The 144,179-nt window shown below is 32.4% G+C and overlaps 5 protein-coding genes, 1 long non-coding RNA gene and 1 other non-coding gene across 12 annotated transcripts; 2 read left to right on the top strand and 5 right to left on the bottom strand.

Annotated features, from left to right (window-relative positions):
- Positions 1-28,360: 28,360 nt before the first annotated feature.
- LOC107945063 (ubiquitin-conjugating enzyme E2 10) lies at positions 28,361-30,968 on the bottom strand. Of its 6 annotated transcripts, none has more exons than XR_005922257.1 (7): positions 30,269-30,968; positions 30,027-30,154; positions 29,759-29,863; positions 29,519-29,668; positions 29,184-29,337; positions 28,553-28,943; positions 28,361-28,463 (listed from the first exon to the last, which is right to left on the bottom strand). XR_005922257.1 is itself a non-coding variant. In XM_041108279.1 (5 exons), exons 1-4 carry the CDS (start codon positions 30,336-30,338, stop codon positions 29,525-29,527), a joined length of 447 nt encoding a protein of 148 aa, XP_040964213.1. In that variant the 5' UTR covers positions 30,339-30,968; the 3' UTR covers positions 28,361-28,943; positions 29,519-29,524. The 6 variants fall into 6 exon arrangements, 3 of the variants coding, with proteins under 3 accessions (XP_040964213.1, XP_016734386.1, XP_016734385.1); XR_005922258.1 differs by having other exon boundaries at positions 29,206-29,337; XR_005922256.1 differs by lacking the exon at positions 29,184-29,337.
- A 249-nt stretch (positions 30,969-31,217) lies between these two features.
- Positions 31,218-35,539, bottom strand: LOC107945061 (rac-like GTP-binding protein ARAC3). The gene is made up of 7 exons (XM_041108278.1): positions 35,198-35,539; positions 34,208-34,295; positions 34,003-34,112; positions 33,850-33,913; positions 32,003-32,067; positions 31,818-31,883; positions 31,218-31,732 (listed from the first exon to the last, which is right to left on the bottom strand). The coding sequence occupies exons 1-7, from the start codon at positions 35,294-35,296 to the stop codon at positions 31,628-31,630; spliced, it is 597 nt and encodes a 198-aa protein (XP_040964212.1). The 5' UTR covers positions 35,297-35,539; the 3' UTR covers positions 31,218-31,627.
- Positions 35,540-52,209: 16,670 nt separating this feature from the next.
- LOC107947406 (beta-galactosidase 13) lies at positions 52,210-57,029 on the top strand. Its single transcript, XM_016882076.2, has 18 exons — positions 52,210-52,526; positions 52,620-52,828; positions 52,933-52,999; positions 53,080-53,172; positions 53,255-53,398; positions 53,953-54,047; positions 54,149-54,254; positions 54,369-54,453; positions 54,536-54,654; positions 54,726-54,893; positions 54,994-55,169; positions 55,258-55,367; positions 55,439-55,548; positions 55,640-55,747; positions 55,835-55,936; positions 56,061-56,206; positions 56,294-56,639; positions 56,736-57,029. The coding sequence occupies exons 1-18, from the start codon at positions 52,302-52,304 to the stop codon at positions 56,859-56,861; spliced, it is 2,535 nt and encodes an 844-aa protein (XP_016737565.1). The 5' UTR covers positions 52,210-52,301; the 3' UTR covers positions 56,862-57,029.
- Positions 57,030-67,956: 10,927 nt separating this feature from the next.
- LOC121224638 (uncharacterized) lies at positions 67,957-69,032 on the bottom strand. The gene is made up of 2 exons (XR_005922255.1): positions 68,571-69,032; positions 67,957-68,223 (listed from the first exon to the last, which is right to left on the bottom strand). It is a non-coding gene; the product is annotated as an uncharacterized lncRNA (long non-coding RNA).
- Positions 69,033-77,683: 8,651 nt separating this feature from the next.
- On the bottom strand, positions 77,684-86,836 carry LOC107891924 (E3 ubiquitin-protein ligase UPL3). The gene is given in 18 exon segments (XM_016816846.2): positions 77,684-78,199; positions 78,299-78,424; positions 78,804-78,932; positions 79,016-79,084; positions 79,180-79,260; positions 79,399-79,503; positions 79,584-79,808; positions 79,959-80,995; positions 80,998-81,514; positions 81,614-81,709; positions 81,893-83,324; positions 83,410-83,531; positions 83,655-83,903; positions 84,405-84,566; positions 84,648-84,818; positions 84,897-85,013; positions 85,127-85,237; positions 85,601-86,836. Coding segments are annotated over 18 exon segments (5,718 nt in total). The 5' UTR covers positions 86,504-86,836; the 3' UTR covers positions 77,684-78,133.
- A 9,444-nt stretch (positions 86,837-96,280) lies between these two features.
- LOC121224843 (small nucleolar RNA R71) lies at positions 96,281-96,386 on the top strand. Its single transcript, XR_005922586.1, has one exon. It is a non-coding gene; the product is annotated as a small nucleolar RNA R71 (small nucleolar RNA).
- Positions 96,387-104,910: 8,524 nt separating this feature from the next.
- LOC107892656 (uncharacterized) lies at positions 104,911-106,464 on the bottom strand. The gene is made up of 2 exons (XM_016817719.2): positions 106,117-106,464; positions 104,911-105,339 (listed from the first exon to the last, which is right to left on the bottom strand). The coding sequence occupies exons 1-2, from the start codon at positions 106,462-106,464 to the stop codon at positions 104,911-104,913; spliced, it is 777 nt and encodes a 258-aa protein (XP_016673208.2).
- Positions 106,465-144,179: the final 37,715 nt, after the last annotated feature.

Genomic DNA, 144,179 nt, shown 5'->3' with positions numbered 1-144,179 from the left:
ACAATTCTTTGTTGATGTGAAAAAATATTTTTGGAAGGATCCATTTCTTTTTCGTGTGTGTGCAGATCAGGTAATTTGATGATGTGTTTCAGTACCAGAAGGGAATAAAATTTTGGAGCATTGTCACTCTGGACCGATAGGAGGACACTACAGTGGGATTAAAAAAACACATACAGTCCTCGAATCAGGTTTTTATTTACCTACATTGTTTAAATATGCTAACAAGTATGTTTCTTCTTGTGATAGATGCCAAAGGACAGTTAATATTTCCAAACATGATGAAATGCCTCAAACTTATATGCTTTCTTGTGAAAGTTTTGACATTTGGGATATTGATTTCATGGGACTGTTTCCTAATTCTTATGGTAATAAATACATACTGGTAGCAGTGGATTATATGTCAAAGTGGATTGAAGTTCAAACTTTACCAACTAATGATGCTAGGGTGGTAGCTAGATTTCTTAAGAAACTTTTCTTTCATTTCAGAGCACCTAGAGCAACCATTAGGGATAGGGGTACACATTTTTGCAACGCTCAATTTGATAAGATCCCTAAGAAATACGGTGTACATCATAGAACAACTACCACTTATCACCTTCAAACTAGTGGTCAAGTTGAAGTGTCAAACCGAGAATTGAAACTCATCCTAGAAAAGACCATAGAGACAAATAGAAAGAACTCGACATTAAAATTAGATGATGCTTTATGGGCTTATAGAAATGCATATAAAATACCCATATGAACATCTCCATACATACTTGTTTATGGGAAAGATTGTCACTTACCACTAGAACTCGAATACAAAGTCTTTTGGGTAATAAAATTTTTGAATTACAATCCTAAACGTCCAGGTGAAAATAGAATGTTGCAACTAAATGAGCTAGATGAATGACGAGCAAATGCTTATGAAAGCTTGAAAGTGTACAAAGAACTGACAAAACAATGCCATGCCGCTCGTTTAAAGCAGCCTAAACAATTCATAATTGGAGATCGATTACTTTTATATAATTTGAGACTTAAATTGTTTCATGAAAAGCTAAAATCAAGATGGTCGGGCCAATTTCTGGTAAAAATCATCTTTCCATATGGCACGATAAAGGTAACACATACTAAATACAACACATTCAAGCTAAATAGTCATCGACTCAAATTTTATCTTGGTGAAGATATTAATAATAAGAGAAAAGAGCTTCGGCTCCAAAATTTGAGTTAACCGTATGCATGAAAGAGAAAGTCAAGCTTAGATTCTCAATAAGCGTTTCTCGGGAGGCAACCCGAGTGTTGTATTCTTTTTAATTTTCATAACTACCATGACAACCCTAGTTATTAATATCTAAGATTAATTTCCATAACTACTATGGCAAGCCTAGTTTTCCTTAAGTGTTTCACTAGGTCACCAAGAATTCAAGTAGATGGGTTTCTCCGTATGTTCCACGAATCGTGTCAGTTCAAGTGGGTGGAATGAATCTCATTTAATCAATTGACTTTCATGAGACCCTCTTTATGCATTAATCATGGGTTTTAATTTGTGACCCATGTGATTTGGTTTCCAACTTGATGTTTTTCCCTCCAACCATAATATATTGTCGGAATTATTAAGATTATTTACTTAATTTTATTTCAAAACTATACTAAGTGATATTGATATATATATACATATATATTTATTTATATATATAAGCGAATCAAAATAGATTATATTACGAGTTTTCTAAGTACTTTTTTAGTTTGATATTTATGATATTATGAAGTTATTCAAGTGATTAAATTAGAGGGTAGAGTGTAAATTAACAGAGTATTCAATAAACTATTTCCAAATAGTTCAGTTTTTGTTCATTTATTAAGTAAAATAAACGAATGTGAACAAGATTTTGAGGCTTGTATAACGAGCTTAACACAAACAAAGTTTGCTCAATTCATTTATGTTTATGAACAAGCTCATTTATGTTTGTTTAAATCTCGTTTGATAAATCACTTAAAGCTGGTTTATTATTCCATTAGTATATATTAATAAAATTATTATGCTTTGTGTGTTTTTTTATTTATAATATAATTATTAATATTTATATTTAACTATTGTATATCTAAATATATATTTTGTTAGTTTGTTTGTTTATTATTCATGAACATTGTTTGTGAACATGTTTAATTATATGTTCGTTTAACTTAAAAAAATGAACACGAATGCACACACTTTTAAATAAATGAACACAAAAAATAAATTAAATTCTTAACAAACATGAATCAAATATGAAGAAGTTTAAGAATAAACAAACGAATATGAGCAAAGGTCGGTTCATTCAAGCTCAGTTCATTTACAATCATACTAAAGAGTTTTCACAGGCGTCAATTAAATCATACCTGTATAAATTGTTAATATTCATGTAATTAATGAAATACTTATAATAAAAATAAATAAATAAGTTGACTTTCATTATTCACTAGGAATATAACATCGCGTTACAAAGTTTGATTTTTAATAGTTTAATGTATAAAAACATTTTTTGTTTTTAGCCAATTATTCTTTAAATATGAAAAATTATAAGCTAAATAATGCAACTCGTATAAGAAAACTTATAAAATCCTAAAATTTTGAAAACAAAATGGTGATCAAAGAAAGAAGACAAAATATTTTATATAGTTCAAAGGTTTTCATTTGCACAATTATTTTAATTATAATGATATTTATGTTAACATATAATAATTATTAATATTATTAATTATTTAATAATGCAATATTTTATACTTGAATAATATTCAAATCCCAACTAGTTTTATAAGACATTTTTCTCATTATATAGAAATAACAATTGAAATAAAGTGTCATGTAATCATTAAAAAATAGTATTAGATGAATTAGTTGAATCTTGGACGACTTTGATTTTTGCCTTCACCTTCAACGTTTCAGGGACGTCGTTCACTTCAAGAATTGAAATCCAACAATTAAAAGAATAAATTAAATATTGAAATAGATGCAATAAAGGAATATAAGTGTTATGGAAGTGTAAAGTTAAGTGATTTTATGCGACAAAAAGTAGTGTGAATAAAATTATGATGATAGTTTCAAGGAAGTTGAATCAAATAAGGACTGAAAAGGTGATCTTGTATGATTATGGAAATGAAAAGTTGTAGTAGTGAGGATAATAAGAAACTAGTATAGTAGATGTAAGGAAAAGGGATGATGTTATGAATGCAAAGATTTCAAGAGATGCTTCACTACAGGAAAATAATTCAGCGACACGATGAATACAGTGAAATTCTCAAAGGATATGATGGGTGCATATTGTCAAGTATAATGACAAAGATGTTTAATAGTGAATTATTTGCAAATGAAAGAATTGAAGTGAAATTTCTTAAAGCAAGTTTTGTGAAAGAAATCGGATATGCAAGGCTTGAGGAAAACTATAAGTTAATAAGAGATAAAGGAAAATGTTGATGAGTTATATCAAGAGAGTGTATTACAATGGAAACATGATGAAGAGTTACAAGGATTGAAATGTGTTTATTTAGTGGCAGTGATATAAGAAAAGTGAAACCAAGTTTAAAATCCATTCAAAGTACCTTAAAGATTGATGATGAATTAGTGTGTAGTTAAAAGTTTTAAGATAGATATTATGATTGTATATTTGATGAATATCATTGATGCAAGGTAACCCAAGAATAAGAGTATGGGAATCAAGAATAAGAGTATGAGACAAAGGATATAAATTAAATTATTTAAAAGTTATAATTGCATCATGAATTAATGTCAATGAAAGTGAATGAGTGATAAATGAATTAAGCTGAAAACCTTTATAAATTTAAAAAGAGATGAATACGAAAATGTGGCATTTTAGGATGACATAGTTAAATGGATTAAGTGAAAAGTGAGGTCAACTTTGATTTGAAAGGATAAGTATACATTGAATGTATAAGAAGATATGAAGTAAAAAAGAAGAAGAGAGTAAGAAGTGGATATGAAGTGAATAGTAAATGTGATGCATATTTGAAAGTGAACCATGTACATTTGATCGTGATAAGTTGAGACAAGATAGCTTTTCATAGGTAAAAAAGTGAATTATGGCTTGAAATTTTGTTATTGGAAATAATGAATGAAATGAATACAGTTGAGTATTAGTTTGTTAATGCAAGTTAAGTATTAAGGTTCTTTGGAATTGTTAAGGTCTATTATGAAAATTGAGTAAAAATGAGAATAACAATGATAAGTTCTGCAATCAAAGTGTTGTTACATTGAAGAAAGAGATACTATTCAAATGATAATAAATAAGTTAATATAATTTATAATTGGTGGAGAGAGTCATTGATGAAGTACATAAAATAGTGTATCAGTGGCAAGATGTGATTAACTAAAGTGGTTATCTTTGCTAGATGATGAAAAATCTAAGATCCATATCAAAATTAAGAGATGTTATATGAGGTTTTGGATATTTGATAAATCGAAGTTATATGTGAATTCTTGAAGAAATGATATCTAATACAATGTAAGAGATAAAATTTCATCACATGTACCCTTATGAAATAAAGTTATTTAGTTTGATAAGAAAAGGTGAGTTGGATTGAAGTTCATTGACTTTTAAGAAATATTTAAGTAAAACAAATAGATGATATGCTATTGTTTCAAGGTTTGAAAAAATTTGTGGTAATTTTCATGTTTTGAATAAGACAAAGGTATTAATCAAATTTAATATTCAATATCGTTAGGAAGAAAAAGAAAGGAAACTTAATGAATGAAGAAGAATCTAGTGTGATACATGTTTAAGAGATTGAAGAACTCATAAACAATTGGATCTTTTTGTAAAGGAATTCTGGAGACATTGTCGTGTAAAAGAAGTTATTTAGAAAAGAGAAGTAATGAGATAATAGTATCTACAATGAGATTTTAATAAGGGGGATGTAACCCCTTTAAAACCACTATGATGTAAGTGGATACCTGGAATACGTGTAACGACCCATTTTAAGTGGTACCAAAAATGGTGGTTTTGAAACCCCGTTTATCAATGATGGAGTCAGTAAGTTTTAATATTTAATATATATTAGTCTATTATAGTGTTATATGAAATCCTAGTTTTTTTAATTTGATTAATTGGATAATTTATTTTAGTATAGGGATGAAATCATAAAGGTGGTAAAGGTTAACTACTATGGATTTCTTTCGCTAGTGGTAATATGATAATCTATTAAAAACTAAATTGATAATTCAACCATTTTCGTAGTTAATGGTCGGACATGTGTTGGCTTTACCTTACCTGTAATAATGCTAATCTTAATTAATAATTAGATTAGGCAAATATATATATTCCATATCATAGTGGATGAAAAGAGGCAGTTCATTTTCTCTTCTTCATCCTCTCCATCACCTTTTTTTTACCTTGTGAAGTTAGAAAAACTTGGTCAAGCATTGTGTTCTTGCATGGTCAGCTAATTCAAGCCTGTATTGCTTGAATTTGATATTTTTGAATTTTTCGTGCTTCAATCTAGCTAATAGTGGCGTTTATTTCCAAAATTGTTAAAATTTTCTTGAGATTACCATTGTTTTTTTTTACTGAAAAAGGGCTCGAAAGCCACAACCTCGATTAACAAAAATCAAATATTACAATATTGTGGATATCGCTCGAATACTCCCATACAAAGACATATTACAATTCTTATTTAAAGATATCCTACTTAGGTAATCCGCTACTTAGGTAAAAGACATATGTTGAATGCTTGAAATTATGGTGTTAAATGTTTAGACTAGATGAAAAGCTATGACAAAGGATTACTTAGTAAAATTAGAATTTGTTAGTTTCGAATAACAACTAAAATGGAGACATTTTGAAATCAACTTAAGAGTTCTATAAATGTTGCTATAAAAGGCTTGATTGTTTAAGTGGTAGGTTTAAGGGAAGCTAGAGTGATGGAAATGAACTGACTTATGTGTTTCATAAGCTGATGAATGATGTTGGTTAATAAAAATTGAATTGAAATTATGTTATAGACCAATATTTGAATCCGCTAAGAGAAGATCGCGGGAAAGGAAAAGTTGTTGAGTAGACTCTATTGTGGCAAGTGATCATTCCACCAAGTAAGTTCATAAAATATGAACATTATTTAAGTTTCTTTGCTTTTTATTCTTAAATTTTATAATTAAAAATTTGGTAAGTAGATTTGGTTGCTAAATATATAAAGAAGAACTACTGAATTATATATGAAGGAATGTGAATGAAATTACAAAGTGATAATGTCTCGATGAACTTAGTAAAAGACTCATACACATGGTTACATATTATTTCCTAATGATTCTAATATCCAGCATTTGTCATGGAATCGAAGATACATGTGGTACAGATTTAGCATGGACTAGTAATCTAATGTTTTTTAAAGGTTTAGCATGGACTGGTAACTAAAATATGTCTATGGTTAACTAATTGACGGGCTTGAGGAATAGTTGAAGCCATACCCAACCGAAAAAGGAGGTTATCCAACCGCATTTCAAGTAATTGTAGTAAAACTGATTTGTTGACCCTTTGGCTTTTCTGGCAATATGAACGTATTTAAGTAATTGTCGTTCTTGTAACGCCCCAAAATTTTAATTTTGGGTATTGTTAATGTGTGACACAAATATCTGTCAGCTTTAGTGGTTATGTTGTTTTGGGAGCGTTTGGGAGGTCCCAAGTTCAAGCTAGGACTTGGGCAAATTTTGGTATTTTTATGAATAAGCCTTATCTTTGGTCAGTAGGCTTTTAAGTAAAAGTTGGCAAATAATTAACAGAATTAGCCTGCTGGTCTGGTGGATAAGTTGAATGTTAGTGTGAGGGAGGTCATGGGTTTAAATCTTTGCGATGACAAAGGTTGTATTTTTTCTCCTAATTTCGACAAGAGTTGTGCTGAACTGGGTTTCTAAGTGGTGGATGTGTAGTGGGAAGTGAGGGAGCAATTTTAGGAGTGAATTAGGGGATTATGGGGGAGAATATCCAAAATCTGATCACTTTTTTCTTTTTCGAAAAAAAAGAGCCATTTTTCTCTCCATCTTTCTGACGCTTTCTCTCCCCCATCTCTACCGAATTTTTTTATTCTTCTTTGCTTCTTACTTGATTATCTTTTATTTTCTTTCCTCTACTGCCAAAATTCCCTTATTCCCCTCAACCATTCTTTCCTCTTGATTTCGTAGCGTTAAGCATCACTTGTGCAAATTCAGTAAGTTGTTGGGTATCATTTTAAGAGATTATTTTGTGTTCAATTGTCTAATTCTGAGGTGTTGGCAGCAACATTTCGCGAGGATTAAGCCTCTCCTTCTGATTTTCGTAAACGTACCGATTTGAAGTTTTTACAGTAACTGTTCATCATTTTATGAGTAAGTATTTTGGTTTTGGAATTTTGATTAATCATGAGGTAAGATTGATTATGGTGTTATTTTTTCAATTATAGGATTTGGAGTGCTCGGGGACTGTTTTAGCATCAAACAAAACCAGGTGTGTACTTGAAACACAAAAATAAGGGATTCAGCGAAAAGCCGAAATTGCTTGCTGTTTAGATAGCAGCAGTAGGCTAAATTTGAAAAATCACCATAAATTTTGGAAATGAAATTAAAGGATGAAAAAAAAATATGGGATTAAATACATTTGAGTTTAGTTTCTCACAGAAGAAGCGAAGTAAGCAAAAGAATTTCATATTATAAGATATTTGAATTTTAGTGAGACAGGGTCAAAATGATTTCGGAATCCCCTGTTCTAACTTTGAAAAAATTATTAAAAATTGTAAAAAAATTAATTATGGCTTATAATTTATATTTTTAAAATCATGAATGAGTCTACTTTCAAGAAAAACAAATAGAAACATTATCCGAATTCCGTATGAGAAGATAATTAATTTTTAGTGCAGAAGGGTTGAAATTGTTAGATAGCAGAATAGGGGAAACTTTAATGAATAAAATATACTTATTGGTTAAATCAATAATTCTGAAAATTTTATGGTAAGAAGATATACGAGTCTTTGTTTCAGGGAAAATTTGCGGATCTTAATTCAAAATTCTGTAGCTTAAGATACAAATAATTTAGTAACAGTGATTCAACTAGACAACTTTGAAAGATCATATGAGTAAATAGTGGAAACACATATGAATAATTAACTAGCACGGGTCACGGGTTACATTGAAATGGATCACGAGGCCAAGGCTAATTTGGGTCATGTGGGTCACACGGGCGTATGGGCCCACACGGGCAAACATCATGGGCTTGTAGGCCCATTTTCACTGTTTGACTGATAAGGTTGCACGAGTCGCCCAAGTCGATTGTGAACCTACTGTAGGGTCGGTAAGCTTACCTAGATCCCTAATTGACTGAAATGACTATATGACTGATATGATTAAGTTGATGATGTCCTATTGATTTTATACTGTATGCCTTGTTTACATGCATGATATTATGTTATAGCATGTCATATCTGTATATTGTGTTGCATTGGGTTGGGGGATTATAATGTTCGGAGGAAGTGTACTGAAAGGCCTCGAGCCTAATTTACTGGCAGCTCAGCTGCAAGCTACTGTCTAATGCTGCATTCAGTACTACTTGGGGTGTAAGGATGGGTGGGTTGATTATATCCCCAATGGAGTGTAGGGTTGGACGGAGATGGTGTGTAGAGGCTGGATGGGTAGGATTTTTGTGACTGCATATCTGTTACTGCTACTAATACTGTGATGGGCTAAAGCCCTACTGCATGACTGTTTTTGTACTGAGATGGGCTAAGGCCCAAACTGGACTAATACTGATACTGAAAAGGGCTTAAGCCCAAACTATGATTATATGTTTACTGTCTATTCATTTGTATGAGGATTACACATTGAGTTTACGTAAACTCACCCCTTCTGTTTAATCTATACAGGTAATCCCCAGATTTAGGCGGATCGGTGTGGCGGAGGACTCAATGGTGGCCACACGACTTCTTTTACACTATTTATTACCTATTTATGATTTTACTTTTATTTGGGAGTATTTTTCTGTAATTATGGCCTTTACGGATTTTGACTTAAATTTGGTTTTTATACGGTTTTATGATTTAAATCTGCTAGTGTTAGGTAAAACTCTGGTTTTCAAATGAAATTAATGTTTTATCAAAAATACCACGAATACGCAAACTGTTTAAAAAATTCTGCAATAAGAAAACATTTTGAAATTGAATAACGATTTGTAAATGAATAATGTTTTGGAAACGAACGACACGATTTGAAATTAACATAAGATAATGAAAAAAATGGTTAAATAGAAAAGGGGATTTAGTGACGACATATTTTTTGAAAAGTGCTACCTTGTGACATCGTCAGATTCGGCCATAACGTCTAGGCCAGGTTTGGGGTGTTACAGAACTGTAACACCCCTAAACCGTAACCGTCGCCGAAATAGGTTAAGAGGCATTACCAGACTTTCAACTCAGTTCAGATCGGTAACTCATCAAACATTTAAAAAATATCATTTCACTTTAGAAATTTTAAATCATTCATATTCATAACATGCTTAATTTGAGCATACAAATCTTAATTCATATGTTTGGGACTGAATCGATATCATGTAAAAGTTTTGAGAAAACATAGAAAAATTTTCAAATAAGGGTCACACGTCTATGTACTCAGGTCATGTGGCATGAAATATGCTTGGTTTAAGGCATTTTTCACACTCCAAAGCACATGTACCTAAACCATTCATATAGTACCAAATTCACATACAATATTAGCAACTATAAACAACCATTTCAATGCACATATGTGCCATTTCAAACCAATCATTTATATACTCAAATCAATACCATTTGTGCATTTAAACACATATCAAACTAATATGATTCAACCTCATACCTATCCTAATATCAAATAACATTCAAGCCTTTTCCAATCACCAACTCATCACATACCAATACTATCATTTACATCAAATCCTTCATAAGCAAACTTGCCAAAATATATCATCTTATACACATTTGACCATTATAAAAACTAAACCAAATCTCATGGCTTAAGAACATCAAAACACATAACTATGACATAAGCTAAAGTAACCAAAAACATATTCCCATAAACTAGCCTATACATGCCATATTTACACAACTTTCATGAGTTCAAAAGTACTGAGAAATCAACTGGATAGTGTGATGCTTATCTCCGACATCGTCCAAATCGAGCTAGCTAACGAACCTCTATAAAACATGAAGAAATAAATTGAGTAAGAATTAAAGCTTAGTAAGCCCGTATAATAGAATTAAACTTACCACATTGCATAATTTAAGCAATTAAATCAATATGTCCAACTCGAATATTCAAATGCCTAGCACACATACATCTCAATAGATTAGAGTCTTAAATATGCATATAACCAACATTTCATCCATGAATGATTCAATTTGGAATTCAACTCACATAGCATTTTATTCATACATTTCATAAAATCTCGTTTCCAGTTCCATAGGTCCTCACAACACAAATCATATTTCATCTATACAATTCACATAAATCATATTCCATTTCATTCTCAATCATATAATCGATAACAGTATAATGCCCGTTGAACCTAATGAAACATCGAAGGATACTCAGGTGATACACACTATGTGCATTAGTCGGTAATCCGTCAATTCATTATCATTTTCGCTCTTTCGAGCCATAATCGGTAAGCTCATTCTGAGCTAAAGAATGGTAAGCTCTATCGAGCTGAAACAGTAAGCTAATAAGAGCTGATATATCGGTAAGCTCATACGAGATGTGATGAGTCCACAACAAATGTAGGAGCTCAACCAAAACGGTAACCCTAGTGACATGTCACTCGTATCCTATGATTTTATATAGTTCAAACGAGGCTTGGTATTACTCAATACATTTCAAATTAAATAATTTAATATCGTTTATTTCAACAATTCAATTCACACACATATATATACATATTCATTTCATACAATTGCAATTAAATGAAAGTTCAATTCTAATTATACAAACTTACCTCAAGTTGCTCGGATGGAAATTATCGACTATTCGTCCACTTTTCCTTTTCCCCGATCTAATCCCAGTCTCGACTTATCTTGATATATATTATCAAAATCAGTTTATTTAATCAAATATTTATTACTTTAGTCCAAAACACACATCAGGGATATTTTACACATTTGCCCCTAAACTTTCACATTTTTACAATTTAGTCCTTATCACATAAAATTGCAAATTCATGCAATTTAGTACAAACCCATGCTTAACCGAATTTAATACATGTTACTAGCGGCCCATATTTTCAATTTATCCACATTTTTAACCGCCACATTTCACATTTTATCAATTTAATCCATTTTTGACATTTTTGTCAAAAATTACTTTACAAAACATGTATATCTAACAATAAATCTTCATAATCTATCATTAAACACCAAAGAACACATAAGATCATCAATGGAAACTATCAAAATCTTTAACAGTTTTGAAATCGAAGACACGGGCTAGTTAGATTAAGCTACAACGACTCCAAAAATATAGAAATCATTAAAAACGAGACAAAAATCACTTACCAATTAAGCATTCGAAGTTGCCAAACCCTAGCTTCCAAAAATGGCTTTTCTTTCTTTGATATTCGGTTTAAAAAGAACGGAAGAAGATGACAATTTGTTTGGTTTTATTTATTATAATTTTAATTACGTAATTACCTAATTAACCTTTAAAATTAAACCAAATTTAAAATTGCCAAGACAAGATCTTCCACTAACTCATTTATGGAAGAATTACCACATAAGAACTTCCACTTTAAAGCCCTATAGCTATTTGATACCTTTAGCTATTAGAACTCAACTTTTACGCTTTACGTGATTTAGTCCTTTTTACCGAATTAAGCATTCAAACAGTAAAATTTCTTTACAAAACTTTCACCTAATAATTCTATCATACTGTAAACTTTAATATAATAATGAATTAATATTTTAACTTCGGATTTGTGGTCCTAAAACCACTGTTCTGGTTTGACCCAAAAACGGGCTGTTACACGTTCTATAAGGCCATAATGAAAATGCAATTTTTTTCTTCTAAATGAATACGGTATTGAGATTTTTTACTGGGGCGCGATTGGTTTCTTAAATCACTTCTGACTCTGGGCATTTTACTAGTTAGTCCCGTAAAGCCCCCAGACGGCGTATTTTTTTGAAACGAGGCCATTGGTAACGTGACATAAAGACTCATTATTAATTTGACTTTTATTAAAATTTCATAAACCAAATTAAAACTAAACTAAATGAAGTGAAATCGACTGAAGGATTGTACTACAAATATTAATGAGATGAATTGGATCAATATCCATACCTTACATGTATATATAGCCCTAGCCAGGTTTTCATTGTGTTGATAAAAGTTTATCCTAGATGGGTAACCTGAAACCTCTGTATGTGATTAGTTTGAGTGAGCCTCTGATGTGAAGCGTACCTTTGGTTTGAGTTCTCTTAAAATGTTCATTGGGTAATATAATGCATGTGAAATGTGAAATTGACAAGTTAAGAAATGAGGGAATATGAAATAATTAATTATTATAATTGAAGTCCGCATCAACGATAGGTGTGAGGTTGAATTTGACATGAAGATTGGCATTGTATCATGTTGCTTACCCGGAATACTATATGTAATGAAATATATGCACTTACCTTGTTGGCGAATTAAATTACCTTGATAGGTAAACTGTATTTTCGTATTAAATTATCATAATATTATTATGTGAGGTAAGTAAATTGTCGAATTTGTATAAGCTTACTAATTATTCTAAATACTTATGCCTAGATTGTTTTTATCTTGTAGATTTTAGAACATTTAGAGCTCATTGATTGGATCAGCAAGAAGTTGACCCTATCCTCCAGACGTTATGGTAGACTCCTGATTTATTTAAGTCAGTCTAAGTGGGAGTTGTTTGGTTATTTGTAAATAATCTTGTTAAATCTTGAAGGTGATTATTTTAAGTTTTGTGATGTTTGATAATAAATTGAATTTTAGTTTTGCTATGTTCCAAGTTTTAAGTTCCATGGGACCTATCATAGTGTGGGGTGTTCGCGGAACAGTCCACCAATTTTGAGTATCCACAGTAGATGTTCCAAATTAGATGTTCGCCTCAGTTTTTGAAATAGTGATGTCCACAAAATAATCCACAGTTTCGTTATTTGAAAATTTATGCATAGTTGAATGATCCATCAGAGCAATCTGTCACTTATTAGTCCGTGACATAATATGCCATGTATGTTTAAAGCATGCAAATATGTTATGAGTTTCACATGGTAACCTCCTATAGCTCAAGTCTAGCGACTAGATTGGGCAAGGGGTGTTCCAATATGCATAATAGATTTCTCGGGTAAATGACATGTGATATATAAGTGATAGTAGAACAGGTCATTGGAAACTTTGGTTTTCTTTCAATTTGGTCTTTCTCCATCCAAAATACAAATCTCCACATATGAATTTCCAAGTGAAATCAAGTTTTTAAAAACATCAAAAGCATAGTTTTCATGATAGAATTCATGAGTTCATAGTTGGAAGTGAGAGAAAGTCAAGAAAGTGTGAGAAAGCAAGGTGACAAGGTAAGAATTTAAGTTTTGTGAGTTCTATGTTTTGTTGAAGTAGAAACAAGGGACAACAATCCTTTATATGAATTTTCATTATGTTCTTTTGGTATGAAAGTATTAAATAGATAGTGTAATGATATATAGATAGGTTGTGTTTAAGTGGAAATGTTTTTTAAACCTTGTGGTTTATTGTTGGAGGTTCTACATAGATAAGTTATGTGTGGCTTTGAATGGTATTTTAAGGTCTAAAAAATGTTGAGAATGATTGGGTTTTGATTGGAGTATGTTTTTAGACATTTTTAAACTTCATTTTGACTCCCCTACACCCACATGTTGTTGTATAAAGAACTTGTATTGGTATAACTCAAACAAAATGCAAAAATAAATAGTAATAATTTTCTTGTACAACAAAATATAAAAATTTGAAAATCGACCCAGTTTGTGAAATTTATAGCAATAAACCCTAGACGAAATTTGCATTTTTTTTGGATAGATATTCGTTCCTAACTTTCAATCAAATAATCTTCTTCGCTATTCTCGTACCACGAACTACTCCGATTGTGGGCTCGAACGAATCGAATCAAACACAAAACTAGAAATAGTTTTCTTTTATTTAATGTGAAAACAAAAATATCTCCTCAAATAAAAACTAGTAGAATTGTTATTCCGGAAAATATATTTATTTCTTAGAGAATAAAAGTCTCTCTATTTTTTAGCAGAATAATGATATCTTGAAGTTGTCTTAATAGCCCGACCAGTGTTATCTATTTATAGGGAGGAGAGGTAGAACCCTTGTTGAATTCTAGAATTTCATTTCAACTAGAAAAACGAACTCTTAGTCTAACTAGTAGTTTAGGTGGCGACAACCCTAGTTAATATTACTAGGGTTTTTAGTCTACCCATTTAACATGAGGGGCTTTTGGGCCTCTCCCATATCGAGTCTAATTACAAGTACTTCCCAGGCTTTTAACCCAATACTTTATGATTTGGTCCAACTTGATATTTATTTTTCTATTTCTCAAAATAAACTTCAATATATTTCCAATTAAATAATCTTCTCAACTCAATTTTAATTCCGTTAAAATCAAGACGACTTTACTGTAAAATAATCTATGAGAAAATATATCTAATATTTCTTCATTCAACGATTCACTATGATCAAATGATTTATTACCATTTTCGAACTTCATTTAATTCGAAAAAACATAAATTCAATTTTTTGGTCATCGTCATTTTTCATTTTCATTTTGTAGAAAACCACATTTGTTTCAAAATGATTCCATTTCTCCATTTCATTTTCATTTTGGAGAAAACCATAACCATTTTTGAATGTTTCTCCTTTCTCCATTTTCATCATTTTTGTTCATCTGATTCAACATGCAATTCATTTATGGTTTCAACGAGCTAGCAAAGGGACCGATTGGACATATGCAATTAAGGCTCAAATGATTTATAATTAAATTTCAGCTTTTCTCCTATTAATTATAAACTCATTTAGTCACAAATTCATTCCAATATAAGATCGTGACTAAGCTCTCCCCAACGACATACAGTTACCAAAGCAACTCAATCAGTGCTCGTCCAATGACTTTGTCATAAGTGTGTTACCCTCATAGGATATCCTTAATCTCTTTGGGATAATATCTGTTCTCCCAATATGATCCTATTTTATCTCATGGTAATCATTACATATTCCTTCATGACAAACCACATTTAGAGCTCATATTCATACCACATCCTATTGACCAAATTCTATTCCAAAAGTACGTATAGACATAATTTTACACCAAAATCGACCAAGCCTAGGTACATGCCATTTAACTTACTAAAGAAAGTACACAAACATTATTGAGTCCAAGATCTTTGTCTGGATGCTAAAACTGATGACCTAACCTGAGCACGAAAAACAAAATCGTATGCTAAGCAAAACACTCAGTAGTAAATCTATGATTCAAGACAATATAAAAAAGCTTATGCAAATACGTACACATCAAATTCAAGTTCAATTCACCATTCAATACACATACAATTTCATACAAAATTCTTCCATTATCTCACTTCTTATACTTATCATACCATTCCACATTATGGTTCACAAGTTACATAATCACTTCACACCACAATCATACACATACAGTTATTCAATTTCATGTTACAATTGTAAACATATACTTAATCAATTAAGTGTATCAATTATATGCATAATTACTCAATTTCATTTTATTTCCCTCAAATATTTTCGAGCTTATTAGATCATTTATTCAATTGGCCCTCAGGGCTTGTTTTCGGCTCAATTCGCATGTTGATTTATTTTACATTTCAATCACATTTCATTTCATTCTTTTACCAATTTAGCCAATTCAAATGTTTTAACCCTATATTCTCAACACGGACTCAAAATGAATATGCGAATCCATCACCCCAAGTTTCCTGACAATGATGGCTAGCTCAAATCTGATTAATCTGTCACCTCAGGTCTCCCAGCAACAATGGCACACAATTTACCAACCCAATTTGCCTGGAAACGATGATTTTTAATTTATACTCTGACCATATGACATGCCAACTATATCTAACTCGGTCTGAACAGCTAATAGGGTAACCGATTTTTGACTCATTACATATGTAGATCAATTCACTTTCTTTCAATCTCAATTTATCACTAGTCATCAATTTATCATATAAAACAATATACTATTACTCAATTTCTTACCAATTTTCAAATATCAATAAAATCATATAACTTTCTGTTCTATTCAATTTCGTCTTTGCATCGATAATCAATCTAAATTATGTCAATACAACTAAAATAATCATCAATAACTCACCTCAAACTCCATGTAATGCAATAAATGGTTCCCAAACCATAGAATTACAAACTGAAATTTCAAGCTACTTGTTGTCGACTTTAGATTTTCCTTTCCCTCTCGATGGATTTGGGTCAAAGTTAGCTACGAATAATCACAAAACATATAACAACATCAATTTCCAACCAATTCACAGTCAATTCTCAATTTATACAAAATTTTCAATTTATTCAATTTAGTCCTTAAAACCAAGACAATCATAACTTTCAAATTAAAGCTTTAGGTTGAAATCTGATTTCACAATTACTTTTTAGGGACCTCCTATTTAGTATTACTACTATCAAATTTAAATTTTATTCAATTTGGTCCCTAATATACAAAACTATCATTTAAGCTTTATAATTTAGTCATTTCTTAAACTAAGCCTAGTTTCTATCAATTTAATACCTAAAACTTTCAATTTTAAGCAATGGCATCTCATCAAAACTTCACTAATTGCTCAAAATAATCCTTGGTTTAGCTTAATCAATCTTCCAAGATAAAAAAAAATCTATAAAAATCAAAGCAAAATTACCAGTGACTTACTTGAAATTAAGGATAAAAGCTTAGAAACCCTTTTAATGGAGTCAAAGCTTCTTCTTATACCATTGTGGTCGGTTGGAGAATATGGTAATCCCTCTCTCCATCCACCAATTTTATTTTTATAGGTAGATTATTGTGTTAATTTGTAATACCCAAAACTCAGCCTACACGTTATGAATGGATACTGAAGGTTACATCAACCTCACGTAAATACAAGACAGCTTGCCTTATTAAATCATGTTTGATCTTGTAGAAATAATTTTGTAAAATCTGATTTATTTACTTTTCAACAAAATTTATGGTTGTAAAAATTTTTTTTCCCAACACATGTTATTTGTCGATTTATTACTTTTGTCATACATCAAATAACTTGTTTGTTTTGGTTTGCAACGGTAAAAATTCATAATTTATCAATTTTGAAAGCAAATGTACGTCCCATTTAGTTAATAGATAAATCTTGTAGTTTAATTGAACTAACTTACTAAAACCCAACAAAAGCCCAAAACCAACCCTAAAATTATAAGTAGTCTGAAAAACAATCTATGTTTTAAAATCAAAATAAACCTTTAAAAACTTGTTTGTTTATGAGAATCCGGCTTAGAGTTTCCGAATGCTGTCCAATCCTAGCCCTGAAGATTATATGTGAAGATAAAATAATTGAGTGAGCTAGAAGCCCAATGTGTGTAATGGCCCAAAAACATAACAGATAGTCAATTAACACAGATATAACACATCAGAGTAGAAAACCGAATACAAGGCATGCTTAGCAATGCAAAATCATACAAAATAATTTCCTATCCCCAACTGTTACACACCATCTTTTTCCACCCAACACACCAAATAGGGTTACTAAGTACCCCTCCAACCCATACACCAATTTAGTGGTCATGTACCACTGAAAAATTATGTAATCGAGCTACCAAATATAATGCAGAAAAACTGCCAGAAATAAATAATGCAGTTTAACTACCAAAAATAGATTTTACGGGTAAATCGCCAGAATCACAGAACATAGTCTGCTAGAACTTCCTCCATATCATATTCATAGCCCACTCCAATAGACATGCAAACATCATATCACAAATTTATGTATACTCAAATTAATCATGCTCATTTATGAACACAGCAGAACGGAAACATGCCAAGAGTGCATGTAAATTTACAGATCAGAGACATGCATATAAACTTAATCGGAGTTATTGAACAGAGACATGCTCGTACATAGGGGTGAGCAAAATTCAAATTGATTCAAAAAAATCGATAAAAGATTCAAATTTTGAATTAAATAGTTTGAGTTATTTGAGTTAATCGAGTTATTGGGATCAACTCAAATAAAAAAATAAAGTTTTTCGGTTTAACTCAAATATGAACACAATTCGAGTTATCCAAAAATTCGAATAAGAAAAGGCAAAACTACGTCGTTTTGATAACTGTTTACCTTTTCTAAAGTTAAAAGTCAAAACCATTAAGTTAAAAGGCAAAACTACGTCGTTTTGATAAATGTTTACCCATTAAGTTAAAAGGCAAAATTATTATATTGTTTATGTAGTTAAAGAATCTTGTACTTCGTCTACTAGCTAAATAATCGGTCCATGTAAATGCAATATTTAGTATAAATAATAGGATTTGTTAACTCGACTCCACTTGACTTGAAATTTTTTGACTTGATTCAGTTCAATTCAAAAAAAATTCAAATTGAGTTTAGTTGCTAACATAAGATTCGTCCACTCGACTAAATCAAAATTTTTTAACTCAATTTGGCTGGACTCGATCGAATACTCACCCCTACTCGTACACATAAACATGCAATCGAGTATATAGTTTTACATGTTTTAGCATGCTTTCAGGGAACTTATATACAACAACATACATAATAGATTTTGGTATATTACTAAACTCCCTTATTTGGCCCAAACACAGCTTTAATAACTTTTCAAAATGGGATCGCATACCCAAACACGCGTCTGTGTAACCCACACGGCCAGGCACACGCCCGTGTGTCATGACTACCACCTTCAATTTTACACGAATTTACGGGTTTTCTGTTAGAGACACACACTTGATTGCTTTTGGGAGGTTGAAACCATGTCAACAATGCACATTCTGTACAAGACATCAACCTTAACCAATTAGTAAGAGTACATAAAATCGAACTTAGGAAATTCGGTCCTTGCTCATTAAGAGCATTCGACCAAAAGAATGACCATTACAAACCTGCCCCTAAACTAGGGCTTTCGGTCATTACCCTTAGAAACCTAACCCAATATTTGGATCCAAGTATGATGTGTCACTACTTCAAATCAAACTAACTTCAAAACATTTTTGCTAAAGCCTTATATACTTCTTACAAAGTTATAGATATAAAACATATTATAACTATTCCTTTGCTATAGTTTAAATGAAATCATTAACAGTTTATAATAACATTCAAGCTATATGGTGTATAAGTTCGAAAGAATAATTTCACTAAGCAGAATGTAAAACTTTAAGTCTAAACTTTGATCTTTAATGAAGATCTCATAAAAAATATTCTTAACAAAATAGAATTTCTTTATACAAATCATTTCCAAAATACATTGATATGCCACCCCTATGAGTCATGCAAGATACAAAACAAAATATTCAGCTCAGAAGAAGCAGCACTCTAGCGTAGTCCTTCAAACAAAGTCTTCTTTCGGTCAGTAAGGCTAAGAAAGAAAAGGTAACAGAGTAAGTTCATACGAACTTAATGAGTTCCAAAAAGGAAACATACATAATATTACTGATAGTACAACTGAACCTTTTTGAGGGACTTACATGCATTAAACATAGTACGCCTAATGGTGCATACAGAACACAGACAGACTCAGTATGTCAACTTACTTATCACTTGGGCTTATACTATATACCAACTTAATATAATGTAGACAATCTATTTTCATGTCAACCACGTACCTATAATTCATAATTGGAAGCAAATCATTCACTCTCATTCACATAAATTCTCCCTCTTATATCCTTATATCATGTTCATTCAGAATAGCATGTTTTATCGTGATCTGCCAGTCTGGTTTGCAATATAGCTACTCTACCAGAGGTTAAACAAACATATCTCATCATCTTTATTACCACATATCAAATTATATCATACATATTAGAAGTAGGTGGTAGTGACTTAAGCATAGAGGATGTTACTTCATCTCACGAACAGACTGAAGTTAGACTGATGACTCTGGATAACCATTATCCACACATACTTTTTCATCCATTACAGAGGAAGAATACTTACATTATATAAATTATAAAATAATGAAAATACAACACATGAAAGTAAGAAGTAACTCACTAGAAGCTCTAGAAAAACCTACAAAACAAGTCATTTGCCTTTATCACTTGGACCTTCGTTAGCTTCTTGAGCTAAAAGAAAGATAATTGTACATATCATATCATCAATTTATCAAATTTGATCATGCATGCAAGAATCGATAATACTTAATCCAGAATTAGAAAGTTTCCTTCCTCAAAAAACATTATAACTCTATGCATCTAGAACAAAAAACATGTAAATGACTTTGAGGATAACTTAAGGTTCATCAATAATTACCAATGAGTTGGTACTAATGTATAAGTTGGTTGAATACTACGAACATTCACTTTGAAGAAGTTTTCTAAGCTTAAGTTTTTAGAGAGTTTCAGAGGAAATCAAGAAAGAAGAGGAAAACATAAAGGTACTTAGAAAGACCACCGCTATCCTTATATACTTAAGCATAGAGACAAGGATTAGTGGAAAATTAGATAATTCCACTAACACTCTTGATTCTTGTGATTAAGTGCACTTAACATAATTTAAGTCTTATCATCTACAATAGTCTAGTTCCGTTCTAACTAAATCCTAACTTAACTAATTGAATTACCATATTAATATAATAAAAAAAATCTAAACAGTTGTGAATGTAATGAGTTCACCCAAAGCATCTAGGTTAGGCAGGTACTTAATAGAAGAGCTTGTCAAAACTTAGAGCTTTCCAAACTAGGATTTTGCCAAATAGCGCAATATACAGAATTTATACTTAGCCAAGACAACACTTACTCATATCTATCTTTATTTTACCAACTATACACCAAATAATAACCAAATACGAAGACTTCACCGGCCGGGCTGTTACAAAGAGGTTTTCGAAATCCTCAATTCGTCGGAAGAGTAATCGTCACATGTTCTTCAGCTAAATAAAATAGCATAAGAAGAAACGATTTGTCACCAACTATTCGGCCAACGATCAACTAAAAACATCTCAAGTAAAATCGAAAACAACATGCTTAAGCATAAAATGGATGACACTTATGAAAAATTATGATTATTATACCGAAACTCCCTAACCACGCACAGCCAGCAATGAAACCAAAAGATTAGTGACGGCTCTGGGAAAAATCAAGGTTTGGACGACAACAAAGTAGAATAAATGAATCGGAAAAAAGAAATAAGAGAAAGAAAATAAAATAAAATATTGTCAACGTGAAATTATGGAAAAACCGAAAGGAGAAAGGAATAGTAGAGGGAGAGGACGGGAAGAGAAATTTCAACAACAAAAGTGAAAACAGAAAAGTGAAGAAAGTGGTGGAGAGGGGGACGGCACAAGGGAGAACTTTTAGGAGATAATCTTTCAATTTAAAAAAAAACTAACTAATTAAATCCCACTAAATTCAATTTTGTTGCTATCCTTATCAGGTTGCTTAAAATTTGAAATTGACTCTCTTTTTTAGTGCATGGACGGCACAACAAGAAGGAAGCAAAAATAATTTCCACTCTAGACACAACGTGATTCAAACTTGGGACCGAAGGGAAAGAGAATGCTTAACCATCGAACCAACATGTTCATTCTTGTTAATAAACATACAAAAATTAAAGAAAAGCTAGACGTGCCGAGCCAGATATTGAGACAAAAATAATAAAAATTTCCAAGGAAAGTGAATCAAACACAAAACCTTAAGAAAACAACCAAAACACCTAACCACTGAACTAGATCAATTTTCTTGACACATTTTAGCACTCAATAATTAAAAACTTGGGGCATTACATAATTAAGTTAATTAACCTTAATTTAATTAAAAAAAATTATTTTAATCAAGTTAATGATCATATAACCTCACCGTCCACTAATAAATATTTTAGGATGGTATAATTGTTGTTTTAAACCTTTAGTTAATAGCAATTTAAGTCCCCAAGCCATTTACTAATTAAAAATCTATAGCGATTGTACTTTACAATTTAGTCTATATGCCTTAATTAATCACAATTTTGGTCAAATTGAATACCCAAACTTCAATACACCTATATAATAACTCCGTATATATATTTATTTAATATTTATAAAATCAGTTTACGGAAATGGAATCCCAAAACTGCAATTCCTAATGCCACTGGAAACTGGGTCGTTACAATATGCAACTAGATTGTAGGGTAAGTTTAAAAATGGTTCTAGAAGTCTAAACAACCTCAAATAAGCTTAAAAGATTTGTGGAACCTAAGCAATGCATTTAGCCTTTAAATGTAGCCTTCCTTGCTCAGGTCTGAGTTCCAACTCGGGTAAGGAATATTACAGCATGGTAGACTATGCTTTGAACCAACTAATCTATTTAACTAATGTAATACCCAAATTTTGCCCGACCCGAACCCAAGTATTAAAACCGAAATATAAACATATATATATATAGAAAATAAATATAATAAAAGTCTAATACAGTCCAGTATTACAAATCTAATAAAATTCTGGCCCATATTACATTCAGCTTACAAACCCAACTAGCCCAAAATCACTAACATAACCCAATTACAAAATAGCCCCAACCCAAATTTCCTAATACCCAACCTAGTCAGCCCAATACACCACCTAATTACATACTAGAAATTAAACCCAAAACCCACTAAAATCCAAACCAGCCAACCCTAGCCCAATATTGGAGGCCCAAATTTAAGTTTCCAGAAACCCCTAGGGTTTCTGGAACTGTTTGCATTGTGGCCAAAAACAGGGGTTCTCCGCGCGCATCAACGGTGTCTCTGCATGTGCGTCCACTCCAGCTGTACCTGCAACAGACGCAACAAACAAGCAGCAAACAGAAAGAGAAAAGAAAAATAACAAAATAGCAACAGAAAAGAAAAAAATAAGAAAAAAAATAGAAGGAAAAATGGATGTATTTTCGGGGCTATAAAACCCCATTTCTGTATTGTTACCAGGATCTTTTTTCCACGCATACTGAATACAAAAAAAATCAAAAAAGGTGATTTACCATTTTTTATGTCTTTCTACTGCACTTTTTTCTTCTTCTTTCTTTCTTTGATACGAAAAAACAGAAAAGAAAAGGAAGAACTCATACCTGGGGTTACTGCGTCGCCAAATCCCTCCTCCGTTCGGATTGGAGTTGAATGGATGGGGGGTTTTCAATTTTTGATGCGGCGCAGCAAGGATGGTTTTTGGGTTACTTAGGTTCAGTTTTTTTTTAGTTTAATACAAATTATTGAAAGGGCACCGTTTGGGCCTTGCTTCAATGGCACCAAAACGGTGCCGTATTGAGCCATGACCCAATGACCCGATCCGATTGCAGTTTGACCCGCGTGTTTTAATAGGGGAGGGTTATTTGTACTCCAAGTCCTCCTTGTTTGTGTTTGGTTTCAATCTAATTTATGTTGCTTCTTTAAATTGGGGCTGCACAATTTGTCACTGACTTCATTTTAGTCCATTTGCAGTGCTGCGTTTTAGTGGGCAAGGAAAATTTTCTATTTTAGTCCCTATGTTATTCACGCTTTGTAATTTGGTCCTTTCCTTTTATTTATTTTAGATTTTTCCCCTGAATTACTGTTTTAACGCCAATTTAGTCCTTTGTTTGTTATTATTGCTATAAAATTATTTAGTTCACTAGCATTACTATTGTTATTAGGGGTATTAATATTATTAGTTTATATATTTACTTATTTTCATGTATGCACGTTATTTTATTTTATTATATACTTAGTTTATTTTAACTCTTTTTATATATATTATTATTTATATTAAATTTTTCATCCCATATGTATTACTTATTTAAATTAATATATGTAAATTATTTAATGTATTTTGATTTATTTTCATATAATATTTACTTTAAAATTTATCTAAATACTATTATTTTATGTAGTGTTTTTTTTATTCTATTTTGAATACATTTCATACTTATATATATCTATATTGTTCATTTTTAAAACTTTTTTGTATGTATAATTTATTGATTATAATTTCTTCTTTTTAGTGTATCTTTAAAAATTGATTAGTAATTCATTTGATTTTTGAATGTCGTGTGATTAAAATCATTGTTACTATTCTTGTTTGAATTTATCTATTGCTTGTTTATTATTCTTTGGTGTATGTTTAGGTTACAATTTATCCTTTTACCTTGTACATTGCCGTTCAATCACATTACATTTGTTTTAAAGATTATGCTTCATTAAGGCATTAAAATCATTCTATTTCGTAAATATTCAAAATACTTGGTGTTCACGATTTTCGAGAGAATGGCGCCCTAACTTACTGGGCTTCAATTCTTTTCGTTAAATTTAGATATTCGAGTATCCCTTTTTAAATAAAATCGTACAGATCCTAAATAAAAGTTTTTCGAGATTTCAAAATGTTGGATCCTAACTCACTGGATATGACATGTTGCTACCTCGAATTAAGGGATTTTAAAATAAAAGCAATATTCGGTGTTTAGGAATGTAATGGCCCAATTCAAGGTTATCGGAACAGTGGTTTCGTAACCACAAATCCGATTTAAAGAGAAATTTATTTTAATATTTTTCATGAATATTGGTATGATAGGAAAATCGTATGAAAATATTGATAGAAAAATTTTACCGATTTAGTGGTTAGTTAGAAAAAGAAAGTAATGAAGAAATTGGATAAAAATAAGGTATCGAGACCTCGATATCGTAAAATTGAGTCAAAAATATTTTTATAAATATTTATGAAGTGTTAGTAATATGGTATTAAAATTTCGTTAGAAAATTTTAATGTTTGGGTAGTCAATTAAGTGAAAAGGACTAAATTGAAAAAGGCGTAAAAGTTACTAGAATGATTAAATAGCTCAATTGTTAAATGAAGAGGGACATAAATTGAAAATAAGCTCAAAAGAAGATATTTTGGGCGGCATACGCTGAGAAAAATCAGGAGAATTGAAGAATTAAGGGTAAAATTGGAATATTACAAAATTTACTTCTTTAAAAGTTAGGACTAAAGTGGAATATCCAGAATTCTCTTTATTTTTCTGCATTCTCATCAGCTAAAAATGTCCTAAGGGTTTCTTCAAGCTGGTTGTTCATAATTTTTGCACCAAGTGAGTTAATCCTTACCTTTTTCTTGTAATTTTTGTGTTTCTAAGACTTTTACAACTAGGTCCTATTACTAGATTAATGATTAAATTTATTTATTTAGATCCGAAAAATTCAAATACGAAGCAAGATCGAGGAAAAGAAAAAGTTCGAGATTAGTAGATTTTTGTTTACGAACAAGTGTTGAGGTAAGTTTGTGTAACTTGAATTATATTCTTAAATGCCTGAAATGTTTGTTATTGATGTGAATATGATTTGAATGTTCATTATATGAAAATTGATGAAACATTGATATATTTGATAAAAAGGGGAAGAAATCTCAGTTGAATGGAAGGAAAATTCGATGGATCTCTAAAAAGGAATTGACGGTAAAAATGATCTAGCCCAGACGGGTGATCCTATCCTGATATAGCCCTCCCGAAGAATATGTGGAAAATGGATTTAGCCCGAACGGGTAATCCGAATTAGGGTCTAAATTTAGCCTGGACTGGTAATTCAGATCCAAGCTCATTAGAGTAATTGTCGTTGCAGGGGATTTAGCCTAGACTGGTAATCCCGACAATACTCTATGAGTTTATATTACAGGGGATTTAGCCTGGACTGGTAATCCCGTTGTAAGGATAAGGTTCGCAGGAGTGTGCTCTCTGAAATGGAAATGTGCGCACATGAATATGAATTGACGGACCCGGATTTGTACACTAAAGTGTACCTCTAAAAATCCATCGAAATTCCGAGAAATTCAACGGGATAAATATGGAAAAATAACAAGGAAATGGAAATCATGGAATTGATGAGCTCATCAATCATGGTATAAATTATTGATACATGGAAATTATTGGACTAATTTGAATGTTGAGTCTGTGCATGATAGGGGAATAATGTATTGAACGGATGTATGAATGTTTATTGCATTGTATTGAAAATATTAGGTAAGTATAATTCTTGTTACATGAGCTTACTAAGCACAAAGTGCTTACCCCGTGTTCCTTTTCCCCTGTTTTGTAGTGTTAAGAGCTCAGAGGTCGGATTTGGTCGGAGACGCATCACACTATCAACCTCAAGATCTCGGTATATAAAGAAACTTTATTTTGGAAATCAATGGCATGTATAAGCTAGTAAAGTAGATGTTAATGTGAAATGAATGTATAGTTAGCCATTGGTATGGCTAACAAATTTTGATTTTGGTATGTGATGAGATTATCTTATGAATACGATAAATCTATATTGAAAATATATTGAAATGGATTGGTTGTGTCGAATTGGTCTCGGTTTAAAATTTGCAGGGAAGATTAGATATTTATAAAGGAGTTATATTGAATTTAAAAAAAAATTATTCGGTAAAATCTGGTAATGCCTCATACTCTAATTCGGCGACGAATACGGGTAGGGGGTAGTACAATGAATTTCGAGAAATTGAACCCTAACTTACTGGGTTTTGATTTTTTCGTTCGACCCAAATAACCAAATATCCTTATCAAATGCATGGGTTTTAAAAAAGATAAACTTAATTTTGAATATTAGAAATGTTGCGCCTTAACTCACTGGGTGTGACATTTTATTTCTTTGAAATAAGAGGATCATATTATTCAATTCAATTTATTCAAGTTAAAAGGATCATATTTTAAAATCTTTTCAAATTTTCGACACTAAGACATTAAACAATCGATTCGGTACCAATTTTGGGCGTTACGAGGGTGATAACCCTTCCTCGTGCGTAACCGACTCCCGAGCCTATTTTCTCAAAATTCGTAGACCTAAAATTGTTTTTAAGGTGATCCGGTCACACCTTAATAAAAGATCGGTGGCGACTCCAATTTTTTGTTTTTAAGTCGACAACTAATTTTTATTTTTTCAAAAAAGGTGGTTTCGACGACTAACTTAACACATCTCTCACACTGGTTTCAACACCATTCAATGCACAATATTCGAGGACATTGTTATGATTGTGTATTTGTAATCTCTTTTCAGGAATATTGTTAAAATTCCTAAAAACGATCACATTTCACACTCACATAGGTAGATCCCATCAAAGGTGTTCCCGTAATTATAACACTCTAACTTATCTGTGTTATAGGTCTATTAAAACTATATTATTCATCCCTCCCCTTACCAATATGAATACCTAGCACTTTTTATCCTGTGATGATATATTATATATTATTTTATAATGCTAACAATCATATACTAATGATGTACCCTATTTCATTGAATTCAAGACTTGACGTTATATTAAACGATAACAATTATTTTTAGTGGAGCACAGTTGATTATTTTCATTTACTAACAACCTAAATCGTTTTCACTTTTTATTGAGTCTGTCACTTCATCTTGTTTAATTGCATTTCATTTTTACTATAGTAACTTTTCTAAGAATTATATTTTAATTTAATTATGTATATAATTTTTTTCCTTTTTCATTTTAAAAAAATAGTGACCAAATGTGCATTATTTCATTTTTGAAAAATAAATTGTATTTTTTATAGGGAAGGTGCTTATCATTTAAAAAAAAATAGAATAGAGAATAAAAATTATTTTTTAAAAATAAAAATAGAAAAGAATATTTAGAAACCCAAATGTAGTTTGAGCCTTGACTCTCTCATCATCAAAAACTGGGTGCTTAGATCTAATGTTGGTGCCCATGTAGTGGTTAGCTGTTGAGGTTGTTAATATAGATGTCGGGTATGGTTGTCGAGAAGTGATCAATTATGCAGCTAAAATGATTTTTGTTGAGTGCATACAGCTGGTATGCATGCTGCATTAATAAGTTTTTTTGTTTTAGTTGTAATGTAATTTTGCTTAGTTGAAAATGATTAAATGGTTAAGTTTGATGGCAGCTTGATGTGTTTAGATAATGAATAATTTGTTTAGTTGACTTGTTTTAGTATACAAGTAATGTTTCACAAATTGCTAGACTGATTAGCGGTAATAATTGTGTTTGATAAGTTGATTGACTATAAAAAAACATGTAAGGCTTTGTTGATTGGTAATGAAAATCTGTTTTTCATTCCTTGCTGCACGTTTCTGAGCAAGTAAATTGTTTCATGCTTCTTACTTTGTTCTCTGTTCTTCTTGGCTTAAAAATTCCAACAATAGGTGATTGGGTAATAATAGTTTCTTGGAATTTTGGTGAAATTCTTTGTATAAGTTGGCTAAGGTAAAAGAATGGTGGAGAGACTTGGCACTAACATTTTCACGCGGTCCTGCAAGAAAAAGTTCACAGCACCTCCTCCTGTTAATTCACTCTAAGCAGAAACTAGTCAAAATTAGTCATGCTATTTGGCTGCCCTACCTGTTTGTTTCAAATTCAACAACTCGGTCATAGCCATAGGGCCTCCGTATAGTTCATCATCAAAGCAATCTTCCAGGGCCTTCTGACCACCCTCGTAAGGCACCCAATTCTGGTGCCATATTGATGACACCTACCTTCACCTTTGCTTCTTCTAGGTGTGATGAGCATCGAAAATTTGTTTTGACATTTGTAATCACATCATCACCATTAAAACGAGGAAAACTATCTTTGCTTCCCTGGTGGCAAACTTCAGATCAACACCACTAAAATGTGAATTGTAGTCGTCGTCTCTCCTTGATGTAATTGTGCCAGTACTTGGTATCTGCTGCAGATTGAGAGTTGCGATGTCCTTTAAAGCGAGCATAACTTGTTCATGCGATTCTGCTTGGTTCTGTAATCCAGAACGTAACGTGCTTTAATACCAAATAGTAAGATCAATTCACGGCGAGATAGGGTCTAGAGTTGTAGGGAAGTTGGAAGTTGGAAGTTGAATAGGGCAGAGGCTCTAATGGTGGAATTGAGACACAGAGAGAGAGGAAGAAGATGATGTCTCAAGAATGAGATTGTATATCATAAGAATTCCTTCATGTAATTACAATTACTATATTTAATTCTCTAGTAATTCACTTACAGTTTACAATAGAAAATCTTACTGACTAACAGCAGTTGACCCCACGCCTTCAGCGCTCACTATTTTACCCGTAACAGTTTGGTTGGCAGCTTCAAAAGGAAGCTAACCCAAGAGGATGCAAGTTCTAACCCAGGACAAAATAATGAAGTGAAGCCTGTATAATAATAATTAAGCTCAGAAGTGTTTTATTCTAAGCAAAATAGTTACAGCTTGTTATTTCAGAATTCAAAGCCTGATGATCACAAACATTCTTTATTAATCAGCAACAACTTTTTGTTTGATAATATACTTAAATAAGAAAAGGTGGAAGAAGAGGATGTGCAGGTATATGGCACCTAAGTTCAGCCCATAGCATACTTCTGGGTCCAGTTTCGAGCTGTTGATTCGTACTTGAATTTGTCAGTTTTGCACAAATGAGCAATCTCCGGAACTAGAGGATCATCAGGATTTGGGTCTGTTAGCAGTGAACATATTGACAGCAAAACCTATAGAAAATAGAATATGTAAAGTTGTTTAGATATTTAGATATATAAGCCATTATGCAGTACCCCCAAATCAACCGACAAACTTACTACCTTAGATATGGTGAGTGCAGGACTCCATTGCTCTTTGAGAATGTCTAAGCAGATATTGCCATTGCTGTTTATGTTGGGATGGTAAACCTTGGTCCTGAAGGCAACCTGAAAACAGGTTTTTGTTGGAAAACAGAATAGGGTTAATTTGTTAGATAGTTGGAAACTGTCACAAGGACTCGAGCATGTTTTCTTATAAAAGAAAATATTTTTTTCTATGTTTTGGGAAAATTCCGACTAGGAAATTGTGAGTGCAGTTTAAGTTGTATACCTTGGGAGGTTTAAATGGATAATCAGGTGGGAAATGAATGGTTACAAGAAAAACACCACCAGCATAGGGACTATCGTTTGGACCAATGATGGTTGCTTGCCAATGGAACATATCCTCAGCCACGGGACCTGAAAGTGCAGCCATAAATGGTTAAATTAATCGATAACCAACAATGAATTCGCAGTTGTGGCTAGGCTCAAGAAGGAAGACTTTTCTTCTTTGATTTTTATATTACTCTATACCTGCACTGCATGACGTTGGTGGATCTCTCTGCAAATCCTTCAGCTCCTTCAGTATTCTTTTCGACGCCATTAAAGAAAACTTTGAGACTCAGAAATGGGAATTCAACGAATGTGAATATTAAGTGAAATTACTTCCCAGACGACCTTCATGGGGAGGATACTAATGTATTTATTGGTGGAAATGCAAGTTGCTAGGAAATAGAGGTCCACCAATTCTTTATCATAGTGATGCAAGTGGGCACAGTATATATTCCAGATAAAAAGTTTGCAGTACAGAATCAAGAAATTTAGAAAAGAAAAACCATGGAAGATGTTGAGCCATATAAATAGCACAAAGATATTTTTCATCCACTGAAACTGAGTGGTCATCACTTGATTCATGAACAGCACAAAGATGCCATTTCTAATCATCTTTCTCATCAATCTAGAGGGTCAAAGAAGCCAAATAGAATCATTTGTTTCTAAATGTCGTTTAAAACTTTCCAAGTCAACCATTTCATTCCACGGAATTTGTTCTTTCCGTGGACAAATTTGATGCTTAAATAGAAAATCAATATGTTGATAGTGATCGTATTCGTATGAAGCACCATATGACAGCCACCTTCCCCAAGGGATGGCTTAAATATCAAAAGCCGGGGAGGCTAAATCCATGTTGTATCTTGGAAACAGCTTCTTAGTTGCCACTACACTCTCCACCCACGTCGAGACAGGAAAAATATTCCTTCTTAGCTTAACTGGCTTCTCTGGCTGAGAATCTGAAAAAGCAAAGAAGTTGACATGTCTAAAGAGGCACCACAGAATTTGATCAACAAAATCTACCAAGAGAAAACGGATGCAAATATTCATTGTGAAACGATCTTCTGTCTTCACAAATCTCATCCCCCCCCCCTTTTCCTCTTATTCGAGATCATAAAATTCGATGTTCCTGACAATCTTAAATACAATGGAGGACCAAAGTGGCAATGCAAAACCACACACATATATTAGCAAGTTCCTTTAAATGTACTAAGATCATATTACATAACAAGATACAAGGGAGAACAATAGGTTGTTCTCTGCAAATGTAGCCAATGGATCAAAGCATATCTAAACCCAAAGAAACTGAAGGGGATAATGTGCTTGTTGACAAATACATGAAAGACCCTTGATATACAAATTCAGAATACGATCCAAGAGAAAGAAAAAAAAAAGGGACACATTTTGATGCTTGTAGAAAGTTCCCTAGTTCTGTCAGTTCAGACAACATACCAAAAGGAGCTATTTTCTCAGAGAGAAGAGATAATAGATATGGTGAGAGACTACCAGATTAAATGGCTAATTGTTCATAGTATCTGGCACCCATATCACTTCTTTGCATGATCACAATATTGAGCAGGCTTTTTGTGCCTTTCTCTTCTTTTTCTTCTTCTTCTTTGGAGGCTGGAGAACTACTTTGATGGCCGCATCAAAGACCGCTTTCACATTCTGTATTTTCAGAAGTAGTTTATCAACAATCTTTTCCAAGAGTCGAAAAGATAAGGCTGAAGATAAATTTACCCAAATATCGTACCTGTTGTGTTTTTGAACTACACTCAATGTAAAAAGGTGCTCCAATTAGCTTTCTCAATTCCTCACCCTTTGGGGGAAAAAAATCAAAATTAGGATCTCATGCTTTCAACAAAAATGACAGCATGATGCAACAATGCACATAACTCAGCAGTAGTTGTTACTATAAAAAGCATCTCTGATCAGTACCTGTGCTGTGGTAATGGGCACTGCACCAGGGTGATCTATGAAGAACTGTTTATCTTCTCGAAGATCTACAGTAAGAAAATTTAGTAGCTGTTAGAAAATCATAAAGATGGATGGATGGCTTTAAAGATAAATTTAGCAGTTTCCAATGTCAAATCAACATGGGAAAATGTTCCAGGAATATTTACTAAGGAAAGTTTGGAACAAGAATAAGAAATTACAGTTTGAGAAAATGGAGTGCTTTCATTAGCTTTAGGAAAGGTAAACTTCCATTAGATAGTTGCTTCATAGCTTTCTTTGTTATTCATCTGCCACATGGACTTTTTTTCCTCTTGTGAAACTAATATGCACTTCATTCCCCCACTATCCATAGTGAAATTGACAATTTAACTAACTCCAGACAGAGTGATGAACTCATATGGAAGTAAACCCAGAATATGGTTTCCATGAGAAAATATATTATAGGGCCCAGCTTAGAAATTTTGCGGTTATATTCTTTGTTTCCCATTTTCTTCAAATGTCATCATCTCAGATAATGAACATTTTATTGGATTCATATTCCACTTCAGCATCTCATAGGCTTAGTTCACAATCAGTAACTTCACTATAGTTCCCAAAGATTTTCTTAAAACCAGTAAATAGTGCTCCCAAAATGAATGGCTTTTTCGGAAAGCAGATGGAACTTGTTTCGGTATTCCTTGGTCCCATGGCTAGGAGGAGGTAGGGCTGGGGAGGACATAAGAGCATCAAGATTATTAGACCAACTTCTAATATATCCTAAAGGATTACATTTCATGACTCACTAGGAGAAAATAAATTACTGGAAAACAACAAAATGTAGTCAATTGTAACTGGACTGATAAATTCAACAGGATTTAGTAAGTTTCCCCAAACTTGTCCCTCAAAGCATTCTTTTAAACACATTAAAAAACATACTAATTTGATATATAGGCTTCATTTAGCATTACTTTTCAAAAGCACTTTTGGGAGCCATAAGCAATACAAAAACAAGACAACTTCTGAAGTCAAAAGTACTTTTGAAAAGTGTTTGCGTTTGGAAAAAACACTTCTGGAGTCAAATAACGTTTTTATCCCTCATTTATACCCAAATGTATTTTATGTAATATTTATATAGGGTATACATTATTTCCTTATTAAAATTTGTTTCAAATATATAACTTTATATATTTGATTTTGTAATGGCTATATTTTAATATTTAAAATATAGACTATATATTCAAATTAAATTTTAAAAACAATTAATATTAATTGCTTAAATAATATTTGAAATTTATACCAAAATATTAATAATTAGTTACAATAAATCATTTTTTATATTTTTATTGAAATATCATAATATTAATGAATTTTAACATCATTTAAATGCATATTTTATACTTTACAACATCATGTCTAAAAATGCACTTTTTTTACAGCAATACTAAACACTTGGATCTTAAAGCAAACCTTTCAAAAGCATTTTTCAAAGTCACTTTTTCTTAGCACTTTTCAAAAGCGATGCTAAACTAGCCCATAGTCGAAACAGATTGGTTTTAGGTGCCTTCACCAAGAAGGATAGTCAACTCGAGGCACTACACTACTTCACACACCAAGAGGAACTTCTACCCATTTCTCAAGGACAATGAACTCCCCTCCCCTTCAACCTCTTCCTTTCCCAGGGCACGGAAAATGTGAAGAAAAGGTGTTGGAAATGTTGTAAATTATGGGATTCATTAGGCTTAAACACAACTTATACTATATATATAGAAAAAGAGATTGATTGCAATAAGAGATGATGGAAAGGAAAAATAATTGATAAATGCAAAATAAAAATTGGAGTAGAATCTGACCAAGCTTAGTCCCAACAAGAATAATTGGAACACCGGGTGCATAATGTCTCAATTCTGGAATCCACTGTGGATTTGAAATAGATAAATATTAGCAGGTCAAGTAATTCAAATGTATATCTTCAAAAAAGGCCATGAAAAGCTTAATAGTCTCACTTTCTTAGCAACATTCTCATAGCTAGCTTTGCTAATGAGAGAGAATGCCAGCAAGAAGACATCTGCTCCACGATAGCTCAATGGTCTTAATCTATTGTAATCTTCCTGTCCTGTTCCATGATAGAAAAACTAAATGAAAACTACTAGAATATACATTGGAACTTAGAAGACACAGATAAGGAAAAATTATGGAATCGAAAGTTACCAGCAGTATCCCACAATCCCAGATTAACAGTGTTCCCATCCACTACCACATTAGCACTAAAGTTGTCAAAGACAGTTGGCACATAATCCTGTTTCCGAAGACATTGCACAAAATGGGGAAAATGTTTTAATCACCCTGTCCACCAGTCATCTTAAAGTAATCGCAACAATGAAGCAAGAACTAGACAGTCATGATTACAAAACTAGCATCAACCATAGCTATATGTGGTAAAGTTTTACAGAAAGAAGAAAACTCTAGCACAAGCATGTTCCTCACACCACTGGTAAGGACCAAAATAAAACCCCAATATCATAGCCATCACCCAAGATTCAGCCATGAGATCAACAATAATGAAAATCCCTAAATGGAACTTCCACTCTTCTTTTCTTAACATTCTTCCTCTATATCTTCTTTTCTGTGTGAATTGGTATTTGTGATATTGGCTTGCATCAGGAATTTTTATCAGGACTAATTTACAGATATAGCAATTTCTTTTCTTTCCTCTTTCTAGCAGAAAACTGGTGAAATTTCCAGTTTTAAGGTTTAACATTAATTAGCAGATTAAAAAACTAAGCATCCTTTATCCTAAGATGGTGCATCGAAACTAAAACAGACCAAATCATCACAAACTTGCAAACTATAAATATCTGCAAGTTTTTGCAGCGAAAATCCCCCAAGAAATTGCTTAGATAAACACAATTTATGAAGAATGATTCAATTAGTCAGAATAATATTCTAAACCAAATTCAAGATCCCAATGATAAGTATAATCAAAGGGAAAAAACAAATAAAGAAAATAAGGAAGCATCTTTGAGAAAAAAAAAAAGGAACATTGACGACTACAAACCAGCATAATTTCCGTTTGGTTGCGGAGAAAATAGGGGGGAAATCCAAGTCAAAAAAACATCCTAAGGGTCAACTTTCTTTCTCTTTCCCGCATTTTCCCAAGATACCAAACAGAAAAAAGAAACCCTAAGAGTGAAAACGTACGGTAGGGAAAGTATTGCTGGTGTAGGAAATGAGCAGGCAAGTCTTGCCGACGGCACCGTCACCGACCGTGACGCATTTTATGAACCTGGAAGCACTCATCCTTACGCCACGCGTGATCCGCAGAAGTTGAGTCCGCTATTTCTCTTTCACTCTTTGTTGTCTAAACCCAGACAGAGAGTTGAAAAGCAACCCAAAGTCGAGTGTTGTTGCTAAGGTACAAGAAAGAGGGAAGGATAATAATAATAATAATAATAATAATAATAATAGGATTATTTTTCGAGATATTATATAAATAATTTTTAAATTTCGAATTAATAGACTTGATTTTTCCAATATTTTATCGGGAAAGAAGAGAAACATCATAGGTTGAAAAGGCAATTTATTTACTCTAAAAAATAAAGATAATCAAAATCTGTCTTTAAAAAATTATAAAAAATTTAAGAATAAAAATATATAAAATTCAATAATATCTAAAAAAATTTAAAATGATAAATTAAGGTATTAAATAAATAAATTATTGATTTGATTTATATGAATCGGTAATTAAAGTTTTTATAAAATACTTATTTAATACGTGTTGGAGCTTTACTATTTTTTTTACAAAAAGAGATGACAAATAAACAAAGATCGAGGAGAATCTCAACTCAGATCAACAAGCCTTCTCAATACACCCAGTCCTAACCTCCCTAAAAATCATTCTCGGAAGACATTAAATTAAGACGATGGAGAATTTCAAGTAACACAATGAGCACGTAATAAGGACATCTTAATAAGATAATGAGCCATCTTACTTGAATCACGAAACGACCATTAAAGGAATAAGGTTTGGAAAGACTCTTTCAAATCCAAACAGTCACAAGATAATACACCAAACTCCAACAACTAAGTACGAGGAGAGCGCAACGTATAGATGGCCACTTTGCGATCGGACTCCACCATGACATTGTCGACAGGAGGGGACTTAAGCCATGAGAGAGCCTAACGAATGGCCATAGTTTTAGCCAACACCAGATCCATCCCATCCCACAGTAGAACAACGTGCCCCTTGATGAAGTGGTCGTGATCGTCTCGAATGATAGCTACTAGAGCAATTACCTGCCAATCCACGAGATAACAGCATCCATGTTGCACGTCAAGCACCCAGCCGGTGGTCTCGACCAGTCTGCAACTGTGACGACTACAGCAGTCGCCTTGGGCCAATCCTGAAGGAGCATATCAGCAAAACAGACAATACGTCAGGTTGTGTTACCACGTTCTTCCAACTCAAGAAGTTCTGATGGAACCAAATGCTCCACAAAACGGTGAGATAATGTTCGCTACGAGAGGAGTCCGAAAGCTGCAGCATGTACCAAAGAAAATCAGTGAACAAGCTAGGCGTAGGCACCATACCAAGACTGCTTCAAACAGCAGCAGCAATAGAGAAGTACATAAAGACATGCTCTTGGCTCTCATCATCTCCACAGCTAACAACCTCAAATCAACATTACAGCCCTTCTCGCGTATCCGCGCAACCCCCGCCAAACAAGAGACTTAACTTTCAGAGGAAGAGCCAAGTTCACCAACCGCCGCCTACGACAAAGAATTAGAACTCGATTGAAGAGTGATACGATAGCTCATCTCCATATCATACCGGCTATCCTTTGAGAAGTGCTAAATAAACTGGTCTGGAGGCTCTGAAAACAAGACAGGAATACTAAGAATTTGCGTAGCATCTTAAGGCACCAAAAGTCCCTCAAAGAGGGAATCATTCCAACCCGACCCCATCGGTATTGAACAAGTCTTTCACCAACAAATTTTCAAAACCCGGTAACGCCTCCAATTGAACATAAAAATTGTCAGCATTAGGTAACCACAGGTCCATTAAAAACCTGAATGGAACTCCCATCTCCCACTCTCTAGCGCATCACTTTAAAAAGCAAATGCATGGCCACAAAGACACTCCTCCATGCATAAGAAGGATTACTACCTACTAAAGCATTGAATAAATCCCCATCCGGATAATATTTAACTGTCTAAGTTCTACTAGGAAGAGAGTTTGGAATGGCAAATAGACGCTGACATTGCTTTCCCAACATCGCTTGGACCACGAGGCCCAGTGGAAACCCTTACATGAACTTGAACCTAAACCCCACTAAAAGGAATTCATCGGTTTTTGGAGTTCTAAGCAAGTACTAATTGGGATTGTTGACACCATTTTTTGGATAAAACGGGGTCGACTTGGATTTTTAAAAAAAATGAAAACGGGAGTCGCCACCAATCCTTTTTTGATGAGGTGTGATCGGGTCACCTCAAAAAGTGGTTGTTTTTAATAAATAATTTAATTTTTATTAAAACAACGATTTTGGTCTACGAAATTCAGAAAAATGAGTTCGGGAGTTGGTTACACACGAGGAAGGATTAGCACCCTCGATACGCCCAAAATTGGTACCTAGTTGATTACTTAATGTCTTGATGTCGAAAATTAAAACTTGGAAAGAATTTAAAAATACGATCCCTCTTTATGTTGCGTTATTTTAAAATTACTCGAATGAATTAAAATGGAAAAATGCCTTCTTATCTCGAAGTAACAAGATGTCACATCCAGTAACTTAGGACACAACACATCGTATTTTCGAGAGTAAACTTGCCTTTATTTTTTGTTTAAACCTCATTTATTTCAATTTTTAAAAGGATATTCGGTTACTTAAAATCAACGAGAAAAATCGAAGCCCAGTAAGTTAGGGCACGATTTCGCGAATTTTCTAAATATAGAATATTGCCTTTATTTTTTTGAAATTTTCTTTTTACAAATTTGGGTAAAAATAAACGTAACTTTGAAATAGCGTATGGAAAAAGGGTTGTGTTGATGGAATGACAATTTACAACAAGGAGAAACAATTTATCAAACAATAGGGTACACAAATGAATTATCATAGCATGGAAATATGAATAAACGAAATAATACACATAACGACAACAATTACACGACACATTGAATACAAATGCTAATAATCAAAGTAAACAAAACGAACAATATATAAGAGTCAATTTAAAGAAAATAATAGCTCCAAATGAATGATGTGCAAAGGCATTTCAAAAAAAACAAAAAAAAACAATTCAAATAAATAGAATATATATAAAAAATAACAATGAAAACAAAAAAAAAATAAAACACTTTAAAAATATATATATATATGTACATAAAAATTTTGAAAGATATTCATATAAGTTTATAAGAAATAATATATATATAAAAAAAATAAGAATAAAAATAAATTTAGTATAAAACATCTTTAAATAAATAATAAATATAAAAACTTAAAATAAGTAATGATAGCAGAACATATTTTAAAAATAAATAAATTAAATATGTTGGGGATGTGGTTGAAACGGAATTAAAAGATCGGGTCTTAAACTGCAAATACATGAAACAGGTTGCTAGGGGCTAAATAAAAGGCGCTGAGGACATGGGGGACCGATTGCGCAATATTCCCCGTCCCTGATGCGCGTTGGTCTGTACAGGACCAGATTGAATCAAACGCCAAATTATGTGGCCAAAATTAAATGAAAGGAAAGGCTGCCTTGAATCTGCAGTAGGATTGGAGGGACCAAAGGCGCAAATTACCCATCAGGGCAATAATGCGCAGGTCTTCCTCCCTTAAACGGTGTCGTTTTATCCTATCATTTAAACCCCAAAAATCTGTCACCTGCAACCACATTTTTTTAACCCTAAAAAAACAAACCTTCATGCTCTCAACTCCCTCTTCTCTACTCAGCCAACGGCCTCCCAAGACCTCCGTCGCGCCACCAACGTGGTCGGCGACCGGTGCCGGAAAGTGGTCCCGTTAGCCCCTGCTTCATGGTATCCTTGAAAGCCAAAGCTCTCTCAACCCACGGGAGTCAAAAACAAAGGAGGTTCACGACCTCTTGGACCCGATTCGGGCGACGGAGGAGAGATCCTCTGACGGCGCAACCACGGCCACCCGGTGAGTTCCCCTCCCCTTTATTTTTGCTTTTTGATTTTTAGTTATTTGAAATAGATTTGCAAAAGAAAAAAAATATAAAATAAAATAAGATAAAACAAATAAGTAAGAGAAAACAAAGAGGAAATTGCAAGGATTCAACCTTTGAAAACTCTATTCTATTTTGATTTCTTGATGTGCATTCGTTTTTACAAGAAAAATCCAAGAAGCCGTATCAATGACAAGCTTCGGCCTTTATAGCCGCTTTCAAACTCTTAGATCTATTATTTTTGTCGTTTTGCTTTTGGATTATTCGTCTATTGTTTTCTGCCTTGTTGGTTGCGTGTGTTCTTCTCTTGCAGGTGTCTGACACGCGTGAAGGGCCAGTGATAGGCGAACGGTGGCGGCGAGCATGCGAGGAGGTGCCTGACAGAGCACGCGGAGGAGGTGCCTGACAGAGCACGCGGCGTTGGGAGTGGCAGACGAAGAGGCATGCGGCGCAAAGAAAAGCCAAGGTTTTCTGCTGCTAAAATTTTAGTTTCCTGGGCTAGGTTTTTTTTTTATTTGGGTTTGGGCTTGAGTTTGTAAATGGACTGTTAATTTTGGGTTTATTATTTGGGTTATTTTGTTGGTATGGGCCCGGGCAGATTTTGGGCTTTACAGGGATCATGAACATACTTATATAATAAACGGACAAAGCTTGGGAAACTATCTTAATAACAATCTCTTTACCAGGTTTCGAAAGAAGCCTGTTCTTCCAACTGAAAATTCGTTTGGTAAGATAGTCCCAGATAAAAGCAAAGACTTGTTTCTTACTTCGCCTAATCACGAGGCAAGCCTCAAATAACGACTATGGGAATTCGGCTTTGAAACACCCAAAATGGAACAAGCAGCCTGTAACAATAGAGAGTGCCGGAAAATGCAATTTCAGAATTTAATTCCATAAATCGAGTTAGTGAATTTATAAATAAGAGAATTTATATGCTTGGATTGGAAATATATAATGAAATCGAGAAAATCATTCATTATAGTATAAGGATTAAATTGTAAATATACTATTAAATTTTAATTAAAAAAATACTTGAGGACCCAATTGAAAAAAAACCGAAGGACTTAATGGTTATTTCCATTGATTCTTATGAGATAATGGAAAATGATAATGATATCCACTTAGTTTTCATAATTCTAATTAATAAACAAATATATGTCTTACTTTAGTAAATTAATCATTATTAAGTAAGTTAATTAACGCATTAATCTTAGTATAAATATCAAGCAGTGGGGAGAGAAAGATGAAGACTTCATCTTCTCCAAGCTTGTGTCGTCCAAGTAGGAAGAAAAGGAAATAATTTTTCTTTTTGCTTTATTTACAAATTGATTCAAAATCCTAAGGTACTTAAGTCTTTTCTTTGAAATTTGTATATTTCCATTATCATCTAAGCTTTGATTAAACTTACCCATGCCTTAGATTTTTCATTTGCTAAATATTTATGATTTTTTATGGAAATTTGAAGTATGAATTTTGAGAATGTTAGGACTAAGTTAGAAGGTAGTAAAAAGTGATGGAATTTATTAGAAATTTAATTAAGCTTGATAGTTAATTTTGTGACATTAGGGGCTAAATTAATTTGAAAGTTGTTAAGAAATTATGCTATAGGTTATATAACACCCCTCACCCGACCCGGTCGCCGAACCCGAGCTACGGGATGCTACTACACATATCGAAACATTCACAAACAAATTCCGATCTCAAATCATTGCATTTATATGCAAATTAATCATTACTAATAAATATGAGACTAAATAAAACTTTAAACTACAATAGATCATATACGAGCATGAACGTGAACCAATTTGTAAAATTTCAAAACATTGAATTAGGTATCGATATTGAAGAAACAAGTATCGATTTTTTTGTAACAAGTATTGATACGAAAAAAACATTATCGATACCCTTTTAATAGTCTGCCAATTTCAAGTATCGATACTACTTAACAAGGTATCGATATTTTAGAAAAAATTATCGATACTTATTGTGAGTATCGATACCAAATTAGCATTCTGCCAAATTTGGAAGTTTTAGTTCAAAATCATTTTATCGGTACCTTTTTGTAGGTATCGATTTTGGGAGAAAATTATCGATACCTTGATCCCTAGTATCGATACTTTTTCCCAGATGGTCAAAAATCATAAGTTGAAATCACAACTCATGCTCAAATTATAGTACCATTTCGTAAGAAACCCAAAATACATTACTTTTGCATCAACATCACTTTAAACACTACAAACCATAGTTCAAACATGCTCAAGTTGCTTCCATTTATATACTAACTATAATTTGTTCACCTAAGAAAATGTTTCATATATATATATATATAAGTCATGTACCAATTCAAAACATGTCATACAAACATATCCTAAATAACTAACCAATATGCCTCAATGGCACCATTGCAAATAAAGAATTTCAAATCATTCAACTTAATCACACTACAATATCATTTGTCTATACATTCATCATGCCAATCCATTTCAAGATGTATTATAACATATCAATAAAAGTATGTTCAACAACTAAGGCATATATGCATAAGCAATATTCAACTAACCAAAACAACATCACCATTTTTTCACATTACACTTAAACATATCAAAATGAGCAAGTTCATTAGTTTAAATCTCAAACACATATAAACACATTTACACCTATTACATGTCACTTATAATCGAGCCAAAATGAAAAAAAAGTCCATAAAAACAACGTTGGATAGTGTGAGCCTTGAAAGTGATTCGATAATCAAGTTGCAAGAAGATGCAACTACAGGAAACAAAAAATGAAAAGGTAAGCATTAACATGCTTAGTTAGTTCATATGCACTTAAAAAACACTCTTACCTCAATTCATATTTAAGTAAACAGATATAACTAATTTAATACAATTTTCTATCACGACATTTACATCAACAAGGTGAGCATTTCATGTATCAATCGTATAATCTCTCGATTATTCAATATGATACATTTTCGTATCATTCAATAGGAAATATCTAACATATGAATCATATTAACCAATTGATCATATCAATGCATATTCACAATCAAATACCATTTCTTTTAAATAGTTAGCCCGATGAACTAAAATAATAAGATATAGATAAGAGGGGAACTATACCACACCAGATACCTCGACAAAGCTTTAACTACACCACACTGAGGCACGGTAGTGCAAAGACCATAGGCATAATATTGTATAATGTAATATATCATCCCTCCATGATAAGTGCTAAAAACATGTGAGCCACATAGGCTTCCACATGGTCATGTACCAAACCGTGTGGATTTCACGAATCGCACTCCAAATATGCAGGAAAATGTAATTTTTAGGTTTTTCGAGAATTTTAAGACCTATATATGACAAAGATAACAAGAGAGGAGTGAGTTGTCATAGAATACTTAAGAAAATAACTCAAAAAACACCATTGAAGCCGACTCTGAAGTAGATTTCCATCAAGATTGAATAACTCCTTTTGATTTCTTTAAAGTTTATTATGAGTTTATTTATTTCTTGTGGTTATATTGTCTTTGAGATGTTTTTATTTGCGATTATGAACTAATTTTCTGAATACCTAGGGAGATGAACCCTAGGATGGATTCTGTCTTTTGATTTCTATTTTACATAATAAATACTCGAATCTTGTTCTCAATTATGTGTGCTTAATTCTTAGTTTAATATTTTTGGAATATTAATCCATGTTTGGTGTGCTTAAATCAGAGGAGGAAAAGTCCCTCTTTAATAGTAGATCTAGCATAATTGAATGGAGTTGCATGCAATCCTAGAAATAGGACGACACAAATCTACCGGATTAGAGTCAAATCTAATAAGGGGATCCATAGATCGAGTTAATGCGATAATATGGGTTTTAATTAGACAGAAATTTAATTAATCAGCCTAGAGTCGGTTTCTCTTACTCTTGAAAGAGATATTAGCATAATTTAGGGATTTCTATTTATCAAGATAATAAGTGAAGAAATCGTTTAATTTAGATCAATAATGACAGATGAAATCTAGGTGGATTTTTTCTTGGGTATTGTTTCATTTCTTGGTTGTTAATCATTTTTTTCCTGATTCACTATATGTTGTGTTCTTTATTTAATTTTAGTTTTAATCATTCTCTCTGATTTTTTTGGTTAAATAATAAAAAGACAATAATTACTAGCACTTTTAGTCTTCGTGGGAACGATTTTTTTGCTCACCGTAGCTATACTATTAATTGATAGGCACATTTGCCTTAATTATATTTTTAGTTAGTTTACAACTATATCACTCCACCACACCAAATATCTCAAAAGAGTAATAACTACACCACACCAAGGTCTCCGTAGAGACAAAGCTCGATAATCTGCAACAAATGCAGGATTCCGACATGAATTGTGATGTCTCTGCCAAATTTTTACTCCACATCATCTTTTACACATATCCTGTACTAGTGTGCAATCAACTCTATTGAAATGTCAATTGTATCCTATCTTATGTTCATCCGGGCTTTATTAACATATAAGGACAATACTTTACAATTCAATCTATTCTTTACCTTTTATACTATTATGTAAACATTTCAAATATACATTCAAATGTAATCAATTCACAATTCAATCAAAAATATATATATAAAATCACATAATTATATTGTATGAACTTACCAGGTGAAAACAGCAATAGAAGAAAGGTCAGGGACTAATCCACAATTTTTCCTTTCCTCGATTATCTATCAGTTGGTTTGATTCTTGATCTATATAATAATTCATTTCAAATTATCAGTTTCAAACACTTTATTTTATCTCCTTTCATTTATATATCATATTTTACTTATTTTACACAATTTCTCTAAAGTTTTGCATTTTATACAATTTAGTCCTTAAAGCCAAAACTATTACAACTTTCACATTTAAACTCTATTTTTCAATCCATTATCAATTTCATCCTTTTATAACCCTCTATAACATAAAATTTTAGAATTTCACCTGTCAAGTTTAACATATTTACAAATTACTCCTTAGACTTAAAACTAATAAAATTCTTTTTTTTTCAAATTTGTCTTTAAACATATCAAAGCTTACAAACAAGCCATTATACATCAAAAGCTTCAAATTTCATCAAGGACAACATTTTAATACTTTAACAATTTTGAAAATGGAGGTGCGAGTTAGGTAAATTAAGCTACAACGATCTCAAAAACATGAAAATTACTAAAAACAAGCTTAGAATGGAACATAAAAATTACTAAAAATGGGTTTAGAATGGACTTACATGCAAGGAAACAAGTGCAACCAAATTTAGAGCTTCAAACATGGTGGTTTTATGCTTTTCTATTCAGTGGAAGACTAATTGAGGAAGATGACATCCATATTTTAATGTTTAATAAACATATATATTATTTTAATATAACTTTAACATATAAAATAAGTAAAAGTCAAATCTTAACCGTCCATACTATAATATTATGGTCTAAATACCATATAAGTCCCCCCACTTTTACTATTTAAGTCATTTAACTAATAAAACTCAATAATAGTTAACTTTTATGATTTTAACTATTTAGTGCTTGTACCATAATTGACCAATCAAACATCAAAATTACTAGACCAAAATTTAATACGACAATATAATAATCTCGTAAATATTATATAAATAATATTTACAGTCTCATGATCGAAATTATGGTCCCGAAACTACTATTTCTGACGCCACTAAAATTGGGCTATTACAAGTTAAAAGTACAAGGTAACTAATGAAAGAATATGAAATGAAAAAAATATGAGCAATTCAGATATAAGGACTAAAATGAATAAAATGAAAACTATGTTTGATTATGTGTTTTTCATGTGATTGGATGAAAACTAATATTGTTTCTATACTTGAATTATCATAGTAACTAAAGATGACGCCCAATCGTCTTGAGATAAAGGAAATGCAAGAGATATAAATGAGCAACTATTGTAATTGTGCTTTTATTATTTGAATTATATATATATGTGTGTGCCTTGTTACAAACTAGTTTGATTAAGGTAAGAACCTACTTGCCTCATGATTTGGTATGTATATAATGATATAAAATAGCATGTATCAAATTGAGTTTGATACAATTGGTTATGTACGAATTTATTATTTGTGGATCATGTATATATGTGCTTGAAATAATTGGTTACCCTATTAACAGCCTCGGGTAGAGTCGAGTATAGTTACCATGCCATAGGATTAGTGTATGGGATTATACATCGGTTTATACTGATAAGGTGTGAAGCGCATATTATACTTTAGACATTTTAATGAGGTGCTAGGCACATTTATATACTTCTGTTTATATCGATAAGGAGGAGAGAGCAAATTATGCTTCAAACGTCCCGATAAGTCATTGCGTGCTTAATATATTAGTATGATAGTTGGATAATCCATGTATCTGTTTTGAGTTCATATTCGGTTAATAGGGATCATACTATGTTATGTGACATTTGATATGAAATGCTAATATTGAATGGTGTATCTTGAATATTAATGTTAAAGTAATAAAAGATGACATGTGAAAGATCAGGCAAACCGATTAAAACAAGCCCTAAGGGCCGATATGGATATAAAGCAAATCTATGGGTTCGAGAAAGAAATGAGAAAATGAATGAACTTTGTAATATGCTATGTTATAAATTTAATTGAGATATTATGATAAAAGAGATTATGTATTAATGTAGGAAATGTCAAATAAAATATGGTATTAGGCTATGCACTTGAGACATGAAATGAAAACTTTATTTAATTGATAGTTGAATCACATATTGATTGTATTTGATATCTTATTTCTATTTTATTATTGATTCAAATCATGGTAGCACCACTGAGCCCTATTCCTTAGCTTACAATTTGTTTATTTCTATGCGCAAGTATCATAGATCTCAAAGCTTCAAAGCGATTAACAGCATCTAGATTCAACTCTCGACTCAACAAGTTTGTATAGTTTTGTTATGTTAGTTGCAAGTGGCATCTACCTAACCTTAAGTTTGTCTTTAGATTCAAGTTGTAACTTTGGTACTTAAGGTTGAAAATGTTAGCTTTGATGATGATCATATGAATTAATAATAGATATGTGATGTTATAAAGTGAATTTGGAATGTAACTTATATGCTAAGTAAAAGATAGAGATGTTGAAGTTTAGTATGAATGTAAATATGTATATGATCACATGTTTGAAGATGTTTACATGTTCCAAGAATGTATTTTGGCATTTGAATTAATGCCTAAAAATAAGATGTTTTGAGTTTTGGGACATTTAGACCATTTGAGTTTTGTACGTGGTAGATTTGAGATTAATAAAGTAAAATTTAGGGAAATTGCCTTCATAATCATGACACTCCCTTATCAATGTCACAACATCGAGCTTCTATTCCCATAATTGTGACTCTCCCTTACTGAGATCGCAACATTGAAATTCCCTTGTCTTCACAGTCACAATGTTCCCTTGCTGAAGTTGTGACATCAACCCCCTGTCTTCAAGGTCGCGACTCACCTCAATTGAAGTCATGGCATCATACTTCTGCCCTCAATTTTACAGGATGCATCCTTCAATGTCACACCCCTAGTATGGCGATTCCAAGGTTAAGGTGTGTAGTAATGAAATAATCTATTTGGTAAAGTGTAATCCGCCCAACCGCTTCTTTTTTGCGAATATGTGTGGGTGTATAGCAATCGTCATATAAGTATGTGAAGATTTTATTTCAGATTATTCTACTATTTAAAAAGAAATATTTTGTTAAGTGAAATGGTAAATATGGTATGAATTATAGCCAAATGCATAGTATGCCTTATTTGTCTTAGTATTGTATTGGTTGGATTATAAAGTGACTTGGTTAGGAACCAACTAGATTGACTAGTCTAATATCTAATATGCAGGATTCTCATTTATGTTTCTCTCAGATTCTGTAGGCTATTAAGAAAGACAAATTTTGAATTAAGTGACACTTGTTGAATTCCTCTAGGCGAGGTTGGGTTATATATATATGAGTGAGAAAGGTTCTGAAAAAGGTTCTTCTTTTTCTCCAAAATTCTAATCTTTTAATATTTTTCTTAAATCCAATTGTATTTCTTCCTCATTAAGCTGGAATTAAAGGTTCTTGGTTTAATCAGTGGTCACTCCATCTCTGGGCAAGTATTACAACTCTGTATGTTAAGTTTTGAAAGATTAAGTATGTAAGATGTATATGAACAGTAAGGTGTAAGTACAAGGCTTTGCATGGAGGTTGTCAGTGATTAAGATGATAGTAATTTGTATGTGAATAGGTTTTAATGGAGATCCTATGTTCTTTAAGCAGTTGGTATTGTTGGTTCGAGAAAGATGTCTGAGTATGGAGTTTCGATCTATAGCGGGTGAGTATCAGGTGAGTCTCCATTCTGACTCTTGCATAAAAATTGTTTAAGTAAAAGTATATATATAAATGATAATGGCATCTCTGATAATTGATAAGTATTGGAAGAATAATAAATATGATATGCATGCTATGATGATATGTATAAAGTTCTATTGAAAATAATTTTGATTGAAAAGTATGCAAGTAAAGTTTGATATAAGGAAAATTTATGAATCGATCAGATGTGTGAACAATTTGGCAAGTGAATTCTGAGTAATGTCCCTTTGTGAAGCCTCTGGTAGGGCAGATATAATACTAACTAAACTGGCAAATCATAATACAAAAATAAGTATAAGACCATATGGTTTAAACCCATGGCAATATATGATTTGAAAACACTCATGGTGTAGCCTCTAGTAAAATAAAGACTAGACTGGCAGATCACAATACATGAAAGTGTGTAAATTCACGTGGCTGAGACCCATAATAAGATATGATTGTACGAATGTTCATGGTGTAGCTTTTGATAATGTGTAGGTTGAACTGGTAGATCACGATACAAAAAATTTATGTATAAGTCCATAATGAAGAAACTTGTGGCACATTCTGTGAAAAGCTGTCGGGATAGTAAACATGTAAATTTTATATTTTACCCTTGTTGCGTATTCTATTTGACTTTTGTGGCGTACTTTGCTAAGTCTGTATAGTATAATGTGATTATCCGCTTGTATGGTAAGTTCTATATAAATTTTGTTGGTTCTGTGATAGATATTGTTATGATAAGGTTATGATATATTCGAAGCTAATTTGGTTGATTTAGATCTGCGATATAATCGAATAAACTTTAAGGGAAGTTCTTGAAAAGAAGTGTGTATCTGTATGTTCATAAAAGGTATCCACCATGGTAATCTATTAGTTGTGAATATGGGAGTATTCATAGTCATGAAAACATAAGAAATTGTCTATTTAAGTTCATCTATGTTATATTTAGTGCCAAAATCTGAGTATCCAATATCCTCCATATGAGAGTAGTAATATGTCTTATCTTGAAATCTTATGGAATCTGAGATGTATGGCACCTTGGGTAGATTGTATTTTGAAACCATGGTATGGGTGATTATTCTAAACGATCTAGATAATTAATTATCAGTATAGGCATGTATTCAGTTTGAAGTAGAAAATGATTTAATTAATTGGTAAATTGATGGTATCCAACTTATCATGGGAATCCTTCAAGGTGTAAGAATATGCCAGTAAACATTATTCGTGAACCATTTTTCTGGAATAAGTGTATAAGTAAAGTGATGGTCCGTATGAAGTGGGATCTGAAGGTATGTTCTTTTGAAGAGTAGTTTTGTGATCTCAAGAGAAAGAAAATATTAATGAAATGTCTAGAAGGATTTTAAGTTAGTCAGGTAGTTAAGAGAGTACTGTGGTACACTAAGAGTATGATAGTTAGCATAAGTGTAAGCCTATAATTGTGAAAGCATTCGCCAAAACAGAAGTAAGATGTTGAGAATGGTAGCTGACGCACAGATAATCTTTAGATACTATAAAAGTATCCGCCAATGTATTTTGTATTAACTCTCACTAAGCTCTCCTGAACTTATAAATGTTATGTTTATGTTTCATGTGGTATAGTAAGAGAACACGCCAGGATTATGCCAAGGAAGCAATGAACCGGGTTATTATGCATACTGTGGAAAAGTGGCATATTGTAGGATTTCACCCTAAGAGTCAGCCTTTAATAATCTTTTGTGTTGTAATGAGTTGTGCCAAGTTTGATGTAATATTTTTATTTCTAAATACTTTCTTTTGTTTATATGAAATTATGTCTTTAATTAAATAATAAGAAAAATGTTTTAAATAAGAAGGATTTGTCAATTATTTCAAAACTTTGTTATGTATTGTGGGTAGTAACAACCGAGATCTGAACCCGATAATTCGGGTCAGGTACAGGGTGTTACATTCAATGTCGCAACATTACCCTTGTATTTTGCAATTCTTACATTTTAGTCCCTCATTTATTACCGATGTTTCATAAGAACTTTCATAAGCTCTCTTATAACTCGGATTTGAATAAATAATATGCTTTAATTAAGTTTTGAAATCTAATTGCTTGTATGACTTGTGTATTAGATGTGTAAAGGAAATCGTAGTTGCTTCAGCAACAAATGTGGCATCTCACATATCGAATTTGGCGGTCGAGTGGAGGTTGTTACATATCTTGTCTCCTATCCAAGCTTATATTAGAGCTAAACATGATGCTAGACTTTTGGAAGTTAATAGATTGACACGAAGCCTCAGGATATGTAGAGAGAATAATTCTTAATAGTATGACACTCAGAGTCAATGACTCGAAAGAAGAAAAAACTATCATCAACAAAAAGGTGGGAAACACAAGGTATGCCATTTAAGGTATGTTTAAATTCCTCATCTAAATACACTCAATTTTTTACAAGCATCGACACCTATAACTGTCAAGGTATGTTTAAATTTTTCGAATTCTCTATCTCTCTCTAAAAAAAAAGTCATTTAAGGATAAGGTCGTTAGGATTTTTAAATAGACAACTGCCTTAGGTGTTAAAGTCCATTTAAATTTTCTAATTTTTTTTTCTTATATTAAAAGATTAGTTAGAGTTAAGGTGCCTAAAATTTTAAATAGATCTCAATAGTCATTGATATTTCGAGATTCATTTAAATTTATAAAGAAATTTATCATTTTAGCCCATCGAAATTAAGAAGAGGATTATGGGAAAAAAATATGGGCATTAAAATCAACCTCGACACCTAATTCTGATAGGCTAAAAAACCCTAACCATCATAAAAACACATTTTTGAAAATAATCTCAAACTCCACTTATTTTGAAAAATATTAACAATATCACAATAAAATCTTAATGATAAAGTTGACATCTAGATATTTTTAAAATCTAAAGTTTTTAAATTGCACTATATAAATGGAGTTATACTTGTAACCTTTTGAAAAAATAAAAGCATAATAATATATTTGACCCTCCAACTTTATAAAAAAAATTATTTTAGTTTTTCATTTAATTTTTTCTCTCTTTTTAACCATTAAACTTATATTGCTTGTCAAATGAAAAAGTTCAATCTTTTAACTTTGAGCATACACATGTATTACCACAAGGATGTCACATTAGTAATTAATTAATTTTTTAAATATTTAAAAATAAAAAATATATAAAAAATATTAAATAAACTATTAACATTATTAAAAATATAAAAATAATTTTTTAAATTTTTTAAAAATTAATTAATTGTTTACGTGAATGCCACATCAGCAAAATTAACAGAAGTTAACCTTTACATCCATTTTGGAGTAACTTGATAAACAATACAAGTTTAAAGATTAAAAAAAACAAAAAAATAAAATGACTAATTTTTTTTAAGTTGAAAGGTCAAGTAAATGATAAATTTTATACTATAATTGTTGGTGTTATATCAAATGATAAGTTTTTTTTTTATTGTGAACCGTGCAAAATATGTCAACTTTAATTTTTTTATATTAATATTATTAAGTAAAGGTGAGTAAAATTTGATTCGAATTGAAAAAAAATTTAAATTTTGAGTTAATCAAATTGAGTTATTCAAATTATTCGAGTTAACTCAAATAAGTCATTCGAGTTTCAAGTTCGAATCGAGTTGAATTTTACAATTCGAATAACTCGAATAATTCAAATAACAAATTAGTGTAAATACACTTTTGGTCCCGTCAAGTTTGAAAACGAGCAAATTGGTCTCTCTGTCAACAAAAATTACAAAAAATTCAAAATAATTTTCAAAAATTCAAAATAAATTTTAAAATTCAAAATATTTATAAAAATTAAAAAATTATATTTTTAAAAAATATAAAATTTTCAAAAAAAGTTTCTTAACAAATTTTAAAATTTCCTAGAATAATAATTTTGGGACCTAAATAAGTTAATTAATGATTCAAGTTTATCCTACTAAAGTATTTTTTTTTTACTTTGCTTTGAAAAAATTTTCAAATATATATGGTTTGAAATTTATGTGCTCTAAGTTATATTGTAATAAGATTTTAATTTGACATGTTTAATTTTTTAATTTAACTCGAACAATTTTACTTAATTTGACTCGACTCGAATTTCATTTAACTTGACTCGATTAGAAAAAATTTAAAATCAAGTTAGGATGATAAAATAGAAATTGTAAACTCGATTAACTCAAATTTTTTTCATTTGATCGAACACTCAAGTAATTTTATTTAATTTTTAAAACAAAAGTTTGCGTATAAATTCTTATTTATCAAATTATAATTTTTGGGGAAAAGATAAATTCATTTAAATTAATTTTAAAGATTATTAATAGAAAAATAGAAGCCCAAATAAAACAACTGAAGAATATTTACACATTTATTTGTTTATGAGAAAATAAAATGATTTAAAATGTACGAATATTTGGTGAATTTATGAATTGGTTACGTGTGTGTGCGCGCTAATTGACATTGATGCTCACTCTGTGCAAATGATTCAGGAATAGCCAATAATAGAAAACTCGGAAGGAGTAATCATTCAAAGCTTAAAAAAATGTCACCAAAGCAACACGAATCCGCAACTGCAGCCAATACCTCACATTCATCCATGTCTTTCTCCTGGTTTGTTTTTAAAGTAGAGAAGCTCCCAAAGTAGCTTTATTCCATTCCTTTCTAGTTTCTTCAGTTCAAATAAATCCATTTGATATAAAACCCAAAAGGAAAAGCAAGTTGTAGCGAAATATACAAACAAGATGGTACAAGTAGAACCAGGTCGTATACTTTTAATAACCTTTTTGTCCACCTTGCTGATTACTTCCAGCATTGCTCAAAAGGAGGAAGAGGAGGAGGTGGATCCCGATAGCCCTGAAAGTACCACACCAAAGGAGGTGACTTATGATTCAAGGTCTTTGCTCGTTAATGGCAAAAGAATGCTTTTCTTTTCAGGCTCCATACATTACCCTCGCAGCCCCCCAGATGTATGCATTGTTTTTAATTTTTTGTGTCGTTTAATATTCCGGTGGAGCTTTGATGCATTTAGAACTAATTTTTGTTGTTCAAATTTGGTTCAGGCCTGGCCTGATCTCATCAGAAAAGCTAAAATGGGAGGCCTGAACATGGTTGAGACCTATGTTTTCTGGAACGTCCATGAGCCAGTTCAAGGCAAGTACAACTTCGAAGGAGAATACGACTTGGTGAAGTTCATTAAGTTGATTCAGCAGCACAAAATGTTTGCAATGCTTCGAGTTGGCCCCTTTGTTCAGGGTGAATGGAACCATGGGTAAACATTGAAATTCCTCATCATCTTCCTATTTCTTATTAAATGATTTAATCTTCTATATATCAGCTTTAAAAATCGAGTTTTCATTGTAACGAAACATTCAGAGGATTACCATATTGGCTAAGAGAGGTCCCCAACATCATATTCCGTTGTGATAATGAACCATTCAAGGTAATCTGTCATCTTCTCCGAGCACTCTAATACTGTAAATCCACAGGATTTTAATCGATTAAAGATTTAACCTTTTGCAGATGCACATGAAAAAATTTGTTACATTGGTGATTGAGAAAATGAAGCAAGCGAAGTTGTTTGCTCCACAAGGAGGCCCTATTATAGTATCACAGGTTTAGTTGATATACTCTTTATCTGAAACTTGTAACTAATGCTATATCCTTTAATCTAATATTGATGACTTATGTTTGGCAGATTGAGAATGAATACAATACTATTCAACTAGCATTTAGAGAACGTGGAGACAGTTATGTTCAGTGGGCAGCAAAGATGGCCCTTTCCTTGGATACCAAAGTCCCATGGATCATGTGCAAGCAGAAGGACGCCCCAGATCCAATTGTAAGTTTCTGTCGAGGCAACACTATCCCTGCTCGGGATTTTGTCCCTTGACTTTACCGAGAGCTTTAGGAGCATTAAACATACGAAACCATGGAAAGCTGAAGAGTTTACAGATGGTAGGACTCGAGAACATCACCTATGGCATAGTGGTAGCATCCTCCCGATAAATGATCTATATACTGTAAGTCATGGAGTCGAGTTCAATCGTGTGCAAACTCTTCAATTTGTCTCCTCCCCATAAATGATCTATATACCATAGGTCATCGAATCAAGTTCTATCAAGCGTAAACTCTTAAGTTCGCAGCAGTTTTACCTGTTCAAACACTCCAATGAATTTCACCCTTATGAACCCATCAAAGCTTTCAGCAGAGTCGAGATATAAAACCTCAATGGAGACAATACTGGGTTAATAAGGGCCCCACTCATTTTGATTGCTTTGAAGAGATCAAGTATCAGTTAGTATAGAAAATATTGCAAAAGTTTTCAACATAATTCAATAAAGAAAAATACGGAAAGCCTGCTTTTTTCCTTTGTTTATGCATTCATTGTTTCAGATTAATACATGCAATGGAAGGCACTGTGGAGATACTTTCACGGGTCCAAATGGTCCCAACAAGCCTTTCCTTTGGACTGAGAACTGGACTGCACAGTAAGTATTCGATTATGAATGATGTTCACTCGAAAATTCGAATGCGTTGTGCTATAGGCTGATGTTGTGGCTATTTTCAATGCGGTTTTTTGAAAATTCAGGTTTAGAGTATTCGGAGACCCGCCATCTCAAAGATCAGCAGAGGATTTGGCATTCTCGATTATTCGATTCTGCTCCAAAAATGGAACTTTGGTCAACTATTATATGGTAGGAAAGATGCTTAACTGTCTTGTCTAAGTTCAATTCTTATCTAAACGGCACCCTTTTCAGACATAGCTCATTGGTCTTCTTTTTTTTTTTATTGTGTGTGTGTGTTTCAAGTACCATGGTGGCACAAATTTTGGCAGAACAAGCTCTTCTTTTACAACAACTCGCTACTATGATGAAGCGCCTCTTGATGAATTTGGTAGGATTGAAGAATATTCTTACTGATGATCCATGGATGAAGTCCTCTCTGTACAGCTAATTTTTACATGTGAATATTGTAGGTTTAATAAGGGAACCAAAATGGGGTCACCTCAAGGACGCTCACAGGGCTGTAAATTTGTGCAAGAGGGCTTTATTTTCCGGATCTCCTTTTGTTCAAAAGTTGGGTCCAGATCAAGAGGTAGGGGATGGAGGTGGTTGGATCAGATAATTGGATATGGTTAAAATGAGTTAAGCTATTGTGCAATGCAGGCTCGTGTGTGGGAGCAACCTGGAACTTCACTCTGTTCAGCTTTCTTGACAAACAACAACACCAAGAAACCACAAGCGCTCCGTTTCAGGGGTCAGGATTATCAACTTCCACCTCGCTCCATTAGTATCCTCCCTGACTGCAAGACTGAGGTTTTCAACTCTCAAATGGTGAACTGAACTAAATTCCTGACCCTTCATATCTCCACTTCTGGTAACACTACAAGTTGGCCAGGTCCCTAAATAATTTAATCTTGATTATTGAACTCAGATCACAACACACCATAATTCAAGAAATATTGTAAGATCCATAGCTGCAAACAAGAACTTTAACTGGGAGATGTACAGAGAAGTTGTTCCTGATGATCCTGGAAATAAGCTCAATGAGCCAAGGGAGCTTTATGAATTGACAAAAGATACATCTGACTATGCTTGGTACATAACTAAGTAAGTCAATAAAAAATAAAAACCTGTCAAAAATGGATATTGAACTGTGGGGATTATTTGATCTTGTTCTACGAAATTCTTGCTGCAGACTCGATTTAGGTCGACGTGACTTACCAATGAAAAATGAAATCCTCCCAGTTTTAAGGGTTGCAAGTCTTGGCCACGGACTCCATTGCTACGTAAATGGAAAATACATAGGTAACTGCAGCATTCGGAGTTATATTCTATGTTATTCAAACTCAGGTGTCTGATCTCGGTGCTGGTCTTAGGTAGCGCACATGGTAGCAAAGTTGAGAAGAGCTTTGTTTTCCAGAAACCCGTAGAATTTCAGGCAGGGAGTAACCAGATTGCTCTATTGGGGTTTTTAGTTGGACTTCCAGTAAGGCTTTTCTGCAACTTAAAAAACAACTGTTGGGGATTAATTGAAATTTATAGCAGCTATTGATTATAGCTTTTCTTTATTAATCAAGGATAGCGGAGCCTACATGGAGAAAAGGTACGCTGGGCCTCGTTCCATCACTATCCTAGGTTTGAACACTGGAACACTTGACATAACATTAAATACTTGGAGCCATCAGGTATGACTATCAACTTTTTCACTTTCTATATACTAAATTTCAGTCTATATTGGTTGCCCAAATAATATACTTGGTAACTGTTTTCAGGTTGGACTTGATGGAGAAAAAAACCAAATATATACCCAAAATGGCTTCCCGAAGGTACAATGGGTAAAGGGTGGACCATCCGAAGGTGTAACATGGTACAAGGTAATTCCATTGCAACACTCTTTAATTTTTTTTAATGATTTGAAAAACGAAGTATGTTGTGCAAAAAAAAAAAAAGAACAAAAAGAAAAGAAAAGAAGAAATATGAAAGTTGCTTGTTGAATAGGGATATTTTGATGCACCTGAAGGAGACAATCCAGTTGCTGTAAAGATGACTGGTATGGGGAAAGGTATGGTTTACATCAATGGTAGAAACATTGGGCGATATTGGATGTCTTACCTCTCTCCTCTTAAGCGGCCAACTCAATCCGAGTACGTAAAAGCCATAAGGAACTGAACTATGAACCAGATGAAACTAAGAAAAACTCTAATTCGTTTACGCAATGCAATCTAATTCAGGTACCATATCCCAAGATCATACCTTCAACCAACAATGAATCTTATTGTTATAGTAGAGGACGAGAAAGGTGACCCTAAAAATATTGAGATAGTTCTGGTTGACAGAGATACCATTTGCGGTTTTATAACTGAAAATCACTTACCGTCAGTGAGGTTATTCGAAGGCAAAGGTGGCAAACTTGTAGCCTTGGAGAAAGATTTGAAACCAAGGGTTGAACTTGCATGTCCAGGCCAGAAACAAATTGTTGCCGTGGAGTTTGCCAGCTTTGGTGATCCTTTTGGTGCCTGTGGGCACTACGTCGAAGGAAACTGCACATCTCCCGTAGCAAAGAAAGTTGTTGAAAAGGTAATTAATCTCTATTTCCTATCCTACAGCTTCTGTTTGTAACATGAATTTCAAAGTATTTCTTACAACACACTTGGGGTTTTCTTTTTAAAACAGTTTTGCTTGGGAAAACCAAGCTGCAAGATCCCTCTGGACACCCCGGATTTGCACAATAAAAATGAAGCATGCCCCGAAATGAAGAAGACATTTGCCATCCAAGCCAAATGTGCTTTTAAAGCGTAGTTCTAAACCTGCTTTGAGAATTTCATGAGCTAAGCCTAATTTTGTTTGATTGTACAAAGTCATTTGCTGTTTTATTTCTGAAATGAATTGACTGTGCGATTTCCAAATAATTTGACATCTTCTTTTACTTATTTTCCTTTCAAGAAATAAAATATCATTTCTTTGTTATTCGGTTTTATTGTTTTAATGTCCAACAGTAGTATTTCATTTGCATCATTGTTGAAACAAATAAAAAATTATATTGATAGTCAAAACTTAGACTTACTCATTTTCAAAAAAATTAACTCAATGTATCAACATACAAAAATAGGATAACTAAAGTCTAATAGATGATAAAAGAAAAAAAGAGAGACATTTAGTTTTTGTATCAACATTTTAATAGTTTATCTTATATTGACTTTTTTTCCATTATTAGTGTAAAAAATAATTTTTTAATAAAAAAAATAAGGGTGCATTTAAGAATTAAAACATATGATATTATCTTGAGTATCAATTCTAACAAAATTTGATAATCTAATCCAACTAATCAATTTAGGAACCCTAAATCCAAGCTGACCAACCACTCTCACTTTAGTCAATCAACCTTCCTAGGGTTTAGCCACCGGTCATTCTAGATGCAAACATTCCTACCTTGTTATAACACATTCAAATAAATGTGAAATAAAAGAGAAGGAAACTAGTTGCTCAAGAATCTAAAATTCGAGAATTATGCTTGAATGAACAATCACTTGAAGTCACAAGCGATGATTGTTGATTTGGCAAAAATCGTAACAAATCCCAAAATAAAACTAAAAATAAACTTCGATTGAAAATAGCAAAGTGTTTGAACAGCTGAAAGAAATCCATCAATCTATTCTAAAACCCTCAATAATCTTTTAAAGAAATAAGAATAAACTAAAAAATGCCTCCTAATATGTTCTCTTGAACTAATATTTATAGTGTTAATGTATTATGACCAATTTGGGCCTACTAATTCCAATATTACAAGTTAATGTCAGTTGTACGGACAGAAACACCCTTTTCAGAAATTCTAGATCCTCGGGCCCAATGTCGCAACACTCCATAACAATGCCATGACTTTATGGACAATTTGCTTATTTTTTGTGTGGATTGAATGTCGCGACATTACTTCTTGATTTCGCAACTTTGCCGGCCAATGTCGCGACTTTGTGATTATGGTGCCGTGACTTTGTGTTCGGAATGGATTTTGGTTAAAAATTTGGCTAAATGTTAATGTTTGCTTCAATATCACGACTTCCTCCTTGAATATTATGACATCCATAGCAGTCCACTAACTCCTCGACTTAGGTTGTTATCATGCACACTCAATCAACTCGTTAGTTCTTCCTTAGGCCCGAATCGGCCTAAAAGGTCACAAAACAACACAAAAGTTCAATTTATTCAATCTAAACTTAAAACTAAATAATTCTAAAAATAAACATAAAAGATATTGTTGGGGATCAACCCAATTAAGCAACGAACAAGTAAAAACAGCAGAAAAACTTGAGAAATTGAACATACAAATTTAACATGGAAAAACCCCTCCAAAGAGGATAAAAAACCACGGGTAAAGATAATTTTACTATAATGGAAAAAGAATGAAGAGTACAAAGATGAAGATAAAAACTAAACCCCGAAAACAAACAACCCTCAAAATGTAAACACAAAATTCTCTAAAAGTGTTATGAGTTATAATCTCTAATTATTGTATTTTCTAAGGTTGTAAAAGAGTCTATTTATAGGTTAAATTCACAGGTGAAATAATAATAAAATAATCTAGACTAATCAAAGTTTGATTGAAACAAATAAACAGAGTTTAACTAGAAGATTATTTCTCAAATTTGACTAAAATAGGAGTCATACTTAACAAATCTCCAATTTGACTCATATTTCCACAAAGTCGTCTTTGCTAAAGCCTGCCACGGGCCTATCTTGAACTATGTAGGGAATTAACTGAGTCGAATTTGTACTTAGAAATTGGAAGACTTCTAGCATTCGACTTGTATACTGCCAACTCAAAACTAATCCGGGTCTGATTTTTACGAACATAGTGCCCTAACTTTTCAAAACTGCCATCCAAAAGAGAACCTCTCTTCAACGAAATGATCATACATTTTTCCCTCCTATGACTAAGTTGCCTCCACTCAAAACGAGTTGACTTTGACTCTATAACAGACAAGGGACGTCTAATTTCACCGGTCACTGTAAAACCTTCCAGAATTTAAAAACTGCCTGTCCTTTTACCTTTTAACAAAACGAGAGCTCCACCAAATACCTTAATGTCGCTTGACTCGATATTGATTTTACATCCTTTTGAGTCTAAAATACTCAATGAGATGAGATTCTTTCGTAAATCAGGTACATACCTGACATCTGAGAGTGTCCTAATTGTCCCATCATGCATCATAATTTTAACAATACCAATACCAATTACCTTACTGGATGAATCGTTTCCCATACGCATAATTCCACTTTTAACCGGGCTGTATGTGGAGAACCATTCTCTATTGGGACACATGTGGAAAGAACATCTCGAATCTAGGATCCACTTGGACGTAAGCTTGGAGTTATCGCTCGTTAACTCTAACAAGAAATCATCACTGCTTTCATCGGCCAAATTAGCATCAGCTACATCTTCCTCGCTACTCTCAGCAACTATTTTATTTCGCTATTTATGACAATCTGCTTTGATGTGACCTAACTTTTTACAATAGCGGCACATTTTGTCTCGCTTCTTTGATGCTACCAAAACAGAAGCTTGCCTATCTACCTTGCTATCCAAACTAAACTCATTATCGAGTTTGTCTCTACTCAAAAAATGACCCTTCACATCTTTGAACAAGAGTTTGTCTTTACCATAAATCAGAGTCTCCCTGAAAGACTTGTATGAAGGGGGTAAAGAGCACAATAATAGCATATCCTAATCTTTATCGTCAATCTGAACCTCAACGTTCTTTAGATCATTTAAAAAAGTAATGAATTGACTGATGTGATCTCTAAGAACCTCACATTCATTCATGTGAAACGTAAATAGACATTGTTTCAACACTAAACGATTAGCCAGAGACTTAGTCGCATAAAGAATTTCTAAACTTTTCCACAAGGCAGATGAGGTCTTCTCCATCAATACCTCCTGCAATACCGTATTCGTGAGGCACAACTAGATTGCAGACAAGGCATTTTCATCAAGCTCTTCCCATTCTGTTTGATTTAGATTCTCAGGCTTTTCCCGATAACAACCTTTTTCAGGCTGGTTTGAACTAGAATTGTCATCATCAGAACCTGCCACAGATTGAAATTTATGACACCATAGAACTTCTCAATTTCAAACATTGTTGTTGTCATCTCTAAATGGGTTAATCTACGAAAACTGAACTAGCTCTGATATCACTTGTTGGGGATCAACCCGATTAAGCAATGAACAACTAAAAATAGCAGAAAAACTTAATAAATTAAACATACAAATTTAATGGGGAAAAACCTCTCCAAAGAGGATAAAAAACCACAGTCAAAGATAATTTTACTATAATGGAAAAAGAATGAAGAGTACAAAGATGAATATAAAAACTAAACCCCGAAAACCTGAAAACAAAAAAACCCTCAAAACGTAAGCACAAAATTCTCCAAAAGTGTTATAAGTTCTAATCTCTAATGGGTGTATTTTCTAATATTGTAAAAGAGTCTATTTATAGACTAAATTCATAGGTCAAATAATAATAAAATAATCTAGACTAATCAGAGTTTGATTAAAACAAATAAACAGAGTTTAACTGGAAGATTATTTCTCAAATTTGACTAAAATAAAATTCATACTCAACAGATATAAAATGACTTGAATACAAGTTTCTTAAGTAGCGAAAAGAGTTTAATTTTTCATAAATAGATTATGGCAAACTTACAAACACACACCTACTAAAGGTTGATTATTTGTTTGCTCGTTTTTATTCTCTTTTTATTAAAGTGTGTAATTAAGGTTTTTGTAAAAAACCTTAAGAGGATTAAAGGTTGCTAGTTGAGCCTTATAAAAGCTAGAAGGTTCCAATTTAGCCACAAAAACTAGGGGAAATGGTTCTAACTTAGCTTTTTAAAAGTTAGGGATTATAAATGTTATACATTATGTAATACCACTAACCCGTATCCATCGTTGGAATAGGGTTACAGAGCATTACCAGAATAAACAGATCAAATACAGACATTTCATAACATTTTTCATTTATATCAGAAATTAGTCATAAATAATCTTATTGTCTCTTATATGAGCCTTCGAGGCCCAAAATATGCAATAGAAATAAGTCGGGACTAATCTGGGTACTCAGAGAATTTTTCGCAAAATTTTAATATTTTTCCTAGGTGCAGAGTACACACACCCGTGTGGTCAGGCCGTGTGGCTCACACGGTCGAGAGGCACATCTGTGTCTCAGGCCCATGGGAAAATACTTGAGCATTCTATTTTGCAATTTTAAAGATGCAGAGGACACACGACCGAACCACACACTCGTGCGTATGGTCGTGTGTCACACACGGCTGAGGCACACGCCTATGTCTCTACCTGTGTGGACAAAATAAGGTCATTTTCAAGCATTATTTCTTACCCAATTGGTCTTCCACCTGCATTAACATTTTAATACTTTCACAATCAAATTTTTAATATACTTACAAGATTTCCATCATTTAACTATTTCAAGAACATATCAAACACATTAAAGCCATATATATACACATCAAAACATACTAAATTACGAGCCATATCAAATGGCTAATTTCAACCAAACACATACATACCATCCGTGACCACTTTAGCTTATACATGCCATTATAACCAAAATGTATTTATTATTTATACCGAAATAAGCTAATGGATAGCGTGATGATATCTCCGCCAAGCCTCCAACCCAACAAGCTTTTAAATTACTATAAAACAGAGGAAATAGAACAGAGTAAGCATTTAATGCTTAGTAAGTTCATATAATGGAAATTAACTTACCATTTAATTACATTTAAGGTAAATATACATAATATATTCAAAACAAGTTGGCCAATAGCCTATACACATATCCTCATAAAAATGTTAGTCATTTATTTCACTTGAATATCAATAAACAAGTATGAACTTAACATTAATCAAGTTTCCTTATTCATGTACCTTCCATATCATGTATTCAAACTTCATATACAAGTCATGTTCATGTAGTCAAATATATGTCCATAATCTTTTATCACAAATTCATATTGTCATTTATCATAACTTTACCCGTTGGACCACTTATAATATCGATGGATACATGGCTAGTACACACAAAGTGTACATAGTATATTCCATCAATTCATATTCAGGAATGCTCATTGAGCATTTAAACGGGAAGCTCTTCCAAGCCAAATAACAGAAAGCTTATGTGAGCTTGTAACAAGAAGCTTATTCGGGCTTAATAACAGGAAGCTCGTAAGAGCTTAAATCAGAAAGCTCATGCGAGCTTAACGGGTAACTCCGAAGAGCTATTATCAGGAAGCTCATGAAAGAGCTTTTAATCAGGAAGCTCTGGATAGTCATATATCGGGACGCTCATAAGAGTTGCGGTATGTCCGCAACATATGCATGATCACTACCGATCAGAATGCTCATAGGAGCATATAAACGAGAAGCTTGGAATAACCATGTATCAAAAAGCTCAAAAGAGCTTATATCGGGACGCTCATGCGAGCTATGGTGTGTTCGCAACATATGCAGAACCACAACCACTCTAGGAACCTTGTATCCATCTAATTTCATTTGTTGAAACAGGATTTATTTCTTGTCGGACATTGTCGGATATGTGATTTATTTTCATAATTAACAATTTTACAAATCACATACATATAAATCAAGCATATCACATAATTATATAATTTAGTTACACGAACTTACCTCGACACTTGCTCGTGTACAAAAACCTACTAATCCGACACTTTTTCTTTTCATCGATCTAACTCTTTATTTTGGATCTATATAAATAAATTTAACATCAATTTAATAAATTTCATATTCAATTCAATCCAATTCACATCTTAGGTAAAAGTACCATTTTGCCCCTATACTTTTAATTAATAATGATTTCGTCCCTAAGTTCGGAAAACAAAATTCATGCAATTTAATCCTTATTCCAAGCCTAACCGATTTTTACATATAACATTTGCAGCCTATGTAATTCATAAAATTTAGAATTTTTCCATGAATTTTACATCTTTACACTTTAGTCCCTAAGTCACAATTTCATGAAAATTCACTTTACAAAAGTTGTTTATCTATCAACAACCTTTCATTTTCTGCCATAAATTTCATAATTCATGCATATTCATCCATGGAAAAACCCTAGTACTTTAATAAATTTGCAAATTAATCCCCAAGATAGCTAGATTAAGCTATTACGATCTCAAAAATATAAAAATTACTAAAAACGGGATTGGAATACTCACCTAATTTGGCCAAATAAGTTTTCTCTTTCTTCAATTCTCCATGGCTAGGGTTTCCATATTTTATTTGGGAAGGGAAAGATGATGATAAAATGATGATATTTTCTTTATTTTATTATTTTTCATCTTTATTTTTCATCTTTCTAATTTTATCCTTTTCTTTTTCTAATTTTCCATAGTTGAATCATCAAACTTATCTACTAACTCCTCTTAATGGTCTATTTTCCATATAAGGATCTCAAATTTTGAATTCCATAGCTATTTGATCCTTTTAGCTACTAGAATTCAACTTTTTCATTTTATGCAATTTGGTCCTTTTCTCAACTAATCATGAAATCAGTAAAATTTTCTAAATGAAATTTTCATATGTTATTCCTATCATAATGCAAACCATGCACTAATATTAAAATAATTTTCTTTCTAACTCGAATTTTTGGTTCTGACACCAGTGTTTCGATTTCACTAAAAACGGGCTGTTACACATTATCCTTAAAAGGTATTAATTCAATAATCTGAATTAGGAAATCATTAATTGAGGTATACTAAAGTAGTGGGGGTAGACAATTGGGGCCGAACAACTATAAATTCAAGTGTCCAAGCTTTTCTCCCTTCTATTTTTAATTTAAAAAAGTTTGTAGAATTTTTCAAAATCCCAATTCACTCCTTCTTTGTATTTTCTAGCCTAATAGGTTTAAATGAAAAAAAAACAGCCTTCATAAAATAAATAAATAAAATCAATTAAGCCTCTAATAAAAAATCACAATCAATTGAGCTACTAAAATATAGTTTTCAATTAAAGCCTTTGACGAGCCACTAAGTGATGATATGGCAACTAGCGTGGCAACTAACGTTGAAAAAAATGATGATATGGTAGTTGATGTAGACACCCATTTTGTCCGAGCCCATTTAATTTTTTGTTCTCTCTTGGGCCGTTCGAAGCCCACCCAGTTTTGGTTTATGATACCTTTATTTTTATTTTTATTTTTCTTTTTTTTCTTCTTTCCTTTTTGGGCCTATCAAAGGCCTAAATTATTATTATCATCACTACTACTATTATTATTAAATATCATTATTATCATTTTTTACAAATAAACAAGATTAAAAAGCAATATATATACATGAAATGAAATGAAAAAAAAAAGAGGTTTTTCATATTTTTGTTCTTAAAAGAAAGGTTTAAAAAAAACCAATAACAACAAGCATTCTATTTTTTTTCTTCTATCTTTTTTTTGTCATAGACATGTCATGAGGGATTGAGTTTTGGGCTCTGATGAAGGGGACGTCACTAGACCGTCCGTCCTCCGCCCGTAGGAGCCCCCAAAAATCTCGTTTTTAATCTTGTTTTTTCCCTCTCCTTTCTAAAATGAAGGTTTTTTTTAAAGGGCTTGATTTTGAGAAAAGTTTTGATTTTTTTTTAAAAAGAGAAAGTTTAGATTTTAAAAATTAAAAATCTATTTTTTTTAGTCATTTTAAAGGAAAGTTTAAATTTTTAAAAAAAAGTTTTGATTTTTTTTTAACTATTTCAAAATAAAAGCTTTGATCTTTAAGAAAAATAGTGTTTTTTTTAAAAGGAGAAATTTTAGATTTTAAAAAATAAAAATCTATTTTTTAGTCATTTTAAAGAAAAGTTCAAATTTTTTAAAATAAAGTTTTGATTTTTTTTTCTATTTCAAAATAAAAGTTTTGATCTTTAAGAAAAATAGTGTTTTTCTTAAAGAGAAAGTTTAGATTTTTAAAATAAAAATTTGTTTTTTAGTCATTTTAAAGGAAAAGTTTGCATTTTTTAAAACAAAATTTTGATCTTTTTTAACTATTTCTAAATAAAGTTTTGATTTTTAAGAAAAATAATGATTTTTTAAAGAAAATTTTGATTTTGCAAAAAAAAAATCCGACCACCGTACGCGGCGGCTCCACCACCGGAGACCAGAGAGCTGTTGGGCTCCGGCTCTCCAGTGGTGGAGCCATGGCCAACATAGAAGGAGGAAGATTTTTTTTTTTTGAAAAAATGAGGTTAAAATGAAAGAATGAATAGTTTTTTTTTGCTTTTATAGGTGCCAAAAATGGGTAACTTATTCCTATCCCCTTACTTTTAAATTTACCAAAAATACGTCGTTTTTTGTAACACCGCCCTCACTCTCTGGCCTATTTACGTTCATAACCCTTTTGTTTATTCAAACATTCGATTTAATCTGAAATTTCAAAATTAAAAGCAAATTAATTGCTACATCAGTCATCTGTCTTCCACTTTTTTTTATCTTTTAGTCCCAAAATCAAGTTGTTTTGTTTTCATCTTTAATAAGTTATTTACACTTATATCTTCCCTTTCATTTGCATTTATACCTTACATATTTAATGTCAATTGTGCATTTTATTTTAATGTTTTATATTTATTCACAGTATGATTTTTATTTATTCTTATTCTGTCATTATTTATTTTTATGTCCATTTATATTTATGTTTTTTTACACATTCCCCTTACATACATTTTAATATTATTTATTTATGTTACTTTGATTCTTTTATTTTATTATGAATAGTGTGCAATATTGTTATTATTATCATTATCATTATCATTATCATCTTGTCAATGTCTTATTTATTTCATTTATTTAAGTTTCTTTTTTTATTATTGCCATTTTTTGAAAGAGTTTTAACTTTTCATTAACTTTAGTCAATTTAATTAATTTTCCTATTTTATTACTATTCGTTTTAAAAGAAGGAACTTTAGGTCATTTTTTCCATCCTATAATTGTTGACATGAAGTTAGTTGTGTTACATTTTAATGAAACCATAAGGTTTTTACATTTGAATTTAGGTTAGTCTTTAAGATCTTATCTACCATTTATCCTAGAAAAATTATAAATAATATATAAGATATTCATTTTAGGGTTTTTTAACTAATTTTAAATATCGTATAGGATTAGAACCTTAAATTAATATATAAATATTCTTTAGGACTTTATTCAAGATTAAAACTAAAGATTTTTGTAGGCGAATTGTAAATCATGAGTAGGTCTTTCTAAATTTTTTATTTTAGAAATTTTTTTAAGAAAGCTAATAAATATTATTTAAGATATATTATTTTAGGATTTTGGTGAATTTAAATCTTAGATCAAGAATTTTAAAGTAAAATAAATCACAAACTCGGCATGGGATACTTTTCTAAGATCTTGATAGGTTCAATGTTATTAATTAATTCTTTAAATAATAATATATCGAATAAGTTGTAGATGGATTTTAATATTTCTCTTAACTCATTGGTAATTTCTAGGTTTTTTTTTTTAGAATTCCAAGATAGAATTAATTTTAGGAATTGAAGGTAAATTATTTAGATATCCTTTAGGGTTCTCGTTAAAAGTAAAAATCTCTAATTTAAGTTTCAAATTAGATAAATTTGGTGAACACATCTTAATTAAGTTACGAGTAAATCGAGAGCATTTTCTTTAGAGTATTTATTTAAGATTTTCATAAGATTTTAGCCTAGATTAAAACATTAATATGCTTAAATAATAAAAAACCTAGCTCCTAAGACCCCGTAAGACTATACCCGGATAAGCGTTGTGGGGGTGTTATAACCTTCTTCACACGTAATCGTCCTCCCGAACCCAAAATTTGGTGATGAGATTGAGTCTAGACTTTTAGGATTTTTTGTAATATTAATTCTAGACTTTTAGACGATAGGTGGCTAACCAACCTAACCTTAATTGTTTAGTGGTGACTCTACGTTAATTTAGGCCCTCCGTGTCTAGCTTTGCTTACTCCGCCCCCGTACCCTTATGTAGGCAACGTTATGACAGTTGACATTGAAAAATACTAATGTGGATGACTTAATTGGTTTTTAAATTATTTTGTGAGGGTTTAATTTATTTTTTAATTATTTAATTTTAAAAATATTAAAATTGTATAAAAAATTTAGATATATTATAAAAAATAATATAAAAATATTATATATTATAAAATATTATTAATTTATTATGAACAAAATATAAAAATAATAAATTATAGAAAAATTAACTATAAAAAGGTCATAGAAAATTATATTATTTTCTTTAATTACAAAACTTATTAAAATATTTAAAATAAAAAATTTTAGGTTATTTTGAGGGTTTGGAGTCCTCAATAGGGGTGTGCAAAATTCGGATAAAACCAAAAAAAGTTCGGTTAATCGAACGAATTTGGTTAATCGGTCGGTTAACTGAATTTTTTCGGCAGGGGTCGATTAACTATTTTTTAATTTTTCGGTTAACGGTTAATTCGGTTCGAAACCGGTCGGGTAACCGAATTTTTTCGGTTTAACCGAAAATTTTAATAAATAAAATTATAATATATAAATAGGCCCACTATTCACCTAAACCCAATCCAAATCCAAGTATCCAACCCAATCCAATTACCCAACCCAACCCAATCATAAAAATTACAAATAATTTAATAAATAAAAATAAAATTCTAAATTTTATGCTAAATTTAATAATTTAATAAACCCAACCCAACCCAAGTATATGCTAAATTTTTGCACATGTTTTTTTTTTGTAGGTTTAATGCAAATGGATATCTTTTGGAGGGAAGAATTGGATACATATGGAGATTGGAGAATATTAAAGACTTACATTTCAATTATGTGTTAATTTCAAGACTTATGTAATGTTAGTGATTCAAAGGCTTATGTAATGTCTTTAATTATGTAGTGATTCAATTTGGTCAATTATGTTTGTAAGGCCCAATTTTTACCCGGGCCCGCATAAATAATAATACCAAATAAAATGTAAAGCCCAAACCCAAATAGCCTAAGACGCATAAACCTAGTAGCAAACCTAGTGCCGCAACAACCTCGCCCCAACGTTGCAGCACTCCGCACATTTTCCTTCCCTCGCACGCCTCCACAAATATCGCACACTCCGTGCACGTCTTCTACGTTCTGCAACAGACCACGAACAGTAGAGATAGCAGAAAATATAGTAAAAATTAAATAGATTTTATTTTTTTATTTTTTATTCTTCTCTAAGATTCGGTTATAAAGACCGATGGAGGCATTTGTAAAGGGAGATGGAGAGAAAACAAGAAATTGAGAGGAGGGGTTACGCATATTTAATCAAAAAAAGAGAAAGAAATTAGTGTAAACGAAATACAAAGAGAGAAAATAAAAATAGCAGTGGGATTGAAGGTGATTTTCTGGGTCTATTTTCTTCTTGCTCATTGATTTCTTTGCTTGTTTTTTTTCTTTGTGCACCAAACAAAAATAAAAGAAAGAGGAGAAATCCTTACCAAAAGAGGCGCGCCGTCGACATCTTTGCTTCTCTTCATCTAAATCGAAGTTGAAAGGGGGGAGTTCGGCTTGAAGAATAGAGGAGAGGATGGAGCTGTTCTTGAGGCTGCTGTTACCGCAAATGGAATAGGGTTTTAATTAGAGTTTGAAATGGGTTTTAACTTTTAAGCATTGATGGGTCATTTGTGTTTTTAATCCTTCCATTTTATCCCATCATTTCAAAACCATTTTTTTTGTTTTCAAATTTTTCCATGAAATATCAAATCTGTTTTATTTTAGTCCAATGTTGCGCAACGTTTTGGGCGGTTTGGGTAAATTTCTCTTTGGGTCCTCCTCCTGTTGCGCGAGTTTTGATTTGGTCTCTTTTCGCGTTTTCTATTTTTGAATTCAGCCTTTAAATTTTGTTTACTTTCATTTTAATCCTTAATCTGTCATTTTAGGTTTTTTTTATTTTAATATTATTAATACCGTTATATTGCATTATTATTATTATTATTATTATTATTATTGTTGTTATGTTTTTTATTCCAATTCCTATACATATACACACGCATAGTTTTTAATATATATATGCATATTTTCTTTATAATATATATGTATATTTTAAACTTTTGTAAATACATGTACATATTTTATATATATTTTATTATTTTATTTTCATAACTTTTATATACATTATACATATATACATTTATATTTTTAATACATATATATATTCCATATTTTATAATCCATGCATATACATGCATTTTCTATAATATATATGTGTACCTTTTTTAGAAATTATTATAAGTTTTTTTTTATATATTTCATTCATTTTTTTATATATATGTATGCTTATATATACGTATTTAAATATATGTATATACATATTTTCAAAATTTATTTATATATCAAACTTATATATATACATATTTTGTAAATACATATACATATATAATTCATATTAAAGTATTTGTTTTATGTTGTATATTAACATTTTATCATTTTTTTTTAAAAAGAAAATATATTTGATTTCATGAAAGCATTAAAACTATTTTTGTTCAAAGGCTTTCAAAATAAGGCAATATTCGATATTTGGGATCTTCGAGAGGATTGAGCCCTAACGTATTGGGTTCCAATTTTCTTTGTTGAATTTAAATAATCGGGAGTGCTCTTTAATCAAAAAAACATAAAAAGCTCATTATCGGGAATTCAATACGTTGTGTCCTAACGCATTGGGTATGACGCATTGTTTTCTTGAGATGATGATTTTTCTAAAATAATAAAGGCAATATTCTGTATTTAGGAAATTCGAGTTATAGTGTCCTAACTTACTGGGTTTCGATTTTTCTCTTTTAACCCAAATAAACGAATATCCTTTGAAATTTAAATGCATGAGTTTTAAAAATCAAAAGACAAACTTAATTTTGAAGATTAAAAATGTTGCGCCCTAACTTACTGGGTGTGATATTTTATTTCTTTAAAATAAGAATGTTTTATTATTTTAATTCATTCGAGTTAAAAAGTTTTCTTTTAAAATCTTTTCTACTTTTCGACACCAAGACGTTAAACAATCAATTCGGTACCGATTTTGGGCGTTACGAGGGTGCTAACCCTTCCTCGTGCGTAACTGACTCCCGAACTTGTTTTCTCAAATTTTGCAGACCAAAATCGTTATTAAGGTGAGCCGATCACACCTCAATCAAGGATCGGTGGCGACTCCAATTTATGTTTTTTAAAGTCGACAACTAAATTTTTGTTTTCAAAAAAATGGTTTCGACACGGTTAATTCGGTCAATTCGGGTAATTCGGGTAATTCGGTTACTTTTTAACCAAAAATAGAAAAAATATATAATTTTCGGTTAACCGACCGAATTAACTGAAAATTTTCGATTCGGTGAATTTTTTTTTACAAATTTTGGTCCGATTAACGGTTAAAAATTTTGAAAGGTCGGTTAATTCGGTTAATGTTATTTCAGGTTGGTTAACTGACTGAACACCCCTAGCCTTCGTTTTTGGTAAGAAAGGAATGGGGAGCTTGAAGTTAATCAGACATGTAGAGAGTGTTGAGTGAGAGGTTTGAGTGGTAATGAATTTAGTATTTGGTGACCTAAAGTGAGTGATGAGTAATGATTTTGGTTAAGGAGTTGTGATGCAAGAATAGGAGCAATGTATGATGTAAGATAATGTGCGAGGGAAAACAAAAAGTATAATTTTAAAAAAAATTAAAATTTATAAATTATTAAAATACTGTATAAAAATATTAGACAAAAAAATTAGAAAATTATATAAAAGGTGTAAGTTATTAAATTTCTTTTAAAATATTGTAAAAGCTTAAAAACTACAACTCTTTTTATAAATTTAATAAATTCTACATCTTTTATTATTTTTATCACTTTAATCATTTTATATAATTTTTTATTTTTATAATCTTTTACAATTTCTAAAAAATCAAACTCTTCACGTCAACAACTTCTACATCAAACACCATATCAACCACCACATCATCATTTTTCCACTTGTCAACGGTTTCGATAGAAAACTATATTTCAGGAGCTCAAGTGATCACTAACATCTAATTAATGTTGGGTATGGGTCCCACTATGTGGGAAACCCATATTTTCTGGCACAAATGTTTTGCCTTCCTTTTTCTTTTGGTTTTGTCAAAAGCCAATTTTTTGGCTTATTAACGGGTGTTGGGCAGAAATTTTTCTGCAGAGAGCTAAAGAAAAAATAGAGAGAAAGAGAATAGAAAAAATCAGATTTTCAAGCTTGGTGCAGCAGTGATCAACTCTTCGATCGAAGGTCCATCCGTGGTTCGATTGAGCTGATTTTTGGACAGCAGCTAGGTGATAAGGTGTTCTTGACTTTGTACGGTCGGATTTTTCATCCGAGTCTTGTAGCGTCGGAAATACCCATTTTTCAGCAGCTACGTTTTTTGGTGATGTTCTCTCATTTTTCTCTCTTTTGCTAAAGATTACATGTTGTTAGCCTTGTCGGAGTTGAATGCTTATTGTAGGCTTGATATTGTGATCTTGTAGTTGAACATTTGATGATAGTGGAGCTCTTTATTGGACTCTAAAGTCCCGTGGTTTTTACCCTTAATTTAGAGAGGTTTTCCACGTAAAAATATTGGTGTCTCTATTTATTTTTGTTGTGGTTGCATTAGTTGATTTGTGGTTGATTAAGGTTGCTAGAGAACATATCTTGTGCTATTGTGCTTGCCATAATTTTTACAGGAGTTATAAGGAGAGAAAGAACACCGGTTGTGCTTTCGCTTTGTTTCGGTTGTTCGGTTTCTTCCCAACAAACTGGTACCAGAGCTTGGTTATTGTGTCAGATAATTATGGAAATTAATACGAGCAAGATGATTATGTTGAATGGCACAAATTATCAACTTTGGCGGAATAAAATGAAGGACTTGTTGTTTGTGAAGGCTTTGCATCTTCCGGTCTTTACTACTCAAAAACCCGATTCGAAAAGTGATGAAGAATGGGAATTTGAGCATCAACAAGTGTGTGGCTTTATTCGGCAATTTGTTGAAGAAAATGTTTACAATCACATTGATCAGGAGACACATGCTCGAACATTGTGGGAGAAGCTTGAAAGCTTATATGCTTCGAGGTCGGGCAATAACAAGTTATTTTTGCTGAAGAAAATGATGGCGCTGAAATATAAAGAAGGAATGTCTATAGCTGACCATGTTAGTGAATTTCAGAGTATGATGAATCAGTTGCTTGGTATGGGTGTCAAATTTGATGACGAGATTTTAGGACTTTGATTGCTTGCTACTCTACCAGACTCTTGGGAGACCTTTCGAGTCTCACTCATTAATTCTGCCCCACAGGGTATTATTACTTTGGATTTGGCTAAGAGTGGTGTGTTGAATGAAGAGGTTAGAAGAAGATCTCAGGGTTCTACATCACAGTCCGAGGTGTTGGTTATCGAGAACAGGGGGAGAAACAGAGACAAATATGGAAAGGGTAGAGATAAAAGCCGAAGCAAGTCAAGATCGAGATACAAGAATCTTGAGTGTCATCATTGTGGTAAGAAAGGTCATATCAATAAATATTGCTTCAAGTGGAAGAAAGAGAACAAAGGTGGTGGTGATAAACACGATCGGAATGACGATGAAAAATTCGAGCGTGTTGCTACTGTTACTCGTGAAGATCTGTTAGTTATTTGTGATGAGAATTTGGTCAACCTAGCATGCGACGAGACTAGTTGGGTGATTGATACTGGTGCATCACTTCATGTCACGTCGAGGAAGGAATTCTTCACATCTTATACTCCTGGTGATTTTGGGGTATTGAAGATGGGTAATGATGGTTTGGTTTCGGTTATTGGTATGGGAGATGTTAGCTTGGTAAGTAACAATGGAACAAAGTTAACTCTCAAGGATGTCAGACATGCACCGGATGTCCGTTTGAATTTGATTTCTGCAGGAAAGCTTGATGATGAGGGATTCTGTAACACCTTCAGTGAAGGGCAGTGGAAGCTGACTAAAGGCTCCTTGGTTGTGGCTCGAGGAAAGAAGAGCTCAAATTTGTACTTGATGCAAGCTTTGACTTCTCGAGAGACGGTGAATGTGACACTGAATGACAACTCAACTGAGTTGTGGCATAAACGACTCAGTCACATGAGTGAGAAGGGGCTTAACTGTTTAGCGAAGAAGAATCAACTTTCGGGTTTAAAGAATGCTACACTGAAGAATTGTGCTCATTGTCTAGCAGGAAAGCAGAAAAGAGTTTCATTTAGAAGCCATCCTCCTCATAGGAAATCAGAGTTGCTAGAGTTGGTCCATTCAGATGTTTGTGGTCCGATAAAAGTAAGATCACATGGTGGTGCACTTTACTTTGTGACTTTCATTGATGATTGTTCAAGAAAGCTATGGGTTTACACTTTAAAGTCTAAAAATCAAGTCTTTGAGGTGTTTAAACAGTTTCAAGCATCAGTTGAAAGGGAAACTGGGAAGAAGTTGAAGTGCATTCGTACTGATAATGGTGGCGAGTACACAGGGTCGTTTCATGAGTATTGTCTGCGACAGGGAATCAGACATCAGAGAACACCACCAAAGACTCCACAGTTAAATGGGTTAGCTGAAAGAATGAACCGAACATTGATTGAGAGAGTCAGATGTTTGTTGTCAGATGCAAAGTTACCAAGATCGTTTTGGGCTGAAGCTTTGAATACAGTGACACATATGATAAATCTGTCTCCTAGTGTTCCTTTGAAAGGTGATGTGCCAGATAGAGTTTGGTTTGGTAAAGACGTGTCATATGATCACCTACGTGTGTTCGGTTGTAAAGCATTTGTTCATGTTCCAAAGGATGAAATATCCAAGTTGGATGCCAAGGCTCGACAATGCATTTTTATTGGTTATGGTCTAGATGGTGAGTTTGGTTATAGACTCTATGATCCAGTTCAGAAGAAACTCGTGAGAAGCAGAGATGTTGTCTTCATTGAGGATCAGACCATTGATGACATTGATAAGACGGAGAAAGTGGATTCACAAGGTAGTGGTGACTTGATCGATGTGAATCCGGTTCCCCTAGACTCTTCACCAGATCCTATCCAGGATGATGTGCATGGTGATGTTAGTGGTGACCATCAGACTATAGGTGACTTTGATACTCCCATGGATGATGTTGTGAATGATCAACAACAAGCACCTATAGCTCCACCAGCAGTTCCACTTCGAAGGTCTTCTAGAGATCGACGATCTTCTGTCAGGTATTCTCCTGATGAATATGTTCTTTTGACTGACGGGGGAGAACCTGAATGTTATGAAGAGGCTATGGAGAGTGAATGCAAAGATCAGTGGGTTGAAGCGATGAAAGGCGAACTTCAATCATTGCATGAGAACCATACTTTTGAATTGGTGAAACTGCCTAAGGGCAAAAGAGCTTTGAAGAATCGGTGGGTTTACAGGTTGAAGCAAGAAGAGAAGTCTTCATCTCCACGATACAAAGCTAGATTGGTCGTCAAGGGTTATACTCAGAAAAAGGGGGTTGATTTTGAAGAAATATTTTCTCCGGTTGTGAAGATGTCCTCTATCAGAACTATACTGAGTTTGGCAGCTTGTTATGACCTAGAGGTTGAACAAATGGATGTGAAAACTGCTTTTCTTCATGGTGACTTGGAAGAAGAGCTTTACATGGAGCAGCCAGAGGGTTTTGTTGCACAAGGGAAAGAGGACTATGTGTGCAGATTGAAGAAGAGCTTGTATGGTTTGAAGCAAGCTCCAAGGCAATGGTACAAGAAGTTTGAGTCTGTTATGGGGGAGCAAGGCTACAAGAAGACTACTTCTGATCATTGTGTGTTTGTTAAGAGATTCTCTGGTGATGATTTTATTATTCTTTTGCTCTATGTTGATGATATGCTTATTGTTGGTCAGAATGCTTCTAGAATTGAGAAGTTGAAACAAGAGTTGAGTAAATCCTTTGCAATGAAGGATTTGGGGCCAGCAAAGCAAATTCTTGGCATAAGACTGACACGTGATAGAAAGGCCAAGAAATTATGGTTATCACAAGAGAGGTACATTGAGAAAGTACTTCAAAGGTTTAGTATGGACAAAGCTAAAGCGGTGAATACTCCCTTTGCTATGCACTTTAGATTGAGTGTTAAGCATAGTCCTTCCACAGAAAAGGAGAAGGAAGAGATGCAGAAAATTCCTTACTCTTCAGCCGTGGGTAGTTTGATGTACGCAATGGTTTGCACGAGACCAGACTTGGCTTATGCCGTTGGTACAGTTAGTCGGTTTCTTTCTAATCCAGGCAGAGAGCATTGGAATGCAGTGAAGTGGATTATGAGATATCTTCGTGGCACTTCCAACATGAAACTTTGTTTCGGCAATGAGAAACCTGTTCTTGTTGGGTATACAGATTCAGACATGGCCGGAGACATTGACTCGAGGAGATCTACTTCAGGTTACTTAATCACTTATGCAGGGGGAGCTGTGGCATGGCAATCGAGACTGCAAAAGTGTGTTGCATTGTCCACCACCGAATCAGAGTTCATTGCAGCAACCGAAGCGTGTAAGGAGATGCTTTGGATGAAGAAGTTTGTGCATGAGCTTGGTTTTACTCAGGAGAAGTATGTCCTGTACTGTGATAGCCAGAGTGCTATTCATCTTGGTAAGAACTCAACTTTTCATGCTAGATCTAAGCATATTGATGTGAGGTACCATTGGATACGAGATGTTCTTGAAGCTAAGCTGTTAGAGCTTGAGAAGATACACACTAATGATAATGGTGCTGATATGTTGACGAAGGCCTTACCAAGAGGAAAATTTGAAGCATGTTGTTTGACCTCTGGTATGGAGGCATTCCCCACATAGTTGGAGGGGGAGATTTGTTGGGTATGGGTCCCACTATGTGAGAAACCCATATTTTCTGGCACAAATGTTTTGCCTTCCTTTTTCTTTTGGTTTTGTCAAAAGCCAATTTTTTGGCTTATTAACGGGTGTTGGGCAGAAATTTTTCTGCAGAGAGCTAAAGAAAAAATAGAGAGAAAGAGAATAGAAAAAATCAGATTTTCAAGCTTGGTGCAGCAGTGATCAACTCTTCGATCGAAGGTCCATCCGTGGTTCGATTGAGCTGATTTTTGGACAGCAGCTAGGTGATAAGGTGTTCTTGACTTTGTACGGTCGGATTTTTCATCCGAGTCTTGTAGCGTCGGAAATACCCATTTTTCAGCAGCTACGTTTTTTGGTGATGTTCTCTCATTTTTCTCTCTTTTGCTAAAGATTACATGTTGTTAGCCTTGTCGGAGTTGAATGCTTGTTGTAGGCTTGATATTGTGATCTTGTAGTTGAACATTTGATGATAGTGGAGCTCTTTATCGGACTCTAAAGTCCTGTGGTTTTTACCCTTAATTTAGAGGGGTTTTCCACGTAAAAATATTGGTGTCTCTATTTATTTTTGTTGTGGTTGCATTAGTTGATTTGTGGTTGATTAAGGTTGCTAGAGAACATATCTTGTGCTATTGTGCTTGCCATAATTTTTACAGGAGTTATAAGGAGAGAAAGAACACCGGTTGTGCTTTCGCTTTGTTTCGGTTGTTCGGTTTCTTCCCAACAATTAATGCCTCAATTAATTGCACTTTTTAATTAAGGGCTTAATTTATTTTTAAATTTTTTACAAGAATTTTTTTTGACATTTAAGTCTATTTTTAATATTTAAAATTTAATAATAAAAATAAAATATTATTTTAATTTCAATTTCAATTTAATAATATAATCAACAATAATTTATCTGTTTGATCTTTTAAATTTGCGTTTTTGTATATTTCATAAATAAATTACAACATATTCTAAATAAATTCATATTATGTATAAATTGCAATATATATTAGATAAATTCGAATGCAAGGAAGAAAAAAAGTGGTTTTTTTATCCATTTCGGCATCAACAACAGAATTAAAAAAAAAAGAATATTTTTCTAAATAGATTTTCTTCCCCAAACTTATTTTTCTCCAATCATATTTGGAATTTTTTCTTTATTATTTAGAAAAATTTTGTTAATGTCCTATATTAATTAGTGTTCCAACGAAATACAGCATGAGAAGATACCTTCTTGTAAGAAAAATTTCAGTTGAAGTACTTGGTTAAAATTTAAGAATATTGTAAGTTAGATTTAAATTTTAAGGATAGTCTGCGTAAATTTATTTGAATATAATTTTTCTACTTTAAATATGCTCAAATCGAGTTGATCATTTTTTTATCCTTTAGTTGTCTCTTTAAAAATTAAATATAATTACAAACTGATATTAATATTGAAATCCCTTTCAAAATATAGAACAAAAATTTCTATTTATAAAATTTTTCAAGGATAGAGAACCCCAAAAACTTAATAATATTAATCACTACCAAATTATAAGTTTTGAATATTTACTAATTTTAATTTTTTGAGATTGCTCATATTTGAAGAAAAAGTAAAAGACCAAATTCACAGAAGAACATAATTAATAGAAAGAGAATGAAAGAACTGAAAGTAGCAAAACCAACTTTGAGCAAACTAAAGTATTTCTATTTGTTAACTAAAATTTACCAAGCCCAAAAATTGCAAATTTTTCATAGGAAAACTCGTAGCAATTTAGAAAACCGAAAGGACTAAATATAAACGAAGGATGAAAAAGAAAAAGGAATAACAATTTCATCATTATTTTATTCATTTTCCTCCCTAATTTTATATACAAAGCTCTAGCAGCTGAATGCAAAAGTGCTTTAACAAAAAACATCCTACTAAATTCTTCCGTGCTTTAGCATATAAGTCGCATGCAACTGGGGAAAATATTAGAAATACTAAAGGGGAAAAAATCAGATTTGTGTCTACCCAGGATTTGAGAAAAGTTTGAAGTTGGAAAAGATAGTCACCCCATTAAAACTAGTAACGGAGACGCAGCAGTGAAGAGAAATGCCATTATTTGAGCAAAATCAATATGCTACTTTGGAACATCAAAAATACTCGCAGCAGGTGAGAAAAATTGACCCTCGGATTGTGCTGTTCAGAAATATACACACTGCCTCAACACAACACCACACAACTCTCTTCTGTTCGTTAGCCTTGCGGCGGTGGACTCATGACAAATCAAAAGATCCTTGCCCTTCATTGATTGCATATAGCAATTTCTTATACATAATTTCCTGTTATAAAGCAGCGGCCGTCAGATGTAAAATAATATCCATGAAATTAGTACAAGAATAATTTAACCCCCTTCCTCACAATAAAAAATAATCACATACCTTGGTAGAATATGGAGGAAGCTTCAAGTAATTAGCACAAGTCATGACACTAGGCAAGTCCTCATCTGCTGATTCTGAGAGTCCAGTTCCATTGGCAGCAGCAGCAGCAGTCGCAGACGAAGAATGCTGCATTTAGATTTCAGACAGATTAGCATTCAAGCCACCAACATACCAAACAAGAATAGCCCTAGATACTAGACTAGGTGAATGGAATATTATCTTAACAGCAATAATTTTACAGAAAAAAATAAATAAAGCGATAATTTAGCCTGAATCAGAACATTAGCCATAGCACTCATTAATTTATTCCATCTTTAGTAGCAATTTTAAAAGTATTGAAGCCAGTGCACATAAAGAAGCCATAACCTTTGCAATCAATATGTCCATTTCCACCTGACTTCCAAAATCATCTTAATGAGATTTTCAATGCAAGACGACAAATGTCTACATCATTGTAATCAAGAAGAAATATTGAGAAAAGGTTTTTAATTCTAACTCAAATTACCTTTCTAACAATTGTCAACCTTGGATTCAGCACTGCCAGACCACCGGGTGGAAGCCTGGGTGCACCAGTAACAAATTGACAGAAGGCCCGCTGCTCCTCTGGTGTTAATTCTCCCATAATTTCAAGCAACTAAGAAATCACAAAACAAAACATCATTACGGATCAAATGCCTCTCAAAAAACTTAAATGTGAGTAGTATGAAACAAACATACATTAACAATTGGAGGGCTCTTTGCAGTATATCCATGATCGAATTTTATATGATCAGCAAGAGTCTCAGCCTGCAAAATTAAAAGTAGTATTGTTAAAATCAAAGTGCAAAACCAGTTCTGATCAAAGATGGCAACACGATCACATAATTCAAGTGTCAAATTACCTCCCACAACTCTCTACGACCACACAGCAAATAGTCCAACTCTTGGGGTGTAAATATTTGCAGTGATGAGATATCAAAAACCTGCATGTTATATAACGGATATATTAACATTGAGATCAATCCCAAAAACAGCTCCTTACATGCATATATTAGGGAAATCCATGATGGACATCAATTTGTAATTAGTCAAGAAACTCAGAACAAAGAAAGCATCTTCACCTGATTGAAACCGTCTCTAAATGCCTCCATTTGATGCATAATTCCAGTCTTCACAGTTGCATCAGCCACCAAAGATATGTATTCCTCTAAGTTGTTGATATCCACCTGATATATTTAACATTACATTAAAAAATCTTGACAAAAAAATGAGGTGGGGGTAACAGAATGAGAAGTTGAAGACATACAGTTTCATCCCCTAGCTTCAGTATGTAGTCCGGATATCCTGGAAGCGTGAAATCCAAACAGAGATCTTCTATTGAGGCTCCACGGAACCGTAAGTCAGGAATTGCATCACTATTGTCACCACCCAATGAATCTAGATATTGCTTTCGACGAACAAGTAAATGCAATTCTTGCAGAATTTTGCCAAATTCGGCGTCAAAAGACAGAATATCATGCAAATCAAGCTCCTGCAATGGTTTATAAAGTCAACTTTAGCAAGAACAGGTAAAAGACCATTGTGACAATGCTAGGGATTACTTTATCGGTATGAAAACGTGAAATACAAGGTCAAAGTAGATTTAACATGTTCAATAAGTTAAAAAATGCAGTCAGCTTACTTGAGCAAGCACAAGTTTATAAAATGCCATTGAGAGAGGCAGATCTAAAAGCCGTCCATCTTGAAGAGCTTTTGCCATGACACACCCAACCAGCCGGAAATGTTCAATTACTTTAAAAAATTGGCTACCTTCAGAAGCATCAGCATTTGGTGGCCAAGGTCGGGGGAATAACCCCAGAGGAGCTTGGACTATATCTCCGTCAATAGTAGCAGAACCAGCAATTTTTCCATTTTTATCTCCATCTCCATCAATTTCCATCACTGACTTGTTCCATGTAGAATTCGACCTCCACATTGCAAGCCCAACCTTTTGCAAGTCATGACTTAAAAGCGTATAAAACTCCAAGGTTGGACCCAATCCGGTGCCAACTTCTCCAAAATATTCAACTTCAAGCACAGTTTTTTGGCTGGAATACATCTCCATCACTTTTGCAGCAGAGTCCAAAATGCGGTTCCGGGAGACACGAACTTTCTGCCTCTGTAATCTCCCAACCCTTAACTCTCTTTCATTAGTTGACCCATGGCCATCAGCACCTTGATGCTGCTGCAGACGATATAATGCACGAGACAACCCAAAGGCAGTTGAATAGAAGTACTGCCTTCGTGTCTCAAAAGGAAATAAGAAGGGGCATGCCTTTGTCAACTGGTAACACCAGGAAGGAAGGCTTCCACTACATAGAGCAAGAACATCCTGAATTTGCCGCGCCAGTTTTGGAGTCAGCTTACCATTAATAAATTCCTCATGAGGAACTCTAGAACCGGAGGTGCTCAACTCACCCAGAGTTAAAACATTTCCCTCAGCAAAATTATCAGAAACAATCTGAGCTCTCAAACGAGGTGCAAGCTGATTCAGACCCTCTAACACACGCAACAGTGCCAATATAGTATAAGTAGGATTGGATCTGTCTAGATCACAAGGAAGTTCCCCTTGCAATATGCTATCTAATAGAGACATTCTATGAGGTTGGGGATCAGAGCTGGAATTGGATGAACCAGATTTACCAGATTTAGATGCTGTAGCAGAACCTGATCCCCTGGTGATGATCGATCAGCTTGGCTCTCAGCCCTCTGATATGTTATTGTGTAGATATCACTCCACACCCCTCTTCCATCACTAGATGTAAAATCACTACCAGCATATCTCTCATCATCATCCTCATCCAACACAAGCTGTCTTTGAATGGCCTGATAGATGGTCAAATGCCTGTTGAGCTGCTTATTACCAGCAGTGAATATCAACTTTGGAGGCTCATTAGAACTGCCAGGAGGTCTTCCTTGTCGATCTCTACCTCCCCTAATACCTCTACCATTGGCAGATCCAAGCCCAGCCATGGCAGCAGCTGCAAACGACATTGCACCTCTTGAGCCATAGCCACTCCTAAAATCAGCAGAGTCTGAACCCCTAATAGCAGCAGCTCTGCTGCTAGATCCTGAAGCTGCATTAGTTTGGCTATCACTTGCAGCTGGAGCAGGTGAACCATCTTCAGCTGAATCACTCAACTTAACATCATGTACTTTATCAGGTGTACAAACTGGAAGAGAATCATCCCTGAGCACCTGGAAAAGAACAACATTTCCATCAATCAATAGTAAGATTTAAAAGGAGTTTACAATCAACAAGGGGCTGCACATTTCTACAGGCACAATATAACTTACATCTTCATGTTCATCATCTTCATCATCAGAAATATCATCATCTTCAATCACCAAAGCATCATCAATCTCCACAGGGGACATATCCAATTCTTCATCCTAACCAACCAAATAAGGGTCAAATGATGATCATTCAACAGGAAATAGAAAGAAAGGCACAATTCCATGCAAGCAACAGAGGAGAAACACAAGCTAAAAACAGGGAAGTCCTGACATAGTCATATTGAACATGACTGCCTTATTAACAAATGAAAAATCATATCTAATAATCAAAAAGCATACCTCAGAAGTAGAGTCGTCATTTACAGGTTTCATTGGAGCATCTTTATCCAGAGCAGCTCTTCTACGAGCAGCATTTCTTGTTTGAGGTCCTCTTGGCTCCTCTTTAGAAGGCTTCAAAACAGCCTTACCTTTTCCCTTTGATGAACTAGTGCTTTTCTCCTGTGACTGCTCCTTTCTGGCCACATCTCCAATATTGACAGATGATCTGGACCTTGAAGAATGGCGTCGGGTGGTAGAAGCAGGAGTTGAGGTAGACGGAGAAGATACATCAGTCCGGTTAGGTGTGTTCCCAGACTCAGAATTTCCAACAGTCACAGAGAGTTTCGGAGAAGTGTCACTTCGTTGAACTCGAGGCCAAAGAAATTCTTCAACAGCTGCTAGACTTGCTAATGGGTCAATCAACACAATATTCGAAGAATAGTCACGAAGAGACTTCTCTCTTGGGGCTCGACAGAGCCGCAACTTAAAAGGCTGAGCTAATGCACCTAAACCAGAAGAGAGGCGTGCACTCCCACTAGATGACCTAGATGAATGGCTAAGAACTACAGGAAAACGCTCTAAAGATGATAAAGCATTTTGAAGCTTCTGAACCAGGACAGTCATAGGAGCCATAGTTCCTTCATCAACACTAGAAGGAAGGGCAACACTGATAAACGATTTGTATCTCTTAAGGGCTTGTTGACGAAGCTTGGGCAGGTTCACATCTGAAATTCTCTCCTGGGAGAAGTACCCGCAAGAAAAATAGTTTAACAAGGCCACAACAACACCACTACCAATAAACTCAAAAGTGGATACACCATCCCCCTTGCTTAGTTCTGCTAGCATCTCAGAAATCACCCCAGTCAAATACTCTTCATTGCTAGTAGAAAAATCAACCCATGGAGACCCTGAAGCTTTAGATTTTCCTTTTGCCTTGGTCTTTTGATCATTAACAGCAGCATTCAATTTCATGCAAAGATTTTTTAAGTGTAACAGATCATCTGTTACTCCAACTTCAACAGCCCCAGGATCAGAGAGGAAATACTTATCTTTAAATGCTTTAGCACATGCACTTACTGCAGTACGAAGATTGGAATTGGCTGTAGGAATTTCGACTGAATTAGTAGGTGAGCCAATATTTAAAGATGCTGGATTCTTGGACTCCTCCATAGAACTTCCTTCAAGATTAGAGTTACCACTACGTCGTCTGTATCGCCTAGAACGTGATGAAGCTCCAGATACAGACTCATTATCTTTCTCAAGTGAAGATGCTTGAACAGGAGTGGTATTTTGATTACCAATTAAAACAAGCTGGTCCACAGCATGAACCACGCCCTCTCGAACAAACATTTTGGAGAAAGTTCCAGGAAGCTTTTCCATGAGGATCTCAGCAATTTGCAGGGAAGGAACCAAGACATATGGATCTTTCCATGCTAAAACACCAGCCAAGAAGCTATAAGATCAAACAAAATAATAAGTCGCTATAACCAATCATTCAATGAATATGTTAACGACTCTATTTTACTTAAGGTGGATACCTAGATATATTTGTCACACTTAATAGATTCTGAATCATCTCTGCACTGCTGAAGTACATTAGTTTTCCAATAACTGAGAGACACTTGTGGCGAACAGGGCTATTGACACTGGAACCATAGATCTGATAGACAAAAGATAAGGAATTATATAATACTAACAGACAAAAAGAAAATACCATAAAAGATAAGAGACAATACCAACAACCAAGAGATAACCAAACTACCATCTGCAAAGAAAAGGCTACCTGAATGAGAACAGGAAGGAGATCCACTCCAAACTGCTGAAGAAGTTCAGGTTGATCATTCAATAATTTCTCACGGGGTGAAACCTCAAGAGCATTTCGATTGGTGTCTTCTTGCTTCCCAGAGCTGCTAGTAGGAGACCTCTTCAAAATAGATCCTTTCACAAATATATTAGAGCTAGCAGGGAGGGAGATGGTTCCTTGTGGCAATGGAGGAAGAAGCTCATTTGCCAGATTGACAATCTCAAAAATCTACACAATCATATAAGAATTACAAGACCCATCAGACAAATATGGCTTACATGCATAAGCTATTACTAATTTAGTATGTCAATATAGACTGTATAAAGTGCAAGAAATAAATAGAAGTATTGAAAACAAGTAACTTTTAACCAAATAAAAAGGGTTAAACTTTGTGTCTTAACATTTATACCATTTTCCTCACTGCTAGTAATAATATAACATTCAAACCTTACACGTATCATATGTACACAGGTATATATAAACAACATGCAATGAAGACTACAATCTCTTCAGCCTTAACCAAAAAAAGATACCACAAAACAAAAAACAACTGACAAGCAATGTTCACAAAATTGATAGTAAAGCTTGGAGTTGATACTTTGTCTTTAAAGGTTATACCATTTCCTCAGCTCCACTTGTATTAATATAGCATCGCACACATGTAAAACAGTTAAATAAACAGCTAGCAATAATAACTACCAACTCTTCAGCTTGAATTAAAATTGTTACCTGCTCTGCCGGTCTGCTTAACGCTGGTGAAACAGATGAGTTAGCCGAAACACCAGAACCTGATAGTATATCTTTAAGTATGCCACTGATCCCAAGCAGAAGTAAAGTTTTTGCGCCCAAGGGAGACCCACTTGCACAAGTTGAGAGCAGCCGAATTAAGCCCTGAATTCAAAAACCCAAATGTCATGAAATGGTACATAAAATGCATTCAAATAGATAAACAAAGGAGCACCATCAATTCACCGTATATGTTGGTGTACTCAATGATGCCTGTCCACCTCCAGAATTACTTATGGAAATGAGAGATGCAGCCTGAGTAACCAGTCCATAATTGCAAAGCTCATCTAATTTATCCGGGGAAGATACAAAGGCTTCAGCAATGCGCGTTAAACAAACAGATGCATGCTCCAGCACCTAGAAAGATAGCTAAGTGTTCAGGATGAAACATAATTGACAACAAATGACTCATCACTAATATGATGTTCACGTTACCTTCGAATCATGATACTGCAAAAGATTTGTTAATAGTGGTACAGCTTCCATGACATAATCAGCTGCATCTGAAGGGAGTTTCTTGCACATATTTGCAGCAGTAGATAGTGCCACTCGCTGGAATATGGGATCAAATATAGGAAACAAACACAATAAGAATCTAAATAGCAAGAAAATTCTCCACTCCATAGATGTTGATTAACACTCAAAATGTTCACAAATTAAATCACCTGAACCCCAGTGGAGAAGAAATCCAAGTATGAAAGCACTGCCATGAGAGCACCAGCTCGCAGACAGGCAGTTGGGTGTTCTTGAGATATCTTCTTCAGAGCTTGCAGAGACTGTTGCAGCAATTCAACCAGAAAGATAAGAATGTGGAGGGGAGCAAATCTACAGTTTTCAACTTTCTAATTCAAGTCCATAACTAAGAACAATAAAGAATACCCACAACATTAATTTTTAACAGTTAGTTAGAAACAAGCAAATTTTAAGTCAAATAGGCTTTCAGGAAAATGCTCAACTATCCCATGTTTATCAGTTGGGGGGCCAACTGCTAGTAGAATTAGCTAGTTGCAGTTCACCCTAGTTCATAATGAAATGCAAGATGTCGCTCAATCAGCTCAAGGGAGTTTAAGTTTAACCACATATTTGATCAATTTCATTTTCTAACAATCAATTATTTAGGAAGCAACCAAAATGCCAACCTGTTCAGCCAAGTCCATATACTCTATAGTGAGCAACCTAGCACAAAAACATGAAACAGCACCATAATGCACAACAGCAGCACATGAAGAAGGCAACACATCACACAAATGAGTAAGCGCCCTTGCAGCAAGAATCATGATATCAGGATTACTCTCGTGATTAAGCAATCCAACGAGCACGGGAACAAAGGAATCAACAGAAAACGTGCTCAACGATTCCTCAGTACCAATTGAAAGCATTTCACACAGCTGGGTCAGCGCCTCCACTTGCCTCCCTTCCTCTCCATCAGCACGCAATCCAGACAGAACCTTCTTTAACCTCCCACTTTGATGAGATGAAGACCCGGAACCCATTGCCGATGAGGGAAGCAAATCATCAAGTCCGGCACCGAGCTTCCTCAACAAGCCTTGTAACGCGCTGCTTGCTGACGTCAGATTCTGGTGCAAAATCCCTACACCGCCTTCGCTATCATTATCATCCTCATCGCCTCCAGAGGTATCCATATTTAATCCTAAATTTCTCTCAGGATGATTAGGATTGTTGTCTCTATTATCCCTGTCTCTATCTCTATCGCGAATCCTAGGATCATGTTCCTTTTCCTTTCCTCTATCAGAGGCAAGATTCGGATTGTCACTTGTTGTGGTTTGGTTAGCTTTGCTGGAACGGCGATCACGGCGGGAACCGGAAGAAGATTCGATTGTAGTGGGGTCCATTAAGGCAGCGGAAGTACGTGATGTGCGGGAAGTACGGGAGCGAGTAACAGCGACGGTGGCGGCGGCAGCGGCAGCGGCAGAGGAGGAAGAGAGACGAACGCGTTTATGAGAGCGAGTGGTGGGACCGGAGGGAGAAGATGAAGGGGCAGCTGAGGAGGCCTCCGCCCGCTTCCGGCTCCGAGTTTCCATACAAAGGGGACCAACGCCCCTGATTATCGGACGGTCACCACCACAAGATCAGACGATTCCTGATCCGATTATTTGTTGCATCTCAACAACAGCTTATCGAAACCCTAGAAAACGAAAACAAAGGAATCCACGCTTCGGATAAATGTAAAACCCTAGAATTTACAATCAGGGAACCCACGCCTTTGTCTTGGTTTTGAATGAAATAGAATTCAATGATTAATTAGGGGAGAATTTGAGCCCTAAAGAGATGAAGGTTAAGAGAGAAACTTGAAACCCTAAAGTGAAAATGAATAAATAAATAAAAAGGGTGAAGTTTTTTAGATTATAACTTTAAATTTATCTATAAATTATATACAACCAGTTCTTAAATAAGCCTTTTAAGAGTTAATAAATATTCGAGATATTTTAGATTTTTATCATAAATACGTGTTATAAAATGGGAGAATAAATAAGAGAGTGCATATTGTTTATAATGCTTCTTAAAAGTCTATTTAATAGGCCTAACAAGTATAGATAAAGTAGATATTTACTTCTACTCATTATTATAATTTTAAGTATATCAAAACTTATCTTGATATTGACATTGTTAATGTGTCTCATTAAAAATTTTACTAGAAAATTTTTTTGTAGGAAAAAAATTTTTAGAAAAGGAAGAAGGAAAAATAGTACACATATTTATAATACGTATAATATGTTGTCTCATTCAAAACTTTACTGGGACAAAACCTCGGTTAAGGAAAAAAGAATACAGCGCGTATTTATTTCCCCTCATTAAAACATTACATAATATCTCATATTCTATGTATTTAATCTTGAATACTAACTTTTCAAATGACCATTTGAACGTATTTGCTAAGCATTTATATCAACATTCTTTTGAAAGTCATGAGAGGAGAAATATATTTTGATCTCTTTACGAGTTTCAACAATAATAATAACAAACTTTAATCATGATCCTTCTATAAAAATAAAAATAGTATTTTGGATCAATTTATAATAGTTTTTTAACTACTATTGACTAAGTCAAATTTACCACATATGTTCAATTATTTCAATTCATATAAATGAACAATTTCCCAATAATTTCAATATGCTTCTGGCATTCTAAATCCTTCAAGAATTTTTATATAAACTTTAATATATAGTGATTCATAAAAAGTTGTAACAACAACCCTTAAACACAAGTTAAATCTTTTATGAACTGTTAGTTTAATAATATATCTAAAGGTTATTGTATCACCACAAAAGAATATTATATCTTTTCATAATCAATTACATGACTTAGCAAAAACTTCATATTTTATTCCGTTTTGCAAAACAACTTCATTTGCACCATCACTAGCTTTATACCTTTAGATATTTGGACTACTAGTCCAAAAAACTCCACAAAATTAATTGTACTTGAGTTGCATCTTTCTATTTTGACCAATTTATTCCATATCTATATTTCTCAATAGATTTATTCAAGATCCTCATTTTATTTCATTATTACAACAATAATATTGCATGCAAAACCATTGTCGACCACTTTTAATATCAGTTCGACATTTTCTCAAATTGACATAACTTATCAAGATCTCTTATTTTCACTATTTTAATCTTCAATTTCAGGTACTTGAATCTCTTCTAGAATTTTAATTATTAATTATGGTTTGGGTCTCTTCTGGAGTACCCGCCTCCACCATATGACAATTTAGAAGAATTTTTATTTTTGGAACCAATCAATCTATTATTTATTCTAACTGATTGTCCTACTGGGACTTTGATTCAAAATATTAAATGGTTTATAACACTTGATTATTCTAATTAAGTTTGTGAATACATTTGACAGTTAACTTGTAATAAAGTGAGTTATCCTTTTTGCACTTATGGTTCAAATTACTCTTTATAAGAATCTAGATAATGATAACTCCTTACAAGCAGTGATTTCATTCAACTATTATTTCTCTCCCACTAATATCGAGAAAACTATCAAATCAAAATAGTAATCACACAACATGTCATAATTGAATCTCCAAAACATTCAAAATATCTCAAAATAAAAGGAGACTTGTAATTAATATATATTCTAAACTTTCTTTGAGAATTCACTCATCTTTGTGCATTGTGGTGGAGCAATTGGAACATATACGCACATATCAAAATTCAAAGATGAGAAATATTTAGCTTTTGACAAAAAACCAATTGTAATGGGGAGTATTTATAACTTATTGGTTTGATGTGTACAACATGTAAATCAACATAATCTCATGTTAAAACAGGAAGCTTAGTTCTCATAAGTAATGGTTTTAGATATTAATCATTGGTGTTCAATCAATAATTTCTCTAAACCATTATGCGCATAAATAACAATTTTTTACAAAATTTTTTCAAATTCAATCAATAAAAGACTGAGATATAAACTCATTAGTATTAGCAAGATGAATTGTCTTAATTGCATGATTTGAAATTAATTATTTAGACAAGCAATCTTGCAAACGACAGGTTGCAAGTTGGTAACACAAATGCAAGACATTAAATCTCAACTTTAGCTAGTAAGTTTCTAACAATTAATTTTCATTGAGAACAAGCAACAAATGAGAATTATTTAAATTAAATAATCTTCTAGTTGTTTAATGAATCTCCATATGAATTCTCAATTAATTTTCGCATCATATATGATCCAGGATGGTCTAACTGATCACACCAAGTAGTAAATGCATTTATATCAATAAACTTCTGGTTTACTTTAACATGCATTTCAATTATACTAATAATGTCAATATAAATTGTGACAAATTGATAATATCACTGTTATTCATTTTACTTTGTATCCACATATAAGTACTATTGTAACATTTACTACTGGAAATCTCTAAATCAATGTGAAGTCTATAATGTCATTGACCACCTCCGGACGTACAAACGTCCAAAATGTGAATACTGCTATAAAATAAAGAGTTATGAGGAGGTATCCCCAAGTATATGGGTCAAGTTGTAATATAAATTTTACAACGAAGTAGGTGAGTACTCCGAGGATCGTACCCAAAAGAGGTGAGTACTAAATCAATCTTAACCTAAACAATTAAAGATCTAATTAATACTTTAAGTCAATTATAGTACGAGAGTAAAATAAGAAGTATTTTTATTGTTTGTAAAATAATGAAATAAAATATCATAAAAAAATTAAAACTGTAAGAGATAGAGATAAATAAAGTAAAACAAATATGAGGATGGGTGATCAGCTCGCTTCGGCAATTTCAATTAACTGTCGTCTTGGGTTCCCCCGTCAACCAACTAGTCGCTACCCTAGCAGGATCTCTCAATCTTTCACTAAAAAAACGAGTCAACAAGAACTACTTATCTTCCAACCTCACAGTCTAGACTAGCTTAGGGTAAATATGCTAACAAATGGGTAGTACCAATTTTAGGTTAACTACCACCTTGATGTCTTCTCAAGGTTGTTAGACCAAGGGTTTGTTTCACGTTCTTCCTTTTCTAAATAGTTGATCCGTTAAGTAACCTTACAAAATAGTTAAAAGATCATACCTCCACTCGCTAATCCCCCATATAAGGATTAGTTCCTCATGGCTTTCATAAACAACAAAAGAATGGAAGAATTAATCATAGAGAATGGATTGAAATAAAGAGTTTAAGAAAGCCTGATTGATATTGATGAATAATGTGAATTCTCGAAAAACAAGCAATTTCTGCTGGGCTTTTGCCTTTTTTTGGTTCATTAGTGTTTTTATTAGTTGGAACTTCTAGTTATCTTGGTAGGAATTTGATATCTTTATTTCCGTCTAAGCAAATAGTTTTTTTCCACAAGGAATCGTGATGTCTTTCTATGGGATTGCATGCCTCTTTATTAGTTTGTATTTGTGGTACACGATTCTCGGGAGTTGATCTCCTTTATAATCAGATCTCTTGAAGAAAACAAATAACTAAAACTATGAAAACCTAAAGGAAGCAAAAAAACAAAACCTAAAACCTAAAAAGAGAATCTAAGCTAATGAAGTGTGTCCATAATATATGCCAAATGAGCCGATTTATAGCCTTTAGGTAGGCGTCATCCTTAACCCTAGGTTAGCTAACGTTCTCGAGCTTTAAGTTTGATTATGCAAATCAAAATACCCCTGTTTTGTGTTTTATTCTATCATAGATCAATGTCGCGACACACTAGGACCTGTGTCGCAACATAGTAGCCAGTCTACTCCTCTGCAGCTGTTTTCAGGGGTATGTCGCGACACCCTCAGTCTATGTCACGACATTGAAGAAAATTTCTCACTTTCTCTATTCTGCTCTCTATGTTACGGCATAAGATCTCCTATGTTGAGACATAGAGTCCAATATTGACTCAAAATGTCTTCTAATGGTCTCCTACACACTCACAAAGTGCTTTAGCTCTCCATTAGGCCTCATTCAACCCTTAAGATTAATAAAAGACTCAATGTGCACATTTTATTGAATGCAAATAAACTAAAGAAACTTAATTAAAACACAATGAAAATGTTTGTATTCAAGCTCCTTAAATGTGAAAACTAGTTAAATCTGCTACACCGAATCACGGTAGATCAAACTCCCTCACACTTAAGTCATTGATTATCCTCAAGCTATATAAATAAAGATAACAAAATAAAAATGACGACCTTTGAACAAGTATGGTACAAGTATTAATTTCGGAGCATATGACTTAGGCATTTCATGCTTATTAACAATTTCAACATGATGAGTAGTTGACCTACCACTTTTGATCACAAACATCTAAGTTCAGTATACTACAAAATATACAAGTATTAAGGTTCTCACCTATAGGGATCCATCAAAAAATCATACAAGTACTTTGATTATCCAAGTAGAATACAAATAGTCATTTATGTGAATGTTTAATATGATGTCCATTATGTATAATGATACTTAGGTCACATAGGGCTTTTCGGCTTGTAACGTTCTGAAGCTTAGGATAGGTATGAAATTCAAAAAAAGTAAGTATCAAAAGGTTACAAACAAGAAAATAGTTTGGCACATTGTATTGATCCCTATTCTTCCCCTTTAATGACCTTTACCCACTCATTGTCTTATTTTTCCTTCTCTCGCCTTATTTGTCTCTCCATCTATAGAAACTCATAGCATGACATAGTAACTATGGCTAGCCTTATGAGTTTTTGTACACTAATGAATGAGTTTTTCTTTCTTTTGTGACTTTGTGACTTTTCTCTTTTTCAATACATCTCACTCATAAATGCTTTTTCGCTAGTTTAAGATTTTTTTTACTCGTACTAATTCTCTTTTTGGATTTTTCTTTTTGTTTCGCACATTAGGCTAACTTATAGTTCCTCTATCACACCCATCTTTCTTATTTCATTCTAATTTTACAAACTCCACCATGATGTATCTACTTTACCCTCAATACGTATAGCCAAGTGTTTATAATCGTGCGGTATAAGACCAAAGAAAAAGGGCATATACAAATTAATGTTTTTAGGCTTGGGGTTTGTAATGCGGTTCATTAAGAAGTGTCAAAAGGCTTAAATTGTGTACTAAAGGTGAATTATAAATAGGATAGCCTTTTGGCTCTAGATGTGTTCCAAACAATACCTTAGGTCATCTCTAAATATCTTATCATACATAAATTTAATCAACCAAACAAACACAAATTCAACCATTTATCATTTATATTGCCATGCTCGTTTCATTGTATTTTCTATATCACTTGGGACAAATGATAGCTTAATATCTATTTACAATATAACATATAGAACTTTAGTAGTCTAATAATAAAAAATTTAAAATCACCTATCATCATGCCAAATTTATTCATAAACACAAGCAACCTATGTACATACTCCTAACCAATCACTTGTATTTCTACAAGCTCAAGCACACAAAAGACAAGAAAAACCAAAGAAAATGTAAAAATTTGAAGCAAATTTTCTAAGTTACCCCCCACACTTTAGTTGACACATTGTCCTCAATATGTAGCCCAATAATAGATAAGGAATGAAGTTATCCGATTGATCATAGTCACTCCAATTGCTAATGGTGGGTGCTTCCTCCTTTGACGAATTGTTTGTGTCTCCTTCATGTTGGGTTCCTACATAGAAAATTTAAATAGATGACAACATACTAGAATTTACTTATTAATCCTACTCCTACAAAGTCTAAAATTAAAATTAACCCAAAACTAATACAAATCTTTATAAAATTAAAAATAGTTCAATCTTCCTCCTCAACGTCCATCTCCTTATATCTGTCATCTTCCTCTTTTTCTCATTCTACTTCGCTTTTCAGTACTTCTTCTTCTTGTTTCATACTCATCGGATCGAACATATCTGATGTATAATTGGGGACTCGGATGTCATTTTTCCTAGAAAAATTTTGAAAAATTTGTCCCCTATTCTTACATCCAATGAATCATCTAATCTAACTTTGGATGACTACTCTCATCAATATCTTGTTGAGCTCGTGCCAACCTTTTTGACAAAGTTGGTGTAGCTATCATTTCTTGTTATCACTTGTTTCAGTCTTTTATCTATTTGGTTTGCAGTTCGATGTATTGTTGGAACAAGGTATCCCCGATAATGCTTCGGAATGGTTTCAACGACTGCTCAGTGGATGTCATAGGTACACTCGCCTTTTTGCATAAAGTTGTCACTAGATGGGGAAATAATACTCTCACCTTCTGGCTACTAATGCATCTTCCCATGTTTTGGTGGATCCATTTGCCAACACATACATGTTTTTTTACAAAATAACGTAGAGTAAAATTGTTCTAAAGGCATTAATGTTAGAAACATTTAAAGTAGGTTAATTCGTGTGCAAATGAATTGAATCCACATCTTAGCTTCGGGAAACATAATAGCTTGATAAAAAATACTGAGATAATGGTACTTGCGCGATACTTCCATTCACCCCTTCCTTCAATTAGAAAGTTTATAATATTATCTATATCTATGTCTCTAAAATATACCAAGTCAGTTTTATCTATGAAATCATTCTCATAGTATTGAACATTATAAAAGTCATAAATTATTCTAGGGGTTAATTATACTTCTTTCCCTCGCACAAGTACTGTATCTAATATATGACCTTAAATATTTCTAGACACGTGGTCCTGTAGAGATGCATAGAACTCTTGGACAAAAGGGACCACGACGTTCTCATTCAAGACATTCCTATCGATGATATCTGACCAAAGGCCAAATTTCTTTACACAAAATCATCGATGGATCAAATCCCCTCTCCTGAATGAATATTTTCCCTTGAAGTTCATTGAAATACTTTTCAACATTCATATTTGGAAAATTAGAGGGAGTTTGAACCATCAACGACTCTATTTCCATTGTTCGCCTAACTTTCTTAGGAGGCATGATGTTTCAATCCTAATAATTTACTAAATAAATGATTCAATGGAACAGCAAAAAGTTTGAGTTTAAGAACTATTAACCTTGATTGTATAGTCGTCATTCATTTTAATTCCTTGCTTGCTTGTGGTGTCCCTGTTCCTTGTTGTACCAAGGATGAAGGAAATTTTTGAAATTGAGGGTTTAAGGTTTAGGAGGTGTTGAGAGATTTGAAAGTGTTTAAAGGAGTAAGGTTTAAAAGATGTTTTAACTAGTAGTAAATATAGTTTTAGGTTATAAAATTAGGGTTTTAAAGGGTTAAAAATTGGGTAAAATTCATGTTTAAGTCGTCGGGTTGCGTAACGGGTCGGGCCAACCCCACAAAAATTGTAGTGATGTCGTGGCACAGGGGTTCCATGTCATGACACATCTGCCAATTTAGAGATTCCCAAGGACTATCTGCTACATTGCGACTTGCTATTGTGATGTCGAGACAACGACTCTATTTTAGCCCAAAACTCCATCTTAAAGATGTTTCGATCTAGGGATAAACCTACATCAAATAAAGGTTAAAATCTAAACTACATGGTTATTTAGATATACAATAATCTACAAATATCATACAACAATTCAAAAATTTTAAGTTATACTGCCAGATTTATCCAGCAATATTGCAAATTCACTCGTGGATAATTTTTTTATTCTATTAGCATTGGTCTACCATCCGTTGTGCCATTCTGCTCTTTCCCGTTTGTCTCATTCCTTGAACCCGTTTTGTCTTTCTGTATCCATAAAAGGAAACATTTCCCTTGATTTGTGAACGTCAAAATAGATAAATTTTTACAATGCTCCCCTAATTTCCTCCTGTTTTTCTCGTTCAATTGATTGCCACATTTGAAGGGTTCAGTCTAACCATTAATTTTCATTTTCAACTCATTTTTCTCTAAACCAATGGTGGATCTAGAAGTGGCCAAGAAAGGTCTTCCTGGTAAGATTGGTATCTCATGATCTTCCTCAAAATCAAGTACTATAAAATCCACATGAATGATAAAGCTTCGCACCTTGACTAACATATCTTCTAGTACCCCATTCGGGTGTACAGAAGACCTGTCAACCAATTGTAATGTTATTTGAGTTGCTTTAAGATTCCCTAACCCAAGTTTCTCGAAAATTAATAAGGGCATTAAATTAATACTAGCTCCTGAATTGCATAAGGCTCTATTAAAGTGAATACTCCTTATTTCTATGTGAATAGTAAAACTGCCCAGGTCTTTCAATTTTGGCAGTACTTGTCTAGAAATAATTACACTACAAGAAGCACTTAAATTAACATGTTCTTCTACCTTGATTTTCTTAGGCATTGTCATCATCTCCTTTAAAAACTTGGCGTACTTAGGAACCTTCTCAATTAACTCGATCAAAGGTAGGTTAACATTTAAAGTTTTGAACAAATTTAAAAAACTTACAAATTCATACTCGTCCCACTTTTGTCTTTCTTCTAATCTTGATGGAAATGAGACTTTCGTGATTTCAACATCTTTAGGTGTCTCTTTTCCCATCTTAGTCGCTGACACATTCTCCCCTCTGGTTTAGGTCTGTCTTCCACTTCTAGGGAATTGTCTTGAGGTTCATCAATATTATCCACAGTTTCCTCTAGGTAGCTATTTCTGGGCTACTCAGTACCTTGACTGATCGAAGTGCTATAGCTTTCATATGCTCTTTACCTTCCCTCCGTGGATTATCCTCTGTATTGCTAGGAATATGTGTGCCAATTTTTCTTTTAATATCTCCCATCATGTTCATCAATTGGCTCATTTGATCTTTGAGCTTAGTCAATGTTCTCGTTGAGTTAGTGCACTCAGATTGCATCTGCTTGACATATGTTCTCATTGACTGCATTTCTTTCTCAATTCTATCTAGACGTTGACCACATGCAATATGGTCACTTAGGTTGGTTCTGTCCTAGGGTTTCTGCAAATAAGGAGGTTGGTAATTAGTATTTTTAACTTGATTTCAATTGTTACCTTCTCATTGGTTTCCTCCCCATCTTAAGTTTGAGTGATTTCTCCAGCCAAGATTGTATATGTTTGAATAATGGTTTCCACCCCTATTCCCAATGTAATTTAAATTTTCAGTAGGATTATTGATATAATGGAAGAACTGCTTGTCTCCTCTATGCATAGACAGTGTCGAAACAGATTCAATATGGTTGAGTCTATCCACTATTTGCTGATACTTATCATCCTCTTGAGTAGCTTTCACCGTAGCGGGTTTATGGCCATATGTGAATCATTCAGTTGGCCAATGACAGGTGTTTAATGTTATATTTTTAGTAATTTCATACGCATCCGTGTACATCATATTCATAAGGGCTCCTCCTCGTGCTCCGTCTAATCCAGATCTTGCATTTGCATCCAACCCATTATAAAATATCTGTAATCTCATTCATTTAGGAAATTTTTGGTACGAGCATTTTTTAATCAACATTTTGAAGCATTCCCACACCTCATAAAAGCTGTCTCATTTCATTTGTCTAAAGACAACAATCTCTCTTCTTAATTAGATTGCTTTACTAATCGGGAAAAACTTCTGTAAGAATTTTCCAGCAAGTTCATCCCAAGTCTTGATAGATCTTGGAGCCTGCGAGTCTAACCAAGAAAAAACATTATTAATCAGAGAAAAGGAGAACAACCGAAGACGAATAGCGTCATTAGTGGCCTCGTTATACTTAAAGGTATCATAGAGTTGAGGAAACTGTTTCAAATGTTGATTAGAGTCCTCTATCATAGTGCCCTTAAATTGTAGATTATTTTGGATCATTTGTATCATCGCCGGTTTGATCTCGAAATTATTAGTTGTAATTGTCAGCCTCGCTATACTTTCCTGAACCATATCTAAACTTGGTAGGGCATAGTCCTGTAAAGTTCTCTCATTCTGAGTCATATGCACATTTGCGGGTAACTGTGGTATGGGTGGATCTCTTAGGGCGTTATCATCAGCGTCGTCGAACAATGGATTGTCACATGGTACATTACCTTCAGCGGGTAGTGATTGTTCTTGCATCTATTGTTGCTGCTGTCGACAATTCCTTTAAATTATTTTCTCTAGATCTGTGGCTGCTACAATAGGTGTTCCCCTACTACGAGTCATACACTAAACTAAGAAAATGGAGGTTAGTAGTAATAAATGGAATAAAATCATATTTATAACCTACAAATTTCTTAATTATTCCTTTAAAGTGTTAAAGTTAAAATTAACCTAGTGACGTTGCCTCCTCAATAACGGCGCCAACAACTTGACCGCCTCCGGATTATGATGCAGTTTCCGCAAGTATACGGGTCGAGTTGTAATATAGATTTTACAACGAAATAGGTAAGTACTCCAAGGATCTTACCCAAGGGCGGTGAGTACTAAATCAATCTTAACTTAAACAATTAAATATCTAATTAATACTTTAAGTCAATTATAGTACGAGAGTAAAATAAGAAGTATTTTTATGTGGTTTGTAAAATAAAGAAATAAAATATTAGAAAAAGAAATTAAAACTGCAAGAGATAGAGATAAATAAAGTAAATCAAATTTGAGGATGGGTGATTAGCTCGCTTCGGCAATTCCAATTAACTTTCGTCTTGGGTTCACCGTCAACCAACTAGTCGCTACCCTAGCAGGATCTTCTGATCTTCCACTATCAAAACGATTCAGCAAAAACTACTTATCTTCCGACCTCACAGTCTAGACTGGCTTGAGGTAAAGCTGTTCACGAATGGGTAATACCAATTTTGGGTTAATTCCCACCTTGATGACTTCTCAAGGTTGTCAGGCCTAAGGTTTGTTTCACATTCTTCATTTTCTAAATAGTTGATCCATTGAGTAACCCTACAAAATAGTTAAGAGATCATGAATCCACTCGCTAACCCCTATAGAAGGATTAGTTCCTCATGGCTTTCATAAATAACATGGAAAGAATAGAAGAATTAATCATCGGGAATGGATTGAGATAGAGAGTTTAAGAATGCCTGACTGATATTGATGAATAATGTGAATCCACGAGAGTTGATCTCCTTTACAATCAGATCTCTTGAAGAAAACAAATAACTAAAGCTATGAAAACCTAAAAGAAGTAAGAAAACAAAGCCTAAAACCTAAAAAGAGAATCTAAGCTAATGAGGTGTGTCTATTATGTGTGCCAAATGAGCCTATTTTTAGCCTTCAGGTAGCCGTCGTCCTTAACCATAGGTTAGTAAACATTTTTGAGCTTTAAGTTTGATTGTGTAGACTAAAACGCCCTTGCTTTGTGTTTTATTGTCGTCATAGAGTCGATGTTGTAACACACCAGGACCTGTATCGTGACATAGCAAGTAGCCTACTCCTTTACAATTGTCTTAAGGGGTATGTCGTTACGCCCTCGGCCAGTGTTGCGATATTGAAGGCAATTTCTCACTTTCTCTATTCTACTCTCTATATTGTGACATAGGATCTCCCATGTTGCGACCTAGTGTCCAGTATTAACCTGAAATGCCTTCTAATGGTCTCCTGCACACTTACGAAGTGCATTAGCTCTCCTTTAAGCCTTATTCAACCCTTAAGGTTAATAAAAGACTCAATGTGCACATTTTATTGAATGCAAATAAAACTAAAAAAAATTAATTAAAACACAATGAAAATGCTTGTACTCAAGCTCCTTAGATGTGAAAACTAATTTAATCTACTACACCTAATCATGGCAGATTAGTCACTAAGTCAACAAAATAAATATAATTTCCAAACAATTATATTCAATATTCACTTCAGGGAATATGTGAAAATCTTCAAATATCAAAAAAAAAATATTAATAGCAAACTTTGAGAGTGGATATTATTTTCCAAGTGTAAAACAAGTACATAACCAATGACCTTTCATGCATAAGTTTTCTCTCTTGCAAGTTCTCATCAGTAAATTTTTCCATGTAATTTTAATTGAGACTTATTCTGAATACTGTAGAGTTATACTCACAGTTTAAAAAAAAACTTGCAAATTTAGGTGCATCCAACCATAACGTGCTTTAGATAGAATTACCATATTCTATTGGTCATAAGAAGATCCTTCACAGTCAAATATTTTGCTTTCAACCCCTTAATGGGGATGATGACAAAAGATCAAAAGATAGTCATAATCAATTCAATTTAATAATAAGAGTAATCAATAACTCAATGCTCCCTTTTTTCATCCTTCAAAATAGATATTTATAGCAATAGTAATTCATATGAGGTATAATCTTTTCTTCATTCACAATCTCAATATGAGATCCATTATAAATATCTTTTAAAATCAATGGATTAACCATCACAAGATATTAATAAATTAGCTCTTCTAGAGCTTTCGACTAATTTTGTATTACCAAATATTGGAATAATATTGATTTTTATTTTCTTTGATGCTTGCGTTCACTTCGCGAAATGCAATAGATTGACTAGGACGAACTTATAAATGTCCCAGCAGATTCTTTATTTCATAATCACCATCGCAAACATGCGTGGATTTCAAATCAAAATTTATCTATTCATGTTGTCATGATTAGTCTCAAATTATAATTAACATGATATAATAAATAAATTATAGTAAAATATACCTGAAATTCTTTAACATTATCGTTATCACCTTAGTCGAATGGTTAAAGGCTCTAATGATTACCTATAGTGCGCATACCTCAATTGAAATAGCAGCAGCTCTAAGAGGCAATCGAAAATAGTAAATTTTGGAATATAAAAGAGAATCGTCCTTATAACATATTATAAAATAAAAGACAGAGAGCAAAGAACAAAGAAAATGGGAGAATAAAAAAAAGAGAGCGTATTTTATTGATCAATCAGAATGTTTACAATGCTTCTCCAAAGTCTCTATTTATAGGCATAAGAAGTATAGATGAAGTAGAGATCTACTTCTAATCACTATTTGAATTTAAAGTACATCAAAACTTATCTTGATCTTGATGGACATCCACTTAATAAAATATTCATAATAATACGAGTAATTTAGCTATTTTGTAAAAAAATCATCTATTTATTTATAAAATTTAAATGATTTCTTATTAAATATATATCTATATTCTATAAGTATATTAAATTAAATAAAGGAACAAAATAGACGTATTAGATTTAGTTATACATATCATATAATATTGCATTAAAAGTAAATGGAGCATAAATGAGGTTAAATTAGCAAAAAAATGCTAATTTTTTTTAAAAAATTAACGAAATAGGTAGATTTTTGTTATATTTACTGGAATAGTCTGATTTTGGAGAGAAAACGTGAAAAGACAACTCTCTCCTTCATCAAGTCTAGGATTTTTAGGGTAGTAAATAGATTTTAGGGTTTTAAGGGTTTAGGGTTTATTTTTGGGTTGTAGGTTTTAGCCTTTGCAATAACGTTGGGAGAAAATGTAGATGTTTAAAATTTTTCCTATCTAACTTGAGAAGGTATGTTGTCCCGTAACTCGATATATGGGTCATCTTCGGCAGGGAACCTAAAATACTGTCTACAAAAGAACGACATGGAAGCCTTTGGAACCACACACACCATAGGTATTGTATAAGACATGTAGCTGCTAACTACTACAGACAACACCATTTGGATAGTCAGCGGACACAAGTCATTAACATGGGTATGTATTCATCACTATTTCAACTATCATGCTTTAACCGCTTGGCTGTGTTAGTTTATTCATGGATAAATTATTTATTTCTTCGATAGGGTACGAGCTCATGCAATATCATTTTCATGAAATGTTGGAGAACTTACAGGCTATTAATGACTGCAGTTCGGTGTACCTCGATAACATACCCTTTGACCAATGGAATCAATCGTGCGATTTGGGTTTATAATACAAGCACATGCCAATGAACCTAGCATAATACATCAATTTCGTATTAAAAATGATGCATCATTTGTTAGAACCTTAGCGATGAATGAAACATATTTCTACTTGGCAGCGTTCTTTCCAACGCGAGCGAAAATATATGATGGGCAAATACGGAGCAATAGTGCACAGTGTGGTGCTTGTGTAAAAAATACGGGGTTAATGAAAGTACTAGAATAAGTTGAGTCATCCTAAATGAGAGGTGGTGCAGCCACCGGTGCATCTTGTGGGGTTGGAGCCGATGATGAACTCGTCTCGGCACCTACTCTAGACCTTGGATTCCGATGCAGTCGTCGCGGCCTCCTCGTATGATGTTGCCTACCCCTTGCCTCCTTCAACAATAAATATGGCTTGTCGTGGTGTCTAAACCATGTCATGTATTCCGGAGCAATGGCCAATTCTCGAGTGATAATTAGTTCGCAAATAGGTAAGTATAATGTGCTCTCAATTGTTGATATATTGCTCATGGAATTTATGCCAATTTTCATTGGTTCTCCCCTGCAAGTTGACCTTGTGCAGTGCCCCGATGTCTTGAGGTGGCGGAGGAATAGTTTTCTTGAACCCAAACTACTACATCACTCGATCGGATTCGTGCATCTTCATCGTGGCGTAAACTATCAATGGCACTTTAACGTGTCAGATATTAGGATTGACCAAGAAGTCGGACAAGATGCATTATTTAATTCTAGGATCGGAGTAGAGCGTCCATTCAAACTATCAATGGCACTTTAACGTGTCAGATATTAGGATTGACCAAGAAGTCGGACAAGATGCATTATTTAATTCTAGGATCAGAGTATAGCGTCCATTCAAACTCAAGTACGAAATAATAAAATTTATTATCTACTTAATACTTTTGAAATCCTTACATAAATATTATATAATTAAAAATTTTAAAAAACTAACATCGGCTTCCGATTGTTGATCTAACAGTAGTTAGATATCTTCAAACTCCTCGGGTAGTCCCACATAACTCGAGCTATGGTTCCACTTATTCAAATAATATGTTTTTTTTAAAATATATAATGATGAATAATATTATGATAACTATATTATCAAATTGATTTTACCTTGTTACGAGTGGGAAAGTATAAGGGTAGTTCGCTTGGGGACATAAGAATGGTAGCCAAAACCATGCTCATGACTACAGAAGGAGTATGCAACCACCAATTTTTATTTTTTGTGGTTGCGTCGCCCCACACATCTCAAGGTACAAATGTCACCAACACGACTGATCCCCAACTAAGTCAGTCCGCTTCTTCTAAGTCAACGAGTTGTAGCAGCTACCTTAAATGTACAAGAGTTTGATATTTATCGAGCGTGTTGTTCTCTTTCAAGGGGACTCGAACTCTCGTAAAGATAATCGAAATTTTCTTGCAACTATTTCATCTCTATCCAACTATCCAAAAACTTATATGGCACCTTGCCTAACAATTGCTCGCAAACGTCACTCTAATCGCCAACGACCACTGGTCTCATACCGATTGACCCATCTACTAGTAAACTGAGCTGTAATTGAATGCCCTCGAGTGTGGTTGTACACTCACCGCATGGAAGATGAAATGTGTATGTCTCAAATCAACATCTTTCAACCAACGTGTTGATAAGTGTGGAGTCTAATTTACACCCCCAAGCATACAAGACACGTGTAAGAATCTCATATCTTCCAAATAGGGTTCAATCATAGGTAATGGCCTCGAATATGAAAAACAAAAAAAAATTGATCTTTTTAACAAAGTAATAATGAACTTAAATAAAATTATAAAAATTAGAAATATTTTCTTACCATTTGCAATCGGAATGTGGAAATGTGGTTGTCATCCAAACGAAAAAGAGTATTTTTCATTAAAAAATTCAATTAAAATGAACAAAAATAGAAATACACAATTAAAATGAATAAAAATGCATCCAGCTAGACATGTTTTCCTACACAGGCAATAGAGTCCAACAGTCACACTTTCACATTCTCTCTTCAAAATCGACCTATTTCGTTAGTTTCTTTAAATAGCATTTTTAGCTAATTTAGCCCATAAATAAAGCTATAATAGATCTTTCTCTTTTATATATTTTACTTTTTTATTAAATACGTATATAAAATATAAAATGGTTTTATTAGTTTTTTTTGAAAGGTAAATTCATTAATTCATCAATGAATGGAACTATACAATTCAAAGAGAAAAAAAATAGCAAACACTCATCGTAGATGGTAAAGGACAAGCTCCATCAAAGCAAAAAAGGGTTTAGCCTCAGCATCAATAGAACATTATGATACGTTGACAATTGACTTTGTCACAACTCAAGCACGACATATCTGGAGTGATTACAAGCACTTAATACGATAATGAAATCAACCCCAGATGGTCCAAAGCGGCAAGCAAAAATCAACAAAAGAATCGAACATTCACTAGACTAAAGAGGACGACAACAAAATCATCCCTAAAATCACTTGTAAAAACTAAAATTACAAGCATAAGCAAGACTAAAAAATGTGGTACAAGAGTAGACAATAACTTCTAAAACTGAAGACTTATTAAACAATAGAAAAACAAGCAAAAAACATATAAAACTTAAGGCAACATAGGTCCAAATCGACACATGAAATCGTTTTCTAAAATACTCTCAAACCGGAAATAAATTAAAAAGTTGATGAAGAGCCACCCACTTTCCAAGAAAAACTACTGGTGGCCTGTGGAGTTTTAGAGAACAACAGGCACCTTCATTTGTCCATCACAACTTGTGAAGACAACAAAGATACCCACAAAATATATCTACAAACTGAAAAGAGAAAAGACGTGAGTAGTGAATGAGAAGAAGAAAAAAAATGGGAAAAAGGCGGGTGATAGCCAATTCGGAGGCTGACATCGCCACTAAGCAAAACAAAAGAGAAGAAGAAAAACCTGGAGGCTCACATTAGATTTCAATTCGATTGTATAAGAAAACGAAGAAGATTGTGAATGTTTTACTTTCTACACGGGTAAGCATAAATAGAACTTTTAGAGATTACAAAGACGAAGAATTTTTTAAGACTATAAATAAGAAGAAAATGCAATTTTCTAACACAAGAGTCAACGTTAATGATTTAATGGTTGAATCTCAAAATTATTGTTCTTCTCGAATTTCAATTTGATTTTTTATTGATTAATTATTGTATTTAGTTTCTTAGTCAAAAAGTGAATTTTTAATATTAATTTTATGTATATAATATATAATATATAAATCTAATTCTTTTTGGAGTCATTAAAAATTAATAGGGATATTGTCGTTATTTTAATTTAACTTTTTCTGAAATATGTGTAGATAAAATTCGTAATTATTATTTTAATCATAATATTTATTTCTGAAAAAAAATTCTCTCTCAGTAACATCAATTTGGAAGTGACTGTTTTCATCTACTAAAGATTGGTAGTAGAGTCTGAAATATCATGGTTGAACCATCAACTTTTCCTATTCTTAATTGACCAAAGCAATAAAAAGATCCAATTGTTTTCACGAGAATGTCGGAAGGAGTTTGTGTCAAATGTCCATAATTCCAAGATTGGTGGCTCTCAATCGTCATTGCAGTCATATTATCTACTTATTCTTGAATTGTTTTGGTCTTGGAATAGCCAAAGTTACATGTATATACAACATCTTTAGATCGATTTTTCTATAGTCAACAAAGTTCAAAAACAATAATATTATAATTTATGTTTGTCTTGGGCATCTTAAGAGAAATCTTACTAGAATAAGCATTGAAGATGTAGATGATTTCACATAACTTGATTTGGTTTCATGCTTTGGCAGGAATTTTACATAAATCTAAATACCTTTTTGTTTTTTCTCATGTATTTTTCTCCCCAATTTTTTTTGTTTTTTTACATGCTATTAGGAGTGACATTCTCTCTCTCTATATCTTATATTTTTTTTCATCAAAAACATTTTGGAAAGAAAATTAAGAATACAATAAAATCTTGATAAATGAAATATTCAATAAATTAATAATCTCAATTAAATAATAAATTTTTTCAGTCCCAACTTGGGCCAAGGGGATAAAATAATAACCTTGCAAATGCATAAGATAATAATTTTTGGAAAAATCCTTAAGGGCCTAATAAAAATATAAAATAATAATTCATTAAATATACTAAAAATTTTATATAGAATACATAAAACTAAAGTGCTTTCTAGACAACTTTTATTTTTCTTAATTTTATTCTTTGCTAAAATATGCATCTATAGTTAACTGCTTCTTTGCATGTGAATCATAGACAATTTCATCTTTAACTTTTAGAAGGGCATAAACCAAATTTGGTATATTCTTCTCGTGTTGTATTAAATAACTCTTAAAGGTATCCACAGCTAGAAAAGCCTCTTTTGGAGAAATATCTGGTAAATCACTACTGTCATTTGGATCTTGCTCGTCATCAATTGGCACATCCATTACTCCTTGAATAATTTCTTCATCCGTAGGTGACTCCATCAAAGATTCATTTTCACTTGGATAATTCAAAATCTGCTCAACATCCATGAAATTTCTATAGTGTAAATCAAAAATTACTTCTTTTAATTTATGAATGCCTTCAACATCACCAATTTCTTGTTCGAGAGGCATATCCTCATTGGATCGAATTTTGCAATGCTAGAAACAATTTGCAATGGTTGTAGGCTTCACATCAATATTCCAAGCAACATTAATAAACTGGATTGCATCCAATACATTAATATTTTTAAGATTTATTTCTCTTTTCTCGTAACCTTCCAAGATTCTAAAATAAAAGCAACGGCGATAATAAATCTTAACTGCTCTAATATTTTCAACATCACATGGTTGAATTTTTTATGATGAATTTGGAGGCAAAAAGAATAATTCAATGTTTCTCAAGCCTTCAATAACCTTGGGATGAGCTGGGCAATTGTCTACTATAAGCAACACCTTTCTACCAATCATTCTAGCATCAAACCAACGAACAAAATCTTGAAAAAGTAATCTAGTCATCCATGCTTTTTTGTTGGCTCGATAATGACAATTAAGATTGTCAATATTCACATGTTTAAAGCATCTAGGATTATTAAACTTACCAATAAACCAAAGAGGCACTTTATCTGAACCATCCCCATTGCAACAAACCACAATAATAAGTCATTCCTTGTCTTTTGTTTGTCCTTTTAATGTTTTACAGCCAATGAATGATCTGCTTGCAAACGATAAAATAAGCCTTTTTTATCCATATTATAGAAATCCTTCTAATCAAAGTTTTCCAATTTAGCTCTTATTTGAGGTAAAGCATCTTCAATATTCTCTATAACAACTGAACCACTTTCACCAAATCTTCTATAAGACTTAATCTCATGCCTTGCCTTGAACCGTTTTAACCAACCAATTGAGAAGTTAAATTCGGAATTTGAATCACCATACATTTTCTGCAGAAACTCTTTTGCTATAGTTTGAATCATTTCTCCAGTCATATACTTTCTCTTGATATTGGAGAAACCACTCATACAATACCTTCTCTAATTCAGGATATTTGGCTGATTTGTGCCTTTTAACATTGCTATTCTTTATTTCTTTTGACAAATATTCAGATGAGCTTTTAAGAGTATTTGATATTGTTGATTGGATAATAGAGAGATCATATGTTTGTTGGACCCACTGTTGCAAATCTTTTTGACTTGAAGAGGGATGCTCATTTTTGTACTCACATAATGCTTTTCTCATCTCATCTGTCAATGTAGACTTTTTTACACATTTCAAATGGGAAGCCATGGAGGAAAAGATGATATGAATTATAATATTTTGATACATACATGTGTTTATTTATAATAAAATTTTTAATCTATCCAATGAATATATATGTATTGGATTTTGAAACCATTTAACTCTTTTTTTCTTTTTGGTTAAATGAACCAATTAATTAATTCCTTTTTTTATTACATGAACCAATTAACTTTGATTCATTGCACCTATATGCATATTGGATTTTGATAAAAAAAAAACCATGCATAAATTATGAAATATTCTCTAAATTAATAAATTATTCATTTATCAATAAACTAATAACCTCGATAAAATAATAAATTTTTTTGGCTCCCAAGAATATTGTTTTATAGTGATTTTACTGTATATACTAAATTTTGCCAATTTTTTAAAATTATAATTTATACTTATGGATTTCATTTTCTATTTTTAATATAATCTTTTAACAATATTTTTTTATTTCTAGATCTATGGTTGTTTTGAATTTTATTTTACTTATTTTATATTATTCTACATAAATCTCATAGTTTGTATTGATGAATAAATTCCGATTTATAATGAATTAAATTAATAGAAATTTAGTTTGATTTATTAGTTACGATTGATTATTTCTACAATGTGAATAAGATAATTTTTTAGAGACGTGACCGCATCCCAGCGTGTATGTGCCGAGGCTATGAAATCAACACAAATACAATAAAAAAATATAGCAGTTATCTGCAAGTGTAACAAGCCAATTGTAATATTTTTGCGTTATAATAGAACACAAAGTATTCCAAGGATCTAACCTAGGAGAGTTTGAGTGGTAAAGTGATCAACAATGAAAATGCATGCAAACAAAAAGTCTAGCTAGCTACTCACAAAGTATTATAGTACAAAAAATCATTATCAATGGTTAATTACACTATCTAGTACTTAGAAGGACTAAATTGTAAAATAATCAAAAGTGCACAAAAATCAATTCAAAAAGCTAAAGTGGCCAATTCACGTCCATGTTGCTAATTAATTCTTGGAATAGGGATCTAAAGGGTTCAAACTCCTAATTGGTTAAATTTTACTTGCCGATCACCATTTTACCACGCCCCTAACCTGTCTTCGTTGCCAGATTAGGGCTATGGAGCATTACTGTTCAACCAGAAATCGTTTAACATCATAACATAAAATAAATTAAGTTTATTGTAAACTAACCATTCACATACATTTTGTCTCTAAATCGAGCCTTCGAAGCCCTAAAAATAGCTTAGAAGCAATTCGGGACTAATTCGAAATAAAACAAAAGTTTTAAGAAAAAGATGTAAAAATGTGGAAACAAGGGTCACACGGCTGTGTCCCAACCCGTTTCCTCACCCGTGTAACTTACTGAGTTGCCCAACACGCCCGTGTGCCAGGCCGTGTGCTAGGTTGTGTAACTCTCTCAATTGCCACAGACGCCCGTGTGCCGAGCCATGTGATAGGCCGTGTAACTCACTGACTTGAAACACTAAAAAACTTTCAAATGACACACGACCGTGTCGCAGGTCATGTGAACCCAAAAATTTACCTAAAATCAAGCTATTTCAAGTCCAATTTATACCTAAACATTCAAAACATTTGGGCACACGTTCAAGGGATTCAAACACCATCCAAACACACATAAACATACCACTCCAAACATCCTAAATCACCTAACCAATATGCCATTCAAAGGCACCACAATTGTATCAAAACATCAATTACCAAAAAATGCTAATATTGTCATCTTCCAAACATACCAACCTAGATCCTTATCTACCGAGTAACATCACGTATGTTCATTTCCATGTCACCACAAATATACCAACCAAAAACCTCATTTACAAGCATTGGAAAGTTACCAAATTGACATAAATTTGTGAGATGTTAAGTTTCAGCAAACCAAACATAAACTTCAAAGCATATACATACCAAATCACTATTAACACATTCACAAAATACCATCCCAAAACATCCTATACATGCCATTATTAACCTTGGCCAAAATATTCAAAAACTACCAAATGGTTGCTGGATAGCATGATAGGTCTCCGACAAGCTTCCAACTAATCGAGTTTTCGATAATCTATAAAACAAAGGAAAACAACTACGTAAGCAACTTGTGCTTAGTAAGCTCATATAAAATTAAACATAACTTACCACCTCAATAACACAATTCATAGATTAAGCATAAACCATTACCAATGCCATGACTTAGTATAAGCATATTCAAGCATCATCAAGCTCACATGTTAGTAGATTCATCAACATCATATTTAAGCTCATTTGTATCAAAAGTAGATTTCATAAGATGCATTACGTATGCATCAACCTTTTCATAAATTCATGAACATTTCCTTTAACTTACTTACCGTTCCATTCCTTTTCTAACCGTTGCACCATCTAGAATTACATTGGATAATCGGGAAAGCTCACACAAAGTGTGCCTTTACATATAATTGTAACATTTCCTTTCCATCAATGCTCACACGAGCTGTAGGTCAGAATGTAAGCTACACGATGTTGCCCACACGAGCTGTGGAGAATCCGCAACAAATGCAAGACCTTAGCCATTAGTAGGGCATTCAAGACCAACACTCGAAACATGAAATCCTTAATGACATGTCATTTGTATCCTAAGAATTCTTAAGGTTTAACCGAGACTCGTTATCCTTCAATTCATCATAAAATAGATACATTATATATATAATACATTTATTTTAAAACAACATAGTAAACATTCAATTTAGCTAACATTAAAATGATCACAATTCATATGAACTTACCTTGATAACTACGGTGTAGAAGTAGAATTCGAACTAAACCGAAGCTTTAGCCTTTCCTCGATTTCAGTTCGATTGTAGTTTATCTTGATATAAATAAATAATTTCATTCAATTAAGTACTTCTAGAAATCAATTTAATCCATAATTCAATTTAAGCAAAATTATGAAATTGCCCTTAATATTTTGACTTTTCACAAATTAGTCCTTAAGCTCATAACTTGAAATCTAATTATTTTGACCTAAATCCAACTTAACCAAAGTTACAAGGGACGTTGAAACAACCCATTATTACCAATATTTCACAATAAAACCCATAAATTTATACATTTAAAAATTTAATCCCTAAATGTAATTTCACAAAAAATCACTTAACAATACATGTTTATTTTACAATAAGGATTCATAATCTATAAACTAACATAAAAAATCATTCAAAAAATCCATTGTAAGTCCCTTAACTTTCAATAATTTTTCAAATTAACCCCCGAGCTAGCTAGATTAAGCTAAAACGGACTCAAAAATATAAAAATCATAAAAAAAGGGGCTTGAATTCACTTACATGCATCAAAGGAACTTGGAAGAACCTAGCTTTCTTCTCTAATGGTGGGAAAGATTTTGGCATGAAAAGAACAAGAAGATGATATCTTTTTACCTTTTAATTACTTAACATTTTGACTTAATTATCAATTTACCAAATTAACCTTTTAAAACTATTAAAATTTCATTAAAACATTGTCCAAAACTATCCATTAAGTCATTAAATGGTATATTTACCATTCAAGTCCTTTAGTTTAAGATTTCATAACCATTGAACCCTTTTAATTAATAGAACCCAACTTTTACACTTTTTACGATTTAGTCCTATTTACTTAATTAACCAATTAAACATAAAAAATTCTTAACGAAACTTTAATATGACTTTAATATAATCCCGTAGACATTAAATAAATAATGAAATAATAATTTACTCATCAGAATTGTGGTCCCGAAATCACTATTTTTGACATCACTAAAAACGGGCAATTACAAGGCGATTTTGTTTGGTTTATCTGTAACACCCCTTACTCGACCCAATCGTCGGGTCCAAGCAACAGAGTGTCACATTTTTTGCCAAAGAAACTAATGATAATTTCAATGTAAAAACATCATTTCAATTCATCAATCATGCAATCAATCTATACTACAACATAGAATAATATGAACATTCTTTCTCGAGTCTTATATGAGCATATGAATGTTTAAAAGTCATTCTGAGATCAAATAAGGAATTTTTGCAACACTTTTAAAATTTCAAATCAAATATTTTATAAATAAATATTTAAAATATTTAGTCATATTATAAGCACCTAGATATTATGATGCACAACCAAATCCGAGTCTTAATCGAGTTTATGTGAGCTCTAAAGTTGACCCAAGGATAAACAAGGATCAAACCGCAACATTTTCAAAAGTTAAGAACATTTATGAAAAATAGGGAACACACGGTCGTGTTCCTAGGCCGTGTAACTATTGGGAGCTATATAGCCCTAAATGTTTCTTTTTACCAAAAAGTATACGGCTGTGCCACTAGCCCGTGTCAATCATACAACCATGTGGCCATCCCGTGCGATGGAAAAATAGGCCAGTTTGATCCTTGTTCAAGGCAACCATACCAAAACCTCAAAACATGAATTTTGCAAACTTAAAACCTGTACAAAACACCTCAACATCAAGCCAAAGCATACCACTTTCCTAACATCTAACAAATATGCCATAATTGGCACCTCAAACACAAGATTACATGAAACTTTACAAGTCATTCAAGCAACATATTCATCCATATCAATCATTCAAATCCATTAAACTATGCTAATCATAAATTTATACCATTTAAACAAAACATGCCAATTTTCATCTATCACCCAATCACACAATTAGCTATTCAGATTCACCTTGTATACAAGCATTCCATTACCAACTTACTATTCAAATGCTTCAATTATAGCCTATGACAATTACCAACCTTCACACTTATGTACATAACATATAACCATTCAAAATACAAACCACATTCAAGAACCAAAGTACCAACATTCAAGATTGACAAAAAATAAATCACCTATATACATTTACAAACTCTATATACATGCCAAAATATCATCTCTCTCTCTCTTTCAAACCAACTAATCCATATCATGACATCATATTACCTATATAATTGCATACTTAAAATGTCATTTCAAATACCAAATGCACAATTCAATCCATCTACTAATGCATATGTTTTCAAATAAGCATATTCTTTGCCATAATCACATCAACAAGGATTGCAAGCCATATCACTATATAAGTAAACCAAAACAATTCCTAAGCACATGCCACACATAACCAAGCCTTAGTATGATCAAAATACTACCGAACCAATACTGCAACAGTGTGACCTTTAGACGATCCACTTGACGTGTTCTACAAGTTTGCAATCTATAGGAAAATAGAAAATAAATGAGGTAAGCATACACAATGTTTAGTAAGTTCACAGGTATTAAACCAAGTAACTTACCTAAGTTTATAATTATACACTACATGCTACTTAGCTTAGTAAAGTTTGCCTATCATGTCAAATAAAATATAAAAAAATGTAAGTTCAACATTTACAATACCATATAGTAACTCAATCATATAACATTTCAATTCACTTATTTAACATTTCAATTACCATTTGCAAAAAAAAAATTATTTAATCAATTCACTATCTTAATCATATCATACAATCTATTTATCCGCAATACATCCCATTTCAAATTAATGCCAAACATTATTTTCATTTCATAATTTGAATTCTCAATCCAATTCATATTAAACCATATAGACTTCATCCTCATATCATATCAATTCATCTTTATACCAAATATACATCAAATGTCAATTTAACGTCAATCACTACTTCGTTTCATAATACGAATTCTGAATCACATTCATCAATTTGTCATGTTTCCATATTGACCCTTTGAGCTGGTATAATCGATTCACAATATGTATATGTATCATCCAATCATCATATCAAATCAATTTGAATATAATTTATTTCATTTACATACATGTCCCTATTAACCTGCCTCAGATTTAGACGGATACACGAATTCAACCAATCACGCCAATTTGGCACCCAGTGTCTATCGATAAATCTGAAATAGTATGTTGCGCCCAACGCTAGTCTATAAAATCGATAACTAGATGAGCCTAGCACTTCTAGACACGTAGTCGTATAACCCTGAACTCTTCCTATCCTATGACATGCTAACTATATCTGACTTTGCCCAAACATTTAATAGGGTAACAATTTCTCAATTTCATTACATAATTTCATCAACCAATAATCAATTCTCAAATATGATAGCATATCACATAACAATACTGATTCAATTTCACATTTGTAACATTATATTATATTTTCACATATATTCAATTCGGTCCTTTTCATTATCAATCGGTCTAAATCGAATCAATTCAGCTCATTTCATCAAATCATCACTTTATCACATAACATATCCTATTTTAGTCCAATTTAAGGCCAATTCTATAATTATTTCAATTTTCAGTTCATCGTATTCAATTTAAACCTCTATCTCACCTTTGTGTATGGAATCGTAAACAATCAAAATTTCAATTAAACATATTTACAATTATAATTCTAAATGCATAAAAACTTAACAAAAACATACCGTATGAACTTACCTGGACAAACAAATAACCGTCAATTCTCTAAGGTCTAATCAATAATTTACCTTTTTCCTTGATTACTTTTGATTTGGTCCAATTCCCGATCTATACAATTATTTAATTTAATTTATCAATTTCAACCCTCTTATATCACCCTATTATAAATATATATAAGCTCAATTTCGTTATTTGAATGCCCCTAAAGTTTTGTATTTTATTCAATTTAGTACCTAAGACCGAACTTAATAAATCTTTAAAATTTGAACTCCAAATTTTAAACCCATTTCAAATATGTCCATATACAACCTCCTATTATCAAAAATTTACAAAAAATTCATACTAGTTTCAAGATATTCATAATTTAGTTCCTAAACTCAAAACTTACAATTAGTTTCACAATTTAATCCTTTTTCCATTCGTAGGTTTTTAAACCACCATTTTAACAACCAAAAGCTTCAAAAAAGATCTCTAATGGTAACATTTAAAATCTTTAACAGTTTTAAAAAAGGAGGTACGAGTTAGCTAAATCAAGCTGCAACAATTTCAAAAATATAAAATTTATGAAAAAGGATGATCGGAGGACTTACATGCAAAAGAAAATACCTTGGTCTTCTTTAATGGTGAATTCATGTTGGAGAAGAAGAAGAAAGAAGAAAATAATGACTTAATGCTTCCTTATTTATTAAACATACCATTTTTATTTAATATAATATTAACATATAAAATAAGAAAACCATGCATTAACCGTCAGACATATTAATATGGTATAATTACCATATAAGTCCTCCCACTTTTATCATCTAAGCCATTTAATTAATAGAAATCAATAATGATTAACATAACAACATCAACCAAATACATGCTCAAATGATTCATTAAAGAAAGCATAAAAGCAAGGTTTCAAAATCTTAGGGACTCTTGATGGGTTCTTTGGAGGAGATGACAGTAATAATAATGAAGAAGAAAGTACAACTAGTGTTAGGATTTTTATATTTTTGAGAGTTAACAAAGCTAAAATATATTAAAGGGTTGAAAGAGAAATCAAAATAAAAAGTAGAGTTTGTGTATCTAAGTGCAAAGAAAAGAAAAGCTACAATAAAAACTGATAAAACTAACAACTACAACCACTAAGGTTAGAAAAGTAAATAATTAAAACCTAAAAATGTAGAGAGAATAACTACTAAACTAAAAAGATGATAAAAATATGGCTCCTTTAAGTTTGATAGCCAAAAATTTTTTAATATAAACAAAATTTCAACCCTAAAATTAACAAAAACACCCTTAGAGTGTATAGGTTGACTTGGGTTTGTGTTGGACAAAAGACTACCCCTGTAGTATTTTTCACCCTGTTAGGCATCAAAGTCATGACATCCAGACTTCAATGTCACGACACCCTCGACAGTGGCGCACTCTTGGCTCTGGGGGTTCTCGATGTTGCGTCATTAACTGGCTGGTGATGCGATATCCTCGACAGTAAGTGAACAAAACTCGATTCGATTCGAAAAAATTGAAAAACAAATTCAAATTTTGAGTTAATCGAATCAAGTTATTTGAATTGTTTGAGTCAACTCGAATAGATAATTCGAGTTTTAAGTTTGAATCGAGTTAAATTTTACAATTCTAATAACAAATTGGTGTAAATACCCTTTTGGTCCCTGTCAAGTTTAAAAAATAAGCAAATTAGTCTCTCTCTCAATAAAAATTAAAAAATAATTTTCAAAAATTCAAAATAATTTTTAAAATTTAAAATATTTATAAAAATCCCAAAATTTATATTTTTTAAAAAATTATAAAAATTTAAAAAAAATTATAAAAATTTAAAAAAAGTTAAAAAATTAAAAATGTTCTAGAATAATAATTTTGAGGACATAAATATGTAAATCAATGATTCAAGTTTATCATACTAAAGTATATATTTTTTATTTTTCTTTGAAAAAGTTCTCGAATATATATGATTTCAAATTTATATGCTCTAACATGGAATTAGTTATACTATAACAAGATTTTAATTTGACATGTTTAATTTTTTAATTTAACTCGAACAATTTCACTTGATTCGACTCGACTCGAATTTCATTTCACTCGACTCGATTCGAAAAAAATTCAAATCAAGTTAGGTTGATAAAATAGGACTCGTCAACTTAGTTAAAATGAAAATGTTTCACTCGATTCGATTGAACGCTCACCCCTAGTCGGCAGTGATCACGACTTCTTCACTTCAACAACCATCAGTGATATTGCAACCTTGGAGGCTTGGGATCATGACTTTGGGCTTAATTTTGTGACACTCTCGACAATTTGCTCCAGATTGATTTCTTGTTTAAGTCTTGCATCCTTGAGGTAATGGAGGCTTAGTGTCGTGACACCCTAGCATTAGTGTTGCGACACCTATGTCAAATGTAGTTCTGCTCAATGTTTGGTTGTCGTTGTCTCCCTACACAACTCAAGTACACCATTAGATTCCTAATAACATTATTTTGCCAATTTGGGTCTCAAAATGAGTAAAACAAAAAAAAAATGATTACTAATACCGAAAACTAAAAACCAATGGAAAGCATAGAAAAGACTCATAAATTGCTTGAGAACAAATTCATTAAGTATTTTATAGAGCCTAATTTGATAATTATCTATTTTTATTTAATATTTAATGTTATTTTTTTTGTCAAGGTGTTTAATGTTGTTTTTAAACTTATAATACAATGAAGATTTAGGGATTTCAATTCTTTGTTGTCTCTATATTTATATGTAAATGATTTATTACTTTTGAAGTTTCAAATCTATTTTCATCTTTAAAATAAACAAAATTTGTAGAAACTTAAATTTTGCATCCAGAAAAAGTGTATAATGTATAGTTTTTTTGTTTCTTTTTATAAATTGTGATTGAGGTAAACAATTTGAAAAATAATACATAAGCATAGTAAATATAATAATTTTTTTACCAGTATGTGTTATATGATAAATATTTCAATATTAAACGTAAAATACCTTATTTAAAGGTTTGCATTAACTTGTACCTAAAACCTCATTGCCTTCTCTTCCAACTTGGTCTTTCATTCTCAATTTATTTTCCTCGATTAATGTTTTATCTCTTTAAAATTCTTAAATGTTAAACATATCAATGTACAAAAAAATTATCTTATTTAATTGATAGAATGGCACGAACTTTGCAAATATATATATATATAACATATCGTATATATTATATTATAATACACTCATATTTTGTAAAGAAAAATTTCCCATGTACCACCATGGCCATAAACAAAAAAAGCCTCCTTTTTTCTCATGTAACTTCAGAATAAGTTTTTAATTGTTGATTATTGAGCATGCTAAATGATTCATCATGTAGTCTCCTCATCAAGTCCACATCATAACTAAGTTTTTATTTAACTAATTTGTTATCACGATCATCAAATAATTCAACATCAAGCAATGGTTAAAAATCTAATTTAAAAACATCGACATATACGAACAAAATTTAAGGCTATATTTCGAATTAGACCAAGCTTAACCAAATATAATTGGTGCTTATACTATTCAAATACTTAGAATTTGTTTATTCTATATTTAACAATTCGATTTAACTAATACATTTTAAATGTTAGTTTTAATTATGAGATTTACTTCCATATATATATATATATATATGGAGCAAATAGATATAATAGATATAAGCTACACTACATCATTGTTAGTATATAAATCTACATGTTCATAATACAATAATTTTATAAAAATAACATAAAAATAATACTTTTTTTAATAAAATATATTCATACCTTTAAATTTAGAATCATAAATAATTTTTAATGACTAAGTTTAAATCTTAAAATAAACATATTAATACATGTTAGAAGAAATAATGTGGATGAATCTAAACGGACTTTGGTTTGCCATTTACAAACGTAGAATATGTAAAAAAAATTGGAGCTTATTGTAACACCCTAAACCCGACCTGGTTGTTGGATTTAAGTTACGGTGTGTCACATTCGTTACTGGAACAACTACAATCAATTCAAAAGTATATATATTCACTAAGTATGATAAAATCAAACTATCAAAATCTTAATTTGCATATACCTTTATATGTATACATATCAACCGTATATATTTATTACTATTAGAATATAAAATATAACATTTGATTGTAACATTATTCAACTACTAAAAATTTTAACCTATTAGGTACATGCTAAATATAATTAACTATTGAAAACTACCAAATATGGCTAAGGCCGGGATTGTGGATCGGATGCTGAAGTCGATGTATGGAGATCCTGATTTAGATCTAACCTACGCACAGAGAAAACAAACCATATGTTGAGTAAAGTATTCAGTGCTATTTTTATAATTTGCGTAGATAATAATAACATTAACAATTCTACCAAAAAAAAATTGTATATCTATATATACATATCTACCAGGTACTTATAACCTAAAGTTACCGAACTTAACATTCTCGATAGTAAACTTGTTACGTGAACAAAATTACGTTTCTTCTTCCTGCTTAAATACAATTCATAGAGACAATTCATTATACTCATAATAATAAAAATTTTAAACTAATCTATAACACTTCATAATCCAATCCCAATTGCGGAGTCTGATCATCGAACCCAAACTATAGAGTATTACCATAAATATTAGAATATAACACTTACAATTTATAACAATTAATTTATTTAATCAAGAAATCATGTCATAATTCCATGTATAATATGAAATACAACCAAAACCAAGTTTAAAAAGAGCTTACGAAAAGCTTTAAGGTTGATCTAGGATTTAATAAGGACTAATTTGAAACTTTTACAAAATGAAGGGTAAAAGTGCAAAATAGGGGTCACATGGTCGTGTGTCCATCTCATGTAACTCATTGTGGCCTTGTGGGTTAAAATTTGAATTTTTCTAAAAGTCACATGGTTGTGTGGCTAGACCGTGCAACAAATTAAAGTCATGTGGATCAATTTTTTTATTATATCTACAATACTCACATGGGCGTGTAGCCATCTCATGTGACAATTGAGAACCTTGTGGTTAAAAGAATCCTACATTCCAATGGTCACAAGGCTCAACAGGCTGTGTCCAGCCCGTGTGCCATCCCGTGTGGTGCAAGAATGTGCCATTGAGTATCAAATTTCATGCCAAATCAAACAATAGCTCAATTGGTGCACATTTGGTCATGCAAACCTGCATAAAACTAGTTTAAACATATACTACTACATCCATTTAACCAACCATAATACCATACAAGCTATTCCACATGTAAAGGACACTTTGTTAAGCTTTACAACTTATGTAATCATCAACTACTCAACAAGACATGTTAATCATCTTAACACTTCAAACTCAGCTAAAACATGTCATGTGTTAACTTCCTAATAATCTAACCAATATGCCTCATTCACACCATTTTACAGTAAGGTTATATAAGCATTACAAACCATTCAAGATCAAACATCATTTCTATATGCTTCAAATTATGCACAAGACTTACAAGGCTTATAACAATTCATGTACCAAAGGCATCACTTATTTATACTAATTAACATTTACCCAAACTACTAATTTCAATCACTATTATAACACTTCATACCATATTCAAGCCTATTTATAATTTACTTATACTTAACCAAATGCGTACACCATCATCATATTATATAAAAACGTGTAGATAAAAGTTATACCAAGTTAACACAACATTTAAGTCATGTGCTAAGATCACTAATTTCACATACAAATAATACATGTATTATCTAACAATTCCCCATCATGATAATAAACTTATGCATATTAAACATTTGCTAATTATATTATAGGCTTAATATCAACTAAGTTCCCAACCAAACTAACATAACAAGAAAATATAACATCTCTTAATTCCATGCCACATGTAAATGATATTCAAACAAGCATCCATCTCAATTCATTATATACCAAGGTAACTATGCACCATCTTGTTACATATTCATTCCTATATTTACCAAATGAACATTAACCATTCACAAGGCATTCAAAACATTGTCATTCTCGTTTACATACATACCATTCAAAATTTCAAGACATAACCATTTAATTTACTAGCTCTAAGCTAGATCCAAATAACCAACATTCAAGTGAACACTTAAACATAACAAGACTTATATATATACATGTTATATAACATTCAAATTCAAGTATTACCTATGAACCATCATTGCCATCATTCCAAAATAACTTCTTATACTTATCAAAGCCTATATACATTCCATTTCTAACTTACAACATTCTCATGTGTGTTTCAATTCCAAATAAACCAACTTAATAAGGTACAAATTATTTATGCCACATTTCCATTCCAAACTTATATAATTCTAGCATATCATCTACTAATGTTAGATATATAATCAATTTTAAGTCAATATCATCAAAATTATAATTAATCTAATTAATCAACATTAAATATAATCAAACATATACAAAAATTAACATGGTAAGTTCCATATGAACTTACCTGACAAAACAACGACACACAAAACGTCAAGGGCTAATCCGAAAAATTGACTTTTCCTCGATTATCCTCTGATTAACTCGAATCTTGATCTATATAATAATTTATTTCACTTTATCAATTCCAAACATTTTAAAACAGCCAATTGTAGTCATATATTAATTCAATTTCATTTTCAAATTCCCCCTAAAGTTTTGTATCTTATTAAATTTAGTCCCTAAAATTGAAATAGTTATATCTTTAAAATTTGAGCTCCGATTTTTAAACTGGTCACAATTTCATCCTTCTAAAGCGCTCTGTTAGAATTGAGTGACCCAAATCCTTATTAAAATAAAATACAATGGTAAAATATAATAAAATAAAAATCTATATAGAACTACACTTTTTTTATTTTATTTTAGAATAAGATTTTAAAACCTTGTTACACTTCATCTATTTGATATTGATTAGAATAAGGTGTTTCAATCTTACTACACTCATTCTATTAAAATATGGTTTTACAAGCTTATAAATAGACATAGTCTACTCTTATTGTAAATATTTGAATTTGACTTAGTGAATTATCTTCTCCTTTACCCGTGGTTTTTTCCCGAAAGGGTTTCCACGTAAAATTTGTGTGTTCTTTATTTTTTCTCTTTTCTTTGCGATGCATTGTCATTATCGACGTTCTATTTTTAACAAATTGGTATCAGATCTTTCTGAGTTGCTTATCTCGATCACAGTAATGACATCGTTGAAGTATAAAATTCCGCTGTTGGATCGCAACACCAAATTCGCGTTGTGCCAGATTAAGATGCAGACAGTTCTTGTGCATATGGATCTGGAGGATGCCCTGCTAGGGATAGATAATATGCATTCAAAATTGACAGATGAAAAGAAGAAGCGTAAGGATTGAAAGGCATTAACACAGTTGCATCTGTATTTCTCTAAAGAAATTTTGCAAGATGTGATGAAGGAGAAGACCGCCGTTGCATTATGGAAGAGGCTTGAACAAATATGTATGTCAAAAACTCTAAACAGCAAGCTACATATGAAACATCGTCTTTATGCTCATCGTTTAGAGGAAGGTGCGCCTGTGCACGAACACTGACAATGTTTAAAGAAATTCTCTCAAACTTGGAGGCCATGAAGGTTCAGTATGATAAAGAATATCTATGGTTGATGCTACTTTTTTCATTGCCCTCTTCTTATTTAACCTTTAGAGACACGATTCTATATAGCTGTGAATCTCTCACAATTGATGAGGTTTTATGATTCTTTGACCTCGTATGATAAGATGAAGCATCTTGTGGTTAAACTTGACTTTCAGGGAGAGGGTCTCTTGTGGTTAAACAAGATCAGAATACTGATGATGATCGTGGAAAGACACAGGAATGGAATTCTCGCGCTAAATCTAATTGAAGATCGAAGTCTTTAAACAGAGGTAAAACTTGTAACTTTTGTAAGAAGAAGAGACACATTAAATATGAGTGTTTTAAGCTACAGAACAAGATCAAAAGGGAAGCTGCGGATCAAAAGAGCAAATAACTAGAAAAATCTGGTGAAGCTGATGTTGTAGAAGACTACAACGATGGTGAACTTCTAGTCGCTTCTGTCAACAATTATAAAATGAACGAGGAGTGGATCTTTGATTAGGTTTACATCTTCCACATAAGTCCCAATCGGTATTGGTTTACAACTTACAAAACAGTGTCTAGAGGTGTTGTTCTGATGGGAAATAATACTTCGTGTAAAATCGCAGGTGTTGGAACAATTAAAGTTAAGATATTTGATAGAGTTGTCAGCACACTTAGTGACATGTGACATGTTCCAGAATTAAAGAGAAATTTGATTTCATTGAGTACTCTTAATTTAAAAGGGTATAAATACACAACTGAAAGTGGGGTTTTGAAGATCTCCAAAGGTTCCCTCGTTGTGATGAAAAGGTAGAGAAAGATTGCCAAGTTATATGTTTTGTAGGATTCTACTGTTACTGGTTATGCAACAGTTACTTACTCTTCCTTGTCAAATGATGATATTACTAGACTTTGGCATATGAGTAAGAATGGGATGGCAGAATTGAGCGAAAGAGGACTTCTTGATGGGTAAGGAATTTGCAAACTGAAGTTCTGTGAGCACTGCATTTTTGGGAAGAAAAAAAGAGTTTGATTCACCAGAGGAATCCATAACACGAAATGAACATTGGAATATATTCATTCTGATCTGTGGGGGTCATCCAGAGTGCCTTCGAGAGGTGGAGCTAATTATATACTAACTTTTATTGATGATTTTTCCAGAAAAGTTTCGGCGTTCTTCCTAAAGTAGAAAAACGATGTGTTTTCCACATTCAAGTCTTGGAAAACTATAATTAAAAAATAGACAGAAAAATAAATAAAACACCACCGCACAAACATTAGCTTAGAGTTCTATTCTGATGAGTTTAATGAACTATGCAAGTTAGAAGGAATCGTGAGACACTTGACAGTTCTTCATACTCCATAACTAAATGGCGTTGCAGAACGAATGAATAGAACGATCATGGAGAAGGTTCGATGTATGTTGTCAAATGCTAACTTACCAATGTCATTTTGGGTCGAAACAGCCTCTACTGCATGTTTTTTTATCAACCGATCTCCATCCATTGCCATTGAGAAAAAGACTCCACAAGAGGTATGGTATGGTAATCCTGATAATTATTCTGATTTAAAGATTTTTGGGTGTCCTGTATATGCTCATGTTGATAACGGAAAATTAGAACCGAGATCCATTAAATGTGTTTTTCCTTGTTATAAAGCTGGTGTAAAATGGTATAGATTATGGTATCCTGAAAATAAAAAAGTTCTGATTATCAGAGATATTGTTTTTGATGAAACTGCTATGCTACCTAACTGTAACAACCCAATTTTGACCCTAATCGGATATAGTGGTTTTGGGACCACGAATCTGAGTCAAAAAATATTTTAATATTATTTTTAGTGTCTATTGCATGTTAAGTTATATGTGTGAAAATTTTGTGTGAAAATTTGATCGTTTGAAGGCTCAATTCGATAAAAAGGGCTTAATCGCGTAAAATAAAAAATTTAGAGGTTAAATTTTAAAAGTACCTATTTGTTGTTGTCTTTTTAAGTGGGAGGTCTAAAGATGCAATTAGACTAAGAAATAGTTAGTGGGTGGCATATGACAACATTGTCCTTAATATATATGTTATATATATTTATTATAATAAGGTTAATTTAGTAAATTAGTAAATTATATCATATAATTAAAATAAGTAAAGAAAACATGAAAACATTCTTTATCTTGGCCAAATATTAAGCTTGGAGAACTCATCTGTGGCTTCCTAGGGTTTCGGCATTTCTATTATAGATTAAGGTATGTTTTGGTTTTAGTTTTTGATAATTTTTATGTTTTTGAGATCGTTATTTTGTGTACTACAAGACCCATGCTTGAATTTTTGTAATTGTTGATTATTTTGTGTTTTTCCATTAATGATAATTTGTAAGTTGTGATGTTAGTTGATGAAATATGAAAGATAAGTGTTAGATTAACATGTTTTGTCTTTGAATTTTTGGTGAAATTGAGTAAATAGGGCTAAATTATGAAAATAAAATTTTGAGGGACTAAAATGTGAAATAAAAGAAATGTGTGGACTTGTATGAAGTCTATGAATATTCGGCCCTAGCATAGTGTGGGCAAATTTTGTGTATTTTGTGTTTTATGCAATAGGGGCTAAATTGTAAAAAGTGTAAATGTCAGGGGCAAAATGGTAATTTACCCAATTATGTGTTTTTGGACTAAATTGAATGTGATAATATTTAAACTAGCTCATTTTGAATATATTTAGATCAATAACGAAAGAAATTGGAGTTAGATAGGGGAAAAGCTAAAGTCATCGAATAATCGTCCGATTTTGATTTTTCATCGTAAGAGGTAAGTCTACTAGCTATTTAATGTTATTAAATCAGTATATATATATGTATATCTATTGTATTTTCGTTGAGTTATAATTAAAAATACCTTGAATGAATAAGTTTAAAATATGAATGGTATATATGTGTATACCATATTCGAATATATGGATATATGCCTATATAAGTTTTGGAATTAAATATAGTTGCGAATGGTATATATATAAATATATATACATTGTTTGAATACTTAAATATATATCTATATGTTTATGTTTTTATTTGAAAATATTTGATGATATGAGAATTATAAGTGTAAACATAAGATTTGAACATATACGTGTACATTCATGTATAACTTTTGGGATGGATTAAAGGTGTGTATATTGCATATGCATAGGTAATTTTGAATAAGTGTTTAAATGTGAGTTGAAACATATATGCATACATTTGAATAAGTCTTAAACATATTTCAAGATATGGATGTTAAGTTTATATATATGGGTAGTATTGAATACGTACAAATATACATGTATAGTTAGTTTCGAATAAGTGTATATATATAGGTAAAGTTCTTGTATTGAATTTAGATAAGTAGTAATATATATATGTGTGTTTATAGAATTTATAAGTGTTTAAATTGAGTTGAAAATATGATTTATAAACTCTTTTGTGATTGAACATGGACTATAACGAATATGTGTTTGTTATTAATGATTATTTGAGGAAGTATTTTGTATATGTGAAATGGACATTTTCAGGCTTAAAGTCTAGCAGGCTTAAGGCCGGTGATGTAATTCGGACTTTATGTCCAGCAGGCTTAATGCCGGTGAAATAATTCAGACTTTAAGTCTAGCAGGCTAATTGCTGGTGAATTGAATCAGGTTTTTTTTAAAAACCTAGCAAGCTAGTTGCCGGTGAATATGTCTAAAATGTGTGAGTTGTACAGACTCAAGTATTTGAAGGAGTTTGCACTTTTATTCAGCCTAAGTAGTTGACAAATTTATATATATATCTATGCATTTGTTAAATGTAATTGAAAGGTATATACATGTTAATATATGTGTTTTTGGCATAAGAAATTGAAGAAATATACTTATGCGCATATGGGAACATAAATATGTTTGGTTATTTATTTGCAAGTAATTGTTTATCAATAAAGCATTCGTTTATTTATGTTTAAGTATGAGTTAGGTTAAAATTTATGATTAATATACAAATATGCGTGATGGGTTATGAAATGTAATTAATATATTCATATTTATATTTGAGTATATGTACAGGGTAAGTACACATATACCTTTAGTTATATGTTTATGATAAATACCTGTACCTATTCAATTTTTATATTTGTTAAGCATATGAATATATATATATGAATTTCGTATATATATAATTATTAGTTTCTATGAGTCCAGTGATTTGTAATTTGACAAGTAAAGATGTGTTCTGTTAAATTAGATTGACATTTAAATGTATATGTATAAATACATATGTATATTAGGTTTTAACAATTATTGAATATATACGTATATAAATAAGCATTCGGTTATACACAATTGATGTGTATGTATATTTGATTCTAAGTATTACATAATAGGATATGTGAAGGTTGCAATGTATATTTATGGAATCAGGAAATTATTTGATATTTATGTAATATTTAATTGTTATATTTTTGGGTATGCTATTGACTTACTAAGCTATAAAAGCTTACTTTATTTGTTTATGTCTTTTTGTTTTATAGTTTAAAAAGATCAAGCTTCAAGCTCGGGGACCGTCAGCAAGTTCATCTCCCTATCTGTTGTTTCGGTATTTAAAATGTTTAAATTCTAACTATGGCATGTACATACTAGATAAATAAGTTGTGGGTCGTATTTTGTAATAGTGTAAGTGATTATAATATATATATATGAAAATGGTTTATTTTCTTATGGACTTATTAGTTTGTAATAACCTTGTTTATTTTAAATGGTTGTAAGGAAAAAAAATTAAAATTTGCATGTTTAATATTAGGTTCAGATTATCATATGTAACTGTTAAAATTATTGAGCTTTAATGAATGTCTATTTTGAGTTGTGTTTTGCTTAGTAACGCCTCCTAAACCTAATTCGGCGATGGATACGGGTTAGGGGTGTTACACTAACTTATCTCTTAAAGACTCTTCCAATAAAGAACAACTAAAGCAGGTGGAGCATCAGATTAATCTAGAATCTACAATAAAGTTGACTCTTCAAGTCAGTACAGAAATTCAGAATAGAGTTGCTTCTTCACCACAATACTCTATCACCAAAAACAAAACTAGAAGAGAAATTAAACCTCTAAAGAAGTATGTCGAGGCTGATCTAGTTACTTATGCTTTAAATGTGACTGAAGATATAGATACAAACCAAGATCCATCTAATTATTCTAAGGTGGTTAGTTGTGAAGACTCAGAAAAGTGGATGTTTGCTATGCAAAAGGAGATGGGATCACTCCACAAAAATAGAACATGGGATCTTGTGAAGCTTTCTAAAGGCAAAAATGTTATTCGTTGTAAATTGGTGTTTAAAAAGAAAGAAGAGACTCTAGGAGTTGAAGAACCCAGATATAAAGTAAGGCTTGTTGTAAAAGGTTATAGTCAAATTCCAGGTGTGGACTTCACAGATGTGTTCTCCCCAGTTGTGAAGCATAGTTTGATTCGAGCTTTGCTCGGTATTGTGGTCATGCATGATTTGAAGCTTGAGTAGTTAGATGTAAAAACTACATTTTTGCATGGAGAACTTAAGGAAGATATTTACATGCAACAACCAGAGAGCTTTACAGTCTCAGAAAAAGAGGACTATGTTTGCTTGCTGAAAAAGTCCCTTTACAGTTTGAAACAGTTACCAAGGTAGTGGTATAAGAGGTTTGATTCTTTTATGACTTCTCATGATTTCAAAAGAAGTAGATTTGACAGTTGTGTTTACTTTAAGAAAAATAGTGATGGTTCTTTAGTGTATCTACTCCTTTTTGTTGATGGCATGTTGATAGCAGCAAAATATAAAGGAGAGATAATAAAGGTCAAAACCTAACTAAATAAAAAATTTGAGATGAAAAATCTGGGACCAACAAAGAAAATACTTGATATGAAGATTTTTAGAGATAGAAAAGCAAATAAATAAGAGGCTATAACATGAAACTTCAATAATATCACATAAAACGACTTAACATGATAAAAATAAAAATTTCATCCGTAAGGCATTTCATATTCCGGAGATTGAAGTCTTATTTGTAAAATTATGTTTTAAGTATAAAGCTGGCTCTTAGCCATACTTATATTTTACATTTATATACATCAATTTTTGTTTTTGCCAAAAATATACTTAAATTATAGTCAGCTACAAAATTTTTTTAGCCAACTCTAGTCAACTTCAATCAATCTAGTCAAATTTTAATTTCAACATTTTTTAAGTATATATTTTTTGAATTTTTTATCTTTTACTGAATTTTTAAATTGTATAAAAGTATCCATTTTTATTTTTATGAATATATTCTATTTTTATTTTTATGATTTTATTAAACCGTCCAAGTTTTTTTAATTATTTATATATTGTACAATATTGGCCCCAAGTTGGAGTTTGGGTTTCTCTCGGGTGGTTGACTTGGTTCGATATTTGGGAATGCCAGTTTTTAATGGACGAGTTTCAACTGAAACCTTTCATTATATAGTTGATAAGATTCGTAGAAAGCTAACTAGCTGGAATGATAAGCGGTAATCCATGGTAGGAAGAATCACCTTGACCGAATAGGTTTTACATGCTATACCCAATTATTTCATGAATACAACTTAAATTCCTATGTCAGTTTGTAATGAAATTGAGAGACTAGTGCGGCATTTTATTTGGGCTCAGGAATTGTTTCGTGGAAGCCTGCGTTGGTGAGCTGGTATAGGTGTTATGCGCCTCTTGAGAATGGAGGTTTGGGGATACAGCATATGGGTGACCAGAACAAGGTATTTTCGCTTAAGCAAGGCTTTGGCATTGTTACTAATGTTAATGTTCTGTGGGTTCAGGTTTTACGGGCAAAGTGGTCGATAGGTATTGCGGGCATTAAGTGGTCGATAGGTAGTGGACGTTTGGTCAACTTGTGGAATGATTCGTGGCTTGACGATGTTGGCCCGCTGAAGCAGTTCTATACCGTGGTGCTCCTTTAGAAGACTACACTCTGGTTCGGCACCTGGTTACCTGTGGAGGTGAGTGGTTATGGGAAACGCTTGAACAAGTGCTCACTCATCATATCGCCGCTCGGATAGTTGGTGTTTTTCTACCCTCTTATAGTGCTTCGAAGGATAGGTTAATGTGGAGGTGGTCCTCTTATCCGCTTCTGCAACTTTTCAATACATTACAGTGTATAAATGTCTTGATGGTAGTGCGGATTGGTCCTTGGTCTGGCAAAATGATGCGCCACGTATCCCCTTGCAGCTCCTCTCTTAATTGCACCTTCAGCTCCTCTCTTCAGGGATTTAAATTGCGGTCGCAGTCACGTTTTCGGTCGCGTCGCGTTTGTCGCGGTCGCGGACATAATGGACGCTATTGCGGTCACTGCGGGTATCGCGGTTGTGAATTTTTTTAAAATTCGCACAACTTATTATAAAATATAGTAATTATAATTATAATTATAAAAAGTCATTTTTAATGATTTTTAGAGTTTTAAATATTTGGACTTTGATTGCTTTTTGCTATTTATTTAGACTTCTTTTTCCTTTTTTTTTTGAATAACATCAGATTGGGCTTTTATTAATAGAACAAAATTACAAAAACTACACACTTATAATCCTAAGAAAATGGCCCAAAGCAGATGGCCCAAGGTAAAAAAATGTAGATATTTTTAAAGTAACTTCTAGAATCAACATTTATTGCACTGATTCCTTGTCCAATCAGAAATTGCTGAAATCTGCCCTCTCTTCTTCCCATCATTTCATTTTCAGTTTGACGATTTCCTTTTTCAAAACTTTTCCTTCCGAACTGTTCCATTTTCTTATTGTTTTGAAGCTTTCTTCCTTCCGTTCTTCCTCTCCTGGTGCTTTCTAGTCTGGTTCACACAGCCAATTATATCTTCTTTGTTCTTCAGCGTACTCAGGCCCTCAGGGACCTCCATTTCTAGGTATACCTCCTCTTTTTTGTTCTTTGTTCTTTGTTCTTTATCCCGTTATCTTCTTTGTTCTTTGTTCTTTTTCCTTTTTTTTGATTGAACTGTGTTTCAGTGTTTCTGTTGATTTTTGTTTAGAGGAGATGATTTTTTTAATTTGTTGTTAACGGAAAATAACGGGAATAGCGGCCCGTTATTGCCGCAATTGGCCGTTACTCGTTAAATTGCGACCGCGATCCACCGCTATCGGTGTGACTCCGCTTCACACCGCTATTTTCAGCAATTGCGGTTTCGGACGGCGCCGCTACCGCTATATAACGGCCGCTATTTCGGTAACGGACCGCTATTTAAATCCTTGCCTCTCTTAACAGATTACACTTAAAGGGCCTCATTCCTTCCGGTAAGGTCTCCTAAGGCCTCCTTTAGCCCCTTGCAGCTCCTCTCTTAACTACACCTTCATCTCCTCGTAGGACTTCGCTATGTCGGACTTTAACTCATCAAGGGAATCCTTAATGTCCTCCAGTCAAGTTGGGACATCACTCACTACGGACTCAACATCGATCATTCATGTCTCCATGATCGCCACAAAGTCCTTTGAGCTCCCTCATAAGCCTCCTTTCTTGTTCTTCATTGTCACTCGAGTCTCCACCACCCTTTCCCCTTGCTTGCTCATCTTATCTGATTTGTAGTCATCTCTCACACACCACAAGAGCTAACTACTAACTCTGATATCATTTGTCATAGGTCAAGACTCTAACTCTGCCAATATGCAACCTTAGGCGGCTTTTTTTATTTAAATAACCCAAATAATTTAATTAAGTACCAAAATGACCCACCTTTTTAATTAAACATAAAAAATGACCTGAAATCTACAGTAAAAGTTGGTGGAGCCAAATTATATGGCGCCACCAACTTGCCACGTCAAGAGAGAGCATTAAAAAATTAATTTTTTGGTGGAGCCATGTAAAATGGCGTCACTTGTATAAATACTATAGAAATACTGCAAGTTCTAGAAAAATGGGGGACTTCAAAACAATTTTCTATTTTCTGGTGGAGCCAACTTAAATGGCGCCACCAGACCAGACCTGACACCCTTATTTTATTTTTTATTTTTTTACTTTTTTATTAACTTTTGTCTTTTTCTTTAAATTTTTTCTTTTTTTAAGTTTTATATTTTTTCTTATTTTATTTTGTTTATTTATTTATTTTATTTATTGTTATTAATTTTAAAAAAATTGAAATGTATATTTGAAATGTTTTATAATATATATTTTTTTAAAATTTTAACTATTATTTTTAAATTATTTTTAAAATTTTGAATATTATTTTTTAAAATATTAAATATATATATTTTAATAATATAAAATATTTAAATATTTTAAAGATATGACCTTTCAAATTTATTATTATTATTTTAATATTTTAAATATTATTTAATTTTTTATAATATTTTAAATTATGATTTTTAAATTATTTTTAAAGATATTCGGCTTTTTAATAAAAATAATTTTAATTAATTATCAAAATGACCCATTTTTTTAATTTGGCTCCACCAATTTTTACTGTAGATTTCAGCTCACTTTCGTGTTTAATTAAAAAATGAGTTATTTTGATAATGAATTAAATTTTTTGTGTTATTTTTATAAAAAAAAAGCCAAGATATTCAAACCATTTTTTAAATTCTATTTAAAAGTTTAAAAATAATATTTTATTTAAAAAAGTGAAATTTGAATTAATTAAAAAATAAAAAATATCTGTTAAAAAAGATTTATTTGTTAAAAAATAAATTTATTTAAAAATATATATATTAAAAAGTAAAAATTTAAATTAAAAATTAAAAATATATATTATAAGATCACATCATATCAATACTATGACTAGACATAAAATTAAATATTAAATAAAAAAAACCAATCTGGGGGTTTGGTCCCCCCTTCAGAAGAAAGAAAAGAGAGAAAAAAAAAGTTAAGTTAGTTAAAATTTTTTATATTTTATAGTTATTGTAATATAATAATTATATATATTGTATTTATGTGTTTTTTTATATTATGTAGATATCAAAATGTCTTCTGGAGATACATATCACATTTCATCGAGGATCGATGAAACAGTAAAATTAATTATGAATTAAATAAAAAAATCATTTTAGTTTCTCTTTTTTTCTTTCTAAGCACTACTTTGCTCAATGTGTTTTGATTTATGAATGTGATCTCTATTTAGTTATTATTATTTCTTTTTAACTATTTTCTTGCATGAAATTAATCTGTGTTGGTTATAATTTTTTTATTTTAGTACATATTTATAAATTTATATATTATTTTTTTAATTTTAGTACACATTCATAAATTTATGTACTTAATATATATTTTTAATAGATAAAGACAAAAAAGATTTTCTTAATAGATTTAAATGTTTAAAAACTTAAAGAAATTAAATATATTAAAAAATGTTATGTATAGCCAATTTTAAAATTTTAATATATTTAATATAATTTTAAATTATGATTTTTTCAGAATTTTTTAAATTATGATTTTTAAATTATTTTAAATATATTTAAACCTTTTTAAAATAATTTTTATAAAAACTTTATTTAAAAATTTTAAATGTTTAAATTAAAAATATATTTAATATTTAAAATTAATATTTAAAATTAAAAATAATTTCAAAAATATACTTTTAAAATTTTAAATATTATTTTTTAAAATTATGTCTTATAAATTTTAAAAATATATTTTTGAAATTATTTTATTTTGTTTAAAAATATATTTTTAAAAATATATTTAAAATTTAAAATTTAGAAAAATTAATTTCAAAAATATATTTTTAAAATTTATAAGACATAATTTAAAAAAATAATATTTAAAATTTTAAAAATAATTTTAAAATAATAATTAAAATTTTAAAAATATATATTATAAAACATTTCAAATATGCATTTCAAAATTTTTAAAATTAATAAAAATAAATAAAATAAATAAACAAAATCAAATAAGAAAAATATAAAACTTAAAAAAACAAAAAAAAATTAAAGAAAAAGATAAAAGTTAATAAAAAAGTAATAAAAAAAGTAAAAGAAGAGTGTTAGGTTTAGTCTGGTCTGGTGGCGCCGTTTAAGTTGGCTCCACCAAAAAATAAAAAATTGTTTTGAAGTCCCCCATTTTTTCAGAACTTGCAGTATTTTCATGGTATTTATACAGGTGGCGCCATTTTACATGGCTCTACCAAAAAATTAAAATTTTAATGCTCCCTGCTGACGTGGCAAGTTGGTGGCGCCATATAATTTGACTTCACCAACTTTTACTGTAGATTTCAGGTCATTTTGGTGTTTAATTAAAAAGATGGGTCATTTTAATACTTAATTAAATTATTTGAGTTATTTAAATAAAAAAGCCAACCTTAGGCACTAGTCTTACACCAACAATGCCAAAGTCAACCTTCGATCCTTGCTTCGGAGAGTCCCTTAACAAAGCTCTAGGCCTAGAGCAGCACAACGACACCAAATGAGAACAAAAGGAAGTTGGGATAATCTGGAATTGCTATTACTCAATAAGTTAACTTATGTGCCTTCCTTTATATAGGCCAAACCGCTTTGATCCAACGGTCACGGTCAAATACAATAGATAATCAAGAACTTAAGTTTAGAATATTTTATACAACTCTTTCAAAAGGTTCTACTTTATTCCACAAGGTTTGGATCTCTACCTTGAGCTTCCGGATTTTTGGTACCCCTAGACCCATTCTTCTCACTTGTGCACTTTTTCGGGCCTGTTGCAGCTAAGGGGGCCTCCCTAGGCCCTTGGTGGCCACCATTCGCACCTAAGGGCCTTCACCTGTACTTAGGGTGGCTTGCTCCACACCTTTGGGTGACCGTGACACCAGCCTGTGCTGCTTCTAAATTAGTAATTTGTTGAGTCTATATGGTGCTTATGTATGATCATAATCTATTTGGGTGAAAACATTGTCTAATGCCAACCAATCTTTAGGTGATTTAGTCAATCTTGGACCGAGACATTGTGCAAAATGAATCTATTCTGCTATGATTCCTAGACTAGTAAATACCTAACTCCTAGATTGGTACATGGTTAAATTGATTGAAGTGGTTGGTTGGCGTCATCTATTGTTCTCTCATGATGTTATCTTCAATTAAGCTATCATTGATTTATTATCATTCTATTTCCTTTGAACTTCATCTTTTTTCGTGTGATTTTTCTTACGAGTTTGGCCAATCTTTTGTCTGATGCATGGTAGACAGGAAGAGGATGCAATGGTTTCTTCAGTGATTATGCAGAATAACGTAAGGAACGTTTTGAACTTGTTGGCCCTATTCTAATTGTAATAGTGTCACAGGTCCCTGGGGCTGCTGCCGTGGTGATCCAGTTATTCGCTGCTACTTTTATGAGGTACCTAAGCTAAGGTTACTTGGTCTCTCTAGAACAAAACATGCATTATTCCCTAATCAAATAATCAAGCTTGGTCTGATCGTCTCGCTAGCTTTCTCTAACATGATATCCCCTCTTACAGATCGAAATATATTGGTAATATCCGTAGAAGATGAAAATTAAAGAGTTGGAAGAAAATAATAAGCACATGGATCTACAGTCCCATGACATGTATGTTACAAACACTTTATTTTGACGCCCGTAGGAACAAAAACTTTTAAAACAAGGATCCGAATCAAGTGCCCCGTGGATAATGCATACCAGAAATAAATGATAAGAAAAATTGAGGTCAGGTAAGGTGAGTTTGTCGAGGAGAGAGGATGGGGATTTGGATGTCTGAAACTGACCTTCCGCTAAGGTTAAAGCAGTCCCACATGCAGCCAAAAGATTTAAGAGGTAGGTTGGTAGGTAGGTAATGTCTTCTTCAGCTTCTCCATCTATCTATTTAGGACAGCTCTCTTTTTGTTCCTCCACCCAAGCACATGACATCCACGTGCTGCTGCGCTGGCTTGCTTGTCAACCCACTCTAATTATTGCAACCTTAACCCACATTTAGGATCACAAGTAACCGATCATGTAATTATAAAATCCCAATCTTTATAAACATAAAAATGAAACTTTAATCTGATAATAAGAATAAATATAGATGCTGAAGTTTCATACTTGACATTTGTTAAATTTGAGCTTTTAATGATGAGTGCGTGAATGAATTAAGGATGAGAGTGTTTCACTTCAGTTGTTGGTTTTGGTAGATCCGTTCTTAGGCCTTTAATCTCTATATTTAAAAAGATTTGCTAAAAGAGCCAACAACCTAACTGATTGTGATGATGATAAGAGCCGTCTGATTGAAACAAGTGAGGCACCAAACAATTAATGCATGTAGGGTAGGGTATACGCAGGTTTATCCATGCTAAATTGTGCATATATGCTGATTTTGTTTTTTTTAATTTACTAAATAGGTTTTTTTTAATTTAAAGAAATAGGTCGATTTTGGAGAGAGTGAGTGAAATTGTGCCCAATTGGACGCGCTTTCACTATCTCTCTTTAAACTTTTTTTTTTAATTTTTTAGGTTTAAGTTTAAGGTTAGGGTTAGGGTTAGGGTTAGAGTTTTTTATTAGTAATATGGTTTAGGGTTTTAAAAGTGAAATCGTGAAAGTTTATTGGTAGATTTGAGGGTTTGAGTATGCGATAACACGTCTCAGAATATATACGTTTCATATGTCATGTCGGGATAGGATCAGTACCTCAGAAACTCATCTTATGAAAGTTAGGTTTCGGGGTGACAGTGCTTAATACAGTTAAAGGTCGAAGTCTAAGTGGAGGTCCCAGTCAGTAGTCGTGATGGGGTTAAAGGTTCAAGTATAACCAAGGTCCAATTAATGGTCGTTATACGATCACAAGTTCAAGCTTTTTGGATACCCGCAAAGGATACCTTATATATACCATACATAAGATTGAGGTCATAATTATAGGGAAAAATGAAGGGCTTTCCAGTGTAATCATAGGTAGTCAGTATCTTTAACCTTTCAATCTTATCCAAAGGTTGACACCGAAGTGAATACAAGAGGACTCTCAGGTAGTAAGCAGATGTTCCGGCACAGTAGAGGTTAAACTCGGGTCAACGTGGCGGCGGTTGTATTTATTAATGAGTTGTTTAATAATGAACATCGTTGTCACCCTAAAAGCAGCATCACCTTTACTGCATCACAACAACCACTGCCCACTTGAGAGTCCTCTTGCATCAACGACAATGTCGACCTTAAGATAAGAATGAAGGTTAAAGATACGGTTGCATGGAAATAGAGAAAAAAATTATGTCGATTATAGTGAAAAGCCCTACAATTTTTCCCTATGATTATCCCCTCAAACTTCTGTATGATATTTATAAGCCAACATCTTCGAGTATCCAAAAAGTTTGAGCTCGTGTCCGCATAACGATTGGCAACTGGCTCCCCCGTTATACTCCTATCCATAACCTCATAATGACTATTGATCGAGACCTCTACGTAGACTTCTACCCATGATCGTATAAAGCAAAATCACCACGGAACCTAACATCCACATGATAGATTTTTGAGGTAATGGTCCCATCTTGACAAGATATATGAAATGTGTGTGTCTCAGAGCGATATCACATCACCAATGAGTCTAGAATACCTCAAACCAAAAATTTTATTAACCACGAAAATTTTTAACACTGAAATGGGAAAGAAAACCGAGAGAGAAATATTTTAAAGGGGAGGGATGGAGGCCAGGAGAGATGATGGTTTAGGGATAATGAAGTATGGAGGGGGAGCCTCCTTTTTATAGGCACAAGGAGGGGTAAGATTACAAAGGAAAAAAACCTGGTAGTTGAAAACGCATCGTAGGAGAGGCTTTTTCATCGAATATCTAAAAAACATGCTTCAAATCTTACTCGAGATTCCCGAGGTCATGGCACATTTGGCAGACTTTTAGTGGGAATGGTAAGAAAGCTCGTCCAGCTGTACAAGCTTTCTTGTTGACACAGCAGGAAAGCGCGCCTAGCTAAATGCACTTTTCATGTATTTAGTGGAAATCACATCCAGCTTGGCATGCTTTCTTGCCACGTCAACAAGAAAGCTCACCTAGCTAGACGAGCTTTCTTACCATTTTCACTAAAAATCTGCCAAAAGTGCTTTGACCCTAGGAATCTCGAGTAAGATTTGAACCATGATCTAAAGCAGTGAATACCCTTTGAAGCATGTGTCTGATGAAATTAGTTGATTTTTGAAACACGTTTTCGAGCATAGAATAGTGTTTCATTATTATTCGATGAAAGTGCGTATTCTGAAACGTATTTTGAAGTATGGATTCCCTATTTCATTATTCTAGTTTCCTATTAAAGTACCGAAGTATTCAGAACTTAGACATATAGCAAACTCATATCAAATATTGAAGAGTTGCAGTGCGAGTGTCGTCTGCATTTCTTTGGATAACCATCTAAATATTTTTTTTTCTAAATATTTATTTCATTTTAAACTAAAATGAGTTGACAACTGAAATTCGTTATTTACTACGACGATCAAATTTGCAAAACAGAAGTCGAGGTCGTATTTGCAGGAGTCCAGTCTGTGGAATTAGCTTTCAACCGTACCATTCAACTCCTTCTTACAACTCTCCAGTTGCTTATATAGAGTGTTGGTCATACTTGCCAGCATATAGCAATGAGCTATCTCATCAGACTCTTCCTAACGTTTTCTAGCCTTAGCTTGAATGACTTGAAAACACTTAGTATCAAGAACTATTTTAAGTTTCCCTCATCTTAGGACATTATTAGGTTCCTTTTCCATTCCTTATAGTTGTTTCCATTCAGTTTGTTTTCAGTGAGTATTTCAGTAAGGGAGTTGGTGTCATTTTCGAACTAAAATTAAAAACATTCATATATTAATATCTTTGTATTAAGAAAATGTTTGAAAACTTTTTGCAACATTATGATATGCATTAAGATGATGCATGTGTCTTACATTAAACTTTGAAAAATATTTGTAAGGCATTACAACGATAATTCTAACACCCATTGAATTAAGCCACCGTGGGGTGATCATGATCAATTAGTAAGAACATGGATTTACATCCAATTAGCACATAAACCTAATTTCTTAGGCATTCGCACGTACTAATAATCGTATAATGTTTGGTCATCATTCTAACTTAAGTAGAGCTTCGTGGGGAGTTACTTAACTAGAAGATCTTGAGTGTATAAGTATCAACTCAACACCTATCACATCATGCACCACAAATGAGCCATCGTGGGATAATCTCACCGAGTAGCATGCTTTGACTAGTTATCCTCTTTTAAAGTTATAATTTCTTGACCTATTGTATGATAATTCTTACCACAAGGGTCGGTCTAATTATCATTTGATCACAAGAGAATTCTTATTGCTTTCAGGAAATGTCTTCGGTGAAATCCACATGGCAATCCTACCGTGAGGTAGTGCACTTGTCATGCCATCACAAGAGACCATTGATGGAGGCCGTAGATCTTGTTTGACAACTTTCTCCCACTCAATTTTAAAAAAAACATGAATGGTTTTTATAATTTTTGTTTTCAATCATGTATGATCAATATATGCATGACAAGTACATGTGACATTCTTTCCTAAACTTTATGGCATGCTTATCTCATATATGCATGGCATGCTATGACAATTTTATAATATTCACATTCAATTATTCACAAGAGTCAATCAAACAATTTTGATTCTCCACAATTTTTCTTTTAAGGAAAATATCAAAAAAGTGAATATGAACCGTGCACCAGGTAGGTTTCCAGGAAAGGGAGGTGAGACATATTTGACCACTTAAAAACCAAGCTTTTCATTGCTAGATCCAATCCTAGACATACACCTTCTCATTACCAAACTTCTCACAGTAATTGAATAACCTAAAGAAGTGAATGGAACAATACAACACATGTATTTTATCATTATCACACTTCTTACCTTTAATAGATCAACTGTGGATCATCTCATACATATATATCACAATCATATCATAAATAATTATTAAATAGATATATAAAAAGATGGGTAATAAAATAAAATTGTCAGCCAAGGTTTCCATGGTCTTATTTTTAGAAAATAAATGAAAAAAACATAGTTTTTCGCCATAAGGAATTCCTTGTGCCTTCGACCACCATCGCTCCATCTTCTCCTCATCATGCACTCTTTTTTGGAAAAATTACATTTATGTCCTATGTCCGTTTCTAGCTCACAAGAATTCTATAAATAAAAATTAATCCTACATGGAGATGATAGTCTACGGTCTATTTCTTAAGAACCACAACCTTAGCAAAAAATAATAATTATATAAAAATATATATAATGTTGCATTCATTCACAAACATTCCCCTAAATATGTGAATAATTACAAGAATGTCATATCTTATCAAATATTAATCAAACAAGATGAATAGAGAGATTTGGTCTTGGTCTACACCATAAACATCGCACAACCTGACGTTCTATTGATGGAAAAATCCAGGTTTAAAAATAGTTTTCTTGTACAACGAAAAATTAAAATTTTAAAAACCAACCCGGTTTGTGATATTTATAACAATAAACCTTAATCGAATTCGTACATGTGTTTCGACTTAGTAGGCGTTCGTTGTTCCCGATTTTCAACCAAATGATCTTATCTACTATTCTTGTACCACGAACTGCATCGAGTGTGAACTCAAACCAATTGAATCGAAACACAGAACTAGAAAAAGTTTTCTCTCCTTTTGGGGTGAAAACAAAAATTCTTTCTTTTTAATAGAAACCGGTAGAATTGTTATTCTGAAAAAATATATGTAATAGTTGATAAAAAATTCTCTCTATTTTTTGGCAGAATAACGATCTCTCAAAGTTGTGTTCGTAGCTCTACTAGTACCATCTATTTATAGGAAGAGAAGGTAGAACCCTTATTGAGTTGTAGTGGTTTATTTCTGCAACACCCCAAAACTCAGCCTAGAAGTTTTGACCGAATTCTGAAGGTCACATGGTCACCGAAATGGCCAAGAACAAAGTACCGTTCAAACATCTTAATTTAATTGTCACTTAACAAAATTCGACCGTAGGTTTTAGTTAGGTTTTGCAAACATTAGTTTAATTGTCGCTTAAATTAAATTAAAGCCAAATTGACAACTTATGTATTAACTTTGTAATCAAATCTGATTCAGAAATTTTGTTAACTAAAGTTTCAAAACCAGTATTGCAGTGGAAAATCTAACATTTTACTTTAAATTAAAATCCATAAATTATTACTTAAGAGTTGAATGATTATTAAAGAAAAGAAACAGTTCAGTTGGCTAATGCCTATGCATGAAATCACCAATTAACTCAAAGCCAAAAACCCATACCACAGTTCATAAACTTATTAACAAATCTGATTGAAATTCAATTATTATAACTTAAAAAACCTTTATTGAAACCAAACTGAGATGAGAAACTCTGAGACTTTCGATTTGTTGAGTCCAAGACCTAACCACGCTGATTACCTAAAAAGGTTAAACTAAGGGTGTGAGCTTTAAAGCTTAATGTGAGTAAAAAACAACAGTAAACAATGTAGTAACAACAGTTGGTCAAACATACGATAGCCAAATTTTAATCATAATTAGAAGTCGCATCAAAATAGAAAATCACAATACGTTATCACTAATCATTTATGCAATTCATGCTCAAATGTAATTTAGCACAAAATCTCTCTTATCCAACCGCTACACACCATCTCCATCTATCCCACACACACAAGTAGGGTACACTAGAGCCTTCTATCCACGGTTAATCCCCAACTTGGTCGTCTGCATTCTTTGAAGTCGACTAGGTGTAGTAGCCACCTTATGTGTACCAAAATTTGAGATTTATCAAGAATTAGAATGCCCTCGATTAACCTCAGGACAAATCGTTGGGCGTATTGTTCTTTGACGACGTCGGTTGCATTCGAAGGAAGTTATTTGAAATTATTTTCCAACCATTTAATATCTATCCAGCCATCTTGAAACTTGTTCGGTACCTCCCCCAAAAATGCCTCGCAAAGGTCCTCTTTACCTGGAACGGCCGCTGACCCTGTAACAACTGACTCATTCATTGATAAACCGAGTTATAAAGCTGTCCTCGAGTGTGATTGTACACTCATCGCATGAAAGATAGAATGTGTGTGTGTCGGGTCTCCACCTTTCCACCAACGCAATTATAAGTGTAGGATATAATTTGCAGCCCCCGAGCATACGAGATGCATGTAAAAATCTCGTGTCTTGCAAATAACCAAAAATTTTGATGTCTGAGCTCTTTGAAAAATTATGTATGAACCCCTCTAAACACGATCATCCACCTATTTATATCAGCAAAATAAAATATTTTAAAATATTTTAAAAATTAAAAACTTTAAATTTAACTTTATTGAAAATAACAAAATTTAAAATTGCTCATTACCATTATCGTTTGAGCGGTGGAAATATGCTTGTCGTCGAAATGAATTAGAGAACTTGTTATTCATGAAAATTTAATCAAAGTGAATATACGAAATACTTAGATAAAGCTATAGTATTTTTAAACAAATGTATAGGAAAATTTCGAACAAAACATGAGAAAATTGAGAGAACTAAAAGAGTTGAGAGAATTGAGAGTTTAGAGATAATAGAGAGAGTTAAATTTGAGTAAATAAAAATAAAAAATGGCATGGTATTTATAGGAAAGAAATTACCATTGACCTTTAAAATATTTTATTGTTGCCAACGTTTAAAAAGTCATTGGTAAAATGACCGTTGGATGCGTTTTCACACATTCCCTCCAAAAATGATCTATTTCCTTCAATTTCGAAAAAAAAATAACTAATTGTGGAATTTAAAAAAAAAACACTAAATTAACCATTTATCCATCATTTTTCTCTCCTTTAATTGCATTCCTATTTTCCTCATCTCTTCTCTCTCTTTTTTTTTCTTTTTTGCGAGCTGACTTTATGTAAAATTCATTTTTCGTGTTTGTTCCAATTTTGAAAACAAACATCATTTATCTATCCAAGTCTCACTTTCAAATTAATTATCCATAAACCCCCCCCTTTTTTGTTGTTAATTCAATGGAGTGAGTTCATTTTTATTTGTAGATGGTACTTGTTCTGTTCCAATGTGATGTTTAGGTCTTACCCTCTACTTCAGTTGCATTGATGATGAGACAGAGGCAAGGAGGGGAGAGGCAAACAACCATTTAGAAAGTTGAAGAGCATTAAATCTTGACAACTTCAAATATGCACGGTGATGAGTAACAATTACTAATATCTGAATTTCGGAGAAAGATATAATAATAAGAAAATGGTGAAATGATTTTTTTTAAGGGGTTATTCATCTCATCTTTTAATCATAAGGTTAGGGATTAAATTTCTACTCACGAAAATAAAATATATTTTATGATCGACTGTTTATTTCTTTTAAAAAAATAAATTGGTGTACACCTTGATTTAAAAAAAAAAACATCTATTGCTCACTTTTGCCCCTTGCTAGTGAAAGTTGATGCCAAACTTAAATTGAATGACGTAAAATATACCTACCTACCACTCTTTTATCTTTTATCAGAAGTAAAGCTTATTTGGATGTTTGTTCAAAAATTTGGAAAATAAAAACAAATGGATAGTGCTTAGGTGTGTTTTTTTTCTTGTATATTATATTAGACATAAATAATAAATTTAATTTTTAATATTTATTCCTTTTGTGGATTTAATTTATATTTTTTAAGTGAAATTTATTTATCAATTTATTAAAAAGATTCGAAATGTTTTTTTAATAGAAATATTAATTAAAATTTTAAACTTAATAGCTTGTATGACAATTCACATGTATTTCATGCTAGTCTAATTTTTTTTTATTTTTTTGAATATTTTTATGATCTTCAATTATCTGTTGACCTAACATGTATGACAAATAGTGTAATGTCAGCATGAATTACTTGTAGATTATCGCACAAGTTACCATACAATGATCACTAAAAAAAATAGGGTAATACAACTTTTTTGGCCTCTAAACTTGGCAATTAAGTCCACTTTGGTGCTTATACTCTTTTTTGTTCACTTTAATACCTGAACTTGACAATAGATCCATTTTGGTCTTGAACTTAGATTCTATCAAGATTTGATGATATGACTAATGTTATTGGAATATGACTCGATTGGTCGGTTGGGTCGATTAGACTAAAAACAATTAGTATACTAGTCCAAACAAAAGGGTTGAACCGATTGAATCAGAATCTGCTCAAAACTGATAAAATCGAAAACTAAGACAAAAATCAGTAGTTAAATAGGTTGAATCAATTATTTTTTTAGTTTTTTTATGAATTTTAATTAATTATTTAATCATTATTGGTCTAGAAGTTGAATGATCAAACCGATTGAATCGAGAATTGGTGGTCTAATCGGTTCAACTATTGATCTGATTATTAAAGCACTATATGTGATACTCTAAGATTATACCATTTTATCACCTAAAAATTCATATAAATTTTTAATTTTTAAGTGATGATATGACACAACCTTAGAGTGTCACGCTATCAAATTTAATTGTCAAATTCAGACGCCAAAATTGATCTAAACCTAGTTGTTAAGTTGAATTAAATTTCTCTTAAAATTTATATGTTAGACAATAAAGATTTTATCAAAAAATCAAATCGATTTGCTCATTAGGTTTCTTCTCTGGTCCATTTAAAGTTTCATAAATGAGAAGTCAATTATCATGCATTTTGTATGTAGAGTGTTTCTTTCCTTTCCTTTTTGGTAGCTGGAGTGTTAGATTCTTAATTTTAATGATTAGGATTTAATCTTGCCCTTTTTCATCTTCACAACTTTAATTGTAGGGTGATGAGTGACAAATAACATTTACTAATATCCAAAAATTTCAGCAAAAGATATACAAGAAAAAAGTGAAATGAATCATATTTGCTGCCCAAACTTACACCACAAGGCTGGGGAAAATAAAAATGGAAGGTGAACCAAAGCCCACTTTGATATAGCTACAACCACACTCATATATAAATATCATATTTATTGCCTTTTTGTTTCATCATACAACCTTACAAACCCAACCTCCAAGTCTTCTAGAACCCCCCCCCCTCTCTCATGTATGATAGTATACCAATAGGATAAAGAAGCACAACTACCATATCTATATTATGATTTATGCACAAGAATATCCAATCCACTTGGACAGTTTTTTTCCCATATCACCACTGCAATGGTAAAAATACCAAAGAAATCTCTCTATTTAAGGATAGATTATATTTCGGTCTCTTTATAAAAAAAAATAGATAAATTAATCTTTATATATTTTGAAACGTGTAAATTAGTGCATCTATTAATTTTTTTGTTAAATAATGACGTGGAATGTTAAATTAAATGATTAATTACTAATTTGGTACCTGAACTATAAATAAAATATCATTTTGATTTTTAAAAATTTTTTCTTAACAATAATTCTAAAAAATTAAAAAAATCTTAAAACAAATATAAATTATTAAAAACATTAAAGATAATGTTAAAATATTTTAAAAACTATAAATACAAAATTTCTAAAAGTTAAAAATATATAGGTAAAAAAATCTTAAAAATATTATTAAACTTTCGAGTCGAAACCCAAAAAAATCATCATCTTTTTACAAGACTTTTTTCCCTATTTTACAAAAACAAGAAAAACCAAAAAATTTCTCATGCTTGATTGAAGCCAAATCTAAATAAATAAAAACTTGATTGAAGCAAAAAACAAATCAATTAAAAGTTTTAATTACTCACTTTCAAATTTCTCATACTTTTGTCATGCTCGGTTTCATCTTAATCGCCCATGCTTCCAACTAAAAGATACATAAAAATTTATTTAATGTTTACTTTTCTCATCTCCTATGCTTTTGTATCTCCTAATGGTGTATAAAATTTCGATTACTCATTTTCGCATCCCCTTAGCTATTACAAACTTTCCAATTTGAAGATCTTATTGTCTAATACTTAAAGAAGCTTTAATTTGAAATTATCGGGTTTACCAATTTTTGGGTTTTGAATTTTTAATATAAATTTCTGAGTTCTGAACAATGACTCTATGGGTTTTGAAATTTTAGAAAATAATGTTTTAAATTTATGAGAAGAAATAAAATATAAAAAGTGAAATTTTAATTTAAAATAAAACCCCCTAAGCCATCAACACATCCCCAGAGGTGGATAAGCACAAAAGGAGCTCCTTATCTTCATCTTCTTCTTCGTCGCCAAAATGAGATGCATGATCGAAAGGTTGTGTTTACTGTAAATGTGTTGTTTCTTTGGTTTGATTATATTTATAAAGTAATAAATCCATGGTTTTATTGAAATGGGTAGCTTTAGAATTGTACTGAATAGTAGGGGTGAGCATTCGATCGAATCGAATCGAAAATTTTCGAGTTAATCGAGTTTTCGAATCTCATTTTATCATCCTAACTTTATTTGAAGTTTCTCGAATCGAATATATTTGTTCGAGTTAAATTTTAAAAAATAATTTTGGGTCCTTGTAACCACTGTCACTCATCGTAATAAAATTTGTCCACCTTAATCAAATTTTTTTATTAACTTTCATCACCTCATAATTTATTTATTAATTTTTATATACTGGATAGCTTCTTTGCTTGCTTAGTTGTTTCAATTATCTTCAGATTCTTGCCACTATGTATTTTGGAATTAAAAAATATATTAAATGTAAAAATATGATTTTTTAATAAAAGTTATTTTTAAAATAAAATGTGAAATTGATATCAATATAAAATTTGAACACGAATATTTTATGGCATAATTAATAATTCAATTTTAATATAAATATTCA

This window comes from Gossypium hirsutum, chromosome D12 (genome assembly GCF_007990345.1).
Source record: "Gossypium hirsutum isolate 1008001.06 chromosome D12, Gossypium_hirsutum_v2.1, whole genome shotgun sequence".
In the NCBI taxonomy this organism is placed as follows: Eukaryota; Viridiplantae; Streptophyta; class Magnoliopsida; order Malvales; family Malvaceae; genus Gossypium; species Gossypium hirsutum.
The sequence above is the reverse complement of the archived record's forward strand: the minus strand, read 5'-3'. Positions and strand labels throughout refer to the sequence as shown.

Bases quoted from the DNA above. Each gene is read 5' to 3' on its own strand.
- LOC107945063 (XM_041108279.1), bottom strand. From the start codon at position 30,338: ATGGCGTCGAAAAGAATACTGAAGGAGCTGAAGGATTTGCAGAGAGAT. The intron at 30,155-30,268 runs GTATAGAGTAAT...CTGCACTTTCAG, and splicing joins ACCAACGTCATGCAGTGCAG to GTCCCGTGGCTGAGGATATG. The intron at 29,864-30,026 runs GTATACAACTTA...ACCTGTTTTCAG, and splicing joins ATCCATTTAAACCTCCCAAG to GTTGCCTTCAGGACCAAGGT.
- LOC107947406 (XM_016882076.2), top strand. From the start codon at position 52,302: ATGGTACAAGTAGAACCAGGTCGTATACTTTTAATAACCTTTTTGTCC. The intron at 53,399-53,952 runs GTAAGTTTCTGT...TCATTGTTTCAG, and splicing joins AGGACGCCCCAGATCCAATT to ATTAATACATGCAATGGAAG. The intron at 54,655-54,725 runs GTAGGGGATGGA...TGTGCAATGCAG, and splicing joins AGTTGGGTCCAGATCAAGAG to GCTCGTGTGTGGGAGCAACC.
- LOC107892656 (XM_016817719.2), bottom strand. From the start codon at position 106,464: ATGGCTTCCCATTTGAAATGTGTAAAAAAGTCTACATTGACAGATGAG. The intron at 105,340-106,116 runs GTATGGTGATTC...AATTGTTTCTAG, and splicing joins AAAGAGTTTCTGCAGAAAAT to CATTGCAAAATTCGATCCAA.
- LOC107945061 (XM_041108278.1), bottom strand. From the start codon at position 35,296: ATGAGTGCTTCCAGGTTCATAAAATGCGTCACGGTCGGTGACGGTGCC. The intron at 32,068-33,849 runs GTCAGATTCTAC...TTCTTACTGTAG, and splicing joins TCTTGTTGGGACTAAGCTTG to ATCTTCGAGAAGATAAACAG. The intron at 31,884-32,002 runs GTACTGATCAGA...TTTCCCCCAAAG, and splicing joins TGCCCATTACCACAGCACAG to GGTGAGGAATTGAGAAAGCT.